The 144,179-nt window shown below is 40.0% G+C and overlaps 5 protein-coding genes across 8 annotated transcripts; 2 read left to right on the forward strand and 3 right to left on the reverse strand.

Annotated features, from left to right (window-relative positions):
• Positions 1-2,840: 2,840 nt before the first annotated feature.
• On the reverse strand, positions 2,841-6,922 carry LOC109414025 (uncharacterized). The gene is made up of 2 exons (XM_019687758.3): positions 6,466-6,922; positions 2,841-3,852 (listed from the first exon to the last, which is right to left on the reverse strand). Exons 1-2 carry the CDS (start codon positions 6,794-6,796, stop codon positions 2,873-2,875), a joined length of 1,311 nt encoding a protein of 436 aa, XP_019543303.3. The 5' UTR covers positions 6,797-6,922; the 3' UTR covers positions 2,841-2,872.
• A 9,521-nt stretch (positions 6,923-16,443) lies between these two features.
• LOC134288791 (uncharacterized) lies at positions 16,444-21,254 on the forward strand. The gene is made up of 3 exons (XM_062854666.1): positions 16,444-16,747; positions 16,811-20,211; positions 21,152-21,254. Exons 2-3 carry the CDS (start codon positions 17,207-17,209, stop codon positions 21,252-21,254), a joined length of 3,108 nt encoding a protein of 1,035 aa, XP_062710650.1. The 5' UTR covers positions 16,444-16,747; positions 16,811-17,206.
• Positions 21,255-27,188: 5,934 nt separating this feature from the next.
• Positions 27,189-55,012, forward strand: LOC109414027 (tetratricopeptide repeat protein 14 homolog). 2 transcript variants are annotated; one of them, XM_019687760.3, is made up of 11 exons: positions 27,189-27,419; positions 27,966-28,317; positions 28,390-28,466; positions 28,623-28,745; positions 29,482-29,696; positions 30,074-30,286; positions 30,347-30,750; positions 52,071-52,322; positions 52,916-53,115; positions 53,175-53,431; positions 53,495-55,012. In XM_019687760.3, exons 2-11 carry the CDS (start codon positions 28,014-28,016, stop codon positions 54,846-54,848), a joined length of 3,399 nt encoding a protein of 1,132 aa, XP_019543305.3. In that variant the 5' UTR covers positions 27,189-27,419; positions 27,966-28,013; the 3' UTR covers positions 54,849-55,012. The 2 variants fall into 2 exon arrangements, with proteins under 2 accessions (XP_019543305.3, XP_029724872.2); XM_029869012.2 differs by lacking the exon at positions 27,189-27,419 and adding an exon at positions 27,431-27,823.
• On the reverse strand, positions 45,952-49,343 carry LOC115257075 (uncharacterized). The gene is made up of 2 exons (XM_029856378.2): positions 48,443-49,343; positions 45,952-46,945 (listed from the first exon to the last, which is right to left on the reverse strand). Exons 1-2 carry the CDS (start codon positions 48,903-48,905, stop codon positions 46,167-46,169), a joined length of 1,242 nt encoding a protein of 413 aa, XP_029712238.2. The 5' UTR covers positions 48,906-49,343; the 3' UTR covers positions 45,952-46,166.
• Positions 55,013-80,378: 25,366 nt separating the features above from the next.
• LOC109414029 (putative mediator of RNA polymerase II transcription subunit 26) lies at positions 80,379-106,613 on the reverse strand. Of its 3 annotated transcripts, XM_062851035.1 has the most exons (4): positions 89,890-90,155; positions 89,722-89,822; positions 89,230-89,427; positions 80,379-82,299 (listed from the first exon to the last, which is right to left on the reverse strand). In XM_062851035.1, exons 3-4 carry the CDS (start codon positions 89,425-89,427, stop codon positions 81,193-81,195), a joined length of 1,305 nt encoding a protein of 434 aa, XP_062707019.1. In that variant the 5' UTR covers positions 89,722-89,822; positions 89,890-90,155; the 3' UTR covers positions 80,379-81,192. The 3 variants fall into 3 exon arrangements, with proteins under 3 accessions (XP_062707019.1, XP_062707018.1, XP_019543308.3); XM_062851034.1 differs by lacking the exons at positions 89,722-89,822; positions 89,890-90,155 and adding an exon at positions 106,210-106,613; XM_019687763.3 differs by having other exon boundaries at positions 89,722-90,155.
• Positions 106,614-144,179: the final 37,566 nt, after the last annotated feature.

Here is a 144,179-nt window from a genome sequence, read left to right on the forward strand (position 1 = left end):
ACCCCAACTAACATTTTCAGCGCTATAAGCTTCAGTCATTTGCTTTCTGTTGTGTAACCATCGAATAAAAGCAATCAACGCTGAATAAAAGGGAAGCTAGTCAAATATAAATCATAAGCTAATACACGACTGTGAAAAAAGCACCATACAGCTACCAAACTCGGTTTTTAGAAATCCATTGCTTGTCACTGGGGCTGCCTTTACTCCACTCTATTCCAACTCCGGGAGATTTCCCGGAAGATGTGAATATTTGAACAAATTGAATAGGAGTCCCCACTAACAAAACAGCTGCTACTATACAGTACACCCAACTAACATTTTCAGCGCTATAAGCTTCAGTCGTTTGCTTTCTGTTGTGTAACCATCGAGTAAAAGCAGTCAACGCTGAATAAAAGGAAAGCTAGTCAAATATAAATCGTAAGCTAATACACGACTGCAAAACAAGCATCATACAGCTACCAAACTCGGTTTTCAGAAATTCATTGCTTGTCACTGGGGCTGCCTTTATTCCACCGTATTCCGACTCCAGGAGATTTCCCGGAAGATGTGAAAACTTGAACACATCGAATAGGAGTCCCCACTAACAAAACAGCTGCTACTATACAGTACAATTCGTTATACTGACAAATCCCCAAACCAGCAGCGCTTTAAAGGCCGTTATGCGATTTCATTACGGCTAGAAGCTGTAATAAAGAAACTGTTGGTTTACCAACACGGCTTGTCGGATATAAACATTATTGTCAAAACAAACTTTAAGCGGGATATATAGCTACTACACAAATTCTTTACAGCTATCCATGTATGTGCTGTGAAATTATTTGGGTTGCTTGTATTGCACTTTAATTCAATGCCGGAAGATTTGCCGGAAGATGTGCAAATCGAGTAAGAGTCCCAGCCACTACAACAGCTGCTTTTATACAGTACGTTTTGTAATGTTGCCAAAACATAAAACAGCAGCGCTTCGTATCCGTTTAAAGAACACTCTTCCAGCTAGAAGCTGTGAAGAAGAATCTGTTGGCGCAACCACACAGCTTGTTCAATGTAAACATTATTGCGTTTGACGTTTCACAAGCTTTTACAGCAAGATGAAGTTGGGTAAGGTTTTTTGTGGCACAATTATGAAGCCTTGTCTGGAGTAAAACAAAACGGGCTATTTTCTATGTTATTTATATATAGCAGTGTGGCAGCGAGGACATCATCAAGACCAGTGGATACGGAGATCGGGAGTTCGATTCCAAGTAGCGGCAAGTACTTTAATTATTCAATTTTAAAAGTGAAAATTCCAGTTCCACATGTATTGCGTCACGGTATCCATAACCTAATTATATTTAATCGTTTAATTTGGGGATGCCGTAAAACTATTATTTAACAACTGCGAAAAGGCTGAAAAAGCGCCTTCTCAAGATGTTATTCAGTTAGTGGTTACATAGGAGCCGAGAAAAGAGCTATGACTAGGTGGTATAGAAGCTGATCGCACAGCATGTACAAGCTGATTAAGTTCGCCAGATTCATTGGTATAGGGCTTGCATAGAAGCTTCCGTCCATATGTACAACGCAGTAACTCAGCATCAAGCCGTATTAAGGACGCTTTGTTGACGTTTACATTCACAATAAATGTTAGTTGGGGCAATTCGTTATACTGACAAATCCCCAAACCAGCAGCGCTTTCAAGGCCTTTATGTGATTTCATTACAGCTAGAAGCTGTAATAAAGAAACTGTTGGTTTACCAACACGGCTTGTCGGATGTAAACATTATTGTCAAAACAAACTTCAAGCGGGATATACAGCTACCTACTACACAATTTCTTTACAGCTATCCATCTTTGTGCTGTGAAGTTATTTGGGTTGCTTTTATTGCACTTTAATTCAATGCCGGAAGATTTGCCGGAAGATGTGCAAATCGAGTAAGAGTCCCAACCACTACAACAGCTGCTTTTATACAGTACGTTTTGTAATGTTGCCAAAACACAAAACAGCAAGCGTTTCATAGCTGTTTATAGAACACTCTTTCAGCTAGAAGAAGAATCTGTTGGCGCAACCACACAGCTTGTTCAATGTAAACATTATTGCGTTTGACGTTTCACAAGCTTTTACAGCAAGATGAAGTTGGGTAAGGTTTCTTGTGGCACAATTATGAAGCCTTGTGTGGAGTAAAACAAAACGGGCTATTTTCTAAGCTATTTATATATAGCAGTGTGACAGCGAGGACATCATTGGGACCAGTGGATACGGAGATCGGGAGTTCGATTCCAAGCAGCGGCAAGTACTTTAATTATTCAATTTTAAAAGTGATAATTCCAGTTCCACATGTATTGCGTCACGGTATCCATAATCTAATTATATTTAATCGTTTAATTTGGGGATGCCGTATAACAATTATTTAACAACTGCGAAAAGGCTGAAAAAGCGCCTTCTCAAGATGTTATTCAGTTAGTAGTTATATAGGAGCCGAGAAAAGAGCTATGATTTCGTGGCATAGTAGCTACTCGCACAGCATATACATGTGGATTAAGTTCGCCAGATTCATTGGTATAGAGCATAGCCGAGGGATTTTAACCTATTGGTCATTCGTCTCTCACCTTTTGTGATAGTCGATTTTCCCGGCTGGGCACATGACATAATAAACAAATATGATTTGAGTCTGTCTTACAAAACCACGTCAATGACACGCCTATATCAATAGCACTTAGTGACAGTAGCGACATTAGGGGCCCATTTTCGTTTGATCAACCCATTTTGGGGCCATTATAACAAAAGAGATGTTGTCAACAATACCTGTTACTGGGCTGTACAAAACATACAGAAAGGGAGTAGTTCGGATCAATAATTACATATGAAGTGATATCGAAAAAACATACCTTCATTTGTAAATCAGGCCTCATCCGCGCCAACATCAGTCTCCAGAATCAGCTTTTCTTCTTCTTCTTCTTCTTCTTCTTCTCCTATCACGTCAGTTGGTTCTTCTTTAGACTCCTGTTTACTTACAGCGTTTGATTTCGTCCCAGCTATCGACGGATTAGCACTAACAAATTCAATGTCTTCTATTTGCAGCCGTCGCCGTTGAATCCACTGATAGAATGTAAATCTCGACCAGTCGCACAATATCAGATTGCTTGAAACGTCGTTGTGCACGACCGGTTGTAGCAGTTCGGCAAAGTTCATTTCCGATATGCTATTTCCGTTAGTTTCCCGCCATTGGAGCAGCGCGTCACGCATTTTCTCTACAATGTGCGTCGTGAGAACAGTTTTTGGTGGAAAGTACTTATTGTTGAAGTTGAGGCTTGCATCCGGATTAAAGGCCACCAAATGGATACCCAGCGATCTGCAGGCTTTCCACAGTCTGAACGAAACGTTAGGTCTAGTTCCGTCCACGAAAAGCACGACCGGAAGTGGCATTTTGTTCAGCATTAAATATTTGTAGAAAACTTTGGTGACGTAGTTGAAGAATGTCGTAATCGTTGAAGTACCTTTTGGACTACTCCCGTATCCATAAAAGAGAGGTACCGTTGCTGCAAGCTCCAGCGGAATGGTCCCATCGTGTGGATAGATTATGCTGGGGAAAGCGAGCCTGCCACATGCTGATGTTATAATACCCGTTGTAATCAAATCCGACTTGCTGCCAGAGCTTTCTCCAGAAATGTAGTTCTGGAGACCTGTACAAAGTCCAAATTTAAATTCGTTGTATTTAAAAACACGCGAAGGATCGTTGAAAATGGCCGGGCAATCCAAGTGTTCGAAAACAGCTTCATAGCACTTGAGCTGCGGGAGCTCGGGAGGCTCTTCCATGTCCACGCGCAGGTATTTGGTCACTTTGGGGTGGCGCTTGTAAAATGCTCTTAACCAGCTGGTAGCTGAAATGAGGTGAAATCGAAGTTGTTCTTTCGTTAAACCGACTTATTCACTAGACAAAAATGTGTTGCCTTTTTTCCGGACAGATGAGTCAAGACAGAAATGTTCTCTCCCCGTTTGAAAGGAATGCAACGGTGTTGAACATTCCTGTAATGTTTTCTATTTCTGACAGCAATATGGCAAGGCATTTTGCACATGTGTAGTGGAGGCGTGCGGTAATGTAATGTATTGAACAAGTTTGCCGAACATCACTTTGTAGTATGTAATACACGGGGGTGCTATGGTGATCAGGGTTGCCAAATATAAATCTGTATTTTGGCCTTCCAAAAATCTGTATCATCTGTATGACTACTTTTTCCGAAAATCTGTATGAAATCTGTATTATTTTACGGAAAATCTGTATGAAATTCTGTAAGTTTTTGAAAAATCTGTATAATCTGCATCTTTTTCCAAAAATCTGTAATATTGGTACACAGAATTCTGTATGATAAGCTGCGAAAAAATCAGCATAATTACAGAAAATCTGTATATTTGGCATCCCTGATGGTGATCTGATTTTGTTGCCGCTAATCATGTGCAAAAAGAGCTCACTAATACCAACATTCACTAAATACAGCAGCGGGAGAAAATAAGGAAAAATGCACTGTGGCAAACAATGTTTGCGAAAAGAGGTGTTGTGTGTCTTTTCACAAACAATTCCCACTCTCCGTAGGAACTCTACCTAAACATTGACACTCTCAAATTGAAAATTATCAAATATGCCGCTTTTTTATGATCTACACTTTTATGAGATCTAATGTGATGCAAGCGTTTTGCACCAACATCCCTCGTAAAAAGGTAAACATTCAAATTCCACGACTGTGTTGGTGAATATTTTGGCTGGAGCATAAATTTATGCTCCACGTAAGGAGGCACAATCCAACCTGTCAAACTCCATAGTGAAAAAATAGGATGCTGTCCCCTTGATGTAATATGATGCTGAACCAAGACAAATAAGTCAAACGATTGCCAGGTGATTCAAATCATCCTTGGTGCTCAAAGCATACTAGGGACTGTTCATAAACCACGTAGACCAAAATTTGGTCATCTCAGACTCCCCCCTCCCCCCTCGTAGACTTTTGTCCATACAAAAATTTTAAAATTTGTATGGAGCGTAGACTTTGGCCAGACCCCCCCCCCCCCTCCCCCAAAATGTCTACGTGGTTTATGAATGGCCCCTAAGTATGTAGAGCCTGCTATGTGACCTCCCGAGGTAGGGCAAGGAACCATCATTATACAGTGGCGTTTCGGTTTTATCACTAGTCGTTTTAATCACTACTCGCCCAAAGAGACGAACCAGCCAAGGGCTGAAAGTCTCTCTAATAAAGACAAATCAATCAATCAACTACTCGCCCAAATTCACGGTTTTCTGTTCGATTATATCACGATTTTTGTTTCGTTTTTATCACACTTGTTTTAAAACGTTCAGAAATAATTATAAAATCTATACAGTATTGTCCAGTCCACCAAAACAGTTAAAAAATATAAGCTACGACTTATATATTTCGCAGCTGAACGATTTTGGATGAAAAATTTACATTTATTTCTCGTTTCGCTAAATTCACGGTTTCGTTTATATCACGGTAATTTTTTTTTTTTGACCGTGATAAAACCGAAAAACCACTGTAACTATACTTTTAGGGCAAGGTGTTAAATAGTTTTCCCTAATATGAAGTTGGAACATTGAAAATGCCTACCGTGACATCACCTAATTCCAATATTTTTTTTCGGTTCCTAGTTCTGTTCACTCCATGGTGCATGGTGTGAACAGAATTAGGAATCAAAAACAAGTGATTGGATTTAGGTCATGTTACGGTAGTCTGATAATTGGAAATCGTGTGAGAAAAATCGCTCATTTTTCCTAGATCTTCAGAAAGCCACAATTTGGTTCCAATCAAAACTACCTTCCCTAATAATTTGAAAATATAAAATAGGTTTATGCAATTCAGTATCATAATTTCTATTTTATATAACTCATTTTGATATCATTAATGGCCACTTTTTCCGAACTGGTTCATTATGCAACTGAAATGAGTTGCATAATGAAAAAAAGTTGCATAATGTTCATAATGCAACTCATTTGGGTTGCATTATGAATATTATGCAACTCAAATGAGTTGTATAATGAAAAAATCATTGCATACAATTTTGTATGGAACTCATTGCAAAACTCGATTTTTTCAGCACTCTTCGTATTTATCCAAATCGGCAAGCCTCGTTGGATAAATATACGACTCGTGCTGAAAAAATCAACTTTTTGCAACTCGTTACATAAATAACTAATATGAACAACTTTGCGTTATATACGAACAGGCCCGGATTAAGAATTGTGGGGGCCCGGGGCCCGAGCGGATGTGGAGGCCCTTCTGAGAGATGACCAAAAATGTTTTTCCTTATTTTCGAACAGTACTTGAGCAATATGAAAAATAAAGCTAATGTTAGCAAGCAAAAAAGGTTTTTGTGGGGGCCCCAAAAATGTGGGGGCCCGGGGCCCGGGCCCCCCCTTAGATCCGGCCCTGTATACGAATGATGCGATATCCGACAAAAAAAAATCAATTACACCTATATTTACTTACACAGATTGCGGTTCTTTTGCTTGCCCGTCCTCGGGCAGTCATCCAGGATGGAACGAGCTGCCTCCAGGAGATCGTTCGCTCGGCAGAACAAGCCTTTTTGGTACATTTCCCGCGTCCACTCGACCATCAGTTGCTCCTCGGCATCGGTGAAGGTAAGCGTCGGGCCGGTTTTTCCTTTCCGGTCTCGGTCCTGTTGATAGGTGGACAGCGTCGTTCGGGGAACACCAAAGTGGATCGCCGCCTTGTACAAACTCATCTTTCCCTGATCGACGGCATTCAGGGCTTCGACCAAGCTTTCCCTGGTGTATTGAATTCTTCGTCTTTTGGGCATTTTGGTGATTGTGATGTGACGACTCTACGACTACGCGTATTCTATAGGTAGGTGGAACAGTTTTTGTATTTTTCAACAAATTTTTCCGGTGCTGATGAAACCGAGGTAAATATGAAACTAAACAAAACGATTGGGGACTACGAAGGTTGATGAGCCGGGAAACACTCTTTCTTCCTACGGGGTTTCTTATGGGAGTATGAGTGAAAAAAAAGCAAAAAATCTTCCCTCCTTCACTTTCTCACAGAAAACCGCAAACAAAATCATCACCTTCGTAGTCCCCAATTCCTTTTTAAACGAACATGAGCAAAACAAAAGGTGCATTAATGCCCACCCTCAGAACAGATCTCTTGTTGCGTTTGAAAAGGACCTACCCTCAGAACATCAAACATAGTGGTTTCTGCTTTTAATGGTGTTGCGTGTACGTACACGTTGCATTACACGAACACTACCTGAGTTACTGGTTGAAAATAGTAAACAAAAATCAGCTGTTCCCGGCAAAATCAAATGGGAATATTTTCAACCAGTAGATTTGCATTAGTGTTAGTGACGCCGCGCTGCGAAACCACTATGGAAAAGGAAGGGGAACGTTCAAAAATTACGTCCAACATTTGGGGTAGGGGGGGGGATCTAGAAAAGTGTGACAGTACGTGTATGGGCCTTTTCATTTGACGTCTTAAATCAGCTGATTGTTCGGGCGTTTGACAGTTCTTCTATGAAGATGACACGTTCTTGTTAGCAGCTGTTGTTCAAGCTTTGTAAACAAATGCATGCACGGATCTGTCACATGAAAAGGCCTATTGGGTATAGGGAAATTGCGAGACAGAGGGTCCCCCCTCTGTCTAGGGGGGGTCTAGAAATCCCGAAAAACGATGGACGTAATTTTTGAATCTTCCCAAGCATGAATTTATTACGTAACAACAATGTTGATGATAATAATCCATGTTATGAGCAGATTTTATGAATGAATTTTGACAGGAGGTAGCGTCCGAAAACCCATGAAAATCAATATCATCATCAACATTGTTGTCACTTCGTAAAATGGCTCATTGATTTTCACGGGTTAGGATGCCCCCTCCTGTCAAATATTTTGCCTAGATTGAGTTTGAATAAAGGCGAAAGTAACATGGTAACATGATCGATTTCTCTTCATCGACCCTCTCTTCTTCAAATTAAACACGTTTGGACGCAAGATCGCATCCCAACCTAGGGGGAGGGAGGGGGTCCAGCACTGCGTTACGCTCCATACAAAATTTCAAAAATTCCCATACAAAAGTTGTTACGTGGGGGAGGGAGGGGGTCTAAAATTGGCAAATTTTGCGTTACGTAATATTTGAATGAGCCCCTAGCGTTTTATGAAATTAGTCTATGGTTTTATCACCGACGAACCGAAGTGACAGTGGTGATTCAAAAGTGTCCCCCCCCCCCCAAATTTTACGGTCGACCACCAGCGTTACCAGATCTACGGAAATTTCCGTAGATCTACGGAACTGCGCTTATTTAACGGAACTACGGATCCGTAGAATAAATCTACAGAAAACCCGGTTTTTATACGGTTTATTACTTCATTCATTAAGACTATGTCAGATGAATTAATAATAAAATAAATAAATAAATAAATAAAAAATCCGAAATTCTCCCCCCCCCCGCTCATCAATTTTCATCTACGAAAGCACTCGCGAAAAAATCTGACATCACTGTCGACCACCGAAGCGAGCGATCGCTTCTGTCAAATCAGCGCAGGCGCGAACCGTTTCCTATATGAACACACGGGGGTTCGGTGTCGAGCTTTCAAATCATCGCGAGCCGTTATAGAGGTGGCGATATTTAGCATTAGAGTTAAGTTCAAGATGTAAATGTCAGGAACAAATCGGGTCAATTTTATGACGCCACTCGCTCCGCCAGAGCTCCCCCAGCTTATTCGCCTGCTTTTCATTTCGCTTGAAGCGGCGCTTTTTTCGCCACTTTAATAATCAAAGCAAGCAAAAAATACAAGTCTCGTTACCAAGATAACGATTTTCTTGTTTGTTTGTTAAATACTGAAAAAATGTGCCTGGTGTCAAACGTATCGGTCACACCCGTCACACCGCCCCGTCTGTGTGAAGAATCGAGACCGCGTATACACCTGACACTTTTGGCAAAATTCAACGTGGCTTTGCATCTTCATTGGTTGCCATCTAGTCCTGACAGCTACGAAATAAATTTTAGCGATGTAGCTGCCCGGATAAAAAATACAATAGAAAAACATAGGATTCTAATGTAACAGTACCATTGAAAACCATGCTCTCACAATAAAATTCAATGTTAAATTAACAATAGAAAAACAATAGAATCAAATGTTTCTAACAATAGAATCAAATGTGAATGAGCATTTCACATTGAATTGAATAGGTTGTTAAGTATCGTAACAATACAAAAAAGGACTTTTTTCCATACAAGTTTTTTCGCAAAACAGAAGATTCTAATGTAAATGAAATGTTGTTAATACATATACGTGGAATGAAATGTACCGTAGATTTTTATGTATTTGTATTGTTTTGAACTGTTAAATATGCCGAGAACTGGCTGTTTTGAACTGTGAATTTACATTAGATTTAATGGTTTGGGGAGGGTTTTCTATTGTTAAACAGAAGATTCTTATGTTTTCGAATTGTTTGAAACAATTAAATCCTCAGTAAACGTATTGTTTTGGATAGTGATTTTATTTATGGTTCCACATTTGAATCAATTGTTTTGGAATAGTTTTCTATTGTAAAGCAGAACATACTGTTTGTATTGTGTTTACATTGAATCCAATGGTTTGGGTATCGTTTTCTATTGTGATACAGAAGATTCTTATGTTTTCGAATTGTTTCAAACAGTGAATTGCACGGTAAACGTATTGTTTTGAGTAATAATTTTATTACTGGTTCCACATTTGATTCAATGGTTTGGAAATAGTTTTCTATTGTGATACAGAAGATTCTAATGTTTTCATATTGTTCTTTGAGCAGTGACTTGATTACACATTAGATTCTATTGTTTTGGAATTGCTTTCAATTGTGATTACGGAACATACTATTTTGCCCTCTTTTCACGGTAAATCCAATGGTTGGGGAATTGTTTTCTATTGTGGAACAGAAAATTCTAATGTTTGGAATAGTTTTATTTTACAAACGAATATGAACATTTTGGAATAGTTTGATCTATTTCTGCTTTTTATTTTTGTTACTGATTACTTGAAAAAATCAGAAAAACAGTGAATCTGAACTATCTTTAGGGAACGTTCAAAAATTACGTCCAACATTTGGGCGAGAGGGGGGGGTCTAGAAAAGTGTGACAGTACGTGTATTGGGTATAGGAAAATTGCGTGACAGAGGGGGGAGGGGGGGTCTAGAAATCCCGAAAAACGATGGACGTAATTTTTGAATCTTCCCTTATGCATTTGGACTAGAAACTTGTGTATTTTATGCTACATTCAGGGCTACATTTCAAGAGCACAGATCGAACAATTATCTAATATTTGGATCAATCATGTCATAAATTGAGTAATGAGTAATGACGCGCTCGTCAATAAAAATAGTGTTTTGAGTGCTACATTTTAGCACGAACCTGTGAAATGAAAGAGTTTATTGAATAGAAAAACCACTTCATGGATAGAATATTAAGTAAGCTACCACAAGTAGCAATCTCGGTGCATTTTTTGTAGGTAAGTCAACTTAATTTTGGTGATTTGTTCGTCAACCTCCGTACTCGTCGATGGTTTGGGCTGGGGGAAGGAGGAGGAAGGGAGCATGTGAGTGCCATTCTGCCTGCCATTTTTGTTCTCTAGCAACCTCGTCCTTAAATGCATTAATGATTGAAGCTTAGGCTCCCATGCCCCACTGGCCAGATAACTGGGTTTAGCAAACTAAACACTATATGTGGCAACACTTTTTGCGGCATATGGAACCGTGCCCAGCGCGCTAAGTGTTATTAGTCCACTAATGTAGTTGCATTTAGTGGGTGATGAGGTACAAAAGTAGCATTACAGCGTGCCTCACCATTATTGTAGCACTTAAAAATACTCGATATACTACAGCTTGAAACTTTATTAGAAGATTCGTTCGAAGCGTTCAAATGCAAAAGAAGATTCTAATCCTATGATACATTTGTTTGTTATTTTGAGTCTTGTTTCCTCAAAATGACACACAAGTGATTGCACAGATTAAGTTTGTTAAATTTTGTCTACGAAAGCTTATATAGCGTGAAAAGTTCTTCAAATATTCGAATCACTCATGTCTGAAGTAACATCTAATTGCATTAATGGTCGAAGCTTAGGCTCCCATGCCCCACCAGCCAGATAACTGAATTTAGCAAACTAAACACTATATGTGGCAACACTTTTTGCGGCATATGGAACCGTGCCCAGCGCGCTAAGTGTTATTAGTCCGCTAATGTAGTTGCATTTAGTGGGTGATGAGGTACGAAAGTAACATTACAGCGTGCTTGACCATTGTCCTGGCAATGAAGACACCCGTTAGACTAAAGCCTGGAGCCCATAGCATAAATTTGCACCGATTGAGTTAAACTTATGATATGTGTTCCAGTCTTAAAGAGCGAACGTATATAAGAAGGCCTTTCCTATCGTCCATATGCCAAAGATAGTTCTAATTCAGTAATAAATTTAATGAGGTTACAACCTATATTAGAAGACCCTCCAAAGCGTCCAAAAGCAAAAGATAATTCTATTCCACTGCCCATAATCGCATAGTTGACGCAACCACCATTGACAAAAAACCGTGATACAAAAAAAGAAGTCCTAAATGAAGCAATTTTGATTACATTTATGTGTTCAAACTAGAAGATTGTAATAGATACTTAATCGTTTTCCAGTGTAGTATTATCAGAATCATTATGACCATACGATATTTTCTGCATCTTCAGTCGACTTTTGTTTAGGGTGGCCAAACTGCCCGACTTTACTGTGATAGTTGATTCAGGGAAAGATGTGGCCAAACGGTGAGCGGCGCCAGATGTTTAGGCGTATTATTAGCCATGGAATGTTGGTTCGATTACAACACCAGTCAGAGCTTTTTGTCAAACGAAACATTCTTCATTGAGCCACTGGGTGTCTTATAGGGTTTGGGTGCTAGTAACAGACTTTCTACGCTACCGAAGTTTACTTCTGCGGCGTTTTAACAAAGTTGTCTTAATGGAAAACATACATTAATTAATTATTCCAGTAAAATACGCATTTGAAAATATCAATATACATCGACGTTGCCTGTACTGCCGTTCTATGCCCACTTGTCTCATGTTTATAAGAATCCTATATAACATGGGACAATTATGCACAGAACGGCAATGTAATGGACCCCATCGGGTTTACAAATATGTTGGCGCCTATATGAATTCCCCATTTGATGTCTATGTTATCTGCCTCGCTGCCGACTGCCTATAGTAGACCATCCTGAATGTGCCTATAGCGGAACGTTTTGAGTGTATAGGGTATTTGGTTCCCTTATTAAGCATGTGGCTCCCATTTTCATCCTACAAAAAAAAACCAAGCGAAAAACAAAGAATTGAAGCGCTGTTTGTTTTGTTTCTTATTTTTGTATTTTTTGTTAGTCAGCACCCATGAAAACAAATAGAACGGAATCAATCGATGCCGTAATCTCTTGTTTTCGCAAAAGATGAATAGGGAGCGTGAGATTACTGATGGCACACATACCCTACATTTGTTAAATCCTATTTTTGTGACCACTGAATAACCCGTTTACTCTAAACTGCTGTAGCAATATAATTAATATTCCCCCGGTTGAAGTTGCCTGGAATCAGTTGCCCAAATTATTTACATTTGGGATTTTCTGTTGGGGATCCACTGAAAACGCAGGATATATTTTAAGCACCAAAACCCTACTTTGTCCGTTGTTTAGTGTAAGTTATGTTCCGTTTGTACAGCCTATGACTGAAGACGGTATGTAGTGTCTTTTATTATTAAGTAAATTATTCTGCCCTCCGTTGCCATACTTGCCGCTGGAATTCTCCTTCATCCGAACATTTCGTGGTAGTGCCGCAAAATATTCCTCCGAGCATTGCCAGCAAATCCAACTGTATGCTCCAGTCTGAAATGGCATCCTTCTGTAAAGCGAGCTTCACTCTCTCCGGCACCGCATGCAGCTTCTTCCAATCCAATCAGCTAGAGACGTTCCAGTATCTGAACCATGAAACGACGCGAACCGGTCGTCTCTCCCTCTGGTGTCGGTCGATGTCCGGAATTTGAGGCTTCTGTTGCATTTTAGTCGGGTGGTCCAAACTGGTGGTGCGGTGATTTTGCTGAAGCCGTAATGCTCTGCTGCTGCTGCGACTCCTGGCTGTGACGGTGGCAATTGCTCGGTTTCCTAGAGCCTACCTGTTCTTGAAGATTTGATTTTATAAGTTGCAGAATGTTGATAATAATGCAGCTAACTTACGTAAGTATTTTTGTTGAACAGCGTTGAAATATTGTTCAATTTGGCACTAGAAAAACCTCACGACGCACACCACCTTCAGCACCTTGTTTTGATTTGATTGAATCATACACGCTTAAAAAATGTTACACAAACAATGTATGATCCTACTCATTTTTGGGCGGAAACAAAAAAAAACTTTTTTTTTTCAGCCGTTTGCATTTAAATAAATATTATTTATCTTTGATAGTGACAAACAACATACATCACTCTACCTGCTTGTTTTAATGATCTAAATATTAAAATTGAGGAAAATGCAAAAAAAAGAAATCCGACGAAAACAGTAAAATCTTATGTTAATCTACTGTTTGCTAATAGAAAATTCTGTAACAATGAAATCCAATGTTATTCTATTGTAACGATTCAAGTTTTAAAGTGTACTCTACAATACATATACAATAGAAATCATGGTTAACATAAGAATCTATTGTTTTTCCACAGTTTTTCCCATAGACTCAATGGTTCATTTTTATACGGGTGGCCCTATAACGAGTGAGCCCTTCTAAGGAGCATCCACTCGAATATCGGCGATGTCGGTTGGCAGCGCGAGCCTCCACGACAATCTAATCTGGCCGAAAGCCGCCCAAAATTTTTAAGATTCCGTGGACTGCAAATGACGGAGAACCGTTTTATTCAAATTCCATGGTCGTTGGAATTATGGGCAGGGGTTTTGTAAGGGACTGCAGAATGCTTAAAAACACACAGTCAATTATTGTCTATCCGGTTGGAATCAAGACAGACATTCAATCAAAATTTGCCATTTTCTTGGTCCACCAGTTTCGCAACTGTTTCGCATCTAGTGCGCTGTGTTGCTGACAACAACGGGAAGGTTGCGCACTACATTTGACATGATTTAAAAACGTCGCGAGTTGGGTCGCGTCGCGACTTGATTGTGCGACGTCCGGTTTGGTGGCGGCCCGACAATATATAGCAATGGATGTAACAATCTTGTATATCATTTATTATCAAAAATATAATAATTTATAATGTTTCCTTTTGAATTCCCTCTTTTCATACTACAGCGCACTTTCATTGCGTGACCTTGTCGGTAGAGCCTGTAGATTAAAAAAAATGGCAGTTAAAACAATAATTTCTGTTATAAGGAAGAACTCGCCTGTTATATCAGCAACAACGTTATCCTTGCTCAACGAGAAACATGGATTTCCTGAGCTTATTATCAATTCCGATACTCCGGAGCTCGCCTCGGAGTAATTGGAAAATGCAGGTTTCACTTGTTTGTTCGTGTTTCTTTAATGTGGATGACATTTTGAAATATCATCCCGCATAAAGATTTACAGTTTGTCTTAATCTCCAAACAGTAAATGTCTTGTATCTGTTGTTGTTGATGTATGACAAATAGTTGCTTTTATGTCGCAGAATGTGAGGTGCAACGCAATCGACTATAAATTATGGTATATGCAATGCATACCGAGTGGTAACATTATATTATACTGTGCAAGTATTGTTGAATTATATGGAGATGGAAGTTCTCAAGTAATGGTGGCAATATTAACTCACCTTATATCAAATTGTTTGTGCTTAGTCCGAGCAACACACTTACACACGTGAGGTTCACTATATGTTACTGATGTTTAACAATATGCCAAGCAGTTGCATGCATCGGTATTTGTGAACCAATGAAAATCGGCTGATGGCTGTAATGACAACTTTCAAAACAAAAAAAAACAACCAGCAGCAGCAGTTAACGTACTAGAAAGTGGTAAGTATTTTATCTATTTAACGGAGAAATTATATCTACCCAACGAAAACCTACAATGTATCTTTTCTCCTCGTAGTAGGAAATGGTTTCCACCCGGAGGTGTTAGCGGTCGTTCTTGTCGGTGGCCTGCAGTTGGAAATTTCAATGCCGCTGAAACAAAACAACAATCTCGCGGATCATCCGGACGGCTCGGCAATGAGGTATGGAGTGCACCGTCCACCCCCAGTGAGTATTTTATGCCACCAGCAAGGTTCTGGTGTTTCTACAGTTGAACAATGAACTGAAAATTGTCTATATTTCTTCTGTAGGCATATCCTTATGCTCGGTTGCGCTTCCAACACTAGGCAATCAAGTGTGGATTGAATTTCCCTTGATTCGATCCCCGCAATTATCTTCCAAGCCAGCGGCTGAAGTTTTTCGGGCATTTCGTGACTTTTCCAGAATCCTGCTGACAACGGTACGCAAGTTTTAAGCTGGAGCAGAAAACAAAATTTTATTGCATATACGATGGTGTTGTGTATTACGGTGAAATTAATAAAAGTTATTGTTTCATTAATTCTTATTGAGTTTGTTTCTCTCTTCATAGCAATAAGGAATGCAGGTATTCTACTATGGAGTACTATAAATCACTTGTTATACATACAGTATTCATTTTTCTTTTAAATTTATAGTTAAACTGTTTCCCAACCATTTGCTATGCAATGAATTGTCCGAAAATCTGGATAATATATTGACCATATTCTTTACAGTATTGCGAAAAATTTGTTCGAGAAAATGAGCGATTTTTTATGGTAACCTATCTTAACCGCCTATTCCACATACTGTAATTTGGCGGCTTACCATTTGTGAAACGGGCAAATGTATACGTGGTATGGTTATCTTACTGTTATCTGGGATAGTTTAAGATATGGTTAAATGACAATTGCTAATAGTCATCAACAGTATGAGAAACGCTGCATTTACAGTTAGTGATTATGCGGGATTGAAAAGCTATGAAAACATGATTGACAGGAAAAAGCGTTAAAAGCGTCGCCTTCTTAAAAATTATGTACTGGGGGATTGGGGTCGTTGAAATATCACGTAACTGGCGTCACGGGCAAATTGCTAGTCGCATATTGATTGTTGGCAATAGTGTTCGGCTATTTTTCATCATGGCGTCGCGGACAACAAATTTGAATTTATTTGTTCTAGCTGTCACGTCGGTTCTCGGTGGTTTTATGGCCTAAAAGTGGAACCATGCAACCATACTTGCATCTTGTCACTTTATTTTGAAGAAGAGAGGGTCGATGAAGAGAAATCGATCATGTTACTTTCGCCCTTATTTAAACTCAATCTAGATCAAGATCTAAGAGCCGATGCACACGAGCGTTAATTGACGCTGCGTGAATTCACGCTGCGTTGCCGCAGCGGTCCTGTGGGGCATGCGTTGACATTGACCAATCCAAATTCCTGTGTTGTTAACAGCGCGCTGATCTACTGAACTGGCAGCGCTTCCCCTACACTAAAACTACAACGGCAGAATACAGACGTAACTTCTTGACTGTCAGCTCATGCGATGATGGGGGGATAATGCAAGTGACGAAAAAACAAAAGAGAAAGTTTAACGAGCAAAACGTGGAGGCTATTGAGCAAATGTTATTTCATTCCAAATTTCTAATCAAATGTTGAATTCGTTATTATTAAACCTAAATCTAATATTAGTTTCTGAGTGAACTTAAATCTAATGTTAGTAATCGTTGAAACCTAAGCCTATTCTATAGTACGGTAAGAATTTGGTCATAACAGAAACATGCATCTCAATCTAAATTCAAGCTACTCCAACTACAGATAACTCCACCCGATAATTCTATGAATGTTCCGGTAGTTGATATAGTTGATCGATCATTAAATAGTTGGTAAGTTCAGTGATGGTATCTAATTGCGAACAATCATATACAATTAGTACAACATGCAAGTGCAATAGTTATGATACAATGATCTTTTGTGAACTTCAGGTACCGTCATGCAACAAATACCGGCAGGTCAATCATACCTGTCTTGCTAGAAGTATAGTAAACGTGAGTAAATAATAGGAGATAATTATTTTGAATCTTACTAAGCTATTTAATTACAAACCAGGAATTTTGTAATCCCTCCGATCTGAAATAAACTTGGATTACAAAACCGGAAACTGCTCTACACTGCACGGTAAGCCAACAAATTACAAAATTCGTTTAATCAACGATGTCAAGCCGTAACACACAGAAATCGGGTGCGAATAGTGGATCCAAAGGCGATCGATCGGATAACGGGAAAGGTGAAGCACCAGCCGGAACTGAAAGTGTGCCAGTGGTTACGATTACAATGGCAGGGCTGGGACAGAGTCTCCCAGGATCGTCCTGTAGATCTTGTGCAGAACCTGACAACGATGCTATGGTGCAATGCGACTTTTGCCATGATTGGCATCATTTCTCATGCGTGGGAGTTACTGATGATGTTGAGAAAGTGAGCTGGTGGTGTCCTAAATGCGCGACTGCAACCGGGGTCCAGCAAACAACTTCAGCAGACGACCAACAACTTCCGTCAACGAGTGGTGCCAACTTGAGCCATAGCAAGCAACGTAAACCTAGCGGAGAGAAGGGGGTTTCTGCGGAGATTGGGCAACCAACGTTACGAATGACCACACGAAGCGCTTCACGAAAGGGAATTACCACGGCCGTTTTACCACCAGTTGTAGGCGAAACAGCAGTTACAGTTGCGATTGCGTCTGCGGAGCAGCCGTACGAAGGGGATGTAAATCGGCCGAGAGAAGCGCCGGCCGGCACCATAAGGTCTAGCTCTTCTCAAAGATCACTGAGATTGCAGCTCCAGCGACTTGACGAAGAAAATGCACTCCAGCGGGAATACATCCAGAAGAAGTACAGCATCCTTGAACAAATGAGCAGCCGCTCGGGATCATCGTATGGTGGAGGTTCCAGTAGGATCGAGAGTTGGGTGAAAAAGACGAATACCTTGCTGGAGGAAGGAAAGCTTCAGACAAAATTCTCCAATTCGGTGAGGGCCCCGGAAATTACCGAAGAACCGAGCATTCCGGGTTCGTCCGTTCAACCACCAAACTCGCCTCGCTACAGTACAAGACCGGGTCCTAGGTGCACTCCCAGCCACGCTAGTCGGCTTCTCAGCAATGATAGCAGATCTTCGACCAGCCTACCGTGTGAGGTCAGAGTTCCCGTCATCCGTCCGTCGTACTTGTCGATTCCTCAAGGGACGTCAGTTTATCCGCCCGCAGAACGCAACATCTTGCCGTCACCGGTAGCCATTCCGCATCAATACCCGAGCCAGCATCAAGCACCGAGCAGCCAACAACTCGCTGCTAGACAAGCAATCTCAAGGGATTTGCCTCCGTTCTCTGGGCAACCAGAAGAGTGGCCGATATTTTTGTCGACCTTCACCAACACCACGGCGATGTGTGGCTTTACTGATGATGAAAACATTATCAGGCTCCAGAAATGCATGAAGGGCAAGGCGTATGAGGCGGTAAAAAGTTTGCTCATGCATCCGTTCAATGTACAGCGTGTCATGGACACACTTCGAATGCTTTTTGGGCAGCCAGAGGCAATTGTACATTCTCTGATCTCGAAAATCAACAATCTGCCGCCGATGAGGGAAGATAAGTTCGAGACTATCGTGGAGTTTGCCGTAAACGTTCGGAACTTCTGCGCGACAGTCGACGCATGCGGGTTGGAAGAATATTTATACAACATCTCACTGCTACACCAACTTGTTGCCAAGCTTCCACCGTCTATAAAGTTGGACTGGGCACGGTACCGTCAAACTCTCCCAGCGGTGAATCTAGCAGCGTTTGGAAACTGGGTCTACTCGCTAGCTGAAGCTGCAAGCACCATCGCAACTCCTCCAGCAGGTTTAGACGTAAAGCAAACCCGCAACGATTCTCGTGGAGGCAAGAAAGGAAATGCTTTCTTGAATGCGCATTCCGAGTCATCGGGGGTCAACCATCCGTCGGCACCAGCGAAATTCGTCGCCGTCACAGGACGGGTGCATGAAACCTGCCCAATATGCAATGGTGGGTGCAAGGTAGTTGAGAAATGCAAGCGCTTTCTGGAGCTTTCCAGGGACGCTAGATGGGCAACAGTTAGGGAAAGTGGACTTTGTCGCAGATATCTCCGCAGCCATAAAGGTGTTTGTAAAGCGAAACCTTGCGGAAAGAATGGGTGTGAGTTGAAGCATCATCAATTGCTTCACAATGAGAAACGGGTTACGGTAACAGAAACATCTATTGCACCTCAGTCGCCGGCAACGCAGTCTTCTGATCCCAGGACCACCACCCATACTCATGACTGCAACGTTCATCGTACGAGCTCCAGCTCCGTTCTGTTCCGTTACCTGCCGGTAATACTCTATGGGAAGAACCAGTCCGTCGAAACATACGCGTTTTTCGATGAAGGATCGGAACTAACACTCTTAGATGAGGAGTTGGCGGAAGAGCTACAACTTGAAGGAGGCACGCTACCATTGTGTCTGCGATGGACCGGAGGCGCGGAGCGAAACGAAAGAAGCTCTCGGATCGTGAATCTGCAAATCTCTGGAGTACACAGCCAGGACAGAAGGTTCTCTCTCTCGTCCGTCAGGACCGTCAAGGAGCTACTGTTACCACTGCAAACGTTAGACGCTGTCGAGTTGAAGCAACTATATCCTCATCTGCGAGGGCTGCCGATCCAGTCATATCGTGAAGCACGACCACGCATTCTGATAGGAATGAAGCACGTTTCCGTCGGAGTAGTGCTGAAATGCAAAGAAGGAAAGTTCGAGGACCCTATCGCTGTCAAGACCCGTATTGGCTGGACGGTATGTGGTAAGCTGGATCGCAGCGCCGAAGAGTCAGCACAGTGCATGGTTCACGTATGCACCAACGACCAGGATTCTGACGAAAAGCTACATCACGCTATGAAAGCGTACTTTGCCCTGGATAGCCTTGGTGTTGCCAAGCCCATCGGAAATCTCATTCTCTCCTCCGAAGACCAACGAGCCAAACATCTTCTTGAATCAACGACCAGATTCCTCGATAATCGCTACGAAGTAGGACTACTCTGGAGACACGACAACATTCGGTTGCCGGACAATCGAGCGATGGCCTTGCGTCGGCATCAGCAACTTCAAAAGCGAATGGAACGAAACACGGACTTGGCAGAGACTCTCAATGGGAAAATTGCCGAATATGTTGCCAAAGGGTACGCCAGAACCCGAATAAAAAATACAGTAGAAAAACCGGACGTTATATTGTAACAGTACTATTTAGAACCACTGTAAAAATAAAAATACAAAAACAATTAGATGTAATGTAGGACACCATACCGTGAATTGTAAATAAGATTTTTACAATATATTATACAGGTTGTTAAGTATCGTAACAATATAAAAAAATATTTTTCTCCATATATATTTTTTTGCAAAACCATACATTTTATTGTTAATGAATTGTTCAAAATACTGATACGTGGGTTTAAATATACCGTACATTGTATGGTACATGAATGGTTTCAAACAATAAAATGTACCGTAAATAAATTGTTTTTAATTGTAATTTCACAACTGATTATATATTTAATCAAATGATTTTGCGATGTTTCGACTTATTCACTTTTTTCTCTTTCCTTTCCTTTGCATCAAAAAAGTCACAAACATCAACAAAACAAAGCACGGAAAAAATCTTAAACTGAATAAATCTAGTGTTCGATTTGAATAGGTCGAATCTGCATAGGAATCACAGCAAACATACGACCTATTCAAATCGAACACCAGAAATAATTAAAAAAATCACGGAAAAATAATGTTTCGGAAAAGTAAATGGTTCAAACGTAAGAAAAACAGTATAATATATTGTTACATAAAAATCCAATGTAAATGTATAGTATAGCGAACCATTTCATTACAATACGCTTTATTGTAGCTGGTACACTGTATGGTGCAGGAATAGTTTTCACCATACACCCTATGGTTAGTTTTTATTCGGGAAGGCTGACACAGGAGGAACTTGATCAGTCACACCCGCGCATCTGGTACCTTCCCATATTCCCAGTGACAAACCCCAACAAGCCGGGAAAAGTTAGGCTGGTATGGGATGCAGCAGCTAAAACATTTGGCGTTTCACTAAATTCTGCCTTGCTAAAGGGACCTGATCTTCTCTGTTCGCTATTGGCCATACTTCTACAATTTCGCCAAGGCCGGATCGGATTGTCAGGAGACCTACGTGAAATGTTCCATCAGATTTTGATGCGAACCGAGGACCAGCATTGCCACAGATTCTTCTGGACAGACGAGAACGGTGGAATCGCTGTGTACGTACTACAAGTTATGAGTTTTGGTGCCAGTTGTTCCCCTTGCTGTGCCCAATACATAAAAAACTTAAATGCGGAGCGTTTCCGGGAAAGCCACCCAGCCGCCGTAGAGACAATAACGAAACGCCATTATGTGGACGACATGTTGACCAGCGTTGACGAGGAGAACGAAGCTATTCGTCTAGCAGAGGAGGTCAAATTTGTACATTCTCAAGGCGGCTTCGAAATCCGCAACTGGATGTGCAACTCCAGAGCTGTTCTTACGGCGCTCCACGAAGGCGATACGACGGAAAAGGACATGGACCTATGTTCCGAAATAGCGGCCGAGAAAGTGCTCGGTATGTGGTGGAGTACCACGACGGATGAGTTTTTGTTCAAAGTCGGTTGGAAACGCTACGATCCACTTCTTCTGGCGGGCCAACGACCACCCACCAAACGGGAAATGCTCCGTGTTCTGATGACGATTTTTGATCCTTTGGGGCTCATCGCTCACTTCCTGATATTCCTCAAAATACTACTTCAGGAAGTTTGGAGATCCAAGGTCCAGTGGGATGAAGAAGTCGCAGGGGAATTGTACAGAAAATGGCAGCGGTGGACGCAAATCCTACCCCAAGTCGAAGACGTGCGTATTCCGCGCTGCTACAACTCATCGTTGGCACTGAACAGCTGTACCGATGTACAACTCCACACGTTCGTCGATGCCAGCGAAAACGGCTTCGCCGCTGTAGCTTTTCTACGATTCGACTACAACGGACCAACGAAGTGCTCCATAATCGCCTCAAAAGCCCGGGTGGCTCCGTTAAAGTTTCTTTCGATACCGCGACTGGAACTTCAAGGTGCCGTGCTTGGTGCCAGACTCGCACAGACCATTATTACTTCGCTGTCACTTCGGATAACTCGACGAGTGTACTGGACAGATTCTCGAGACGTGCTTCATTGGATCAACTCAGATCATCGTCGCTACTCGCAATTTGTAGCCTTTCGAGTTAGTGAAATCCTGGAAACATCTGAACCCGAGGAATGGCGATGGGTTCCGACAAGGCTCAACGCTGCCGACGATGGAACGAAGTGGGATGGAACACCGGATCTTACGTCAGAAAGCAGATGGTTCACCGGTCCAGATTTCCTGTGGTGTTCAGAAACAAAATGGCCGGAAACTCCTTGTCTACGCTCGCCGGTAGCTACAGAGCTCCGTCCGCACTTAATGGTTCATCGTACGGGACCGTGCGGTTCATTCATTCCCGTAGGGAACTTTTCGAACTGGAAACGGCTACGGAACGCGATGGCGTTTGTGTTCCGTTATATCTCCAATTTGCAACTGAAAGCGAAACGGCGGCAGACCTACCTCGGACCACTGATGATGATGGAGCTGAGAAAATCTGAGGAATTTCTGTTTCGTCTAGCACAGCAAGAAGGTTTTCCCGACGAAATAACCATCCTGCAGCAAGCATACTCAACCGCATCTGTGAAATCTCTTCCAAAATCCAGTTCACTTTACCGTCTTACTCCATGTTTGGATGAACAGGGAGTTCTGAGGATGCGGAGCAGGATCGGCGGCTGCCAGTTTGTCGGTGATGACGCCAAACAACCGATTATTCTGCCCCGTGATCACCACATCACCATGCTCGTGATTATGCACTATCACCAGAGATACCATCATTGTAATCACGAAACCGTGGTTAACGAACTAAGGCAAAAGTTCCACATTCCTCGTATTCGTGTTGCCTTCAACAAGACCCGTAAAAGTTGTCAGCGTTGCAAGAACGAGAACGCGGTTCCCCAACCTCCTATCATGGCGGACCTTCCTGCAGCCAGACTTGCAGCTTTCACGCGCCCCTTTACATATATCGGGATAGACTACTTCGGTCCCATGGATGTGGTCATCGGAAGGCGGACGGAGAAGCGCTGGGGAATGTTGATAACCTGCTTGACCATCCGTGCTATCCATATCGAGTTGGTGCATTCCCTCAACACTAACTCGTGCATAATGGGTCTACGAAACTTCATCTCGCGTAGGGGCACTCCGAGAAAGATCTACAGCGATCGCGGTACGAATTTTGTCGGCGCCAGTCGAGAATTGGCCGAAGCCATAGCAGCGATCAACCACTCGGCGATGACGGAATTCGTCCCAAGTAACAATTTCTATGCTTTCTACTCTTAGATATTATTTATTGAGGCTTTGTCGTGTATTTGGTAAACCCTTTTAGGTTTAATAAAGCAGTCTATATTGTAAAGCAGCTTTAACGATACAAGCCACTTTGAAGCACTTTGTAGATTTCTATAAGTCCATTGAATAAAACCTTTCTGCTTGCCTTTACGCCAAGCAAAAAAATAATTGTAAGCGAACTCTTAGGTACATATTAAAACTTGGTCTTAAACCCTTTTTCAAAGCCGCAGACCTGTCATATTTTATCGGTTTTAAAACCTGATAGATTGCATACCGTCGTGATAAAGCCATTTTAAATCTTTCAGGACTAAGCACCGGAAACATTACAGCTAGCTGAAGAGTGTTACAGCAATGCGATTTGATTTTGATCAATAGACTTGAACAAGTAAAGGAATCAACAAAGCATAATTATTTATCATGCCATTTTTGGTTCGCGATTGAAAAAAAAACCTTTGGCGGCCCTTAGGCGACCATACTAAACTTTTTACGCTAGTGCAATTGTGCCGGCTTTTCAGAATCAACCGATGGGTGGTTGGTAGGAATGATGGCAACGTTGGCTCTGACTCCGGCATCACTTTTATTTGCACAAAACCGGCTGCAGCCGGTGTAGTAAGATGTCTATTAATTATCACTGTATACCTACCAAACACTCAAGCAGACAAAACAGCCTAAAATAACGAAAAACCACTGAAACACTGACATGAATATACAAAACTTTCGATTTGTTTATATTTCTAGCGGCTATCGGCCGAGCAGCGAGGTTTTAAGAGCATTCAGTCTAAACCCGCATTTCTATAAAACCTATCAGTGTTTGAGTAGCGCACAAATTTATGCGTTAAGAATGAGTAGATGTATAATAGTTTTTGCGCTGTATTAATAAAACACAACAACTTTAGAACATGTTGCTTTTACACTTAACGGTCTTAAGCAATCTCAAACAAAACCAGGAGGGTTTAACTTGACGGCATCCATGTTTTTCATCACGACGATCAATTCCTGCTTGCAAATTGTGTACGCCATGTTGATAATTGGGTTGTGATTTGAATGCATAATTTTGCAAGCAGTATTAAAATCGTTATTTTCGAAAAGCCCAAAACCACAAAATGACATGGCGCTTCGCTTAATTTGGAAGTATTTTGTTGCATTATATCGATAAATTTTTTTGGCAAGAGTTTTTTTGTCATTGCATCAGAGTTTTCGTTCGTGAAAATAATCAAAATTATATTACTGACATGGATGACAGATATCATTGTCGCTTTTTTCATTATTAATAATTTGCAATTCACTGACAATTTTTGTGATGATTCTAGTTTCAGGTTTATTTTATGTCTTTAGTTTTAATCGTTCATTTAAGGTGTTTTTCCAACTTCTAAATGGCTAGTTGGCCTTCTTGCAACATACAAAGAGATCTTATCTATGCTGTGTAGTATACTACAAGAATATCTCATAAAACCAAGCAGCATGTAGAATGTTTTAAGAAATGGTTTTAACAACCTCCTGTAGAGTGGGCCCTTTCGGGTTTTATAGGGTTTTATTACGGGTTTATTAGAGCTGTTAAGATTACTTAGCCTTAAAATAAGTTTTAACGGTTTGGTTGTAACAACAGTTAGTAGGGTATGAGAAAACTAAAAATGTTACTTGGGCGTAAGCCCTGATACAGAATGGATCTTCAACCCCCCTGCAGCGCCTCATATGGGTGGCTGCTGGGAAAGATTGGTCCGATCGGTGAAGGTGAACCTGAAGGCGCTTCGTCCTGTATCTACGCTTACGGACGAAGTATTGAGGAATACACTAACAGAGATAGAGAACATCATCAACTCGCGACCTTTAACACATGTTCCAATCGACAATGATTCGGCTCCAGCCTTGACCCCGAATCATTTCATACTTGGGTCATCAAATGAGACAAAGCCTCTTTCAACTTTGGACGACAATGGCTTCACATTGCAACGAAACTACCGTACCTCTCAGATCCTCGCCAACCAATTCTGGAGGAGATGGGTAAGTGACTACCTACCAGAAATATCCAGGCGGACAAAATGGTTCGCACACACGAAGCCAATCTCAGTCGGCGATATTGTAGTCATCGTGGATCCAAGACTTCCCAGAAACTGCTGGCCGAAAGGGAGAATCATCCAGACCAACATAGGACGCGACGGATGCATCCGGTCTGCATCGGTTCAAACAGCTAACGGAGTGTACGAACGTCCAGTTGTGAAGCAGTCCTAGATGTTCAGCACGAAGCAGAGTAAGCCAACCGGAAGTTGGCGTACCCGGGGGGAGTCTGTTAACAGCGCGCTGATCTACTGAACTGGCAGCGCTTCCCCTACACTAAAACTACAACGGCAGAATACAGACGTAACTTCTTGACTGTCAGCTCATGCGATGATGGGGGGATAATGCAAGTGACGAAAAAACAAAAGAGAAAGTTTAACGAGCAAAACGTGGAGGCTATTGAGCAAATGTTATTTCATTCCAAATTTCTAATCAAATGTTGAATTCGTTATTATTAAACCTAAATCTAATATTAGTTTCTGAGTGAACTTAAATCTAATGTTAGTAATCGTTGAAACCTAAGCCTATTCTATAGTACGGTAAGAATTTGGTCATAACAGAAACATGCATCTCAATCTAAATTCAAGCTACTCCAACTACAGATAACTCCACCCGATAATTCTATGAATGTTCCGGTAGTTGATATAGTTGATCGATCATTAAATAGTTGGTAAGTTCAGTGATGGTATCTAATTGCGAACAATCATATACAATTAGTACAACATGCAAGTGCAATAGTTATGATACAATGATCTTTTGTGAACTTCAGGTACCGTCATGCAACAAATACCGGCAGGTCAATCATACCTGTCTTGCTAGAAGTATAGTAAACGTGAGTAAATAATAGGAGATAATTATTTTGAATCTTACTAAGCTATTTAATTACAAACCAGGAATTTTGTAATCCCTCCGATCTGAAATAAACTTGGATTACAAAACCGGAAACTGCTCTACACTGCACGGTAAGCCAACATGTGTGGTAGTGGTTTGTGTTCAGATTTCCCGTGTTAATCTATCTGTAAGAACTTTGTAAACATCTTTTGTTCTCACGTATATGGATAGGCTTGCAGTAGGTTTCGTGAGACTTTTTTTGGACAACTCAATTGCGTGCCGCACACGGTGCGGCGCGGTTGCGGTGCGGCAGCGTTGCGTTCTCGTGTGCATCCTCCCATTTGATTGTGTGTAACTCAGGACGCACTTGCGTGCACGCTGCGTGGACGCGCCGCCCGTGTGCATCGGCTCTAACCGACGCGTAAAATGGACACTATAATGAAAATTCGATCGAGCCAAACAAGATGTTTGGTTTCTTTTTGGACAAATCAGGCGTTCGATTTGAATAGATTAGCACCTTGTATCATATTTTTCTATCAGGGCGGTTAAATTTGAATTTTTTGAACTTTTTAAAACTTAAATAAAGTTTTAAACTTGCTGGCTTAAAATATTTTTCCGTGTAAGTTTCAAACGCCCACCCAATGTGGTGGACGTAGTTTTTGCATGCCGCTCAAGTTTTCCCCACCCGGGCTATCCGTTTCTTTCTCACTGCAGTGAAGTGCAGGGCAAAAAGAAACGTCAAAGATTTGTTGTTGCCTCCGGCGTTTTTCTCTGTCCCGGTTTCTCATGCATCCGCTGTCTTCCTACGACGGGCTTCATTTTCATTCGATGGCTTGACATCCAATTGGAAAGAAGTGCGTAGTCGTCGTCGTAGCGCGTGATATTGTAGTTTTTTTTCCTCCTGGCGTGGGCCAGATTCAACTTTACAAATCCCGGATTTGTTTTAGTTTTTGGAGTAAATTTCTAGGTTTTCAGCAAACAAAAGTACATCGAAGCGATTACTCGTAGTGAGAAGTGCATTTTGAAGTGGTTTTGGGTCGCTCATCAGGTAAATATAACTATTTTAATTCGAGCTAACTTTTACAGCGTTCGCCCTCGGGTCTGAAATTGAAAGAAAGAGTGCTTTGCGGTCGGCCATCTTTAGATGATCGTGTTTCTAGATAACAGTTTCGTTTCGTAAAATATCGGTCCGTTTTTTAGCTACTTCCGCTTTACAATAGTTCACAACATTTGAATACTGTTTGGAAAGAAATCCCTGCATCCGCCTGTTGTAATGGAAATTCAAATTTTCAAAGCCCGTGGGGAGGCACTTTTGGATGGTCGCGAACAGCCTAAATCGATATTTTGAACGATGGCGACAAGTTTGATGTTGGTTTCCTTGGAGATATCTGCACGTTGCATGTTGTAGAATGTTTACGTTTATAGTGTTGCAAGTTTGATAACAAACCTTGTGTAAGTATATCGGTCACCTCTGTCAAGTTCCGGTTCTGTAAAAATGTAATAATGATTCCGGGCGTTTGAATAATCGGTCGAAATCAACCTAAAAAGGCTCGGTTACGAAAATTGTGTATCTTTTCCTTTCTGTCCTCCGTAGATGATTTAAACATAAGAAAGAGCACAATCTTATTCAGACTCGCGAGAAATGTCCTCGCTGAAGCTGGATCCCGAGCTGGTGGAGAAGGCAATCGGATTCCATGGATTGCCGTTGCAAAAAATATGGGAAGGAGAACGCGGCGAAGCCGATCTGAGCCGCATCGGTGTAACCAATCCGGACTATTCCGTGTACCAGTCTCGGCAAAAGACGCTCACCTTCCACGATCGCGCCAAGAGATTCAAGATGCATCAGTTTATTTCGAAGAAAGCGGATTTTTTGTATGATAGTGCATTAACACAGCAGCCAGCAAGAGGTCGAAACGAGAAACGGCACCCGGGAGATTTCCAGCAGTGTGAGTATCTATTTGGCAATAATCACAGCAATGTGTTGCATTTGATTCGGTAATTTTTTTTATGGTTTTCAGGTGAAAAATTTTGGATTCCACCGATTGACGCTTTCATGGACGTCGAGACGAGTGATAAAGTCAATCATTTTCTGCAGGTACTTGAAGGTTTTGGCGATCTTAGACTGATGAATATTATTTCTGTTGAGCAATCGATTGCTAACCAATGGATTTGATTGCGACATTTAAATTGAATTGCACATATGTACTGAGTTCCAGCACTGAAGTACTTCTTTCTATAAATGATTTTCAAGACTGCGAGACCCGGCGACGTTGTGTATGGCATAGTGGCTAATAAGACTGCCCAGGGAGTTATTTTCAAAGTGTTACTCTCAATGGGAAATACCTGTTGTTTCATAAATACCAGCTCAATTAAGGTAAGTTCTTTTGTACTTAAAGTTTATGATTACGAATAACACATGGCATTTTTAGCAAGCTTTTAAATTTCGAATTTTCCAAAGTTTTTCCTATGATTCCTTCAATAAATTCCCGTGAGCTTTCTCCTACAGTTTCTCCCGGGATATTTACTGGAGTTTCACCTGGAATATTTCTTGAAGATACTCGCGGGATTCCTCCTATTTTAGGATTTCTGCAGGAGCTATTGCTATTGCAGGATTTCTTGAAGTGATCCTCCTGAGATTATTTTCAAGAGATTTTCCCACATTTCTTCGAATACCTACCGGAAGTTGTCCCGAGATCCTTGGTATTCCTTTTAAAATATCTTCAAAATCGCATGTCTTTCATGATACTTTTCATTACAGACATGATAATTCGTTGCCAATGTTTCAAAAAGACGTTAGTTGTGTTAGGAAATCAGATTTTATCGTTCTATTGCGGTTACAGGATCTACTGAGAGATGCAAAGTGATTTATCCCAACCCAAAAGCAGAAATGTTGATGTCCGAATTGTCGGTTTAATGGACTTCACTCTAATATGCAACTTTTCTATTGCATCTTATTTATCACATCCGATAAATTTAAAGTTGTAAAAAATCGGTGGTGTTTTAGAACACAGCTTACGTTCACCATTACTCATAAGTGAAATTAAAAGCTTGGCAAACTATGTTTGGTTTCGTGGACTGAATAACCCCATTTTATGTTCAATAAATTTTAGGCCTATGTCTCAACCAACTATCTGGTACCGGTGTACGACCGATCTGGAGTTCCTCGCAACTTTGCAACCAGCGATCTGATATGTTGTGAAGTAGCTGCTGCTCAACCGGACTCAAGAAAACTGATCTGTACCATGCAACGTACGATGCTGAGTCGCTCGCCCACTACTATCAACTATGGACTCATATCTTCCGAAGATCTTCCCCAAGCATACAAGTAAGTTCGGTTCTGAGTCAAGCAGCTTTCTACTGACAAGGCGCGAGTTCCGCTGATTTGCTGAGAATGTAAACCAAAATAAATTACAACTGTTCAATTGTGATACGTTTTACTTATTGAGCGAGATTGCAGAGCTCGCGAAACTATCTATAAGGGCATGATACTTAAACGGTAGTTAGTAAACCACGCGAAAATGGCCGACCACAAAAGTCAAACTAAAAGACACGAACCTCATTCTTTTGGTATGATTGTGGACAATACCACCGGAAAGTGAATTGGCCGACACGAGCATGAGCACCAGCATCAAGACGTAGTTCGCAAACGTTTGGCACCTGATTGAGATTCTCCTCTTATTTCTCTTCAACCAACACACTCAGCCTTGCAGCCACAAAGGAGCTCCTACCGTACGAGGACTATCTAACCCGATCGGCGTCTTTCAATGACCCCCAGGCCATTGGAAGTTTGATGCAAGAACTGGGCCTCAGCGGAAACGAATTCTACACCAACATGTCGAGTCTGAAGGGAAAGTTTCCTCAGCAGGAATATGCAGGCGAGCTGCGAAATTCACAAGCAAGCAAGTGGGCATTCAGGTAAAAAAATCAACCATTATGCACAATTTGCTCTACAGTGTATTTTTCTTTTCGTTTCAGATCTGTGGCAGAGGGTATTGAACACTTCAAGGAGGGCCGCCACAGCGAAGCGTTTCAGTGTCTGAACAAGGCACTCAGCATTGATCCGCGCAACATCGAGGGATTGGTGGCACGCGGGGCGCTGTACGCCAACAGTGGTTCCTTTAAGAAGGCGGTGGACGACTTCGAGATGGCGCTGAAGATCAATTCGTCCCATGCCAACGCTCGCAAGTATATGGGCGAAACGTTGGTGGCATTGGGACGAAGCTACGAGGAGGAGAGCCGTTTCGACGAGGCCAAAAAAGCCTACCAGGACTGCTTGAACATTATTCCGCACCACGAGGAGGCGCAAAATTCGTTGGATTTCCTCAAAACCAAGACGTTCAACAAACAGATTGTGGCTCCGAATGAGCTTGAATTGCCCGGTGAGTTGTTAAGTTGTTCTTTCTTTGTGACTTAATTTATAGTTCTTGGTCATATGAGCATTACCCTCAGTGTAGGCAGTAGCCGCTCGTGTTCCAATAGCCGCTCACGAACGTAGAAAACAAGGTTCCCTGTAAAAACACAATCTTTTTTCCACGGATATTGAAAATCTGCGTGCCGAATTATATGCGGATTAAGAAAACGGTACATATTTATGCCAATAAACATCATTTTCTTGGCAGTGAGCGGCTATTGGAACACGAGCGGCTACTGGCACACTGACGGTACGTAAGTGGGGTCTTCAACTAGCCTAGTGGTTAAGACTATGGATCGCCATCCGGAGACGGCGGGTTCGATTCCCGTTCCGATCGGAACTTTTTTCTCGACTCCCTGGGCATAGTGTATTACCGTCAAACGGGGTGACTTGCAACGGCGGGGTGACTTGCAACACTTGATGTCTTCTGTCTATGTTTATCAACAAAACATAAAAATCGGACGTTCACATACCAAAACTCAGTTGAACTATAAAGTGCACATACTATCTGAGTAGTAGCCACGATTTTTACTTTTATGAAAATAGTTTCAACAAAATATTCATAAATTTAACATTAGTCTGAAAAAGTAACAAAAATGTGAGCCTCGAATCGTTACCTGCAAAAGAATGAAAACAAAATTTCCTAAAAATAATATTCTATATGCGAATTCTATACATAATGAGCTATATGAATTTCCATTTTACTTTATAAAAATATTACAATATCTTTCTTATATTCATATGTTTTGAAATATTGTACCTAGACGGGGTGACTTGCAACACTCATTTTCCTAACAATTCAAAGTCCAGAAAAACGAAATATTGTTGTTTAACTAATAATTCACCAGCAAAAGTCTGAAGGATCATTATATGAACTGCAAAATTCCTTAAAACTTATGTTAAATTAACAATTAGTAACTTGGTATTTTTGAGCCCAATATTTCCATATAAAAATTCACAATTCAATTTCCTATGTAAAAATGAATGTAAAAATAAGTATGTCTGCCCAAACGATATCAAAATAGTAGCAAGAATACTTATCAAATATGCTTGAAACTAAAAATTAATATCTGCGTGTTTGAAAAGGGATTTAAAGGGTGATACGATCAAAATTTGGTCACACAATTAGTTTCATAACTTGAAACTGCGTACACCAAAACAACTGAATTTTGAACCAGTATTGGTACTTTATATGTAGCTTATACCATAAAATTTTCATCAAAATCGGTTTAGTATTTGCGGAGATATTGTGAATCCTGAAAACTGCATTTTTAAAATTTTGTACAAAGTGGATTAAAAAATAAGAACACATTTTTACTCTTTTATTTATAGAGCCAGAAATACTGAACCAATTTCAATGAAAATTTTTTTGTATGTAAAGCATACATATCAAAATGTTGTGTAAAAATTTCATTCAATTTGATCCAGCCATTACAAAGTTATATTTGTTTAGGTGGTCAAATTTTGTCAAATTTTGTCAAGTCAAGCCAAATTTTGGTCACACAATTTTTTTCATAACTTTAGATTGCGTACACCAAAACAGCTGATTTTTGGATCAGTAATGGTACATTATATGTAGCTTGTACCATAAAATTTTCATCAAAATCAAAGCAAAGAAAGCCCATGAATTAATAACTGTGGAAGTGCTTCAACCTTCAAGAACACTAAGTTGAGGCGAGGAAGGCCAAGTCCCAGTGGGGACGTCGAGCCATAAAGAAGAAGGGAAAGCAAGCTGGGGACTCATTGACCAATGAGGTACAGATACAGGTGGCGCAGATAAACATTGCGAACCACTAGTTGTCTCTTTCGTTCTACCGCTGATCTTATGCAACTCAATTAGTGACGTCACTAATTGATTTGCATTTGATCAGCGGTAGAACAAAAGAGACAACTAGTGGTTTGCAATGTTTATCTGCGCCACCTGTATCTGTAGGGTGGGGCGGGGCAAGATGGGTCGCGGAGCAAGATGGGTCAGTGCCATTTTCGGGCGCATTACTCATGTTTTGATTATGTTAATAATTTTGTTAGATGACCAGCATGAATATACAAAAGTTTGGGGCATTGATTGAAAAATTATTCACTCTCATTGGAAATAACAAATAAAATGGTTTTTATCCATTTTTCTTATGCACTGAAAATATTCTACACGTTCGAGCCACATGTTTCAAACATGAATTTTCACCACTTGGGAAACATCTGAATTTAACGTGTCAAACCAGTCATAAATCTACTTTTCGAAATCATGTGTAAAACACGTTAGTTTGGCATCATAAATGTCAAATTTCTTAGAATATCAGTACCAGGCACCCAGCTGCGGGTCCATGTTCACCAAAAACTGAAGTATGCTTGGACATACTTTAAGCGGGCGAGTTCGGTGATGTATATTACGTTATAGGCGAACCATCTCCATTATCGATACATAAACATACTTTCAAACACGATAAAATCATGTGTAAAAGACAGTGGTTCAAAACCTCAACTATTCAACATCTGATTCAAAGGAAATACACGTTAATATAGCGTTCTGTTTTGAACGATACATTAACGTGTAAAAGAACATGGATGAGGCGTGTCGATTATTTTCAGTGTGCGATACATCCGATATAATCCCCACACAAACGGCCGCGGGGCAAGATGAACGTATTTTTGGAGCTTTCAAAAGTTATTTATTTTTTATTACAAGACTATTTTATAACTGACTTCAATCAAGCGGAATGAACGCTTAAAATTATAACATAAAATTATGATAATTTTTTAGTGAAAACATCGATTTTCAAGTTGTAAGCTCGTTACTTACAATTTTCGAATAATCGAGACGTTTCTCAATGACTCGTTCCGAAGAAAGAATATACGACCGGTTTCCACGAGAAGATAACAAAGAATGGTTTTATTGTTCGTTTTTCCACGTTAGCGTTCGACGCAGTCTACACACTAATCTACACTTATCATATTTTCGCAGTATAGGGGTGTTCAGTACTTCCGTGTTGAATATTCGATCATGGGTTGATGGATGAATGGTGGTATTAATCAGTTATAAATTTTGTTTACAGTTCGGCCATCCTGATATCTCTATTGGCCTCAATAGAACATTTTAGCAAAGTGTTAGTTGGGTTCTGGAGCCGTATACTCGCGGTGAATCGAGGTTAGTTTTACAATGAATAACAATAGGAAAGGATATTGGAAGGGTAACTATTTCTCTTCTAGTCGAATCACATTGTATCTGCTAATTTTCTGCCTGAAATTCAGAAATATCCAGATATTGACTTTCGTTAATTATTCAGCTGACGCAGCAGTTGAGTTGGATTTCTGGTACAGTTTCATATTTGATGGATCGAATATGCCTGTAAATGGACGACTTGACACCTGATATTTATCAATATCGGATATGACGTAGCGGTTGTGATCTAGTACTTTTTTGATAACGTAAGGACCTTTGTATTTCGGTTTTAACTTTTGGTTCTCCCCAACAGTTGGTACACTCCGAATCAAAACCAAATCACCAACTCTGAAGACTGAATTAGCCGTGACTTTACTATCATAATATCGCTTATTATACTTTTGTTGACGCTGCACATTTCCTGAAGCCCTGCACCTGATCTCGGTTAAATTTCGCTCTTCAGATGTGTTCAAGTCCTCGACAAACTCCAGTAAATCTTTATCGATACACAACTTTTGAGTTACACCGAACAAAACTCGAGATGGAATGTCACCTATCGAACGATTGAGAGTGTTATTTAGTAGATGTTCCGCTTTGTACAAAATATTATCCCATTGTACTTTGTTTCCGTCTTGAAACTTTGCCAAGAGAGGTATCAGCGTTCGGTTATAACGTTCAATTTGCCCATTGGCCTTTGGGCAAGCTGTTGCTACCTGAACGTGATAAAATCCATGATCCCTTGCAAACGATTCGAATTCCTTTGAAGTAAATGCGGACCCTCGATCGGAAACTACAACCCTCGGAACCGAGTACGAAATGAAATATGATTTGAGACATTTCATCACCTCCTTAGTGTTGGTTGATTTCACCGCGTAAAGCTTCAAAAACTTTGTACAACTATCACAAACAGCCAATATATGTAAATTCTTGTTCTTCGTTTTCTCAAGTGGACCAAGGTGGTCGATGTGAATGGTTTGAAAAGGTTTATCTGGTTTTTCGTATATGTGCAAAAAGCCATCAGTTTTTCGCTGCTTGGGATTGTAACTAATACATGTAATGCACTCACTAATATGCTTTTTCAATTTTTCTGTCAAATTCGGAATATAGAAGTTGCGCATTATCATATCAGCCACCTTATCCACCCCGAAATGTCCCAACTCGTTATGATATTTGTACATCACAGAAGCTTCCATAACTTGCGGAACAAATAGTAGATTTTTCTTTCCCTTAACCTTGTAAACAATCTGGTCGATAATTGTGAAGCCATCATTTTTCCCCTCTTCAACAGCTCGCTTAACCTTTTGAATGCCCTCATCTTTCAACTGGTTCACATACATAGCGCTTTCCTCAACACCAAATCCACTTTGACTACCTTCCAATGCATAAACATGGGCACGAGATAACGCGTCAACGTGCTGCATTTTGTCTCCTACACGGTGGACGATCTCGTAATCAAACTGCTCAATAAACAAGGCCCATCTTGAAATCTTAGGATTCAAATCTTTCTTATTGAGCGTTTGCTGCAAAGCACTGCAATCGGTAACAATTTTGAAGTGAAGGCCGACCAAGTAATTCCTGAAACGTTTCAGACTGTACACAATAGCCAAGGTTTCCAATTCAAAAGAATGAAGCTTATTTTCCGCCACGGATGCCCTCTTGCTAAAGTACATCACTGGATGGAAGTATTTATCCCCCTCAGTTCTTTGCATAAGAATTCCACCAAATCCATTCGATGACGCATCAGTGTGTAGTTGAGTTTCCGCATCAGGCGAGTAAATCGCAAGAACAGGTTTTGATGCAAGAATCTGACAAAGCGTGTCAAAAGATTGTTTTTGACTTGGACCGAAAACAAAAGGTTCATCTTTTGACGTAGGACTACGTCTCTCTTTTCTATACCGGGTGTCATTCTAAATTTTCAGAAATCGGCCGCGTTACGTTTGAAGTGGAGATTTTGAGCGTTAATAACTCAGCCATTTCTCGTTGGATTTTCAAAATTTGGGCTCCAATTGATTGGAAATCTTTACACCAATTATGTCCAATATTAACATTTGCTGATTTTCAATAACAAACTATTGAAAAATTGGGAAAAGTGAACCCATGTTTATTCCAGCCAATCACGATCGAGCACATTTTGGATGCTCCCGTCGAATATAAAAGCTACTGCTTCTTCGCATCTTCCCTCATTTGTCTTTGTCGTCTCGAGGTGAACGCATCGAACGAGAGCTGCCCACTTTCTTCGTTTGCGTTTTCGCTCATTCTTCTTTGACGGCCGTGTCGGCTCGGTGTCGGTGCGGTGGTTGTCGGCAAGGGTGCTGTTGTACATTCGCCTTCTAACCGTCTAACGCAACATACCAAGGAAGGAATACTTTTCATCGATTGTTCGGCGGTGGTGGCAGAGGCAGCAGCAAAATCCGGAATCGCACCCACGGCAGCAAGCGGCGGGCCAATTTTCGACGGCTTCCAGCAAACAGCACGGAGAAATCCAACACGCATTGCGTGGCTTGATAAATTCATGTCAATTTTCTGTCTGAAATCGTCCAATATTCAAACGGTTCTTTTCAGAACCATAGAAAATTATTCCTCAAGAGTTGTGAATCAGATAATTATTTAATTCCATCGCTCGGTAGAAGTGTGGTACAACCGAAAAGTGAAAAATTGTATGTTTGGTTGCCCCGCAACAATAATAATATTTTATAATATCCAGACCATTTTTCGTGAAACATTGTTTGATTTAACCATTTTTCGAATTTAAATTATCCAAATCTTCCAATATTTTGGTTACTTTATTCGTTAAATGAAAATTTTCCCATTTCTCGATTGATTAACCGTTTCAAGCGTCTGGTGCATGCGGGGCGGGGCATGTAATCGAAATAAACTGGAATCCAGTCAAATGGGAGGAGCTTCATCTGCTAATCTAGGGACATAAAAGCTGTTCCCCCTGATTTCTTTCGTCATTTTCGTTGGATCAGTCAAGCAGGGTGGATGTCACCTCCACAGCTGAGCAGTGGCACATCAACCCAGCCGCAACTCTCGGCTATCGTGCGGATAGCACCAGGAATCTCATCCATGGCAGAAAGCGGCGTACCAGTTTTCGGTGGCATCCTGTATTTAGCATTAAGGAGAAAACCAACACGCATTGCGAGACATGATGTTTTCATGCCATTTCGTTCCTAAAATCGTCAATTAATCAAACGGTACTTTTCAGGACCACCGAAAATATTTCCTCAAGAGTTGTAAATCAGATAATTTCATTCCATCAATCGAGAAAAATGTGGTTCAATCGAAAAATGAAAAATTGAATTCCGGTCACTAATCGTTCCACCCAGAATTTAGCAACGCATTGTCCTATCAGAACCATTTTTCGTGAAGCACTGGGGAGCGTCCAGAAATTACGTCACGTTTCAAGGGGGGGGGGGGGTCAGCAAAGTGTGACAACCCATACAAAAATTTCAGAGGTCCCATACAAAAAGTGTGACATAGGGATGAGGAGGGCTTGAAGATGACTAATTTTTGTGTGCCTTAATTTAAGGACGATCCCTTGTTTAATTCTAGCATTTTTCGAATTAAAATGATCTAAATCTTTTTATATTTTGGTTACTTTATTTTGTTAAATGAAATTTTCTCTCATTTCTTGGTTGAAAATCATTTGAAGCGTCCGAAGCATGCGGGGCGGGTCATGCAATCGAAACAAACTGGAAAGCCAGCCGAATGGGAGGAGCTTCATCTGCTAATCTAGGGGCATAAAAGCTGTTTCCTCTGCTTTCTTTCGTCATTTTCATTGGATCAGTCAGGGAGGGTGGAGGTGGATATCACGTCCACGGTTGCGCAGCAGCACGTCAACTGCGACGAGTGATAGCACCAGGAATCTCATCCACTGATCACGGCTGCGGTAGGCCCGGCAATGGAAGTTACCTCCGCAGCTGGGTAGCTGCGCACCAACCCAGCGACGTCTCTCGGCTATCTATCTGATAGAACCAGGAATCTCATTCACGGCAGCAGGCGGCGGCAGTTTTCGATGGCTTCCCGCATTCAGTGTGGATAATTTTCAATTGTCTTTCTAAAATCAACCGTTATTTGAACGGACCTTTTCAGGACCAGAGAAAATTATTCCTTAAGAGTTATGAATCGGATAATTTTTGGATATATTTCAACGATCGGTAAAAGTGTAGTGCATTCGAAAAGTGAATGGTTTAATGCTTGGTGGCTCAGAAACAGCAAAATCGATCACTAATCTTTCTACCCGAAATTTAGCAACGCGTTACTTATTCGGAGAATTGTACCTGAAACATTGTTTCATTCTAATATTTATCGAATTAAAATGATCTTAATTTTTCAATACTTCGATTAGTTTATCCGTTCGATTAGAAATTGTCTCAAAGAACGGTTGCAGTAGTTTGAAGCGTCTGACACAATGTGGGCGGGTCATGCAAACGGAATAAACTGGGAAGCCCGCCGAATGGGAGGAGCTTCATCTGCTAATCTAGGGGCATAAAAGCTGTTTCCTCAGACAACTTTCGTCATTTTCCATGGATCAGTCAAGGAGAGTGGAGATGCCACCTCCCAGCTAGGCAGCAGCACACAAACTCAGCGATGACTCTCGGCTATCGTGATGGCAGCATTAGGAATCTCATCCACGACAGCAAACGGCCGCATTCAGTATGGGTAAAATCGCATTGCGTGATGAATTCATGCAATTGTCTTGCCAATATCTTCCGTTTTATAAACGGTCTTTTCCAGGATCAGCGAAAATGATTCCTCAAGAGTTATGATTCGGATAATTAAAAGCGACAGATTGAAAGCTTGGTAGTTTAGCAATAGTGAAGTGGCTACTAATGTTCTTCCTGGATGAAAACAACGTATTGTCGAAAGAGTTTCACGTTAAACTTTCGTTGAAAAGATCTATTTAACGCCGTTCAATTATCTAATAATTTTATCCGCTCGATAAAAATTCTCTCGTAGAACAGTAATTTAACCATTTCTCTTCAAAACGAGATAACTCTTGAACTAGTCAACATCTTCCCAAATAACAGAACCAGCTGAATAACAGCTTCTTGAGCTAAAGTTAGCTTAAGAGAGATTTGTTTTACTCTTATACAGCAAAAATGTGTGTTGGGTTATGAATGCGTTCAGCGAAAGCGATCGATCACACAACAACTTTACTCAACACATCAGTCCACCCATTTGTATTATCATAACAACAAACATTGTATTATGAGAATATAAAAGTCGTTCCAGCCTTTGTCCTACGTCAACATTGCGGTTATGTCTCAGACATTACCTACTCCTAGTTTTTTCAGTAGGTCGTACAATGGACTTGCAGTTTTGCTAAAGTTCGGAATAAACTTCCTGAAGTAACTAACCAGACCTATGAAACGTTGTACGGCTCGAACAGAATCGGGTAGCGGAAATTCCCTGATTGCGTCAACATGTCTGTCCGAAGGTTGAATGCTGTTGTGTGCAACGTCGTACCCTAGATATTCAATCCGAGTTTTCATGAAATGGCATTTGGACAAGTTCAGTTGAACATGATTATCGGACAAAATCCTCAATAGCGTTTTGAGAACGTCGACATGTTCCTCTATGGTTTCTGTTGCAAGAAGTATGTCGTCATAGAACACGATAACTGTACCCGACTTGATCAGTTCAGATAGCATTTTGTTGATATATCTTACAAATATCTCCGGGGCGTTGCAATATCCAAAAGGCATCCGCGTATATTCGTACTGCCCGCTTTCAACGACAAACGAGAAATATTTGCGAGATGATTCGTCAATTTCCACATGGTGAAACCCATTCTTCAAATCGAGAGATGTAAAATATCGCTTATTTTGCAGTTTCGAAATTTGGTCCTCGATTACAGGAATTGGATAATGATCGCGTTCAACTAACTTGTTCAAAGCACGGAAATTTACACATAATCGATAAGATCCATTCTTCTTCTTAGTCAAAACCACTTTACTCGAATAAGGAGAACTGCTTTCCCTGATTACTCCAGATTCCAGAAGCTCACTAATCATCTTATCTAATTCCCTCCGTTCGAAAACAGACAACCGTTGCGGCGAGGCATGATAAACTTTATCCTCTTTCAACTTAACACCAAACGAATGTTTCATCATGGGAACAACAGGACGGGGTCTTACAACATACTCCGCTCGAAAAACTTCGGTTATCATCTTCGTCAAAGACAGAGTGGATACATCATCACCAATATCAAGACAAAGCTCAGTCATATTGTACGAAACAAGATCACAATCACTACCGACATTTCCATAAACTTGCGACATCAGCTGACGATCAAAGTTATTAGGGATTGCATCTACGTTTCTAGGATGAACAATAATTTTGTCAACTTTGTTAGCTTTCAAAAATTTTCGACCCACCAATCCATTGATTTTCATCGTACCATCTGAAACTACCAAGAAATCCACCTCATAGCGTTTCGATTTACAAGTAATTGTAGTTGATAATACACCATCTGTCAATACTGGCACATTATTTAACCCTACTATCATTGAGCTATCACTGCTCACGGGATTTAGAACCGATCCAGAAGGAACGTATTGCCTTTTCAGGAGACTTACCTCGCTACCAGTATCAAGCAACAAGTCCATTTCAATCTGATTCGCTACGCTAGCCTGGAACCTACCGTCATCATCAATATCAAACGCCGCCGATGGTTCCTCCTTCAAAGCCTCCGTCAGATGTACTTCCCGCTGCCGCTGCATTTGACGTTGATCTTGCTGGGTCCGAGGATTGCGTGCTTGATTCACCGGCTGATTGCACTGTCCTTCTTCATGTCCAGCACGCTGGCATTTAGAGCAGCGTACCACTCGCTGCGGTTGGGGGCAATCAACCGACAAATGCCCGATCCTGTTGCAGTTGAAACATTTTCTCTTCTGCTGTGTTTCTCCCCCGTTTACCTGGATCACTTCCGGAGCCCGCTGTGCTGATCTGTTGACAACCATGGTCGCTTGACGTTTACGTTTCATGTTGTTGTTGGCCTCACACAGACGAATGTGGTTGAGCAGTTCGAGGCTGTTGTTGTATCGGTTAGCACAGATTTGATCGTAAATTGGATCCAAGGACAGACCTCGAACGATGTAGGTCACTCTAGCTATCTCGCTCATTTGTACGCGTGCCGCCATTGCTTCCACTCGAAACACAAAATGTTCGTAGCTTTCATCCTTTGACTTAACGAGATTCGCTAGCGCCAGATGCACCTCCGCTTCATTCCCATTGTCTGGGAAGACAACTTGAATTTTCTGCTGAAATTGGGTCCAATTCGCGATTCCGGTTTGCGCACTGCGGTACCACTCCCTGGCTGCTCCTTCCAGACGACAGGAAGCATACAGCAGCGTTGTCTGGTCCGTCCAACGATAAAGAGACTTGAAGTGATTAACGTTGGCACACCATGTTCTGACATCTCTTCCACTGGAAAACGTTGGAATCAGCTTGCTGACTTCATCCGGATGTAAATGTCTTTCACGTCGATCCTCCTGGTTGTTTGGAAATTCCGCATCGTTTCGGAGCTGCAGCAATCGTCTCATCAGTCCAATCAACTCCTGCTCACCACGTGGGTTGGCTTGACCGCCCGAACAATCGCTGAACTGGTGGCGATTCCGATTTCGCCGGGCCAATTCGTCCTCCTCAAAGCCATGGAATTCCTCTTCGTCCGACATTTTAACGTAATCACTCGCGGTTGCGGATTTATCCCACTTCTGATAAAATTGTAAGCTCGTTACTTACAATTTTCGAATAATCGAGACGTTTCTCAATGACTCGTTCCGAAGAAAGAATATACGACCGGTTTCCACGAGAAGATAACAAAGAATGGTTTTATTGTTCGTTTTTCCACGTTAGCGTTCGACGCAGTCTACACACTAATCTACACTTATCATATTTTCGCAGTATAGGGGTGTTCAGTACTTCCGTGTTGAATATTCGATCATGGGTTGATGGATGAATGGTGGTATTAATCAGTTATAAATTTTGTTTACAAAGTCGCCTGAGGACCACTCGAATCGTAAAGTTTTTTATATTCCAAATAAATTTATAAATTTTTTACTAGTAGCTCTTGTTTACTCAGTATGGATATGGAGCATACCGTCAGTGTACCAGTAGCCGCTCATGACCCAATAGCCGCTCACTGTTGCAAAAATCAAGTTTTCACGCATAAATACCCCCTTTTCGTTGCTGATATTCTTGGACAATATAAATTAAATGAGAGCAAAGCCATTTCATGCAATATTTACCAAATAACATAAATTTTAAAAACAAAACATTAGAATTTTTTGAGCGGCTATTGGACCCAAAAAAGCTGTAGGAAATTTTATGTGTTCCAATAACCGCTCACGCTAAAAATTACGTGAAAATTGTAAAAACTGTCGATTTTAGTACACAGTGTATTCAATCACTACTATTACACTCCCGCTGAACAGGAAAAAATAATTGTAAAAACATAAGAGTTGCAAAAATGATTCACTTTTCCGCAAAAGTGTTTAAAATGCAAAAACATTATAAATTGGCTTACCAGTCATTTAACAGATGATGTTTTTCTGCAAAACTGGCCTTAGATGAGCGGAATCTGGTACCCTGATGATATATGAATGCGGAACAAATCATATATTTTGACATTTTTCGTTGAGAAAATGTGAATTACCTAAAAGGTGACCCATCTTGCCCCGCCCTTTTTTTCACGGCGCAAAATCGATCACTTTTTAAAACTGCTTGTTTAACATCATATTTTTTTATTTAATAATCTTTTTATCGACTTTTAGCATAGCTAACTAGTGTATTAAAGAGTAGCGGACGAATACAAACCAATACGATTTGTATTTACAAAGTTATGGTGATGCATCCTCAGGTGACCCATCTTGCCCCGCCCCACCCTACCTCATTGCTCATTGACTGCTGCGCATGTTTAAGTTTTATGGGAATTTGGTAAGGTTTTCGGGAGAATTGGGGTATAGAAGCGCATCGTTAAAGGTGCTCTTAGGCGTTAAACCAGAGAAAACACATCTTAAGAAGGTCATAAGTTTGTCTTGTGAAACTTCGACATAAGAAAAAGTTTTGATTTCCATAAGAAATTCTTGAGAAATTGTTTCGTAACACATCTTCTTAGGAAACATTTTTGCGCAATATAAAAAAATCGGAGAACGCGTGCTTTACTCACCATCGGCGCTTCGGGAATTGGGTTGGTTGGAGCTCAATAAGAAGTTTGGTTTCTCGGAAGTAAAGTTTTATAAGTACCGTGAGGTCGCCATTCACCGCTCATGCCCCATTCACCGCTCGTTTTGGGTCAATCATACAAATGTTAGTAAAGTATCGTAACAAAAGTGAATGTAACATGCTGCCACATCAAAAAACTTTCATTTCACCAAGTTTTTATATGGGTGTACCTGAAATCACGTTCTCAAAAAATTTTCTCACACTGCGCTACAGGACAACATGGGAACTGTTCAGGGCAAACAGCAGAAGAAATATCCAACAGGTTAAACCCGTTAAAAAATCCATTTTGACAAAACAGGGTGAACTGAATGTCATGAATCATCAATACTTTGGTAAATAAAATTTATTTTGTTTTTATAAATTAATAGTTTCTGTGATTCCATGAAAAAATAATCCAGTGAGCGGTGAATGGATGCATGAGCGGTAAGGTGGCCCACACTTATATGAAAAACAAAAATTTCGGAAAATGCCAAGTCTTACCTCCTAAATTAGTTGTTTTGGACTCCCAGAACCTACGTTTAAAATTTGAGCAAAATCAATTAAGCCTAAGGGGGCGCTCAAAACGCTTGAAGTTTGTATGGGAAAACTTGGCTGAATGTATTATTATTATCTTTATTATCGAGATTTTCAGCCAGAGGCTGGTTCATCTCCGTGGCTGAATGTATGCAGAAATTTTAAGTTTTTGCATTTTGCCGCTAGGTGGCTCTGTAAGCGTTCAATAATCAAACCCTTTGGTATTATTGTAGGTGACTATATGCCAAAAAACTTTGTCGAAGACCGCATAGTGATCCAACGTCGGCGAAAAAAGTTATACCCTAGGTAAAGTGAGGATAATCTTTATTGTTGTTTTTCCAATACATGTAAACTGTAAAGGAATAATATCAATAATGAAATCTCAATACTTTACCTCAGTGAAAAGAATTGTCAGACAAAAGAGGCACAAAACAAGCAACAAAGAAGGTGCGACGATTACTCTTTATCCCTACTGGTAACAGATAATGACATGATCTCGAATTTTTTTGTTGCAGACAAAACGGAAGCTGAATTTGTTGCGTACTTTTCAACTCGTGAATAATCAATTATTGCTAACCCAAAGTCGAAACTGTTTGATGATAGAGCTTCACCAGAGTTGCAGTGTTTACCGACTCGAAGTTACCGTTCGAAAATCGCAATGCAAGGCTTAAAAATCTCTAAACTCGTGGCATACGATGTTAATCCCATTACTTTCAAGTTGGGACAAACTTATGTCGCATGGGTTTGTTTGTCGCAACAAATAAGGGTTGCGACATTGTCATTATTGTTGCGCGATGGTTGAATTTTGATTCACTGCTTTACCTCACTTTGCCTCGGGTATAACTTTTTTTTTGCAATTCGTCATCGTAATGGGCTGGTTTACCTCACGCAAGTTTGACAGGAAAAGGCCTACTTTCCCACACCAAATTAACAGTGCTGAAATGGTTCATCACAGCACTGATTTGCGTTGCGTAATGAACTATTACAGCACTGTTTTCAGTTTTGATCAACTTCTTGAAGCTTTCTGAACGCAGTTTTGAAACATTGTGACAACTGCGCAGTATAATCTGCTATGATCAGACTTTCTTAAACATCACAATGAACATCAGTGTCCAGCTTGATGAAACAGTTTTGTTAAAAACTATCCTCAAGTGGTAATTTATGAAATTGCAAAAAACGTTGTACGCAACTCGGTGCAGAACTCGATTTTTCCAACACTCGTCGTAATTATCCAACTCTGCAAGCCTCGTTGGATAAATGTACGACTCGTGCTGTAAAAATCTTCATTCTGCACCTTGTTGCGTAAACTACTATATTACAGCCGTCGGATCACTTCGCGGTCTTCGTCAAAGTTCTTTGGCATATAGTCACCTACAATAAAACCAAAGGGTTTGATTATTGAACGCTTACAGCGCCACCTAGCGGCAAAATTCGAAAACTTAAAATTTCTGCATACATTCAGCCAAGTTTTCCCATACAAACTTCAAGCGTTTTGAGCGCCCCCTCAGGCTCAATCGATTTTGCTCAAATTTTGAACGTAGTTTCTGGAAGTCCAAAATAAATAATTCAGGAGGTAAGACTTGACATATTTCGAAATTATTGCTTTTCATATAAGTATGGGCCACCCTAATGAGCGGTAATAGGAGCCAAGAGATAACACATTTGAATTTTTATTTTTTCGGTTGTAAACATATTTTACAATCGTTTTATATTTTTTCTATAATAACAACATAATTGTTGAGTTGTTAACGTTAAGGCCGCACGGGACGACGTGTAATTTTTCCTATCTTCCTTCTCTTTCTAACAATTTGCCTCACGATTTTGAAGATGCAAATATCAATTTCCACTGCACTGACGTAGCTGAAACTTTAGTCGATTGTGCACCGCAAGTGAGCAAATGAACGATCAAATTTCTAGCCAATAATATGAAGTAGAAGTTGAGATTTGCATCTTATTAACAACAGAGCAATGGCGGACGATTCAACCACCGTCCCGTCCGGCCTTAATTAAAGTGCAATATTCGCAAATGTCGATTTTTAATGTCATATACTTTACGAAAATGCCGTTAAATGAGCGGTGAATGGCGACCTCACGGTATCTTATGATTTTCATAACAGCCTTTTTATGAGAATTTTCATATGGCCGGTCTAATGAATTTCTTAAGATTTTTTTGTGGAGCGCAAAATGGGAGTTCTTCCTTCGGAAGGAAGTAAAGCGTGGGTCCCGAGATGAACTAGCCTAGGGCTAAAAATCTCGTTAACACAGAAATAGCTTTGTGGAGGACGGAGACGGCCGGATATAAAAAAGGCAATAAACGGACGCGAGTACTTAACAAAATACGATTTATTTGATCTTCGAATTTAGCGCGTTGTTACAGGTACGAACTCTCACTTCGATCTGGTGGGTTCACTCTCGTCGTCGTCGTTTATGCTCTCTTAGTGTGAGTGGCTACCAGGGGTGTGCCAGTCGCCACAGCGCCCCCCCAGTTACACCAAGAACCTTACGCGGTGGCCTGTAGGTGTAACTATAGTCTTCTTATTTTCAGGATAGCTGGTTATGGTTTCTGGTCCGGTGTGAGCTGGTTTTACTCGATCGATCGAAATTCTTTGCACTTTTTGATTTACTATGACGTCCAAATACTTATCTGTACGACTAACAACACGGAATGGACCGTCATACGGTCGTTGTAGAGATTTCTTCACGGCATCATAACGTACAAATACATGTGTGCAGACCTTCAATTTTTCATTTACGAACACTTTCGCTTTGGTGTGATGTTTAGCTTCGACTGGTCTGATTTGGTCCATTACTCGATGAAGGTCCAACGAAAAATCGGCACGATCGTTGATCTTCTCCAGGGGTTCGAAGAACTCTCCAGGTAGACGCAAGGGTTGACCGTACACTAACTCGGCGGGGGAGCAATCCATATCTTCCTTAACAGCGGTTCGCAAACCTAACAGAATTAATGGAAGTCGAATAAACCACTTCTTGGCGTCGACGCACATGATGGCCTCCTTTAGCTGTCGATGAAAACGTTCGACCATCCCGTTTGCTTGTGGGTGGTACGCCGTTGTCCGTGTGTGGTTGGCTCCTAGTAAAATCGTCAGCTCCCTGAATAACTCGGACTCAAATTGACGTCCCTGATCTGTTGTAATGTATTCAGGGCAGCCAAAACGCGCGATCCATTGCGAGCAGAGTGCCATTGCTACAGTGTTCGCCGTCATATTCTCCAGAGGGATCGCCTCGGGCCATCTGGTATATCGATCTACAATTGTAAGAAGATATGTATGACCGTTAGACGGTGGCAATGGACCCACAAGGTCAAGATGGATGTGGTTGAAACGGCATTTGGGCAAACCAAACGAAGCCAAAGGGGCTGTTGTATGGCGGTACACTTTGGATTTTTGACACGCTTCACAGTTACGAACGAATTCGGCGATTTGTTGATTCATTTTGGGCCAAACAAATCTACTGGATATCAACTTCCGAGTCGCTCGTATGCCAGGATGAGCGATATTGTGAAAATGTTGCATAACCATCTGCCGATGCGGTTCTGGTATGAATGGTCGAGTGCAACCTGCTGCAGACACGTCGCAGAACAGTGGTTTGGAACAATGCTGTAGAGTGAGTTTCTTCAAAGTCAGCGATGACTTGGAAGACTTCAACAAAGCTTGAAGTTCGGCGTCGTTATCCTGATCTATCGCAATATTACTGTAATTTATTGGCGATGGAAAACTGATTGCGTTGGCCCTGGAAAGGGAATCAGCTATCACATTTTGTTTTCCGCTAATGTGTTGGATGTCTGTGGTGAATTGTGATATAAACTGCAACGCTCTTTCCTCATGCGGCAACCGACATGCAGAGTTTGATGTCATGGCATGCGTTAGCGGGTTATGATCGGTAAAAATCGTGAAGCAACGCCCCTCTAACAGATGCCTAAAGTACCGGACAGACATTTTAATTGCAATCAGCTCACGACCAAAGGTGGAGTAGTTGCGCTGGCCCGATGTAAACTTTTCTGAGTAGAAACCTAACGGTTGCCAGATTGCATTGGAAAACTGCTGCAGAACAGCTCCAGCTGCAGTGTTGGAAGCATCCACAAATAATCCTAATGGTCTGGTTGGATCAGGATAATACAACAATGTTGCTTCTGCTAATGCCTTTTTGCAATTCTCAAACGCTTCATTCGCCTCCACACTCCACTCGATTTTCCGTGAATCATTTTTCTTGTTCCCAGTGATTAGGCATCTTAATGCCGCCTGCATATCGGTAGCTTGACGTACAAAACGTTTATAGCCATTTACTAGAGCGAGAAATCTTCGCAGATCTTTAACCGTCATAGGTCGAGTGAATTGCTGCACTGCAGCTACTCGGCTGGGCAGCGGTTTTATTCCATCTTTGCTGATGAGATAACCGAGAAATTCAACTTCTTGTTGAGCGAAACGGCATTTCGGAAGGTTGATCACAAGACCATTTGATCTAAGTCGATCAAAAACTTTTCGCATGTGCTGATAGTGTTCCTCAATAGAGGACGAAGCTACGCATATATCGTCGATAAAGACGACAACGAAATCGAGGTCTGCGAAGATTCTATGCATAAATCTTTGAAATGTTTGACCTGCGTTGCACAGGCCAAACTGCATCCTAGTAAATTCAAAAAGGCCAAATGGAGTAATAACGGCCGTCTTAGGTACGTCTTCTTCTTCTACCGGAATCTGATGATAAGCCCGTTCAAGATCAATAGTGCTAAATATTGACTTACCATGAAGAGTGTTGAGGAGGTCATGTATGTGGGGGACCGGATACCTGTCCGGCACAGTCACACTGTTTAATTTCCGGTAGTCTCCCACAAAGCGTAATTGTCCAGACTTTTTGGGAACACAATGTAGTGGACTCGCCCAACTGGAACGTGATCGGCGGCAGATGCCTAGATCCATCATCGTCTGGAACTCCTGCTTCGCAATTGACAATTTATCGGGTGACATCCTTCTTGCTTTACAAGTTACGGGGGGTCCTTTTGTAACGATGTGGTGAGTGACGTCATGACGAACTTCCGCTCGCAGCGTCGAAGGACGAGTGATCACCTGAAATTCCGCAAGTAATTGCCGGAACGGATGATCGTAGTTGATCGTGGTAACGTCGTGTAGAGGTGAATGCACCACACCACCTGCAGCTTTGAGATTCGTTGTTCCATCGACGATGCGTCGGTGCTTGAGGTCGACCATCAATCCAAAATAGGATAAGAAATCGGCTTCGATGATGGCTGTGGTAACGTCAGCCACGAGAAAATTCCAGGCATATCTTCTGCGTAGTCCGAGGTCCACGTGCAGGAAACGGGTATCGAGTGTTTTTATATTTGTGCTGTTGGCGGCGTGTAATACGAACGGAATCGGTGACTTGTTTCGGTCTCGTCTGTTAGCAGGAAGGATTGAGACGTCCGATCCGGTGTCGATCAGGAAGCGGATGTTGTTGATTCTGTCGAAAACACATAAGCGACGGCTTTCCTTGTTTGAGCCCACCTCCGCCGTGCTAGATGGGCTAGCGTTTAGTTTTTTGGCGAATTTCCGAACGCACACGGCTCGCGACACTGATTAGCTTGAGCGCCGTACTTTTTGTGGTACCAGCACACGATACTACGGTCACTGAATCGTTGCCGTGCACGAGACGAGGATCGGCTTCTCTCATTCCTGATTTTTCCAGCTTTTAACTTGCGAATTTCTGCTGTTAAACAGGCGATTTGCTCTGCAAGTTCCTCCGTAGACGGGACAGCTGGTTGGACACAGTTTTGACGTTTGCTGGCAGCCGCTGCAAAAACAGCATCTTCATTAGACCGTCGTCCACATTTAGACCAGCTGCCAAATCCTGCATCCGGGCCAACAGATGCGTCGGCTTCATGTCGCCCAGGTCACACGAATTTAGAAGTTTCTCCATTTTAGCATGAGCCGACATTTCGAAGCGGCTCAACAGTCTGTCTTTAATGGCTTGGTATTTGTTGTCCTGAGGAGGGTTTGCAACCAAATCCGAGATGTGGCACAGGACGCTCTGATCCACCTTTGCGATGATGTGGTAGAATTTGGTTGCATCGCGGGTAACTCCAGCCAGCACGAATTGAGCTTCGGCTTGGGCGAACCACATCGCCGGGTCGCTCTTCCAAAAATCGGGTAGCTTGATGGCTACAGATGCCGTCGCTGTAGCAGCCGCTGCTGCAGCTTGGTTTCCTCCTGCGTCCTGCATTTTTGGCTCACTGGAAAACAAGATGGCGACGATTTTTTCGCGACGATTTTTCGCGACGAATACGAACGTACGAAACTCGACAAAATCGCTCGGTTTTCCGCGAATTTTTCACGTCCGGGTCACCAATGTGGAGGACGGAGACGGCCGGATATAAAAAAGGCAATAAACGGACGCGAGTACTTAACAAAATACGATTTATTTGATCTTCGAATTTAGCGCGTTGTTACAGGTACGAACTCTCACTTCGATCTGGTTGGTTCACTCTCGTCGTCGTCGTTTATGCTCTCTTAGTGTGAGTGGCTACCAGGGGTGTGCCAGTCGCCACAGCTTTTTCAAAGAAAAATCGCCACAGGTTGCCCATTAACCCTTTAATATGCATCGATGAATGATTTCTGTTAGAAATATTACGGGGAACCAACCCTCCGAAGACCGCAAAGCGATCTAAAGCATGTGGAAAAATGTGTGTTGAAACTACTATTTTATTAGTTTGGAAATCAACAAACGTGTTGTTTCAAACTGGATAAATTTCCCTCCGTGTAGGAAAACAAATCTGAATCAGATCGGCATCTTTCCAATTGATGGCTGAATAAACAATCAATCATAATTTATTCTGACGATCGAACATTGATAATAAAAAATAAGCAAAACAAATATTTAACAAGTCAGAAGAGGGTTTTAAGAAGGTTGTATCGGGGATACGATAAAACTATGATACAAACCGAAATCCTAACCCGGTTTGCATACGAAGTCCTGTAGATCATAATAAGCCTGGGCCAACTAATCAGAACGTGGGCCATAGGAGGCCTATAAGAGCTGAAGAGGACTTTCAGGTCGGCATCAATGGTTTTATGGTTAGTCAAAATTGTTACTTAGGAGGCAGGTCGCGTTCGGAACATTAACACCATATCAACAGCAGCTTCTATTTCGAGCAGCTTCAATACTGCAAATTTATTGATCATTATTAGCTAAAGTTTCTTTACAATTACCTTAAATATAAAACCTACAAAGTAGTATCAGTTCACGGAACAAGCAACTCTCCTAACACAATACACTCTCCTCGTAGTTCCTATCGGACTGGCGGACTAAACTACACTGCTCAATCGCCACACATCACTGCAATAGGCAGCTCCGATCAAATCCTCGACACTTTAGTTTTAGGGTTGCCAGGTCCACTAAGCACGAAACGTAATGCGAGCATTCGTAACAGAAGGTTTTAAGGCATATCAAGAGTGACGCTTCTACGAAGTTTTAGCGATTTTAGCGGGAGCTTTCAAATAAGTTTCACATGGTTTACAGAGAGGTTTCAGGGAATTCCAGGGGGCTTGGAAGTGGTTTCCGGAAGCCTTCAAGGGGGTTTCCAGGGATGATTCAGAAGAATATCAAGTCTTTGAGGGAGTGGTTTTCCGAGAAGCTTCATGTGGCTCCAGGGAATTTTAGGAGAAGTTTTGAGGCGTTGCAAGACAGAACATCGAGTTACGGAGTTACCGTTCCGTTTAATTCCAGCTGTGTGACAGATACTTATTTCAAACTCAACTGCAAGATTTTCCAAAGTGTATCGTACTTAACTCGACAGTTCATTTTGCGTCAACATCGAACGGAACGCAACTTCCAGCTAACAAAATGAATACAATTATGTACGTTATTTTTTTAGCAGTAACCGCAAGTGTTCTAATCAGGCTTGGAAAGCGTCAGCGTCAACACGGGTTGTCACGCGATTTTTACAGAAGTGTCTCTCTCAATGTCATCGAATCGGGAGACGATGGCCAAGAGAGACTAACAATATTCGCTCATTTCTCGGTCATGACGGAGCGTGACATGGTTGTAAACAAGGCCATTACTAGCACATTGATGAATTTTGTTATTGTTTAAATCCTTCAAAGCATGAATATATGTCCTCTCTATCTGTTAAATACAGCGGCTAGCCCAAATTTGCTTGGATCAGGTGAATAATTTAATTTCAAAACAATATTAAAGTTTCCGTCATGACGCTTGATCATTGCAAAATGACATGACGAAGTGCGTGAACGCTCGTTTTATCTTGTGACGATGAAAGAGCCTACTTGTTCACCGTCATGGGAAGCTCACGACCAATAACAGCGCTGGTTCTAATACGTAATACGCTCATCGTTGATACTCTGTCTATTTTGTACCCGCAGCTTTGAATATCCCCAAATCATTGACCCACCACGATCGCCACAAGCAAGAAGCGGACACATCCGGTGTCAGTGGCTCCAAGCGCGACGGATCCGAATCTCGCAAGGACAAGAAGGGTGCCAAAAAGCAGGACAAAAAGAAACGCCATAAGAAACACCACAGCAGTTCCAGCGATTCGAGCTCGAACAGTTCCGATTCTAGCGATTCCAGCTCGGACTCGGACAGCAGCAGCAGCGACTCGTCGTCAAGCTCTGGTAAGTTTATCACGGGACCACCCGTATTAGTACGAATTACAATGCCACTTTCAGCCATCATAACAGTGGAGAGAGGACTCTTGATATGGGAGGAATAGAAGATGACCGATGAATGATGGGAACTTCCGTACCGCTGGAGACATCTTCCCCATCTATGAAACGAATGTTACGATGTGTTTCTTTTCTACATCATTGTCCGTATGTTTTAGGTTTGAAAAAATGCCTTCAAGTGAAGGATGGTTATATTTTGTTGTCGCTTGAAATGATTGAAATGAGGATACTTATTTTTGCTTGAAAAGCGACGGAATATAGCGCTAATAGTAAAAGCAAAGCGTTTGAATGGAGGATATGAAATAACACAGAATGGGAATACCGGACATCATCCGGCTGGCTGCAGGATGGAGTCATATTAGATGCCGAAATGAGATAATGAGACAGACACAGAAGGTGGTTACAGCTTTAAAAGCAAGCATGTTATAAACATCATTTTGCCTACTTTTCTGTAATTGCCAAGCAAAAATGTTTGCTTAAATCAGTACTTATTACGAAAGTGACAGATTTCTCATTTAGATGATCCCACGTCTCTTTTACAGATTCTTCGCGCTCATCGAGGCCCAAGAAGCGTAGCAAACGCAGCAAGAATGAAAAGAAGCCAAAATCACTGTCTCCGCTCAGCAAGCGCATGTCGGCTGGGATGGGCAACGAAGGCCGTGCAATGGACGCCCCATTTTCTTTCGGCAATCAACCTACGCACAGTCATCCGCCAGCCGGGGCGGATGATTATGAATTAAAGGTAGATAGTTCTAACACTGGCTAGATTTTCTAGTAACTTATCGCTCCCATCTTCTGCAGGTTCGAAAGTTTTTGGACATGCCCCGCGATGAGGACAACTATGAAGAAAAGGTTCGTCGCTTCGTAGCAGAAGCATCCAAGTATCAGAAGGAGCGAAAGGCACAAGAGGAAAAAACAAAGAAGAAAAAGAAGAAGGAAGAGAAAAAAGCTAAAAAGGAAAGCAAGAAAAAACGTAAATCCGAAGAAAAAAAGAAATCTAAGAAAAAGGATAAAGATGACGATGTGCTGAACAACGACAAACTGAAGGAAGCATTAAAGTAAGTAAAATATGCAATTAAACAAATTGAATTCATGATATTAAGTGATTTTTTTTTATACAGAATTTTTGAAAATTTTCCCGTTTTGGATGAGCTTGGCACAAAACTGTCAGAATACTATTCAAAGCTTGAAAATCAAGGAGCAGGTCCTAGCGGTATGGCATCGGTTATGTCTACTTTGCTGACAAAAGGATCCAAAAAGGACGCCTCAAAACTTGAGAAAGCGGAGGAAACAAAAGTTTCCCAAAAAACACAAGACACGTCAAAAGAACGTTCAGAAAAAGAAACGAAATGGCGAATGATGTTCAACAAAGATGAGAGGGCGGCCGTTAAAGAGCCAAAAGAGCAAAGCAAAACTTTTGTTCCGAAACAGTACGCATTTTCGAATGACTCGGATGAAGAATCACTTGGCGTGTTTCAAATGCAACAACATCAAGCCCAATTGCAACAAAAAGCTACCCAGAGGACGTCTCGTTATGATGATGAAAAGAACCGGAGGAGGCCAGCTACTCCAGAGAAACCGAAGCCAGCTGTCTCACAGATGGCCCCTGTCAAATCAGGTCCAGTCGTTTTGGACAAATTTGGTAACTTCAGGCTTGCGAATGCCGACGATGCAGCTAAACCTCCGGAGCCATCGGTTCCGCCGCGTAGATCCCGTAGTAGATCTCGTGGTCGTCGTTATGGTAGCTCAAGTCGGTCACGATCACAAAGCCAAAGAAGACGTTCTCGTTCGGGCAGTTTCAGGCGCCGTTTCAGCCGTTCAAGGTCACGATCCTTCAGTCGATCGCGGTCACGGTCTTACTCGAGAAGCCGTTCACGCTCACGTAGCTTCGAACGACGTCGTTTCGTAGATCGACGAGGCTATCGTGGCAGAGGCGGATTTTATGATCGCGGTTTCGGAAATCGTTACCACCGTGGTGGATTCATGCGCCGAGGCGGTTTCAGAGATTTCCGTGACAACAATCGTGGAGGTTTTCGTGACCGTCCCTTCCGACACCGTTTCCGAGGAAGATTCCAGCGGTCTTTTAGTCGTAGCACGAGCAAATCGCCAGATCGCATTCCGGTGAGCCCAAGTGAGCGTCATCGACGGGACCGCTCACGTGAACAAGACCGAGATCGTTCACGGGAACGCACCTATGAACCTAAACGCTCCAAGGAACGCGAACTTCCCAAGCCGAAGGAAAAGAAGGATGAAAAACCTGCATCTGAGGAAGCTGGTAACTCGTTTGTGGCTAGCGACATTGAAGGTCGATGGGCTGATAAAAAACAAAGTGAAGAAAGAGATCCTCCTCCACCAGGAGCAGAGGACACCTCGCTTGATGACATAGAAAAAACCCTGGAAAAAGCACGGAAGGAAAAAAAAGAAGAAATGTTGGAGCGAAATAAGGACATCTTGAAGAAAATTACTGACCCGTAAAATAACTATAATTTTGAGGTTTAGATATATAGTTTGAATCTAATCAGACGAAGAAAAAAAAAATGGTGAACTAAAAATGCATATTCAAACGGAACTCCTTAATCTAGCATTCTTGCAAATGGCAAAAATAATCAACATCAATAAAATCAGCTAACCCGAACAAATTGTGTAACTTGTTGTGCAATTCCGAAATTCATTGTAGTTATTTTTACATCAGGGGGATTCACTTAACAGCATAAACTGCTTATCAAAGTTTATTCTGATTCAACGTCGCGATCATCAAGGTAATCTTTGATTATTAAATAATGCTACATCATTGATTATACGTCGTTTTCAAAATTTGTTACTGAATTTCATTTACAAGTTCATGAAACATTTCAAATAATCAGAAACCTATGGCTCACGCAGCAATAGGACAGATCGGTGAAGTACTAGATTTGTAGTAATGAGCTGAATTTTAGTATGGTGAGAAGGTCAATCCTCCGTTTCTGCAGTGAAAAGGTGCAAAAAGCGTGGGTATTATGATTCCTTGCCTAATTTTATGCTGTTTGAGCAAAACTTTGGGCAACAGTGTCGTTGTTTTCTCCATTTCTTCCAACATAAACAACATAGTTATCCAAAGTTTTGCTCAAACAGCATCAAATTAGGCAAGGAATCATAATACCCACGCTTTTTGCACCATTTCATTGCAGAAACGGAGAATTGACCTTCTCACCATACTAAAATTCAGCTCATTACTACAAATCTAGTACTACACCGAACGTGCCCCATTCAAAATTTAAACTGTTCAGTGAGTCCCCTTATCATGTTTTATGTTTTTAGCTATGTTTCATTGGGGCCCTTCATAAACCTCGTTGACAGGGGGGGGGGGGGTTCTTCTGGTCAAAGTCTACCCTCCATGCAAATTTCCAAATTTTTGTATGGACAAATGTCTACGAGCGGCGAGGGGGATCTGAGATGACCAAAATTTTGTCTATGTGGTTTCTGCCCCCACTCGCATATCAGTCCCATTTGACTTTTCAGCATTTTTGAGTTAACGTTATGAATAGTCATCATTTTCAACGTATTTTTATAGATAATAAAAATGCGAAAAAAATACCAGGTCATGAGCGTCTGACATTGAAAGTACCCGCATAACAGTCACATCATGGATTTGTGTACCTTGTAACACAAAACTAGTGGTAAACGCAAGGGTAAACGTAATATTTTTAACAGTTATGTATAGGACAGATCGGTGAAGTACTAGATTTGTAGTAATGAGCTGAATTTTAGTATGGTGAGAAGGTCATTTCTCCGTTTCTGCAAAAAAATGGTGTAAAAAGCGTGGGTATTATGATGCCTTGCCTAATTTGATGCTGTTTGAGCAAAACTTTGGGCAACAGTGTATGTAGTTGTTTTCTCCATTTCTTGCAACATAAACAACATAGCTATCCAAAGTTTTGCTCAAACAGCATCAAATTAGGTAAGGAATCATAATACCCACGCTTTTTGCACCATTTCATTGCAGAAACGGAGAAATGACCTTCTCACCATACTAAAATTCAGCTCATTACTACAAATCTAGTACTACACCGAACGTGCCCCATTGAGGTGCAAAGCAATCTGTGAAAGTTTCGAAATGATCGAAATATTTTTTTAAATTATGACGATTTTTCAAAGTTTTACATGGAAACAAGTTGTCAAACTTCAAACGCTGTTTTCTCAATAGGAGGCAATCAGTGAAGTACTAGATTGAAAGTAGTGAGCTGGATTTTTGTATGGTGAGATGATCAATTCTCCATTTCTGCAATGAAATGGAGCAAACGACGTGGGTTATATGATTTCTTGACTAATTTTATGCTATTTGAGCAAAAGTTTGGGTAACTGTGATGTTGTAGGTATTATTTATTTCTTGCAACTTCAACAACACAGTTACCCAAACTTTTGCTCAAACAGCATAAAATTGAACATGAAATCATATAACCCACGCTGTTTGCACCATTTCATTGCAGAAATGGAGAATTGATCATCTCACCATACAAAAATCCAGCTCACTACTTTCAATCTAGTACTTCACTGATTGCCTCCTATTCCTACTATTTACAAATGGGACTGTTGAGGCCATTAGCAAGTTATCGGGGTATTTACAATGCACCGTACCGACAGTCGAACATGACCATGTCGAGACCCCAATCAAACCTCATCCGCGCTATTTCTGATATGACTTTACTTTGCAATTGCAATAGGAGGCAATCAGTGAAGTACTAGATTGAAAGTAGTGAGCTGGATTTTTGTATGGTGAGATGTTCAGTTCTCCATTTTTGCAATGAATTGGTGCAAACAGCATGGGTTATATGATTTCTTGACTAGTTAGATGCTGTTTGAGCAAAAGTTTGGGTAACTTTGTTGTTGTATTATTTATTTCATGCAACTTCAACAACACAGTTACCCAAACTTTTGCTCAAACAGCATCATATTAGTTAAGAAATCATAATACCCACGCTGTTTGAACCATTTCATTGCAGAAATGGAGAATTGAACATCTCACCATACAAAAATCCAGCTCACTACTTTCAATCTAGTACTTCACTGATTGCCTCCTATTGTTATTCTATTCTTCATGAACCACGCAGCATTGTTATTGTCATCTTTCTTTCCTTTGAGCTATTGTTTAACATTCAACACAATATTGTACACAAATTTCTATGCAACAATATAATATCAGAACAGAATTTATTGTAACAATAGGGTAGAGCCTACTATAAATAGGACGTAATGAATTGTACCAAGATAGGTGGAAATATATCATAATCGTGAACACGTCACTCCGTGTATTAATGGGGCACGTTCGGTGTAGTACTAGATTTGTAGTAATGAGCTGAATTTTTGTATAGTGAGAAGGTCAATTCTCCGTTTCTGCAAAGAAATGGTGCAAAAAGCGTGGGTATTATGATTCCTTGCCTAATTTAATGATGTTTGAGCAAAACTTTGGATAACTATGTTGTTTATGTTGCAAGAAATGGAGGAAACAACAACACTGTTGCCCAAAGTTTTGCTCAAACAACATTAAATTAGGCAAGAAATCATAATAGGAGGCAATCAGTGAAGTACTAGATTGAAAGTAGTGAGCTGGATTTTTGTATGGTGAGATGATCAATTCTCCTTTTCTGCAATGAAATGGCGCAAACAGCGTGGGTTATATGATTTATTGACTAATTTGATGCTGTTTGAGCAAAAGTTTGGGTACTGTGTTGTTGAAGTTGCAAGAAATAAATAATACAACAATGCAGTTACCCAAACTTTTGCTCAAACAGCATCAAATTAGTCAAGAAATCATATAACCCACGCTGTTTGCGCCATTTCATTGCAGAAATGGAGAATTGATCATCTCACCATACAAAAATCCAGCTCACTACTTTCAATCTAGTACTTCACTGATTGCTTCCTATACCCACGCTTTTTGCACCATATCATTGCAGAAACTGAGAATTGACCTTCTCACCATACAAAAATTCAGCTCATTACTACAAATCTAGTACTACACCAATCTGTCCTATTCCCTCCGAATAGTATCCGCGGTAACAGGGACTGTTATGCGAGTGGGGGCGGGGCAGTAGCCTGGTACACGGTTTATATGGGAAAATACAAAAAATGGAAAAATCCCAACTCCTGTATACCTTTTGAGCTCCATTTTGGTCCCATATCAACTGTGCAAAATATCAGATCGATCGAAGAAACTATATTTTAGCGCCCGCCATTCTTAGTTTTTCATACGATTTACTATGGAGAAACTAAACTTCTTTAAAGAAAAATCGCTTGAGGTCGATGCGACATTCGTGGAAAAAGTTATTAAACCTTACCCGATCGATAAAATGACGAGATTTTATTATTTATTGTTATTCCTTACATGTTAAACAGTGTTGGCATGCCATTCGGTTTTCAGTCAATAACTTTTTCCACATGCCTTGAATCGCTTTGCGGTCTTCAGAGAGTTTATTCCTCGTAAAATTTCCAACGGAAATCATCCATTGATATATTTTAAGGGGTTCAGGGTCAACCTGTGGCGATTTTTCTTTGAAAAAGTGATTTTCTCTATAGTAAATCGTATGAAAACTTATAACGGCTGGCGCTAAAATATAGTTTCTCCGATCGAGATGAAATTTTGCACAGTTGATATGGGGCCAAAATGGAACTCAAAAAGTGTACAGGAGCAGGGATGAGAAATGTACTGGAAAAACGGTTACCGGCTGTACATTTGACATTTTTCCACACGAACATCACAGGCCCAGCCAAACTCAAACTGTTCGAAAAATTAATGTCATAACATGTTTTTTCCCCAGCAGCCTTCTTCCTCGAAACGGTTTCCAAGCGCGAGAGCGCCGGTACTCGAGCACAACGACGACAGAAATTTCTGTCTCTCCCATTTTCGCATTTTTGTGCGAATAATTTTGACGATTTTGATAAGTTGTATAGTATGGGAAGAAATGTCACTTTTCCGCACAAAATAATAGCCAGGCAGGGACGGAAAACAATGAAGGTTGCAGCTGAGCAGACACAAACCAAAACAAATCTACTCGTGAACGACATGTCGCCCTTGCAGGGGCCCGATACCTAATACTCGCGCTTCTTTATTCGTGAGTAAACGAAGCTGACAAGTACTCGCCTGTGATTTGCAAAGCTTTTCTGAGTTTTAAGTATTTTGACAAAAACCGCATTTTACGCATTTTTCAGGAACAATGTAGAATAAAGCATTAGTTTATGATGGACAATCACTGGAATGGAGCACGTTCGGTGTAGTACTAGATTTGTAGTAAACTTTGGATAACTATGTTGTTAATGTTGCAAGAAATGGAGAAAACAACAACACTGTTGCCCAAAGTTTTGCTCGAACAGCATCAAATTAGGCACGGAATCATAATACATACGCTTTTTGCACCTTTTGATTGCAGAAACGGAAATTTACAGGGTTGTTACAACTACGCGGATTTCGCGAATTTCGCGGATTTCGCGATTTTCGCGGATTTGGCGCGGATTTACCCATAGAATTTGGCCCTCGCGCGGATTTGGCGCGGAAATGGTTTTGGCTGATTTGCACAGTGTAGTTGAACTATTTTATTGTTCGAAAAACTTTCACTGCCTTTAGATCTTTGACAATATTTTTCAAAAATACCGGTCGTACTTGGTTGTCTGGAAGTTGCATTCTGGGGAACATGTGTCTGACGAATGGACGGCTGAATAAAATTGATTTTTGACAGCTTCTCAAATCACCTTTGATTAGTAATCAGTCAAAATTTCAGCTTAGTACAGCATTCCGTTCGGCTGATAAATTTTTAAAAGTTTCAGAGTGTTGGATCAAAGCAATCAATGGATTTACACGTCAACTGAATAATACCATAAACACGAATTAACAACCATCATAGCAGTCTTTGCTCCACTATATAAGCAGAGCTATCTGCACTGGTTGATTCATTCTAAATTTGGCTTCCAATAAAGCAACTACTAGAACTACAAGAAAAGCATTTTCATTCCGGAAGTTACCGGACATAACACAGAGCGAGACTCCGAAAAGTCGAGTTCAGCATGCAATTCAATACGAAATTGATCTAGAGCTTTATAAACCGATCCAGATCAATTATGTCCATGAAGTAAATTATCGGAACAATCAGGCTTATTCTGCGCGGCGTGTGGGATGAGACGTACGGTTTCGTTTCACGTGACGTGAGACGACTAATGTAAATCAAATGGGGCCAGTCGACTTTTGTCACCTCATTCGACTCGTCTCACCTCACACGCCGCGCAGAATAAGCCTGAATAAATGTCATTTTGCACAAATATGTTTTACAACATGTTCAACTCTCCTAATATGTTAAGCTAGGCGCACATTTATGACGGAGTGCACGTTCAGCAAGTTTGTCTGGGTCAAATTGACCCAAAAATCCTACTAGGGTTAAGTTATGTTTTAAACATGCTTGCACTTTATCAATGGCGTCATCTGGCATTACAAATAATAGCTATGTGTTGATCAGAAATGATCTGAGTGATCGGCTTCTACACCGAGTACACACATTAACCCGGGAGCGGCCGCGTCGTACACTGAGTGCACGCAACAATAAAAAAAAGTTCGCTTGTGGTACACAACGTGTGCGTGGTGTCGTTGAAGGTGGCCTTAGACGCAACAGCTCGAGGGCTAATGAAAATCCAAGGAATTATCAAAGATCTTCTTCAGTGTGCATCTCCTGAATTCAACTAAGGGTCAAAACTTAAGGCATTTTTAGTTAAATTGAGGAAAACTCTTTAAAATCTTTTTTTTCTGGAGGATTTAGGTTTGTTACATATGTTGATCTATTAGAAGCTGTGCTTGAAAAACTTTCAGAGTGATCTGCAATATATTTTCCGAGATCATGTCCAGAAATTCTCCGGATAAATCCGTTCCAGGAGAAACTTTCAAAAATGCCTATTCATCACTGCAAGAATTACTAGTGAAAACTGTGGAGAAACAATCTCAGGGAACCTTTGCAGGCGTCTTAGGAAAAATTGCTGGAGGAATTCTTGGAGAACCCCTAGAAAATCGAGGAAACTTTCTGAAGAAAGCTCAAACTAATTTGCTAAAGAAAATCTTGAAAGGACTCAAGCAAGTAAATCTCGAAAAAAGTCGAACAATGTTCGAGGTTTTCTCTGAGGTTTTTTTTTCAGGTATTCTGCTCCCACTCGTATAACATTTGTAACGGCGATTTATACAGTTTTACATAGCAAACGAGTTTTCTAATTTGAAATGCCATTTTCTCATTTCCTATTTTTTACAGATGGTTGTTATACCAGTGGGGGCAATCTTCTCCCTGGAGAATTCCTATGTAAAAATTATTTCAAGAATGTCTTACTGGAAATTTCCAGGCATAACTCAAAAAATTATTGAAGTTATCTTCTAAGAATTCCTCCAGAGTATCCTCAAAATCATGCTCATTTCAAAATGTCTTCTAATATTTAGTATAGAGCACTTTCTTTAAAAAAAATCAGGTATTTCAAGAACTCGTTCCATTCCGGTTTGTTTTCTTTGTTTTTCAACGCTTTTCTTTAATATTTTTCCAGATCCTTCTAAAATTTCTCCAGGATTTCTAGGATTTTGCTCTAGAACCCAGTAGGCTTTGGCATGTTTTATTCTTTAGGATTTTGTTCGACGGGTTCGTACAGCTATATATCACCCAGAAAGCCTGGTTGATTGCCTGACTGTATAATCAAGATGAGTCGCGATGATTAACGAATTGAAAGTTCGATTTTTGCTCAACACGCTCCATTCCAGTTGAAAGTGCCTGTTTCAGGGTGGCCACTAAATATCAGTTTTGAAATTCCCGTCTTTTTCCCGGTTTTCTCGGTACGATTTATGAAATTTTCCCGGTTTTTAAAATGCACATTTTTTAGTAGGTAACGCCCAATTTTCGTATAATATGGATGATAAGTACCATGTAAAAAAAATGCACTTGTAATCCTGTGAATACTATGTACTAGATATTTATAGTTTAATATTATTTTTGACGTAATGCATCTATGGAAAAATTGAACTAACTACCAATGATGACATAAAAGGCGTATGCTACACAATTACTTACAAATAATTTTCATTCAGCTCCAAATAGTGCATAATTCAAGCTTTCTCTCACTCATTATTTCACTTATTTTCTTGTACTTAACTTACATCTGGAGATTCTTACAAAGTTTTTTCCGAGATTTCATCTTTCGATTACTCCAAAAATACTATCTTGGATTTCTTCTGTAACTTCTGTTAGCGATTCCACCTTGTATATCTTATGTGGATTCCTCTAGATTCCTTAATCGTCCAAAACTAGCGTGGTTGGCCACCACCGCCAGCACCACGCTAATAATGAACACAAAAAGCGAGATTTTTTCAACGTGTTGTACAAAACTTAACAGCGCGATCGCTCGAGGGTTAATGGATTTATTCTGGAAGGGGTTCCTTTAGGGAATTTAGGATTTTAGTCAGTCTGTTGGCAATTAGGGAATAGAACTTTTGGTCTGGGATCATGAATTCGATCTAGGGATTTCTCCTGGAACTCCTGAAGGATTCCCAAAAGAATCTCCCACATGTCTAGAAGGTTTCCCAAGGAACTCTTGGAAGAGTTCTCGATTACAAAACTCCCGCAGTAGTTTGATTTTCAGGATTCTGGAGTATTTTCAGAAATAGCTATCGTAAAGTTTTTGTAAGAAATTTTGGGAGATCATACAGAGGAACTCCTGGGTGATTTGCAGAGGGAGCTTCTGAAGGATGCCCAAAAGCAACTCCTGGAGTAACTCCAACAGCAACTTCCATGAGCAACTCCTGGAGGTTTCTTTGAACAAACTCCTGGAGGGTGCCCAAGAAGAACTCTTGAAGGTAACGCAGCAAGAAATACTGGTGAACTTCCAAAAGCAAATATGAAATAAAGATAAAATTCAGCAAAACCTCATTGAAGTTTTAAAAATCAAAGTTTCAGAAGGAACTCCTGCAGAAATCGTGCAAAGAACTCGTGTAGATGGATGAGTAACAGAATGGTATCATGGAGAAATACCAAAAGAAACTCTGTAAAGAATCCCAGAAAGAACTCTGATTGATGTCTAAAAAAAGCTTTCGGAGGAGTTCCAGAAGAAAATTCTAGGGAAACCCCAGAGGAAGCTCCAGGAAGAAAAGGAAAAAAATTCTGGAAGGATTTGAAAAAAATAATCTGGGAAGAATTCCCGTAGGAAATTTTGAAGATTGGAGCATCTCCTGTTACAATAGCGGAAGGCAAATCTTGATGAATCTTAAAAGGAACTCTTGAATAAATTGCAATAGGTTGTCTTGATTAAAACCCAGTTTAGTGGTTATGATTTTCTTAACTATTTAAAAAAAAAGTAGAATTAATTTAAGAAAGGACACGGGTTAATCCAAAAATAAACTTTTGAAAAAATCTCAGATGTGAGAAACTCTTTCCTCGAAAAAATCTCATCGAATTCCAAGAGATAATCAAGCGGTACAAAAATCTAGAGGAATTCTAGAAGAAACTTCTTTAAGAATCCCAAGTTCTGTTTTAAGGAAATTTTAAGTGATTGCACAGGCGAATTCCTTGGGATTTCGAAGAAGTATCCCAGAAGTATTTTGGGTTGGCTTTGATTTTGCAGATTTTCGATGAGGTGTAAACATTTAAATATGCACATCAAGCTACTCTTAACAACAATTTTCCCGGTAATCATTCCAAATTCCCGACTTTTTCCCGCTTTTTTCCCGGTCGTTCCGAATTCCCGGCTTTTTCCCGGTTTTCCCGTTTTTCCCGGTTCGGTGGCCACCCTGCTGTTTCAATAGAGTAGAATAGAAAAAATAAACGTAAATTTAACATTCTCGCATATTCGGCGCGAATTCATTTCCATAATCGCGCGGATTTGGCGCGGATTTCACTTTTGCTCGCGCGGATTTGGCGCGGATTTTTTTCCGCCTTTCTTGTAACAACCCTGAATTTAGCTGATTACTACAAATCTAGTACTTCACTGATCTGTCCTATTACGTCAGTTTTTACCGTGAAATCTTTGGTTGTTGATCAAACAATGGATTGTGATTCAAAATGTAACTGAAATGAGTTGCATTATCAACCACAATGCAATAGGACAGATCGGTGAAGTACTAGATTTGTAGTAATGAGCTGAATTTTAATATGGTGAGAAGGTCAATTCTCCGTTTCTGCAATGAAATGGTGCAAAAAGCGCGGGTATTATGATTCCTTGCCTAATTTGATGCTGTTTGAGCAAAACTTTGGGCAACAGTGTTGTTGTTTTCTCCATTTCTTGCAACATAAACAACATAGTTATCCAAAGTTTTGCTCAAACAAAAACTTAGGCAAATTAGGCAAGGAATCATAATACCCACTCTTTTTGCACCATTTCATTGCAGAAACGGAGAATTGACCTTCTCACCATACAAAAATTCAGCTCATTACTACAAATCTAGTACTTCACCGGACAGATCGGTTCTCCGTTTCTGCAATGAAATGATGTGAAAAGCGTGGATATTATGATTCCTTGCCTAATTTGATGCTGTTTGAGCAAAACTTTGGATAACTATGTTGTTTATGTTGCAAGAATTGGAGAAAACAACAACACTGTTACCCAAAGTTTTGCTCAAACAGCATCAAATTAGGCGAGAAATCATAATACCCACACTTCTGGCACCATTTCATTGTAGAAACGGAGAATAGGAGGCAATCAGTGAAGTACTAGATTGAAAATAGTGAGCTGAATTTTTGTATGGTGAGATGATCAATTCTCCATTTCTGCAATGAAATCGTACAAACAACGTAGGTTATATGATTTATTGACTAATTTGATGCTGTTTGAGCAAAAGTTTGGATAACTGTGTTGCTGAAGTTGCAGGAAAAAATAATACAACAACACAGTTATTCAAACTTTTGCTCAAATAGCATCAAATTAGCCAATAAATCATATAACTTACGCTGTTTGCACCATTTCATTGCAAAAATGGAGAATTGATCATCTCACCATACAAAAATCCAGCTCACTACCAGGGTTGTTACAAGAAAGGCGGAAAAAAATCCGCGCCAAATCCGCGCGAGCAAAAGTGAAATCCGCGCCAAATCCGCGCGATTATGGAAATGAATTCGCGCCGAATATGCGAGAATGTTAAATTTACGTTTATTTTTTCTATTCTACTCTATTGAAACAGGCACTTTCAACTGGAATGGAGCGTGTTGAGCAAAAATCGAACTTTCAATTCGTTAATCATCGCGACTCATCTTGATTATACAGTCAGGCAATCAACCAGGCTTTCTGGGAGATATATAGCTGTACGAACCCGTCGTACAAAATCCTAAAGAATAAAACATGCCAAAGCCTACTGGGTTCTAGAGCAAAATCCTAGAAATCCTGGAGAAATTTTAGAAGGATCTGGAAAAATATTAAAGAAAAGCGTTGAAAAACAAAGAAAACAAACCGGAATGGAACGAGTTCTTGAAATACCTGATTTTTTTTAAAGAAAGTGCTCTATACTAAATATTAGAAGACATTTTGAAATGAGCATGATTTTGAGGATACTCTGGAGGAATTCTTAGAAGATAACTTCAATAATTTTTTGAGTTATGCCTGGAAATTTCCAGTAAGACATTCTTGAAATAATTTTTACATAGGAATTCTCCAGGGAGAAGATTGCCCCCACTGGTATAACAACCATCTGTAAAAAATAGGAAATGAGAAAATGGCATTTCAAATTAGAAAACTCGTTTGCTATGTAAAACTGTATAAATCGCCGTTACAAATGTTATACGAGTGGGAGCAGAATACCTGAAAAAAAAAAAACCTCAGAGAAAACCTCGAACATTGTTCGACTTTTTTCGAGATTTACTTGCTTGAGTCCTTTCAAGATTTTCTTTAGCAAATTAGTTTGAGCTTTCTTCAGAAAGTTTCCTCGATTTTCTAGGGGTTCTCCAAGAATTCCTCCAGCAATTTTTCCTAAGACGCCTGCAAAGGTTCCCTGAGATTGTTTCTCCACAGTTTTCACTAGTAATTCTTGCAGTGATGAATAGGCATTTTTGAAAGTTTCTCCTGGAACGGATTTATCCGGAGAATTTCTGGACATGATCTCGGAAAATATATTGCAGATCACTCTGAAAGTTTTTCAAGCACAGCTTCTAATAGATGCACATATGTAACAAACCTAAATCCTTCAGAAAAAAAAGATTTTAAAGAGTTTTCCTCAATTTAACTAAAAATGCCTTAAGTTTTGACCCTTAGTTGAATTCAGGAGATGCACACTGAAGAAGATCTTTGATAATTCCTTGGATTTTCATTAACCCTCGAGCTGTTGCGTCTAAGGCCACCTTCAACGACACCACGCACACGTTGTGTACCACAAGCGAACTTTTTTTTATTGTTGCGTGCACTCAGTGTACGACGCGGCCGCTCCCGGGTTAATGTGTGTACTCGGTGTAGAAGCCGATCACTCAGATCATTTCTGATCAACACATAGCTATTATTTGTAATGCCAGATGACGCCATTGATAAAGTGCAAGCATGTTTAAAACATAACTTAACCCTAGTAGGATTTTTGGGTCAATTTGACCCAGACAAACTTGCTGAACGTGCACTCCGTCATAAATGTGCGCCTAGCTTAACATATTAGGAGAGTTGAACATGTTGTAAAACATATTTGTGCAAAATGACATTTATTCAGGCTTATTCTGCGCGGCGTGTGAGGTGAGACGAGTCGAATGAGGTGACAAAAGTCGACTGGCCCCATTTGATTTACATTAGTCGTCTCACGTCACGTGAAACGAAACCGTACGTCTCATCCCACACGCCGCGCAGAATAAGCCTGATTGTTCCGATAATTTACTTCATGGACATAATTGATCTGGATCGGTTTATAAAGCTCTAGATCAATTTCGTATTGAATTGCATGCTGAACTCGACTTTTCGGAGTCTCGCTCTGTGTTATGTCCGGTAACTTCCGGAATGAAAATGCTTTTCTTGTAGTTCTAGTAGTTGCTTTATTGGAAGCCAAATTTAGAATGAATCAACCAGTGCAGATAGCTCTGCTTATATAGTGGAGCAAAGACTGCTATGATGGTTGTTAATTCGTGTTTATGGTATTATTCAGTTGACGTGTAAATCCATTGATTGCTTTGATCCAACACTCTGAAACTTTTAAAAATTTATCAGCCGAACGGAATGCTGTACTAAGCTGAAATTTTGACTGATTACTAATCAAAGGTGATTTGACAAGCTGTCAAAAATCAATTTTATTCAGCCCTCCATTCGTCAGACACATGTTCCCCAGAATGCAACTTCCAGACAACCAAGTACGACCGGTATTTTTGAAAAATATTGTCAAAGATCTAAAGGCAGTGAAAGTTTTTCGAACAATAAAATAGTTCAACTACACTGTGCAAATCAGCCAAAACCATTTCCGCGCCAAATCCGCGCGAGGGCCAAATTCTATGGGTAAATCCGCGCCAAATCCGCGAAAATCGCGAAATCCGCGAAATTCGCGAAATCCGCGTAGTTGTAACAACCCTGCACTACTTTCAATCTAGTACTTCACTGATTGCCTCCTATAGGACAAATCGGTGAAGTACTAGATTTGTAGTAATGAGCTGAATTTTAGTATGGTGAGAAGGTCAATTCTCCGTTTCTGCAATGAAATGGTGCAAAAAGCGTGGGTATAATGATTCCTTGCCTAATTTGATGCTGTTTGAGCAAAACTTTGGATAACTCTGTTGTTTATGTAGCAAGAAATGGAGAAAACAACAACACGGTTGCCCAAAGTTTTGCTCAAACAGCATCAAATTAGACAAGGAATCATAATACCCACGCTTTTTGCACCATTTCATTGCATAAACGGAGAATTGACCTTCTCACCATACTAAAATTCAGCTCATTACTACAAATCTAGTACTTCACCGGTCTGTCCTATAGGACAGATCGGTGAAGTACTAGATTTGTAGTAATGAGCTGAATTTTAGTATGGTGAGAAGGTCATTTCTCCGTTTCTGCAATGAAATGGTGCAAACAGCGTGGGTATTATGATTCCTTGTCTAATTTGATGCTGTTTGAGCAAAACTTCGGGTAACAGTGTTGTTGTTTTCTTCATTTCTTGCAACATAAACAACATAGTTATGCAAAGTTTTGCTCAAACAGCATCAAATTAGGCAAGGAATCATAATACCCACGCTTTTTGCACCATTTCATTGCAGAAACGGAGAAATGACCTTCTCACCATACTAAAATTCAGCTCATTACTACAAATCTAGTACTACAACGAACGTGCCCCATTGTTACATAATATTCAAATGGTTCATAAGTCATGTATTCACGTTCATCATGCATTTACTGAAAGTGCGCAAAAATTAGGAACACAGTGCAAATATTGGTTCCAAACATTGCGCACCACTATTTACTAGTTAACTTGAAAAAAATATTACGAACTGTGATTGATATTACTAGAATAGGAAGCAATCAGTGAAGTACTAGATTGAAAGTAGTGAGCTGAATTTTTGTATGGTGAGATGATCAATTCTCCGTTTCTGCAATGAAATGGTGCAAACAGCGTGGGTTATATGATTTCTTGCCTAATTTGATGCTGTTTGAGCAAAAGTTTGGGTAACTGAGTTGTTGTATTATTTATTTCTTGCAACTTCAACAACACAGTTACCCAAACTTTTGCTCAAACAGCATCAAATTAGGCAAGAAATCATATAACCCACGCTGTTTGCACCATTTCATTGCAGAAACGGAGAACTGATCATCTCACCATACAAAAATCCAGCTCACTACTTTCAATCTAGTACTTCACTGATTGCTTCCTATTGGGTTTTTAAATTAAGAAAAATGTATCGATTTTTTGATTTTATACGAAAGAGCACCTTTTCTTAACCACTATGATTTTTTTCAGATTTTTTAAACTTTATTTTGGTACCTAAAATTAATTTCAAAGAGATTTATCGAAATCACCTTTTGACAGCTTGGTAACTGTTTGACAGCTCCACCCAGTACAAAATGCGACGAGGGGTGATTCGACAAATCGCTCCCATACAAACTTCAAATTGATTTTTAAATTGGTTCCCGGGCACCAAAATTCATGAAAAATTGGATTTCGGCTCAGTTTCGCATGCAGTTTCAGAATATGGGATTATCTCAACATCGCTAAAGAAGCCAATATCACCTTTTTTGTCAATTAACCCTCTAATACCCAATCCCGCCTTTAGACGGGGTATAGTTTGAGCATTTTTGTAATTTTTGTTTCGTGGAAAATCATTTTTTTATATTTTTGGCTGATATTTAGGACTGTTCTGTATATCTCAAAATGGTTTTGGGTGTATCTTAAAGCGTATTTACATTTTTCAAAAATCATTGAAAAATTGATATTTTAGTCACCTTTTAGAAGTCATTGTTTGTTTTGTATTGAATCGCTACAATTAACATATTTTAAATTTTTCCCAAATCATTCTATCCTTGTTCAATAGTTTAAGGGAATCGAATACACTCTAAAATTTTTTTCCTTAAAATTACACGGAAAATAAAATTTAAAATAATAATATTTCAACAATAATCATAAAATCTCAAAATGTTTTCATCTCAAAAAACCCGTTCCCCAAATTGGCCTTTAGGAAAAATATAAAAGTGTGGGGATGTTCAAAAATAAAAATTAGAAAAATCAAAAACTGAAATTCACGAAATCGAGAATTAAAAAGAATCATCTTCCAAAACATGTTTAAATAGATTTTAGATGACAAAAAATGATATTTAGATCAAAATCAAAAATTTGGGTATTAGAGGGTTAACTGGAAAACTAATCATCGTTGCAGTTTTACCGAGGAAAATGTTGATTTTTAGTAGAGTTACTTCTTGGCAGCCGTGTTAAAGCGAGGCAAAATTTGGAGTTTTTGTGTATTTTTTGTTTATTATTCAACATAAACAAAGATTTTATGGTAATATAATTTTCGTCAAATAATGTTTATGTTTACACAATGCTAGTGCAATGATTAAACTGGTGAAAATGTTGACATTTAGTTATTTTTTTTTAATTATTTTACAAGAATGCGCAAAGTTTGGACCTGCGCAAAGTTAGGTGCGCACACGGTATGATTCAAAATGCAACTGAAATGAGTTGCATTATCAACCACAATGCAATTGTTTGGTAAAGTGCAGAAAAGTAGGCCGTTTCGTTACTGAAACGGCTAGTAAAACATAGAATTTATAGTGTCGAGTTGCAAAAATGCATTTATGCAATAGGAGGCAATCAGTGAAGTACTAGATTGAAAGTAGTGAGCTGGATTTTTGTATGGTGAGATGATCAATTCTTCATTTCTGCAATGAAATGGTGCGAACAGCGTGGGTTATATGATTTCTTGCCTAATTTGATGCTGGTTGAGCAAAAGTTTGGGTTACTGTGTTGTTAAAGTTGCAAGAAATAAATAATACAACAACACAGTTACCCAAACTTTTGCTCAACCAGCATCAAATTAGGCAAGAAATCATATAACCCACGCTGTTTGCACCATTTCATTGCAGAAATGGAGAAATGATCATCTCACCATACAAAAATCCAGCTCACTACTTTCAATCTAGTACTTCACTGATTGCCTCCTATTCAGTATTATAATTTCTATTTTATACTACTCATTTCAGTATCATAATGAGTTACTTTTCGTACCGGTTCATTATGCAACTGAAATGAGTTGCATAATGAAAAATAGTTGCATAATGTTCATTATGCAACTCATTTGAGTTGCATTATGAACATTATGCAACTCAAATGAGTTGTGTAATGAAAAAATCATTGCATAAAATTTTGTATGGAACTCGAACTGACAGTTTTGAATCACCACTGTCACGTCGGTTCGTCGGTGTTTTGAGTTGTGCTGTCGTGTTAATAGGAAGCAATCAGTGAAGTACTAGATTGAAAGTAGTGAGCTGGATTTTTGTATGGTGAGATGATCAGTTTTCCATTTCTGCAATGAAATGGTGCAAACAACGTGGGTTATATGGTTTCTTGCCTAATTTGATGCTGTTTGAGCAAAAGTTTGGGAAACTGTGTTGTTGTATTATTTATTTCTTGCAACTTCAACAACACAGTTACCCAAACTTTTGCTCAAACAGGATCAAATTAGGCAAGAAACCATATAACCCACGTTGTTTGCACCATTTCATTGCAGAAATGGAGGACTGATCATCTCACCATACAAAAATCCAGCTCACTACTTTCAATCTAGTACTTCACTGATTGCTTCCTATTCTCCATTTCTGCAATGAAATGGTGCAAAAAGCGTGGGTATTATGATTCCTTGCCTAATTTGATGCTGTTTGAGTAAAACTTTGGGCAACAGTGTTGTTGTTTTCTCCATTTCTTGCAACATAAACAACATAGTTATCCAATGTTTTGCTCAAACAGCATCAAATTAGGCAAGGAATCATAAATACCCACGTTTTTTGTACTATTTCATTGCAGAAACAGAGAACTGACCTTCTCACCATACTAAAATTCAACTCATTACTACAAATCTAGTACTACATTGAACGTGCCCCAATGGTTACGAATGAGATTAGACGGATTGATGCAGGGTGATGCGCTGTCGAGTCAAGTACAAGACACTGAAGCAACGTTGCTATTTTTCACCGATTACTTGCTCATTAAAGCTCATCATTTGTATTTTAATCTTGCGCGGTTATGCCGTGCTCTGATCATGAGCAGGAGCAAAGATATAGAAAGAAAAACATAATGAAAAGCGCAAACGACTGTGTGAGCATGTGCTTGTGTCGCAGCGCGCTCGTTTGTTCGGCTCGACCATACCGAATGGATTGGAGATTGGATGGACACGGTTCGGCCCGAACGCTTGCGGTGCACACAGATAAAGCATTCGAATATACCTACCGACACAAACGTGCACGCATACCAAGTCAACTATGTCTCGTGATGAGCATATTCAGCGATAAAAAGCACGGTTTGAATACAAGGCGTCCGCTCAGCGGCGAAAGATATTGCAGACTACATCCCAAATTGGACTATCACACTTTTTATGGTACGCCTAAAAAGTGTGATAAAAGTGCACATTTGCCTCGGATCGTCTCGACGTCTTCGGGGCACTTATTCCTCCATTTACAAGGAATAAGTACACCGAAGACCTCAATTAGATCCGACGTATTCCTGCGTTGTAATCACACTTTGAAGGTGTGTGCACACTATTGTGTCAGTCCAATTTGGGGTGCAGTCAGCAATAATAGAACACAATCGGTGACGTACTAGAATTGAAGTAATGAGCTGAATTTTTGTATGGTGAGAAGGTAAATTCTTCGTTTCTGCAATGCAATGGTGCAAAAGTCGTGGGTATTATGATTTCTTACCTAATTTAACCGTTATGTAGCCGGCAAACTTTATGCTTTTTTCTACACCGTGTATTTTAAATGGGTGCTGGGTACCCGGGTACCCTGCCGGCCACATAAGGGTTAATGCTGTTTGAGCAAAACTTTGGGTAACCCTGTTGTTGTTTTCTGCAACTTAAACAACACAGTTACCCAAAGTTTTGCTCAAACAGCATCAAATTAGGCAAGGAATCATAATGTCCACGCTTTTTGAACTATTTCATTGCAGAAACGGAGAATTGACCTTCTCACCATACACAAATTCAGCTCATTACTACAAATCTAGAACTTCACCGATCTGTTCCATTACCAACATCGCTGATCGGTATCGAACCCAATCGTGTGCGAATGTACGAGCGGTTGCACAGATGTTGCGCTGGAAAGAGACTTCGCTCGATGTTGACAACGACTCAAGGCTACTCGCCCATGTTTTCACAAAATAGCAAGGTTGCACTGAAGACGACCTTACAGTTGAGGTCGAAATACGTATCTGTCAAAGGATCAAAATTCTTAGTGGAATTAAAAAGAACAGTACTTAACACGATTTTCTTTTTACTTGTTCAGTTGTATTACTCTCAATGGAGCAAAGGGCCGGCATACTAAGAAGCGAAAATGATCGCCACATGGTCACGCGTGCTCCTCAAGGAATTGGCATCCCTATCCCACCAATGCAATGTTTTCGTAGCCAACATAACTGCGGCTCAAGCTGACAGCCTATCTTTTAACCCAGCAGCATAGTTTTAATGCTGGGTAAGAAAACAAGAAGACCGTAACAGTCCCCTGGTGCTCCTAGGTTTTACGGACGATGTCGGCCTACTACTTCACATTTCCTTCGAGATGCTTTTTGAAATTATTTCACTCACCTGGGTCTCATCATGCACTTGCTGGATCTACCAAGACTAGAAATTTCTTTCAAAAAGAAAAAGGGACGACATGTTTTTTGCACATTTTGTAAACCATGTTCAAATTACTTGTATTTCATAAATTAATGTATTTACTCATTCACTATGTCAACGTACTTTAATTTTCCTTCTTTTTATTAATTATGTTTTATCACAATGGAATATACAGTCTCAATCAATAAGAATATAGTTGTGTTTCTTCCTCTTTTTGCATCTTATTTTCTTTTAGTATTGTTTGTTTTTAATTGCATTTTACTTGTCCTTGTTCTTCATCAACAATTGGTAGGTTATTCAAACGTTTGTTTTTTTTTCTATTATTTCATTAAAGCAGCAAAATGGAGTCAGAAGCGATATTCATATGATCTTTTCATCTACAATATTACAAGTGTTGTTTGTATCCTTCGCTTTTCGTATTCCTTTTATTTTATTTTGTTAAAAATTAGAAATAACTAGTAGATTCTACGTACAAAAACGCCATCTTTTTTGTTTTTTTTTGTCTCCGCCTAATATGTAGAGTGTAAAAATCTAGTATATAATAAAACTCTGTATACTGCACTAAAAGAAAGTTAGTTTTTCCTTCCATGTGTGTTCAAGAATAGAGATATCGTACAATTTGAACTTTGCTGAACGTAAAAATGTTATTATTACCATTTGTTTGATCTTGTAGTCCCTAGTTTGTTTGCGTTTATGCATATTATAATAGTAATCCGTTCTGATGGCGTGAGATGACTGTGTGTGTAAGTTCGTTGATATCAATGATTTATCTGCAGTTTCAATATGTCTTTACATTTGTGGGTATGTGTCCCAAAATATTTGCAACTTCAAAAATCAAGGACTGCTTCAGCTATCGAAAGGAGAAATCTACTGCACTACCAGAATTACAATTTTAATTCTTGCAATGATAATGAAATTTGCGTTTATCGACTGTTACTATAATTGCTGACTTGATAGTACGCGTATAACCAAATGTTGTCATATGTTTTAATCATCATCTTCATTTTTCGCAGTACATAATAGATTGGTGAAGTACTAGATTTGTAGTAATGAGCTGATTTTTAGTATGGTGAGAAGGTCAATTCTCCGTTTCTGCAATGAAATAGTTCAAAAAGCGTGGGCATTATGTTTCCTTGCCTAATTTGATGCTGTTTGACTAAAACTTTGCGTAACTGTGTTGTTTAAGTTGCAAGTAATGCAGAAAACAACAGGGTTACCCAAAGTTTTGCTCAAACAGCATTAAATTAGGTAAGAAATCATGATTCCCACGACTTTTGCACCATTTCTTTGCAGAAACGGAGAATTTACCTTCTCACCATACAAAAATTCAGCTCATTACTACAATTCTAGTACGTCACCGATTGTGTCCTACTAAAAAATCACTTGCAATCGTTAACATGACGTGTGTTCTTAGATGTTACTAAATTGGCTAAGGATGTTGTATTGCTATAAAAACAATGCATTCGCTATACAGGCAAATATTGCTACTGAATTGAGATAGGCTTTGCTTGATCTCTCGATGTCCACGTGGACCACAGCGAAGAGGAAGAATGTAAAATAATTAGATCGGGTGATGTACAATGTGCAGAGATTTGGTTCAAAAAATTGTTGTATTTTGATAATTCAATGGGATATGTAGTAAAAGCTCTTACAACAGAATTTCTGAAAATTGAATATGGCGTTCGATAAGTGCAACATGCTCTCGTTTCAGTTATCGAATGACTTCCAATAAACTGCAACAACTGGGTTTTTAAATTTAGAATAAATTATTGATTTTTTGATTTTATATGAAAGAGCATTTTTTTCTGAGCCAATATGATTTTTTTTTCAGATTTTTAGAACTTCATTTTGATACCTACAATCAATTACAAAGAGATTTTTTGAAATCACCTTTTGACAGCTGGGCAACTGCTTGACAGCTCCGCGCAGAACAAAATCCGACGAGGGGTGATTCGACAAATCGCTCCCATACAAACTTCAAATTGATATTTAAATAGGTTCCCGGGCACCAACATGAATAAAAATTTGGATTTCGGCTCAGTTTGATGTGTAGAATCAAAATATGGAATTATGTATCTCAATACCGTTAAAGAAGCCAACTTACAAACTTTGATAAGCGAAACTGAAGTCATAAAGGAATAGACGTTTCAGAAGTAAGCATGATAGCCATATGCCAAACGATCTTTGGCTGTTCGATTCTATTATCCAAATGATTTATACTATAGGGTCTGAGTTCTCTTAGTAATCTTGCGCCTCACTCAAACTCATCCTATTTGAAAACAAGCAATTGGGTTTTTAAATCAATTTTTGAAATCACCTTTTGACAACTTAACAACTGTTTGACAGCTCCGCCCAGTACAAAATGCGACGAGGGGTGATTCGACAAATCGTTCCCATACAAACTTCAAAGTGATTTTTAAATAGGTTCCCGGGCACCAAAATTCATGAAAATTTGGATTTTGGCTCAGTTTTGCATGCAGATTTAGAATATGAAATTATCTCAACACCGCTATAGAAGCTAATTACGGCACCGATTGATTCCTTTTTTGTTTTCATATGCGCTCACTTCTAACAAAAATATATAAAAATAAGAAACAAAACAAACAGCGCTTCAATCATTTGTTTTGAGTAGGTTGATAATGGGATCCACATGTTTAATAAGAAAACTAAGCCAATAAACTATAACATATACCAAACGATATCATATCACATAACCTAATACGGACTTTATGCGATTTGATGTAATTCCCTCGTAAAATATCAGAATAAACCATAGCAAAATTTTTACGTATATGCTCCGTTGTATTTAAACTGTCAGTTTGGAGATTTATCTTTGATGAAAACGACACTATGACGCACACGAATACGATTGCAAGAAAACTTTCTTATATCACTCACACTTTCTCGTTTTTCTATTTTCGCCATCACGTTGAGGTTAAGATTTGCTTCATGATAATTATTTCTTTAAGTACATTTTTTGATGATCACGGAAACAAATTTGACACCCACACACACGTACATGTTTTTTTTTTTCTAATAATTGGGAAAAACAACAAATTGCAATACTATTAGCTTCTGTTCGTTTATTGTCGGAGAAATGTTTCTCTGCCTATTAAGGTTCTAACTCTCATTTTGCTTTTGATGATTTTATTTTACCTCCTTCCCCTTCTCATTCGGATGTGAGTGCGGGTCCATTTATGCGCTTGTTGCATTTTAATATTTTTTTCTTCGTAGCTTTTATGATAGAGAAGATAACACACATACAATATGCTTTCGTAAGGCAATAATGACTATCAGGAAGGATTTTCTTCTGTATTCGTTCCGTTATCTAAGATTTGAATTAGCTAAGGGAAGTTAAAACGGAAAACGAATCATTTGGCTGCGGGTACCTACTTGAGGAGAAATAAAAACGCTGGACAAGAAAATAAATTAAGTATAAATTGCTTTTACACTGATTGAGTGCATTTCCTTCACTTTGTTTTAGAATGACTCGATGTTTTTATTATTGTATAGTAGTGATTAGATGTGAATGTATCTTATCGCTAAAGGGTTTTTTGAGCAGGCGGTATGACGATTAATATTCGACGGTTTCATAGGAAATAAATTGTACACAAAAGGAAGAGATGTCTAACAATTTTTTAACTTCCTCCTAATATCTCTTTTATAGTAAATTTACATAATAAACAGGTCATCAATAATCATTTTAAGCGTGAAAATAGGCTTGCCTTCGGATCATTGTCAATTCGAGTATCGAATAGGAATTCTTCGTGGTATTTGTTTTGTTTAGTAAGCTACGTTCTCGTTCTTTGTCAAAACGTTTCTAAAGCTAGTATTATTAAAAACAAACAAAAAAAAACTACAAACTAAGAACTAGAATGTTAAGATACACGTATCTGAAACAAGGTAGTAATAAGTATATATCGACAATCGTGAGTGTATTTGTGACTTTTGTCCTGCGATTGCAGCCCTTCTCTCCAAGCAGCATTGGTAATGATTAACTAACGGTTAGTGGGTTGAATGAGAAAACGAAACTAAATAAAAATACATATAAACACCTTAAACAAAAACCATCACAGTAAGCAACAAAGTCGTAAGAAAAAAAAACTTGACCTCGAAAAATTAATCGTCATACTACGTGTTCTCCAGCTTTTGTGTGGATCGTATTATGCATATGCGCTAAATCTAGTATTTCAAACACTTAAATAAGAAATTAACGAAACGAATTTAGGAAATGATATTTTAAAGACGCTTTAAAGGTAACTACACCGTCTTTGGAGAGTGTAAGCGAAGAATCGATAAGTTTGCCATGTGGGTGGAGCTCTTAGGTCTCTCTACTCATAGTAGTTAACTAACATTCCTTCCCTACTCCGGTGGATTGTGAGGACGTAACCAGCACCGCTACTGAATCAATGACGTTGGGATTTTTGAAATGTGGAGGATGGAGAGCAAATTGATTTAGTGTACAAAAGGTCAGTATGGACGAAGCATTTTTAGTGGTATCCTACCTAGGGGAAATTACCTATTCTCGGCCGTTTTGTTCTCTTCGTCTTTGGAGGTTTTTTGAAACCTATTGAACTCAGAGTTGGTCTCAAATCCTTCCCAACTAAGCTGAATTACATGGCTATGTTTTAGGCAATTTGGCTGACAAAAACCCCCCATGACGAAGAGAACAAACCTGCCGATAATACCCATTGTCACCCTATTTCACCAAATTTTATTTCCTGCAGTGAAGAATTTCGGGCAATTCCAGAAGAAAGGTCATTCCAAGCCGTGTGTCATTCTGAGAAATGTGGTACCACAGTAAATACTATCACCTAAATCTTGTTTTTTTCCTTTGAAATAGCTGCTTGGATATCTGGATATCTCGTGTGAACAAGCATGTTTACAAACAATGTAAAATTACAAAGTTTCTTTAGAAATCTGAAAACAAATTTTGAAACTAAAAGTACATATAATTGTTAATTGCCAAAACTGATAATAATGTTTTGGCCAAAATTCAAGGCGAAAGATAAAACGTCTCAAAGTGTCGAAACATAGTTTTGAAATTGATATTCTCATGATGATCACGGTGTTCACTTCCTCAATAACAGTTACCAATATGTATCTCTTTATTCCATCCGGAGTCCTGCAAATCGATTCCAAGCTACAGCGCCCAACTGACAGCGACGGCACATAGAGAATTTATTCTAGCGTAGGTAATAATATTTCGTAGCATGTGATTTTGATTTTCAACAAACTTGGCTCAGAGTGTTGAGTAGCGGTTGTTCTCGAATTGTAATTTTGAGCACATTCTTACAAATCTAAACTGATTAGCGTTCTCCGATTTCGATGATAATCCAGCCAAAGGTTGGTGCCACTAGATACTCACTATTCATTAGACGATTTCTACTCGATTTAATTAAATATATTTCGTTTCAACAAAACAAATAACACGCTTAATTCAATTACTCGATCGTTTTCTTTTCTCTTTTTGGTCGAATTATACATATACAGGAAAGTTGTCTCTCTCAGCATTCGACAGAGTTCCAGTGCAAAAAAAACGCTCTCAGTCCTTGCGCAGATCAGAACCAGGAGGATGCTTCTCATTTGTTTGTTTTAGAAACGTTTCAAGTATTTTAAAATTCCAAAAACTGATATTCATATCCTAACCCATACAGAAATGTACACGTTTTGCTTGGCCCGTGTGTTGTTTTTTGTATTGTGTGCATTGATGTTCATCGCTACCAGCTAATATGACTTTGACTTAAAATGACGTAAATTTACTCCTAGCACTCGAATGATTCAGATTTATTATATCTAGGCAAAATGAAAAACAATGACGGAGAAACAAAAGAAAAATTGGAAATAAAATCGTGCATCCCACAATCAATCAAATTGGAAGCTTCTTGCTTAATCAATTCTCTCAGTTTGTTCTTTCCATTTCATGAGATAATTTGTGTGGGCATTTTAGCTCAGCTTACTTTTTGTGGTGGTGGTGATACTACGCGAATTCCGTGAGTATTGGTATCCTTTTGATTTCTCTTCAACTTTGCTTTCCCGACTAATACATATCAAAAAGTAAAAACACAATTTCATCGTTAAAACTATTAGATTTTGGCATTTTGTCATTTCACTGCTTGCTTTTCGTTTTTTGTATTGTATCTAGGTTTGAAACACTTCTATGCTCTTTTGCTAAAGTCCCTGAAAATGGCAAGTAAGCTGAAATCTCACTATTCTGCTTCTCAAGCAGAGAGTCCCCCTGCGAGTGGATGTATGCACTTTCCCTCGAATGGTTTTTGATGGTAGAGGGAAACGGCGGACAAAAGCTAACAATTATTATACTAGGTACACTTATAATTTGTTTGGGCAGCCAATGTGACTTGATGTTGGATTTAGACAAAGACAAACTTCTCGCCAAACCATATGATGCCAAATAAGTCCAATGAAACTGATACCTATCAGAAGATTAGCAATTTAGGTTTTCATAATTTTACATTACCTCGAATGCACTAGAATTTTTGGTAGATCATTTTTTTTAAATTACGACAATTTAATCTCAACCGTTCCGGATGGTTTGGCGCTAAATTCGTCCCAAGATCTCAAATTAAAAAAACGTGCATCGTTTTGCTTCAAAACTTTTAAGCACTCTGGGGTTTTTAGGTGATAAAAGTTTTCATTTTATTCATCTTTTCTGTTTCTTTGCCTACATGACTAAAAATCGCACATTCAAAAATGATATCATTCAATAATAAAGCGCAAAAAGACATGGGATGGAGACATTGCGTTCGGTCTTTATCTACTCTAAAAGGCTGTGCCCTAAATTTTTAACCTACATTTCTCGGTTCGTGTTTTGTGTTGTTTTTTTTCGGTCTTAATCCAACTGATTGACTATGAGATCCTTTCCTCTGTCTAGTAGTATAAATTCTCTATCATCATATTTCCAGTAAAAAATAGGACGACAATCGATCGATCCATCGGCTATATGACGTTTGTTTGCTTTCTGGGGTCCATCTCTAGATGCATGATAAAATACTAATTGATAGCACAGGTAAATCGGATCTAACTTATTAGGAGCTCGATCTATTTAGGATTTTGCTTGGAAATACAATCGACATCGATATTAATAATAAATAACTAAAATTCAACATTGATTTCTTATGCAAGGTCAATTATTCTAAAATATATATATGTAAGCTTGTATGTTTGTGTGTAAAATAATTACAACGGATCTGCTGGCTTGCGTTAATTATCCTGAAGTAAAAAAAACTTTAATTTTGATGTTCTGATTAGCAACCTCTCGTTCCATTCCACATTTGTTATTTTGATTTGGCTGGTCACGATTTGTTCTCTTATACGCCGATTTTTTTGGAAGGATTCGTCAGGAACTACTACAGCTCGGCCGGATACGGACATACAGGGAGTGGTCAACTCTCACGAACGTCCCGTTAGCGATATGACGACGATAATGAAGACGACGATGAATGGGAGACACAATGGTGCTGAACTATTAACAATCGCTGTACAATCATCGAACGACGACACCGATTACTTTTCGGTGTCCTACTGGAATAACGTTCTGCTCGTTCACGGGAAACCCTTCAGTTCATTCTGGCATCGAAGTACGCAGCCATGTTATTCTTGCTGTTAAAGTTGTTAAAGTTCAGCATATTTTGGTTTGCTAAAGCGGAAGCGGCCGCAGCGAGCGCAGCAGATCCATTGCTATTGCTGATGGCGTAACGCATTTGCTGACTCTTGGAGAACAACTGCTGCGGTTGCGAATGTTGTTGCTGTTGGAATTGATAGTTGCCGTATTGAGAGCTGAACTTGTTATTGCCGTTGTTGTTTGATGAACCGAATCCTTGCTGATATGCTTTGTGGTTGTTGTACGTGCTGGTGCTGTTACTGTTGAGAAAATTGCCGCCACTGTTGTTGTTGTTGCGGTTGGAATCCCTTCCAAAAAGACTAGTGGCCACGTTGTTGCGGAAATACTGACTGCCATTGTTGCCACCACCGAATGTTTTGTTAAATGCATTGACTGCAACGTTTAAACCCATCTTATTCCTATTTGAAATACTATCGTAGTTGTTGTAGCTTTTCCACTGGAACGTTTGCTGTTGCTGTGCCTGGTGTTGTTGCTGTTGCTGGAAAATTGTCGCCAAATTGACCTGCCCCATGCTCGCTGTAGCTCCTCCTCCGTTTGACGGTGATGTTCCATTTACCGGATATCGAAAATCACAACACTTACACTTGACCATCGTGTATTCCTGAATATGGCCATTCGCTCCCAAACGATGGTACTGGGAACGATTGTCCAGAAAGAAATGAATATTATCATTCTCCGGCAGCTGAGCGAATTGCAAACGGAAGTGATCCGGCGAAGTTAGGTTGTCCAGAAGATTCAGCACGTTGCGGCCACCAATTTCGACTTTGACCACCTTCGGCATTGTCGGTTCCGAATCGGGCAGATCCTGCGCTGTGGCATCAACGAATTCGTCCGAGCCGATGCCATCACTGTTGCTGCTGATGCTATCCGTGGACGAAAGCGACGAACATGCCGACGATGACGACGAGCTAGACGATTTTGGTTCGATCGACTCCGACTCGTTAACTGTTTCCGAAATAGTCTTCTCGGGGGATGACAATGGAGAACTAGTCGTTGGGCTTTCCACTTCCTCCGTTGGTGTAGTTGGTGGCGAGGACGGTTTCTGTGAAAGTTGAGTCAAACATGTCGTAATGGCTTGGAATGCAATTTGGAGATGCATTCATAAAATTTGTCTAATCCTGATTATTATGAGCTTTGCATACATAAATACAAAATGTTTCGTCGTTTGTTTACTTTTCCGGTTAAAAAAAAAACTGCACCTACACGTTCTTGGATATTATTGAATTATCAAACACTAGATAACAAGTTGCATTACCCGTCATAGGAAGTAGAGACTCCCACAGAAATGCAGCAACAGTTTCAACAGCAAATAATTTCAAACAAAAAATTCTGCATAATCTGGAATATCTCGAAATTTTGAAGATCTAAGGCCACGGTTTCCAATCTTGGCTCTCGCCTGTCGTCACTGCGCTTTTCGTAAAACAATCGAAGCGCGCCTGCAAGCGGTTGAGGGGTCGCGAAACGAAGGTTGGAAAGCTATGATCTAAGGTAATGCCCCGTCGTTAGAAAAGCTGCACAAACTGCAATGAAAACGACCTCTTTGTAGATTTGTAGAATTTATAGATGTTCTTAGTGATGATGAACTTTTTTAGATGATTGACTATAGCTGCACCACTGCTGTTTCATTCACATACTTGTGACGGGGAGTGTATACCAGTAAAAATAGTGTTTCGAAATGCTAGCTAGTATTAGAATAGTCTGAATTGAGTTCTGTGTTCATGCAATACGCGCTCCGAAAGAAACAGTATCAGCGTAAACACAGCTCGCAGATTTTGCTCAAAATGCCAGCAAAAGTACAATTCCAACTAGAAAATTGGTAGATATGGTTTGCCGGAAATTCTTGGCTATTGCCAAGACGTCCAGACTGGCATACCACGCACCAAGCTCAAGATCGCACACTGCTTTTCTGGTTGTACCACGTTTCTGTTAAGAAACCGTCTTGCTGAGACATAAATTGCTTCATCTCAGACCTTCCCGAAGCAGTACGATGAGAGAGTAATCATTGATACTCGTGTGGATGCTCCAAGTGCGAGATTAACACTAGCTAACGAATGATATCCAAGAGCGCGCACATTGTTACGACCGTGAACGAAGCTTTCATTTTTTTAACCCTTTAATAATGGCATTGTTGTATTTTGTAGAACCCATTAAAAAAGCTCGGTTGCTATACACAACATCAACGTGATGGTGAAAGTGGTGGCTGACCGCGCGACTATCGGAAGGTTAATGAGAAATACAAGGTTTCCCTTCAGATTGTTCCCGTTCAACCTAATTATCGTAAATAGATAGGGGAAGAGATGACAAACTGAACAAGTAGATTGGAATTCCTGAACGAATACGTAGCTGCTTCCCTAAAAGATTCCTTGCTGAAAATATAGAAAGAAATCCTCAAGAAAACTCTTGCAGGAATTTCATCCAAGGAATCATTGAATGAATATCCAAAATCCCTGGAAGAATTTCTCCAGGAAATTTTGGGGAAATTACTGACAAAGCTGAATGCATCCCTGGAAAACTTCATGAAAACATTTCTAGAGGAGGAATTTTGAAGAAATCGTTGGAGGCATATCTGATGAAATTCTTGGGTGCATCACGCATGCGCGTAACTAGAGCGCATTTGGCAGCTCTGAGGAAATCTGAAGAATCCCTGGGGGAATTCTTGGAGGAATCATTGGAGGAATTCCTAAAGAAATAAAGGGGAATTCCAGAAAAAAAAATCCCTGAGGAACTTCCTGGGTGAATTCAAGAAGGAATCTTTGAGGGAATTCCTGAAGGAATCCTTGAAGAAGTTCCTGAAAGAATCCTTGGGAAATTTCTGAAGGAATTTCTGGTGGAATTTCTGAAGGAATCTCTGGAGGAATTTCTGAAGGAATCCCTGATGGAATTCCTGAAGGAACCCCTGGTGGAATTCCTGAATGAATCCCTGGTGGAATTCCTGAAGGAATCCCCAGAGGGCTTTATGAAGGAGAGGAATTCCTTAATGAACCCCTGAGAAATTCTTGAAGTAATCCCAAGAAAAAAATAATCTGAAGTAGGATTACGGGATAAGACTCAGTAAGAAATTTTTAAGAAATCGTGGGAAAAAATCCTGAAGCATTTCCCGGAAAAAAAATCCGTGAAATAATCAATATCGCAACCCCTGGAAGTATTCGCGAAGGAATGTGTTGAAAAATTCCTGTTGGACAACCTTCGTTTGAATAGGAGGCAATCAGTGAAGTACTAGATTGAAAGTAGTGAGCTGGATTTTTGTATGGCGAGATGATCAATTCTCCATTTCTGCAATGAAATGGTGCAAACAGCGTGGGTTATATGATTTATTGACTAATTTGATGCTGTTTGAGCAAAAGCTTGGATAACTGTGTTGTTGAAGTTGCAGGTAAAAATAATACAACAACACAGTTATTCAAACTTTTGCTCAAATAGCATAAAATTAGCCAATAAATCATATAACCTACGCTGTTTACACCATTTCATTGCAGAAATGGAGAATTGTTCATCTCACCATACAAAAATCCTGCTCACTACTTTCAATCTAGTACTTCACTGATTGCCTCCTATTGAACACTAATAGGACATATCGGTGAAGTACTAGATTTGTAGTAATGACCTGAATTTTAGTATGGTGATAAGGTGAATGGGGCACGTTCGGTGTAGTACTAGATTTGTAGTAATGAGCTGAATTTTAGTATGGTGAGAAGGTCAGTTCTCTGTTTTTGCAATGAAATGGTACAAATAGCGTGGGTATTATAATTCCTTGCCTAATTTGATGCTGTTTGAGCAAAACTTTGGATAACTATGTTGTTTATGTTGCAAGAAATGGAGAAAACAACAACACTGTTGCCCAAAGTTTTGCTCAAACAGCATCAAATTAGGCAATGAATCATAATACCCACGCTTTTTGTACCATTTCACTGCAGAAACGGAGAATTGACCTTCTCACCATACTAAAATTCAGCTCATTCAGGGTGTCTACTCATAACTCAAAATAAAATTCCCTGAGTTTTCCAGGTTTTTCCAGATGAAATTTTGAAAGTTTATAATTCTCGCGTTCAGCATCATACAGGCGTATCTACAATGATCGATTTCTCTTCATCGATTTTCTCTTCGGATTATTCCGGGAAATGCGACCAATATTCGGATGATCTCTCGGTTTATTCCGGTAAATGACGACTACGACTAGCTTCTAAATCAACAAAAACAACCGAAAATGATTTACCGGCCAAGCTATTTAACAAAGAGAAAATCGGTAAAGAGAAATCGATCATTGTAGATACGCCTGTATGATACTAAGCGTGAGAATTCAAAAAATAACCCAAATTTTCTAAAAATTATAAAGGGTGACTTTGGGTATCATCGGCAGGATTGTTCTCTTCGTCATGAGAGATTTACGTCGCCAAAATTGCCTTAAACTTGATCATATTCAGCTTGGTTGGGAAGGATTTGATGCCAACTATGAGTTCAACAGGTTTGAAAAAACCATGACGAAGAGAACAAAACTGCCAAAAATACGTAAGTTTCCCTGCTCTTCAAAAATCTTTCACGATTTCTGAGCGTAATTCCTGGAATTTCTTCCAAAGTTTCTTCCTGGCTTTCCGCAGGATTCTTTCACGAGATATCTGTTTGAGTACGTCCCGATATTTCTTGCAAAGGTTTTCCGATATACTTCCAGAGATTCTCGCTGGATTCCTTCTGAAGATCCATCCAAAACTATTCAAAGTTTCTTCAAGAATGTCATTGGATGAACCTCGTAGCAATGCGGTTAGAGTCCGGATGGATGAGGGTTCGCTTCCCGCTCAGAGCGATGATTTTTTTCACGAGAATAGCTTCTTATCCCTAGCCACTCCGTGTTTAGTTTCGTTCAATCGGTACAGCCGCCGGCTGAAGCGAGTGTCCATGTCTTTTTTAGTGGTTTTCCGGGATAGCTATCCAATAGTTTATGTCGGGATTTTTACCGATAGTTTTCCGATAGTACTCTTGTTTTCCTCGCGGAACTTCAGGATTCCATGAGGTATTCAGAATTCCTTCTTGGATGTCCCTAAAATTTCTTCTCGGAATTACTATTACCTAAAACTTTCTTCGAGATGTCTCATTTTTTCTCAGGTTTTTCCTGAAGTTCCTGTCGAGATTTCTTCAAAAACACTTTGCTGAGTTTCTCACAAGATTATATTTGAATTCCCTCGAATATTTCTCCAGGAATTTCCTATAAGATATTTCGTAAGTTATCTTAGAAGACATTCTGAGGAAAACCCGTAGAAGAATCCCTGAAACAACTTTGGGAGACATCTCTAAAGGAGTATCCAGAATCTCGGGACAATTTCTTGTAAAGATTCCGGGAAGAAATTTGGAAATAATGCAGAGAATATCTCAGGTAGCGGACCTGGTGTGATGGTTAGAACTCTTGACCATCACGCCGAGGACCTGGGATCGAATCCCACTCCCGACAAACTCGCAAAATGTGAGTTCTTCCTTCGGAAGGGAAGTAAAGCGTTGGTCCCGAGATGAACTAGCCTAGGGCTAAAAATCTCGTTAATACAGTTAAAAAAAAAAAATCTCAGGTAGATCAATGCAAGAAATCCGGTACAACTACAAGGAACAGCCTGGCTCTGAAAGAATGCAAGAAAAGAACTCAATGAGAAATATCAGCAATAACTCCTGTAGAAATCCCAGGAGGCACTCTGGAAAAAAATCATAGGAGAAAGTCCAGGTTAAATAAGAAAAACTCGGAGAAACATCTCATGACCAACATCGGAAGGAATCTTCTGAGAGAAGTTCCAGGAGATACTCTGAGAGAAATCACAGGTAAAACTTCAAAATAAACCTCGCGAAAACTTTTGAGAAACTCCTGTAGGAGACCAGGAAGAACATCTCGAAGAAAGCCCAGAGCAATTGTTTGAAGATATCACAGAAAAAAATGAAAGAAATCTCATGCAGTAAATTCGTGAAAACTCCTTCAGAAACCCTTGGAGGAACTTTAACAGAAACCCCAGGAATAATTCCTTTAGCAACTCCGAAAAAAAATCTGTATAGATCTTCTGGGGAAGTCCCAAGAGGAACACCGGAAGGAATTGTGTAAAATTTCCATGAGGAATGCCGAGAGAAATTCCACGATTTATCCCAAGAGAAATTCTTATAGAGTATTCGGGATAAATTCTGGTAGAAATCCTACGAAGATTTCTTTGAGCAAAACACTGGAGGAACTTTGGGAAGAAATAGCATCCTTGTGAAAAACTCCAAGAGAAATCGGTTGGAATTCAAGAATCCTGGAAGGAATCCGGAAGTATAAAAAAATAGGAATTTACACGTGACGTAAACCATCAACGTAAGTAAACATTTCATGACCGAATGGCAAATTTGACTTAATTTTACATCCATCATGTAAATTCGAGTTGATTGCAAAAGATGTCAGCAAATCTATCTGCCCAGATAGGTAGAAACACTTTTACATTTGTCGTCTGCCTCACAACTCGGTGATACAGCCGAGAGGTATAGTACGTGCCTCTCAATCAGCGGACCAGAGATCGAATCCAGTTCATTATTTTACTTACATATGTTTTATCTCTCGCTTCGGCTCTAGCAATTGTAAGCTCGACTTTATTTGTGATAGAAGACGTAAATTTATGTCAAACGGGCCGCTCCTTTTATGTGCATTCAAATTAACTTAAATTTACATGATTTTTTCTAAGAGTGTACCTTTCCGGAAAAAAACAAAAATGAATATCTGAAAAAATAGCGTCAAAAATGCGGAAGGAATTTAAGAAATCCTGGGAGACATTTCAGGAGGTATTTCTAAAGAAGTTCCAGAAATTCTGGACGGAATTTCTGGAAAAACTCCTTGTAGCGTAATTTCTATATGGATTTTTACTACCAAGTTTTTATTCATATGACCAAATGTTTTTTTTTTTTATCGGAGTAAAATTTCCCTGAGTACTCAGGATATTCCCTGAGTATTCCAGGTTTTTCCCTGTTAAATAAAATTCCCTGAGGATTCCCGGTTTTCCAGGTTTTTTCAGGTAGTAGACACCCTGTCATTACTACAAATCTAGTACTTCACCGATCTGTCCTATTCTCCGTTTCTGCAATGAAATGGTGCAAAAAGCGTGGGTATTATAATCCCTTGCCTAAATTGATGCTGTTTGAGCAAAACTTTGGGCAACAGTGTTGCTGTTTTCTCCATTTCTTGCAACATAAACAAATAGTTATCCAAAGTTTTGCTCAAACAGCATCATATTAGGCAAGGAATCATAATACCCACGCTTTTTGCACCATTTCACGGCATAAACGGAGAATAAACCTTCTCACCCAGTGGCGTCGCGTAACCTCACTTTTTACCTGTGCACCGACCCTAAAACTTGCAATTGCAGGGGATTTATGATCAAAATCGAAATAGAAATGAGTGAAAGCAGCTATTCTCGTCATTTTCTAATTATTACAAGCAAATTTGTTCATAAAATTCAAGAATTTATACTTGGTGCACAGGTAAAAAGTGAGGTTACGCGACGCCACTGTTCTCACCATGCAAAAATTCAGCTCATTACTACAAATCTAGTACTACACCGAACGTGTCCCATTAGTCATGAATTTTGAGCTACCGGACGCTAGCAGCATATGATGTTCTAGAAAGTTTTGACTTCCTAACGAAACCAGTTCCACAATATCTGGATAATTGGTGCATTGATTTGCTGGTCCTTGGCATCTTGATTTTGTATTTCATGAGCCATCCGACCACGTTGAAAAAGGTTGATTTTAGTGTGACATAATTTGTGTATAACCCCCATTAAAGGAAACCCAATTCAAGTAGGTTCACGGTAAAAAGTACACTACCTACACTACCAAATTCCCCTATATAAAGCATACAAAAATTAATGGAACGGAGAAACATCTAAGTTAGAAATTCGCACACCTGTTCATTTTACCAACTCTTCCCTCTGATATACAATTTCCTGCCTACTTTCGCTACCACTTATCGACCACCTACCTTAATCTCGTCAGAATCCAGAGAGCTAACGCCACTCGATTCGCTGCCAACGGGCGATACCAGCTGCTTCTGGCCATGGCTTCCGGTGGTCGTAACACCACAACAGTCGACACTGAGTGGTGAAATCGGTGACAGTAGCCCGAAGCCGTCCAACAGATCTCCGACGGTCGTCAGCGGAACAGCGATGTTTAACGCCATCTAGAAGCATACGGATAGGAGAAAAAACTTCACTTTAGTTCGTTAGATATAGTCACCGACCTTCACTTCGCATTAGATTTTTTTTTCGTTCAATCCTATCCCCAGTGGAGGCCACCACAACGCACGACAAAACGAAAATTCGCCATTTTTCTGCAGCACTCTTTCTTTACTTTCTTATCATTATTTCTTGGATTGATTCGGACAAGCGAAAATTCACAATGTTCAAACCGCAGACTGATAAGCCTTTCACGCTAATGCCCTTGCACAGATTGATAGTCAAAACAAGGGGTTCACCTTTTGTTTTCGCCACTTTTGGGCAGAATCCTTATCGGATGGGGGTCCCGGAGGAACTTTGCAGCTTCTGACGTAGAATTCGCAGAGTTCTGCATCCAGCACTATACGGGTGAGACAAGAGTAGAAAAATCGTATGCGGAGTCGAAAAATAAAAATAGCAATGATTACGTTGGCAAGTTCACACGACCGAATAAGATGACCCGAGCTCACTGCACACCAAGGTGCTTCTGTTGTGGGTACGTCGTGATCACAACCTGCGTATTTAGTGAGTATCAGAAAGCAGTGAGCAGTGAAATTTTCATTCGATTGCTTTGACGGCTTTGACTTCTCTGTTCCACATATGGGAATGATGGAAAGGAACTGTCAGAAAGACATTTTCACTTCGATTATACTTTCTCACTCGCGTTTGGATCACTGCTACCACTACAACCTTACCTACTACCAATTGAGTTGTCCAAAAAATGTCTCACGAAACCTAATGCAAGCCTATCCATATACGTGAGAACAAAAGATGTTTACAAAGTTCTTACAGATAGATTAACACGGGAAATCTGAACACAAACCACTACCACACAGGAATTTGGATTGGTCAATAAACATAAAAATGATTGGGGAATGGGGCGAAATGTGAACGTGAGACAAACTGGCTCCACGGTATCCACAGTAATAAATATTATGTTTGACCTGAGGGTTCAGGCTAGAAATGTGTTCCCCAATGGGGCACGTTCGGTGTAGTACTAGATTTGTAGTGATGAGCTGAATTTTTGTATGGTGAGACGGTCAGATCTCCGTTTCTGCAAAGAAATGATGCAAAAAGCGTGGGTATTATGATTCCTTGCCTAATTTGATGCTGTTTGAGCAAAACTTTGGATAACTAGGGTTTTATACCATTGGGGCACGTTCGGTGTAGTACTAGATTTGAAGTAATGAGCTGAATTTTAGTATGGCGAGAAGGTCAATAGGAGGCAATCAGTGAAGTACTAGATTGAAAGTAGTGAGCTGGATTTTTGTATGGCGAGATGATCGATTCTCCATTTCTGCTATGAAATGGTGGTGCAAACAGCGTAGGTTATATGATTTATTGGCTAATTTGATGCTATTTGAGCAAAAGTTTGAATAACTGTGTTGTTGTATTATTTTTTCCTGCAACTTCAACAACACAGTTATCCAAACTTTTGCTCAAACAGCATCAAATTAGTCAATAAATCATATAACCCACGCTGTTTGCACCATTTCATTGCAGAAATGGAGAATCGATCATCTCGCCATACAAAAATCCAGCTCACTGCTTTCAATCTAGTACTTCACTGATTGCCTCCTATTCTCCGTTTCTGCAATGAAATGGTGCAAAAAGTGTAGGTATTATGATTCCTTGCCTAATTTGATCCTGTTTGAGCAAATCTTTGGGCAATAGTGTTGTTGTTTTCTCCATTTCTGGCAACATAAACAACATAGTTATCCAAAGTTTTGCTCAAACAGGATCAATTAAGCAAGGAATCATAATACCCACGCTTTTTACACCATTTCATTGCAGAAACGGAAAATTGACCTTCTCACCATACTAAAATTCAGCTCATTACTACAAATCTAGTACTTCACCGATCTGCCCTTTTGGGCAGGTGTACCTATTTTGGGCACTTGCCGGTATAACTAAGTCAATAGGAAGCAATCAGTGAAGTACTAGATTGAAAGTAGTGAGCTGGATTTTTGTATGGTGAGATGATCAGTTCTCCATTTCTGTAATGAAACGGTACAAACAGCGTGGGTTATATGATTTCTTGACTAATTTGATGCTATTTGAGCAAAAGTTTGAGTAACTTTGTTGTTGTAATATTTATTTCCTGCAACTTCAACAACTCAGTTTTCCAAACTTTTGCTCAAACAGCATTAAATTAGGCAAGAAACCATATAACCCACGCTGTTTGCACCATTTCATTGCAGAAATGGAGAACTGATCATCTCACCATACAAAAATCCAGCTCACTACTTTCAATCAAGTACTTCACTGATTGCTTCCTATTTCAAACGGATTGATTTGAATTTTTGTATAGAGTTAGGCACGTACAATATCTAACTCTGTCAAGAACTCTGTACAAAAACTCAAATCAATCGGTTTGAAATTGACTTAGTTATAGCGGCAAGTGCCCAAAATAGGTACACCTGCCCAAATGGTACAAGACCCTATGTTGTTTATGTTGCAAGAAATAGAGAAAACAACACTGTTGCCCATAGTTTTGCTCAAACAGCATCAAATTAGGCAAGGAATCATAATACCCACGCTTTTTCCGCCATTTCATTGCAGAAACGGAGAAATGGCTTTCTCACCATACTAAAATCCAGCTCATTACTACAAATCTAGTACTACACCGATCTGTCCTATAGGTCGGCTCCAGAGAAATGTTTTAATCCATTTGGAAAATTCGTGTCATCAATAGGACATATCAGTGAAGTACTAGATTTGTAGTAATGAGCTGAATTTTAGTATGGTGAGAGGGTCAATTCTCCGTTTCTGCAATGAAATGGTGCAAAAAGCGTGGGTATTATGATTCCTTGCCTAATAGGAAGCATTCAGTGAAGTACTAGATTGAAAGTAGTGAGCTGGATTTTTGTATGGTGAGATGACCAGTTCTCCATTTCTGTAATGAAATGGTCCAAACAGCGTGGGTTATATGATTTCTAGACTAATTTGATGCTATTTGAGCAAAAGTTTGGGTAACTGTGATGTTGTATTATTTATTTCTTGCAACTTCAACAACACAGTTACCCAAAGTTTTGCTCAAACAGCATCAAATTAGGCAAGAAACCATATAACCCACGCTGTTTGCACCATTTCATTGCAGAAATGGAGAACTGATCATCTCACCATACAAAAATCCAGCTCACTACTTTCAATCTAGTACTTCACTGATTGCGTCCTATGGGGCACGTTCAGTGTAGTACTAGATTTGTAGTAATGAGCTGAATTTTAGTATGGTGAGAAGGTCAATTCTCCGTTTCTGCAATGAAATGATGCAAAAAGCGTGGGTATTATGATTCCTTGCCTAATATGATGCTGTTTGAGCAAAACTTTGGATAACTATGTTGTTTATGTTGCAAGAAATGGAGAAAACAACAACACTATAGGACAGATCGGTGAAGTACTAGATTTGTAGTAATGAGCTGAATTTTAGTATGGTGAGAAGGTCAATTCTCCATTTCTGCAATGAAATGGTGCAAAAAGCGTGGGTATTATGATTCCTTGTCTAATTTGATGCTGTTTGAGTAAAACTTTGGACAACAGTGTTGTTGTTTTCTCCATTTCTTGCAACATAAACAACATAGTTATCGAAAGTTTTGCTCAAACAGCATCAAATTAGACAAGGAATCATAATACCCACGCTTTTTGCACCATTTCATTGCAGAAACGGAGAATTGACCTTCTCACCATACTAAAATTCAGCTCATTACTACAAATCTAGTACTACACCGTACGTACCCCATTGCCCAAAGTTTTGCTCAAACAGCGTCAAATTAGGCAAGGAATCATAATACCCACGCTTTTTGCACCATTTCATTGCAGAAACGGAGAATTGACCTTCTCACCATACAAAAATTCAGCTCATTACTACAAATCTAGTACTTCACCGATATGTCCTATTGATGCTGTTTGAGCAAAACTTTGGGTAACAGTGTTGTTGTTTTCTTCATTTCTCTCGACATAAACAACATAGTTATCCAAAGTTTTGCTCAAACAGCATCAATTTAAGCAAGGAATCATAATACCCACGCTTTTTGCACCATTTCATTGCAGAAACGGAGAATTGACCTTCTCACCATACTAAAATTTAACTCATTACTACAAATCTAGTACTACACCGAACGTGCCCCATAGGAGGCAATCAGTGAAGTACTAGATTGAAAGTAGTGAGCTGGATTTTTGTATGGTGAGATGATCAATGGGGCACGTTCGGTGTAGTACTAGATTTGTAGTAATGAGCTGAATTTTAGTATGGTGAGAAGGTCAGTTCTCCGTTTCTGCAATGAAATGGTGCAAAAAGTGTGGGTATTATTATTCTTAGCCTAATAGGACAGATCGGTGAAGTACTAGATTTGCAGTAATGAGCTGAATTTTAGTATGGTGAGAAGGTCAATTCTCTGTTTCTGCAATGAAATGGTGCAAATAGCGTGGGTATTATGATTCCTTGCCTAAATTGATGCTGCTTGAGCAAAACTTTAGGTAACGGTGTTGTTGTTTTCTCCATTTCTTGCAACATAAACAACATAGTTATCCAAAGTTCTGCTCAAACAGCATCAAATTAGGCAAGGAATCATAATTCCCACGCTTTTGCACCATTTCATTGCAGAAACAGAGAATTGACCTTCTCACCATACTAAAATTAAGCTCATTACTACAAATCTAGTACTACACCGAACGTGCCCCATTTGATGCTGTTTGAGCAAAACTTTGAAAAACTATGTTGTTTATGTTGCAAGAAATGGAAAAAACAACAACACTGTTACCCAAAGTTTTGCTCAAACAGCATCAAATTAGGCAAGAAATCATAATACCCACGCTTTTTGCACCATTTTATTGCAGAAACGGAGAATTGCCCTTCTCACCATACTAAAATTCAGCTCATTACTACAAATCTAGTACTTCACCGATCTGTCCTATTCTCCATTTCTGCAATGAAATGGTGCAAACAGCGTAGGTTATATGATTTATTGGCTAATTTGATGCTATTTGAGCAAAAGTTTGAATAACTGTGTTGTTGTATTATTTTTTCCTGCAACTTCAACAACACAGTTACCCAAACTTTTGCTCAAATAGCATCAAATTAGTCAATAAATCATATAACCCACGCTGTTTGCGCCATTTCATTGCAGAAATGGAGAATTGATTATCTCGCCATACAAAAATCCAGCTCACTACTTTCAATCTAGTACTTCACTGATTGCCTCCTATAGGACAGATCGTTGAAGTACTAGATTTGTAGTAATGAGCTGAATTTTAGTATGGCGAGAAGGTCAATTCTCAATTTATTATTATGATTTCTTGCCTAAATGGGGCACGTTCGGTGTAGTACTAGATTTGTAGTAATGAGCTGAATTTTAGTATGGTGAGAAGGGCATTTCTCCGTTTCTGCAATGAACTGGTGCAAAAAGCGTGGGTATTATGATTCCTTGCCTAATTTTATGCTGTTTGAGCAAAACTTTGGATAACTATTGTATGTTGCTTTCATAACAAAACGCGCTGCCAACTTCCAGTCGGCATTTCTGAATCGTCGCAACAAATCAAGCACCACCTCTGCTGCTGTTTGTGTTAGTGAGATCGGAGAAACGTCAGACTCCCGCCTGCTGATTGGCTGCGACGACTCTGGCGACGGTTTCATCCCGCGACGGATTCAAATCGTCGCGTTCGATAAGGGGGAAAACCGTCAATATGTTGTTTATGTTGCAAGAAATGGAGAAAACAACAACACTGTTGCCCAAAGCTTTACTCAAACAGCATCAAATTAGGCAAGGAATCATAATACCCACGCTTTTTGCACCATTTCATTGCAGAAACGGAGAAATGATCTTCTCACCATACTACAATAGGAAGCAATCAGTGAAGTACTAGATTGAAAGTAGTGAGCTGGATTTTTGTATGGTGAGATGATCAATTCTCCATTTCTGCAATAAAACGGTGCAAACAGCGTGGGTTATACGATTTCTTGCCTAATTTGATGATGTTTGAGCAAAAGTTTGAGTAACTGTGTTGTTCAAGTTGCAAGAAATAAATAATACAACAACACAGTTACCCAAACTTTTGCTCAAACAGCATCAAATTAGCGAAGAAATCATATAACCCACGCTGTTTGCACCGTTTTATTGCAGAAATGGAGAATTGATCATCTCACCATACAAAAATCCAGCTCACTACTTTCAATCTAGTACTTCACTGATTGCTTCCTATTCAGCTCATTACTACAAATCTAGTACTTCACCGATCTGTCCTATAGGAGGCAATCAGTGAAGTACTAGATTGAAAGTAGTGAGCTGGATTTTTGTATGGTGAGATGTTCAATAGGACAGATCGGTGCAGTACTAGATTTGTAGTAATGAGCTTAATTTTAGTATGGTGAGAAGGTCCATTATCCGTTTCTGCATTGAAATGGTGCAAAAAGCGTGGGTATTATGATTTCTTGCCTAATTTGATGCTGTTTGAGCAAAACTTTGGGCAATGAGGCACATTCGATGTAGTACTAGATTTGTAGTAATGAGCTGAATTTTAGTATGGTGAGAAGGTCAATTCTCCGTTTCTGCAATGAAATGGTGCAAAAAGCGTGGGTATTATGATTCCTTGCCTAGTTTAATGCTGTTTGAGCAAAACTTTGGATAACTATGTTGTTTGTGTTGCAAGAAATGAAGGAAACAACAACACTGTTGCCCAAAGTTTTGCTCAAACAGCATCAAATTAGGCAAGGAACCATAATACCCACGCTTTTTGCACCTTTTCATTGCAGAAACGGAGAACAGACCTTCTCACCATATAAAAATTCAGCTCATTACTACAAATCTAGTACTTCGCCGATCTGTCCTATAGTGTTATTGTTTTCTCCATTTCTTGCAACATAAACAACATAGTTATCCAAAATTTTGCTCAAACAGCATCAAATTAGGCAAGGAATCATAATACCCACGCTTTTTGCACCATTTCAATGCAGAAACGAAGAATTGACCTTCTCACCATACTAAAATTCAGCTCATTACTACAAATCTAGTACTACGCCGAACGTGCCCTATTCTCCATTTTTGCAATGAATTGGTGCAAACAGCGTGGGTTATATGATTTCTCGGCTAATTTGATGCTGTTTGAGCAAAAGTTTGGATAACTTTGTTGTTGTATTATTTATTTCTTGCAACTTCAACAACACAGTTACCCAAACTTCTGCTCAAACAGCATCAAATTAGTCAAGAAATCATAATACCCACGCTGTTTGAATCATTTCATTGCAGAAATGGAGAATTAAACAGCTCACCATACAAAAATCCAGCTCACTACTTCCAATCTAGTACTTCACTGATTGCCTCCTATAGGAAGCAATCAGTGAAGTACTAGATTGAAAGTAGTGAGCTGGATTTTTGTATGGTGAGATGATCAGTTCTCCGTTTCTGCAATGAAATGGTGCAAACAGCGTGGGTTATATGATTCCTTGCCTAATTTGATGTTGTTTGAGCAAAAGTTTGGGTAACTGTGTTGTTGAAGTTGCAAGAAATAAATAATACAACAACACACACAGAAAAATTTCTACTCATTGACTGAGTTGGCCTTACTCAGAAATCGAAAAATCCTTTGTTTTCTTACTCAGTTTCGGCTAAAAGTGGGACAACCCATTGGCAATGGGTTGTTCCACTTTTAACGGAAACTGAGTAAGAAAACAAAGGATTTTTCGATTTCTGAGTAAGACTAACTCAGCCACTGAGTAGAAATTTTTCTCAGTGCAGTTACCCAAACTTTTGCTCAAACAGCATCAAATTAGGCAAGAAATCATATAACCCAAGCTGTTTGCACCATTTTATTGCAGAAACGGAGAACTGATCATCTCACCATACAAAAATCCAGCTAACTACTTTCAATCTAGTACTTCATCGATTGCTTCCTATAGGAGGCAATCAGTGGAGTACTAGATTGAAAGTAGTGAGCTGGATTTTTGTATGGTGAGATGATCGATTCTCCATTTCTGCAATGAAATGGTGCAAACAGCGTGGGTTATATGATTTCTTGCCTAATTTGATGCTGGTTGAGCAAAAGTTTGGGTAACTGTGTTGTTGTATTATTTATTTCTTGCAAATTCAACCACACAGTTACCCAAACTTTTGCTCAAACAGCATCAAATTAGGCAAGAAATCATATAACCCACGCTGTTTGCACCATTTTATTGCAGAAATGGAGATTCGATTATCTCACCATACAAAAATCCAGCTCACTACTTTCAATCTAGTACTTCACTGCTTGCCTCCTATAGGAAGCAATCAGTGAAGTACTAGATTGAAAGTAGTGAGCTGGATTTTTGTATGGCGAGATGATCAATTCTCCATTTCTGCAAAGAAATGGTGCAAACAGCGTGGGTTATATGATTTATTGACTAATAGGAGGCAATCAGTGAAGTACTAGATTGAAAGTAGTGAGCTGGATTTTTGTATGGTGAGATGATCGATTCTCCATTTCTGCAATGAAATGGTGCAAACAGCGTGGGTTATATGATTTCTTGCCTAATTTGATGCTGTTTGAGCAAAAGTTTGGGTAACTGTGTGGTTGAAGTTGCAAGAAATAAATAATACAACAACACAGTTACCCAAACTTTTGCTCAACCAGCATCAAATTAGGCAAGAAATCATATAACCCACGCTGTTTGCACCATTTCATTGCAGAAATGGAGAATCGATCATCTCACCATACAAAAATCCAGCTCACTACTTTCAATCTAGTACTACACTGATTGCCTCCTATTTGATGCTGTTTGAGGAAAAGTTTGGATAACTGTGTTGTTGAAGTTGCAGGAAAAAATAATACAACAACACAGTTATTCAAACTTTTGCTCAAATAGCATCAAATTATTTATTTATTTATTTCACCGTCTTCAGCTGGGCTGCACAGACTGATTTAATGCTTAATTATATACTATTCCTAATAATGTTCTTAAAACGAGTTCTACATATATTAAAGTCAAAACAATCAACATCATTAAGTGCATTGAAACATCGCTCTAACGGATTATTTTGGCCGTAAACTGTATGATGCCGAGCAATCATGAATGAAGTTCGCTGGCGTGTTCGGCGTGCAGGTACAAAGAAACGCGCTTGCTGAAGAAGCTCTGGGCAGTCAATCCTGTTGCTAAGCACATCGTACGCAAACATTCTTTGTAGATACAAGCGGCGCTTGCGCAATGGCTCCAGTCTTATAAGTTGACATCGGTCGTTGTACGGTGGCAGCTGCAGTGGGTCAGACCACGGCAGTCTCCGTAGAGCATAGCGAACGAAGCACCGTTGGACCCTTTCTATACGTCCGATTTGAGTTTCCGTATACGGAGTCCAGATTTGAACCGCATACTCGAGAATACTTCGGACGAGTGAACAGTAAACACTTTTTAAGGCGTACGCATCACGGAACTCAGACGCATTCCGTCGGATGAACCCAAGCACAGCAAAAGCCTTGGCGGTTGTCGAGGTCGCGTGGTTGTTAAAGCTTAACTTGCTGTCCATAATAGGAAGCAATCAGTGAAGTACTAGATTGAAAGTAGTGAGCTGGATTTTTGTATGGTGAGATGATCAATTCTCCATTTCTGCAATGAAATGGCACAAACAGCGTGGGTTATATGATTTATTGACTAATTTGATGCTGTTTGAGCAAAAGTTTGGGTACTGTGTTGTTGAAGTTGCAAGAAATAAATAATACAACAATGCAGTTACCCAAACTTTTGCTCAAACAGCATCAAATTAGTCAAGAAATCATATAACCCACGCTGTTTGCGCCGTTTCATTGCAGAAATGGAGAATTGATCATCTCACCATACAAAAATCCAGCTCACTACTTTCAATCTAGTACTTCACTGATTGCTTCCTATTACTCCAAGATCCTTGATGGAGTTCACTCGTTCCAGCGCTATCCCATTTGCTCTGTAATCAAAAGTCAACAGCGTTTGCGACTTGCTGAAACTAATTAGCTTACACTTGATCGCGTTCAGTTCCATTCCGTTTGAAGCACACCAAGCAGCCACAGCGTTGACATCTTGTTGCAAGGCTGCACAATCTACCAGTGAGCTAATGATCCGGTATATCTTAAGATCGTCGGCGTACATGAGGTGGTGTGAGTTTATTCGGTAGCTCAGATCATTAACGAATAACACGAATATCAGTGGTCCTAGATGGCTTCCTTGGGGGACGCCTGAAGGTGTCGGAAAACGAGATGACTCTACGGATTTCAGTTTAACATATGCAGATCTATCACGTAGGTAGGAACGTAACCAGGTTATAAGCCAATCAGGAAATCCTAATCTATCGAGCTTCCTTAGAGTTAGGTCATGCGGGACTTTATCGAACGCTTTGGAAAAGGAGGCAATCAGTGAAGTACTAGATTGAAAGTAGTTAGCTGGATTTTTGTATGGTGAGATGATCGATTCTCCATTTCTGCAACGAAAAGGTGCAAACAGCGTGGGTTATATGATTTCTTGACTAATCTGATGCTGGTTGAGCAAAAGTTTGGGTAACTGTGTTGTTGTATTATTTATTTCTTGCAACTTCAACAACACAGTTATCCAAACTTTTGCTCAAACAGCATCAAATTAGACAAGAAATCATATAACCCACGCTGTTTGCACCGTTTCATTGCAGAAATGGAGAATCGATCATCTCGCCATACAAAAATCCAGCTCACTACTTTCAATCTAGTACTTCACTGATTGCCTCCTATTGATCATCTCACCATACAAAAAGTCAGCTTACTACTTTCAATCTAGTACTTCACTGATTGCTTCCTATAGGACAGATTGGTGAAGTACTAGATTTGTAGTAATGAGCTGAATTTTAGTATGGTGAGAAGGTCAATTCTCCGTTTCGGCAATGAAATGGTGCAAAAAGCGTGGGTATTATGATTCCTTGCCTAATTTGATGCTGTTTGAGCAAAACTTTGGGCAAGTGTTGTGTTGTTTTCTCCATTTCTTGTAACATAAACAACATAGATATCCAAAGTTTTGCTCAAACAGCATTAAATTAGGCAAGGAATCATAATACTCACGCTTTTTGCACCATTTCATTGCAGAAACGGAGAATAGGACAGATCGGTGAAGTACTAGATTTGTAGTAATGAGCTGAATTTTTGTATGGTGAGAAGGTCAATTCTCCGTTTCTGCAATGAAGTGGTGCAAAAAGCGTGGGTATTATGATTCCTTGCCTAATTTGATGCTGTTTGAGCAAAACTTTGGACAACAGTGTTGTTGTTTTTTCCATTTCTTGCAACATAAACAACATATTTATTCAAAGTGTTGATCAAACAGCATTAAATTAGACAAGGAATCATAATACCCACGCTTTTTGCACCATTTCATTGCAGAAAAGAAGAATTTACCTTCTCGCCCTACAAAAATTCAGCTCATTACTACAAATCTAGTACTACACCGAACGTGCCCCATTGACCTTCTCACCATACTAAAATTCAGCTCATTACTACAAATCTAGTACTACACCGAACGTGCCCCATTGATGCTGTTTGAGCAAAACGAGGCAGCACGTTCGATGTAGTACTAGATTTGTAGTAATGAGCTGAATTTTAGTATGGTGAGAAGGCCAATAGGAGGCAATCAGTGAAGTACTAGATTGAAAGTAGTGAGCTGGATTTTTGTATGGTGAGATGATCGATTCTCCATTTCTGCAATGAAATGGTGCAAACAGCGTGGGTTATATGATTTCTTGTCTAATTTGATGCTGTTTCAGCAAAAGCTTGGGTAACTGTGTTGTTGAAGTTGCAAGAAATAAATAATACAACAACACAGTTATCCAAACTTTTGCTCAAATAGCATCAAATTAGCCAATAAATCATATAACCTACGCTGTTTGCACCATTTCATTGCAGAAATGGAGAATAGGAGGCAATCAGTGAAGTACTAGATTGAAAGTAGTGAGCTGGATTTTTGTATGGTGAGATGTTCAATTCTCCATTTTTGCAATGAATTGGTGCAAACAGCGTGGGTTATATGATTTCTCGGCTAATTTGATGCTGTTTGAGCAAAAGTTTGGATAACTTTGTTGTTGTATTATTTATTTCATGCAACTTCAACAACACAGTTACCCAAACTTTTGCTCAAACAGCATCAAATTAGTCAAGAAATCATAATACCCACGCTGTTTGAACCATTTCATTGCAGAAATGGAGAATTAAACATCTCACCACACAAAAATCTAGCTCACTACTTTCAATCTAGTACTTCACGGATTGCCTCCTATTGATCATCTCACCATACAAAAATCCAGCTCACTACTTTCAATCTAGTACTTCACTGATTGCCTCCTATTCTCCGTTTCTGCAATAAAATGGTACAAAAAGCGTGAGTATTATGATTCCTTGCCTAATTTGATGCTGTTTGAGCAAAACTTCGGGCAACATTGTTGTTGTTTTCTCCATTTCTTGCAACATAAACAACACAGTTATCCAAAGTTTTGCTCAAACAGCATCAAATTAGGCAAGGAATCATAATACCCACGACTTTTGCACCATTTCATTGCAGAAACGGAGAAATGACCTTCTCACCATACTAAAATTCAGCTCATTACTACAAATCTAGTACTACATCGAACGTGCCCCATTGACCTTCTCACCATACTAAAATTCAGCTTATTACTACAAATCTAGTACTTCACCGATCTGTCCTTTTAAATTTTAGTATGGTGAGAAAGCCAATGGGGCACGTTCGGTGTAGTACTAGATTTGTAGTAATGAGCTGAATTTTAGTATGGTGAGAAGGTCAATTCTCCGTTTCTGCAATGAAATGGTGCAAAAAGCGTGGGTATTATGATTTCTTGCCTAATTTGATGCTGTTTGAGCAAAACTTTGGATAACTATGTTGTTTATGTTGCAAGAAATGGAGAAAACAACAACACTGTTGCTCAAAGTGTTGCTCAAACAGCATCAAACTAGGCAAGGAATCATAATACCCACGCTTTTTGCGCCATTTCACTGCAGAAACGGAGAATTGACCTTCTCACCATACTAAAATTCAGCTCATTACTACAAATCTAGTACTTCACCGATCTGTCCTATAGGAGGCAATCAGTGAAGTACTAGATTGAAAGTAGTGAGCTGAATTTTTGTATGGTGAGATGATCAATTCTCCATTTCTGCAATGATATGGTGCACACAGCGTGGGTTATATGATTTCTTGCCTAATTTGATGCTGGTTGAGCAAAAGTTTAGGTAACTGTGTTATTGTATTATTTATTTCTTGCAACTTCAATAACACAGTAACCCAAACTTTTGCTCAAACAGCATCAAATTAGGCAAGAAATCATATAACCCACGCTGTTTGCACCATTTCATTGCAGAAATGGAGAATGGGGCACGTTCGGTGTAGTACTAGATTTGTAGTAATGAGCTGAATTTTAGTATGGTGAGAAGGTCAATTCTCCGTTTCTGCAATGAAATGGTACAAAAAGCGTGGGTATTATGATTCCTTGCCGAATTTGATGCTGTTTGAGCAAAACTTTGGATAACTATGTTGTTTATGTTGCAAGAAATGAAGAAAACAACAACACTGTTGTCCAAAGTTTTGCTCAAACAGCATCAAATTAGGCAAGGAATCATAATACCCACGCTTTTTGTACCATTTTATTGCAGAAACGGAGAATTGACCTTCTCACCATACTAAAATTCAGCTCATTACTACAAATCTAGTACTTCACCGATCTGTCCTATAGGAAGCAATCAGTGAAGTACTAGATTGAAAGTAGTGAGCTGGATTTTTGTATGGTGAGATGATCAGTTCTCCGTTTCTGCAATGAAATGGTGCAAACAGCGTGGGTTATATGATTCCTTGCCTAATTTGATGCTGTTTGAGCAAAAGTTTGGGTAACTGTGTTGTTGAAGTTGCAAGAAATAAATAATACAACAACTCAGTTACCCAAACTTTTGCTCAAACAGCATTAAATTAGGCAAGAAATCATATAACCCAAGCTGTTTGCACCATTTTATTGCAGAAACGGAGAACTGATCATCTCACCATACAAAAATCCAGCTCACTACTTTCAATCTAGTACTTCACTGATTGCTTCCTATTGATCATCTCACCATACAAAAATCCAGCTCACTACTTTCAATCTAGTACTTCACTGATTGCTTCCTATTGGCCTTCTCACCATACTAAAATTCAGCTCATTACTACAAATCTAGTACTTCACCTATCTGTCCTATAGGAGGCAATCAGTGAAGTACTAGATTGAAAGTAGTGAGCTGGATTTTTGTATGATGAGATGATCGATTCTCCATTTCTGCAATGAAATGGTGCAAACAGCGTGGGTTATATGATTTCTCTCCTAATTTGATGCTGATTGAGCAAAAGTTTGGATAACTGTGTTGTTGTATTATTTATTTCTTGCAACTTCAACAACACAGTTACCCAAGCTTTTGCTCAAACAGCATCAAATTAGACAAGAAATCATATAACCCACGCTGTTTGCACCATTTCATTGCAGAAATGGAGAATCGATCATCTCACCATACAAAAATCCAGCTCACTACTTTCAATCTAGTACTTCACTGATTGCCTCCTATAGGACAGATCAGTGAAGTACTAGATTTGTAGTAATGAGCTGAATTTTAGTATGGTGAGAAGATCAATTCTCCGGTTCTGCAACGAAATGGTGCAAAAAGCGTGGGTATTATGATTCCTTGCCTAATTTGATGCTATTTGAGCAAAACTTTGGGCAACATTGTTGTTGTTTTCTCCATTTCTTGCAACATAAACAACATAGTTATCCAAAGTTTTGCTCAAACAGCATCAAATTAGGCAAGGAATCATAATACCCACGCTTTTTGCACCATTTCTTTGCAGAAACGAAGATTTGACCTTCTCACCATACAAAAATTCAGCTCATTACTACAAATCTAGTACTACACCGAACGTGCCCCATTGAAACACTTACCCGGGAGCGGGACATTTGGCATAAAGTCATTTGGCATAAGGTCGTTTGGCATAAGGTCATTTGGCATAAAGACATTTGGCATAACGGTCATTTGGCATAATGGACATTTGGCATAACCGAAATGCACCCTTCTTTATTATGCCAAGTGTCCATTATGCCAAATGACCGTTATGCCAAATGACTTTATGCCAAGTGACCTTATGCCAAACGGCTTTATGCCAAATGACTTTATGCCAAATGACACAGACCCCACTTACCCTACCAATACATAATCGATTTTTTTTATTCATACCCACGATGCAATAAACTCTGTGGACTCTATTTCTGAGTAGATCTAATGATTCAGGATCGAGTTTCCAGAAGGAGCTGCTTATGAAATTATCGAATAACATTTGGAGGTATCCCAGGAAGAATTTTAGAAGACATTTCTGGAAGAACTTCAGATTTCTTGCAAGAATTCCTGAAAGAAATTTCGAAGAAGAGACCGGAAGAACACCTAGAGGAATTTCAGAAGGCACATCTGGATGAATCACAAAATCAACAAGGAGTTTCAAGTGTATTTCTTGGTTAAAATCTAGAAGGAGTTCCCTAATCAATTCCGATTTCTAACTAGGGGAACTTACGTATTTTCGGCAGTTTTGTTCTCTTCGTCATAAGGGGTTTTTTGAAACCTGTAGGTCTCAGAGTTGGCTTCAAAGCCTTCCCAACCAAGCTGAGTTATATGCCCAAATTTCAGGCAATTCGGCCCACAAAAACCCCCCATGACGAAGAGAACAAACCTGCCGATAATACCCTTTGTCACCCTATTGAGGATTCCCGAAGGAATTCCCATAGAAACTGTAGGACAAATTGAACTTCTGAAGAAATCTTAAAGAAAACTCCTGGAGACATCTCAGGGATTCAGAAACACCTTCTTCAAAAACTTCTCAACTAGTTCCAAGAAATAACCATGCGGAATGGTGTGAGATAACTTAGAGGAGACCCGGGAACATTCTTGGAGAAATCCAAAACAGAATCCCGTGGGGGAGACTAAAGTAGTTTTGGAGGAGTTTCTAATCATACAACAATTATTAAGACTTCCTAGCGGTATCTAAGAAACTTCTAAAGAATACGTTTGGGAATGCCTGGAGGAATCTTTGAAGGGGGCATCCATCATGTCATCCATTTAGTACGACATGTTAAATTTGACAATTCTCGAATACTAAAAATATTAAAACAAAAAGTATTAAATTGGGATGAATTGTACCCTGAATCAATCGAATCAAAATCATAAATAAGCTTGTTATTTCAACATAGTAAAAAGGAAAAAACTTTCTGAAACTGCTTGCGATTTTTGGTTTAGATCCAGTTTCGTGTTCAGAAAGATTTACTCAAGTAAATTTTTGACTGATTCCTGACAGAAACATTCTACAGTAGCTCGGTAGCTCCCTATTTTAAGATTTTAACTGATATGAAGCAAATTTCACGTCGTTCCGAAAACCCTTGCAGTCACCTCAGCGAGTTTTGGTCGTTTTGGTAAAAAATAAATATCACTTTGAGACGATGGTGAGGTGAGTGCGTGAGTGAGAGCCACGAATTACGAACGGCGAGCGCGAGCGAGGTCTCGCCCGCCCTGCCGAGCCGAACGACAAGACGAGAAGAAACGGGCGACGGACGAGATGCGATGCATGCGGATGGATGACAAGAGGAAGAAATAAAAATGGTCGCCCAGTTCGTTCCATTTTTTCCGTACCATGCATGGCCGCAAACCTACGGCGTCATTCAACACGTGTCCCCCGAAATTATGACCACCGGCGGAACGTTCCGGTGGACCACTGAATGTTGTTTACTTACCATTCAAAATTAGTTCGTTCCTGCCTGCTCTTGTTGCGGATCGGGGCTGGCTTTCTGATCCTCGCACGTCCTACGAGCTCCAGTTTTTTGTTTTCTAGTGCCTTCGCGAGAAATTTTTCGATGCAAAAAACGGACTTTCAACACTTCTCCGCACTGCTCATAATACGTAAAACAGATTCCGTGCAATGTAAAGAACCAACCGACACTAATTACTATTGCTTGCGAGGATTTGTTCACGATCCAGAACTATTTTTCTCTAGTGAACGCAAATTTTGAAGATGATGGGATAATTTTCGTCGCAGTTTCGATTCGACCCGACTGCGTTTCTCTGGCGACTTCTTTCGACTTTGTTGTTTGTGTGCTTCGTTATCTTCTGCCTGCCGCCACCCGAACGCACACAGAGAAGCACCGCAGCTGAAATCTGACAGGTACGACGTACGACAGTGCAGTGTTGCTGATTTTGTGTGCGGCTTAGCGGCGTCGGTGGTGTAGTGGTAAGCGTGGTTGCCTCTCACCCCAGTCGGTCTAGGTTCAATCCTAGTCAACGCCGTCGGTATTTCTGAGACAAAAATATCTGATCACGCCTTCCCTCGGATAGGAAGTAAAGCCGTAGGTCCCGGCCCATGTGTTGATGGGTTCGATATGTAGGGTGTCAGGTGTGTGTGGATGTCTCCCTGACCGTCCGTGTTTAGGCTTAGTACCAGAAATAGGCGGACGTTAAACTAGAGCTGATGCCGAACGGTGTCGGCTCGCCAGAAATAAGAAAAAGAAGAAGAAGTGTGCGGCTTTCCGTGGGAAAGTGAAGGAAAAAAGATTTTATTTTTTCTTCCAAAATCCGTCAAGACAGTTTCCATCCTTCTCGCACCTTTCTGTCTTCATCGTTCATTCACGACGACAGTGCGATGTTTTTGTAGCACTGAACATCGACTGGCAAAAGCTGGCATAGTGAGTGAAACAGCGAAAAGCGCGAGAACAGCTGGTTCCAAAATTGCATGTGTGGTAGTGCCGGAAAAGTTTAGTTTCGAGAAGGTGCAAGGTATTTTTTATAGAAGACAGGTTTGATATAAATTATTGACCTCGCAGCACCAAATCGGAGTTCGCCAGTTGCACTACTCTAAAGAGAGTCGTTTTCGACTCACTTCGATACAAAGTGCATCAGCTCATTTTAGAGTAAATCGAAGTTACTCACTTTTGAGTAACTGTAAGATTTTCCAAAATTAGAGTAGTTTTTAACTCACTTTCTTAATTTCAATAAAAGCAAAAGTGAGTTAAAAACTACTCACTTTTTTATTATTTTTTAGATGGCATTTTATATTTAAATTTATTATAAAACAAATACACAAGCAAGTAAACAACATAGATAATTTATTTATTTCTCCATTTAATATAGAGTGTACAGTTTTCAATTAAAAAAATAAATAAATAAAATATCCAGGTAAATCTTCTCCGCGGTCGGGTTGACTGCTTCGACTTCACCCTGACTTTGATTGAGGGTTCCATCTAGTGCGTTTTGGCCAGAGCAGATTCTTTGGAGGGGGACACGGGGACACTCACAGGGCGACTTTCGGGGCTCTTTCATCCGAGGTTCCATTTGGCAGTAATCGAGGCAGTAATTTAATTTCCTCAATATCGATATTCCTTGTCATCGATAATCCTTTCCGTCTCATGGAGACACCTTCTTTCATTTCGAACGAGTTCCTGAAAAAAATATCAACATCGGCACAATTATGCTATTATTCCACAGGTATGCCAATCTAAGAAACTTACCAGATTCATTTCCAAACATTTTTCCCCATGAAACTATCACAAAATTATAGTTTTTTAATGTTAATTTTATGACCGGACCGAGGTCCGGACTTAGCTTATTTTTTTGCAAGTTTTTGACGGTTAAAAGTGAGTTCATTTCTGATGCCGATACTCAAAAGTGAGTAAATCACTGATTTTCCCATGAGAGAGTAGAAAACTACTCTCTTCATGAAAATGAAGTTACTCACTTTTGACAGTTACTGTCAAACTACAGAAGTGAGTAAAAAACTACTCTCCTGAGAGTAGCTTTCAACGAGCGTGTAGCGAAGCGAACTTTCTGTCATTCCTCATCCGACCCGACATGCATCCCTGATGTTTTCGTTTTCAGTCCGACGCCGTGTCGACAATCACGACTTTATCCTACCTGGGCGTCTGCCAGTGCGAGCGCGCCAAATTTTTCGTGAGTGAGCATGCACTGAAAAAAATATTATAGTGATTTGAACCATTAGGATGTGTTTATTTTTACTATGCCGTAATTCAGTTGACATAAACACGATATGAGTTAGCGTAACCATGTTTCAATCAATTTTACCATGCACTGAAAACAAATGTATGGTACATGCAACTATGTACTCGTATTTATTTCTACCATGTCCAACATAGTAAAAACAATCCTCAAGTTGTGTGAAGTATACCAAACTAGAGTACACAGAATAAAATGTTTTAGTAATATTAACCATGACTCTTTTCCTAATTTTACTATTCCATTTTATAGTAAAGTTGAGCTCATAATTTGTTGCGTTTACTACATTTTTGTTAATATTACCATGGCTTGATGGCATGGTACATGGTAATTTCAACTACATGTTTTAGTCGAAATATCCTCAGCATATATCATCATGCATTGCATGACTCAACTTGTTCTTGGCTTGAATTGTTATCAAGTTTTGATTAATTCAACATTTCTGGCTTCAATCGAGGAGAAGCGAGGACTGTTTTCATGGAACCTTTAAATGGCAAGGTAAGTGTCATCGTCAAGTGCATCGTCAGTGTCATCGAGAGTGCATTAATTTCACATATGCACCCGGAAGTTCCGCCGCGTCCGATGGCACCAACAAACAACATACAAACTACTTTTGGTTCCGGGATATTAATTTACGGTATCCTTTTCACCGGTTTCAGGCGAACCCGAACACTAAATCACCAGTTGTTTCGGACACCGATTTCAAAATCGAAGGAGGAAAAATCGAGGTACTTCAAGTGGAATCGAATATTCGCTTCCACCGATGACGCCAGTTCCGAAGCTCGTCCGCCAGTTTGAACGCTGGTCCGCTGGTCAATGAGATCACATTTTCGAAATCTCCAACCATAATAAAAGTTTGGCGATCGTCTTTCTTCCACTTGGAGTTACTTCTTAAGTCAATAGGTACTGGATCCACCCCAACAGCATAAGTTCCCGACCGATGCAGCCCAACTTCAGGTAACCTTCCCGCAGAAGTTTCATCTGAATCCGGGAAATATTCTAATGCTCTGTTTTTTTTTCTCAGATTCACACCCAAAAATCGATTTTTCCATCTTCGTAATTATGGCCCGCTGCAACCGCATGTGCTGGATATTGATTAAATATGTATTTGCTTTAAGTTATATGTATGTGGATCTTAATATTTGGAAAAATAAATTCAATTAAATTTATTCGCATTTTTCTTCAACGTAAACAATAAAGACGACAACACGATTAACCACAGGCATAGTAAATGAAACTATGTTACGATGGTCAAACGTACTATGCAGTTTACCATGCGCATAGTAAAATTAACTACGAAATGTGATTCAAAACACTATGAAACGTAAACATAAAGCAACATAGTAAATTGAACCCTGCACATGGTAGTTTCAAGCAAAAAGTATGGTCTACCAAAATCAAGTAGTAAAGTTGTTTTAATTTCACCCTCGATACAGTCAGAATTACCATGTCCCTTTTTTCAGTGTGTGGTGTTGGTGGTTAAGGTGAAATGGTACGCTAACCGCTATTAATTAGAAAAATTGTTTCGGTAATGTCGATCGGCTTTTTTTTTTGCGAAAACGCAAACTGAAAAGTATTAATTTATTAAAAATAGTGAGCGCACGGGTACATTAGGTTAGCAAGTTCGGAATTTTGTGTGAAATTAGTTTTTGTTTTCACCATGGAAAAATGCTACTGACTACCATGGTGAGTTCGTCTCATTTCCCCTTAAGTTCGCTAGTAATGTAGTGAAGTTTGAGCGATGCTCATTCTTCGGTTTTCTTCCAAATCCACAATATTCTTCGCATCATCACGAATATTATACGGTTTAAACTGATGAGATTTTCGCACTTGGGCCAGCGCTATCGCTGGAAAAAAAATTTACTCAATTTTGAGTTGTCCCACTTTAGCTCGAAAATGAGTGAATTTTCTGACCGTGCAGGGAATGATTCTACACCGAAAATGGTCATCAGCTTACCGAGTTCAAGAATGCTGTAAACTAGTGTGCTACTGTAGCTGTTACCAACTGCATTCTTCTCACCCACCGGATTCAACGGACGTCGCGACGACAACGTCCGGTGCGAACGTTGCTGCTGCTGCTGTTGCCGCTTCGATATGGAGTGCTCGGCCAACTACTTTTTCAAGTTTTCTACAGAAAAATCGCACAAAATTGAGCCCCTATTTGCTCAAGCAATAAAAATATTGCTTCAGGAACAATTATGTTGGATATTATACAATTTTCCTGAAGAAATGATAATGTTGATATTGATATAAAATTAGCAGAATATCAATAAAACGGCGAAAGCAGCTCTGACGAGGACGACGCCGACGACGCCATGGAATGTAAGCACGCACTCTTAAACAAATCCAAAAAAGAATGAAATTTTGTGTGATTATTTCGCGTTTTGCACTTACAATAAGTTACATTTAGAAAGAAAATTATTTGATTTTGCTTTTTTCGACAAATATGAGGAGTATGGGTAATTATTGTCATTTTAAAGAGCATCGTTTGGCGTTAAAAAATCTTTCCATTACAACACACGTATGCGCGGTATTAACCCTTTATAAGGCAGTGGCAACTATATTGCCACCTGCTGTTTCTATTTTTTCTGTTTTATAACAATTTATTTCGAACTTATTTTTTTGGTTTACGCAAAATTGGGATTACTAACAACGCCCGGAATTTTTTTGGTACTAAACAAAGCTTTAACAACAATTTAGGAGCCATTTGTAGTCTCAAAAATGGCTAAATTTGACCGCGTGAAGAAAATTAGCTCAAACTTAGTGTAAAATTCTAGATTTGGTAAATATTTTAAGAAATAATCAAATTCTGGGTTGACATGAGCTGAATTACAAAGTGTATATTATGACTTAAGCCCCAATCCACTCTAAAATCTCTTTTCTGGTTTTTTGTCGAAGTCAAAAGACGAAAAGTTCCCTAAACGGGCAGTGGCAAGAATATTGCCACCAGCGCTGGTGGCCTAAACGGGCAGTGGCAACTATATTGCCACCTCAAAAGCTCGTTTTTGGGGTAAACGGGCAGTGGCAACTATATTGCCACCTAGATTTTTTAGTGTTTCTTTCGAACAAAAATTGTTTTGTACATGTAATCATGTATATAATCATTTCCATAATAGTATGCGTTGACAACTCTTCTAGTTTTCTCGGCTTTATAAAGGGTTAAAAGAGTGCTCGATGTTGTTCGATTAAAATACTTTTGAACGAAAATCAACAGATGGCGATAATGTTTCAACGGTTTTTAATTTAAACTTTTGGACGCGCAATCCACGATCCATTGCACTAGCCACCACGTCAGTTTGTCGGTGGTTTAGACGCCATCAAACAAAATTAAAGACCTCTGATAAATCCTAAGTAAAGATACAACATGGCGACCGTGACAGGACTTCGAACCAGCAATTTTTGGTAGAGCAAAGCACCATCACCACCGCTAGGTGGATAATTTTCGTTTTTTTTAATTAACACTGGGGATATGTTACGGCTGTTTTGTAAGAAAAGTTGTTAGGGGAAGACGGGGTAAGACCACCACCCCAGCTTAAAAATACGTATCTCTCAAAGGACGCAAATACTTAGTGGAATGTAAAAGAACAGTATGTACTTCATCCGATTTTATTTACTTACCTATAGATATTACATTAACACGCCCAGTTCTTCATCAATTAAATTCTTCTTCTTCCATGCTTTGTTAATATTCTAGGCAGGATATGCACAATTGATTTTTTTTAGCTTAAAACATTTTTACTTAGCCATATCTTAACGGTTGTGGGAGGAAAAATTACATAAAATACATCACCAAGAAACAACATTGTTATTTTGTTTGTTTGTTTTGAAAACCACAATGAAAACATTGAACCAAACAAAAATGGTTCAAAATGACAAGTATCTGTTACATACTTAAACAGAGTTTGTACTAGTTTAACTTTGTAGAGAACGGCATTTTTCGTATAGAAATTCACGTGCACAGCGAATATGAAAATAAGAAAGTCATAATGTTATCAACGAATTAAGGACAATGGTGTTACCACATTACAACAAATAACTACAGTGCAACAAGGATTAAAAATCACAGCGCCCTAGAAGACCTCCCATGCGATGCAATTATTCTCGCCTAACTAATTGTAATGAATAGGTTGACTGGCACTTGCAATTCATTCCGAAGCAAAATAATTTATTTTTCACACCATCTTACCGGCTTTGATCTCAGGAATAATTAGAAGCGCCTCGCCTGTACGGACTGTTGATGATTCCAGCGTGTGTATCCTCGATGGGACACACGACCTAACACCATCTGAAAGCGAGCCTTAACAAAAGATGAAAGAACCTCATTTCCCACTTAGTTCATTATGTTCTAACCATACCTTTCCTTTAGTTGCGTTCCTAGTGACGTCACTCCGCCTAGCCCGCAGGTACTTCTGACCAGCTAGCAAAGCTTTCCTACGCAACAATCCGCAGTGTAGTATCAGCTTCTGCTCCTGCTCCATGGGCCCACCAACAAGACCCAAGGGTGCTCGTGGCGTCACGCTGGGGGCTTATAAAACAAAGACCGTGGTGTTGAGTCTGAATACCTGGAAAACTGTTTAATTGAGTTCAATTTTCCTTCATTCTGCTTTTTCTTTCCATTCGTCACAGTTTTTACTCGAGATTTCTGTGTTAATTATACGTAAGTGGAGAACCGTTGCAGGCGTCAGGCGTTTCATCTTTGGCTCACTGCCACTGAATATCACTTCTCCTGCGATGTGGTATACTCACCAACTTGGCGCGGGTTTTTCATTCCACTGTGTTCTATTTCTTCTATTCGAAAAAGTAAAACAACCAACGAAATGAGTGTTCACTGGGAAAATTGCACATAATTAATGTAATACTTTAGAGTTATTTAGTAGCATCAGCTGCAAACCGCACAAGAGCCAAACTCACCGCCAAAGCCTTCGCCTTCCGTGGCCAAGAACTGGAACTCAAGTGCCCAATTAGCATCGCGCGGTGTAACTCGCGGAAAACCCTTTTCGCCTTTGGTTTGCTTAGAGGTGTGATACCAGATCTAATTAGAGCTGCTTGAAACTCAGCCAGACTTGAACGACATCAAAGTTTGTCTACCTCTAGTCCCCGGGACTGCTGGGCGTAATTCGAAACAAAAATGGCATGGATCATTCGACCCTACCCTTCAATGAGCTACGGACTGAAGATTCGTTCAGCATCGCAGTTACACGCTCATAGTGATAATTAGGATGATAGATCCTAATTACGAGCTCTTGGTTATCATTTCAATGCGTTAATATCGCGGTAGCCCATGAATCTGCCACGTGCCAGCACGCCTTGTGTATTTTCAATCTGTGGCTTTCTAATTACCTCTTGACTTGACTTATCCTACGTGATATGCTCATTGCTTCTATCTGCATTACTCTACATAAGTATGAAGCCAACGAATACAGGACTTATTATGAAAAAAATGTCAGTTATCGCTTTTGAAGCCCATCATAGATTGACAATTTAGGATTTGTCCCTACGTTTCGGCAATTATTGGTATCTTCTTCAGTTTCCTATACGTAGGAACGAATCCTAAACGGTCATTCTAGCGATCTTAAATTACAAAGTCTAACTTCCACCAATCGTATTTTTAGATAATGTTTTTTTGTCACGCACTCGTGTTTCATACAGGTATGTAGGGTATTGGTTCCCTTATTAAGCATGTGGCTCCCATTTTCATCCCACGAAAAACAAAGGATTGAAGCGCTGTTTGCTTTGTTTCTTATTTTTGTATTTTTTGTTAGAAGTGAGCACCCATGAAAGCAAAAAGAACGGAGTCAATCGGTGCCGTAATCGCTTGTTTTCGAATAGGATGAAAATGGGAGCATGAGATTACTGATGGCACACATACCCTATGCCACCATTCCAAATGTTTCGGCGAAAACTTTCTTGTCGTCTGTAAAAATCATGCTTGAGTATCTGATTCTAACAACACGATACTTGAAAGGAAACTATTTGAAGTATCTCAAATCTATCCGAAAATCGTCTGATAAATTTCGACCCGAAGACCATTTTGACCCTGGTTTACGGTTATTCGATTACCTCCCCGCCTAGCTAGCCTGTCGGGTGAGGTAGGGGATGGAGCGTGGTTGATTAGGGCCATAAAAAAAATCGAGATAGGCTCTCTGTGCTGGAAGTGGCTAAACAGTAGTTTGCTTGCATAATTGACTTTTTTTTATTCTTAATCACTTAAACTAATTTACAGCTCTTTTGTCAACTAGGGTACTACGTGAGTGATTCCAATTGGACGCTGCACTTCCACTTTGTACAGCGCCTAAATGTATTATATTCTATTCTATTCTACTTTATTGAACTGGTCGCCTTTGTGCTTCTTTCACTCTTCTACCCTGTCCATGGTAGAATGATGAGCACGATGATGCTGATGTGTGGCTGCTGCTGCCCATATTCGCATAGTCGATGTAACCACCAACGTCTGCTCTGATGGGAAAACACGATTTTATAGATTTTTGCCGGATTCACATATGCACCGACTATTTGAATGAAATAATCTGTCAGTTTCGTGGATTACAGCTACAAAAAGTGAGCCGTAATGATTTTAAGATGTTTCATGTAAATTTTCCATGTTTAAAACGTGTACGTCAGTTTATGCGACCATTCAGTCGTTTTGATGAATGATTACACGGATAAGTTGACGTAACAACCAGATTGCTATGACCGTTATGTTAGCTATTACGGTACCCGTTTTCTGAACACGTGTTAGATTTTTTTCCAGAATGTCCGTCTTCTTCTTCTTATATATGGCTCTACGTCCCCACTGAGACTTGGCCTGCCTCGCTTCAACTTAGTGTTCTTTGAGCACTTCCACAGTTATTAATTGAAGGGCTTCCTTTGCCTGCCATTGCATGCATTTGTATATTGTGAGGCAAGTGCAATGATACACCATGCCCAGGGAGTCGAAAAAAATGTCCCGACCGGAACGGGAATCGAACCCGGGTTTCCGGCTGAATGTCCGTATTCGTGCGTTAAATACATTCTATGTTGATAAGCAGCAGTCCCGACTCGAAAGAAGATGTACTAACCGTGGTTTCTCAAAAATTGGCTAACACGTCACATTCTGAAAATGTGAACTATCTGATAGTGCGGTCGAGCGTATCATAAAGCGTGGGCATCGTAGTAAGATTCACAGTTGGTCGGCTTTTAATCAGACCGGACCAACTGTTTTTCAATGATTTCTTATTTCGTTTAATGTGTGCAAAATACCGGAATTAACATTAATCCCCAGGCTCGGCGATGAATCCTAACAGCTTCTTCCAATGCACCTTGCAATTTAGGCAGTCTATGTTGAAAAGGTTATTTTATGCCTTATCCAAAATATGGTGTTGTACGTAACTATTTATTAAGAAATACCTTAGTAATATTTACAATTTTTTGAGATTTACTTGATAAACTGAAACATTAAGTGTCACTCGCGGGTCTCATTTATTTTTTCTCATATTCGACAAATTACGAAATGTTACGAAACTATTTTCATGTTACTAACCTTTTACTATTCCTCTACACTAAGTTTTTTACAATTAAATTAGTAAACATCAAAAGCTCATACACCCAACGCCTAATCAGATAGATATGGATTGAATTTATCTAAGTTTTGGAGGATATTTACGACTGGGAAGAAATGTTGAACTGTTGTGGCTTTCTAAGTCTAACAGGATTAAAACGGCTATGCCAAACTCCTGACCGTTTCACTTTTGTTAGACTGAAAGCCACAACAGTTCAGTAGTATTGGTTCAATGATGGTTGTGAAACAAAACGTAAAACTTATAATAGTTTTGCAGTGGAATGAGTTTACTCGTGGCTAACCATGAGTTTACTATTTCATTAATCAATGAGGTGCCACAAAAACTCACGTTTCGGGTTTCAATGAGTTTGCTTCAAGCTAAGTAGCTGAAAGGGGTTTTGAGGAGTTTACGTCGTAATTCAGAGGAAGCGATAGAGATCTACCGTAAACTGGGGCGTAGTTGACCAGTGGGGTGAACTTGATCACTCAATTACCCACGGATATCGACTTTCAAGGATGTTACCTTTCCATTTTAATGTTACGTCATTGGGTTGCGAATGGTTAAAATAAAATTATTGCCTCCTTGAAAGTCGATATCCGCGAATAACTGAGTGATCAGGTTCACCCCACTGATCAACTACACCCCAGTTTACGGTACCATAACCATCCATACAAAAAATATAACTGTTCATACATGAGGTGTTTGGATTCTATACTTAGGAGATTTGACAAACACCCATTTAAGAGTATTTTAACCTTTTGGAGCCGATTTTTTCGCCGCTGTCGACGCAACCTCGCTGGTGTCGAACACGTTTGTTATGCTTGGTTCCATCGCCGGGGTCATATATGACCCCTCCGGCTCCAAAGGGTTAAAGTAAGCACGTTAACTGCGAACAATACTCGCTGCTAACCAGGATCACGGCATATAGCGGCGTTGCATGTACTACGAATTGTACCAAGTATGTAAATAAATCGATACAGTATGAACCCAATTTTGGCAGCCCCACAAACTGTTTGCTCTCATTAACTTACGGTCAAACTTTAACTAATTCAATCATGTTCATCACTAAACTACTGCTTGAAAATCTATTTAGATATTTAAGGAGAACAAAAAATGTATCCCCGAAACAGGCTGACAAAATCGGTTAACTAATGTATAATGAAGCGGATAAAACACGGCAGGTTGCGGTGGGCTGGATACGTAGCTCGTATGCCAGAGAAATGACAAACTTATACAATATTAGCAGAGAACCAGGAAGGAGCCGTTGGCTTCGTGGTAGGGCGCGCACGTTGTCCTTTAGGTCTTCCTCAACTGCATTTTGCGACCCTAAGGGGCTCCAAAATCTCAGGGCGACTGGAAGCGATTGATCCAGGACTAAGACCAGTGGAAACGATTACTTCAATCGGCGTAGACTCACCATTACGAGTTGTAGGCTATCAAGTATCAATTTGTTAAATTATTCGCATGTTGTTGTCAAAGCATCATAAATGTTTCAGTATCTACATTGAATCCATAATAAGTATAAAACATAATTGATAATATTCACTATGAAAGTTGTTGATATTTAAAATGATTTTCAGGCATCTGAAATCAAATAATTAGATATCTCAAATATAAATTATGTTTTTGTCAATAAATTATCTCAATTAATTATGTTCAATCACGTTTTATGGGGAGATTTTAGTTTTCTTGTACACAGACGTCAGTATTGCGACCACATGGTGGTTACGTCAAAACGTTCTTTTCAATATACTCACATGTTTTAGAACAAACACATTTTTTTAATAACTGGAGCATATGTTATACATGGTGTAGGATATGTTAAGCTAAAAAAGTGGATTTTGACCTATGTGGCGTTTACGTCACCTATGCGAATATGGGCAGTGTTACTTTTCCAGTTCGATTGGGGGTCTATTATGAGTTGCGGTTCGCCGATATCCAAATTCCGGGTCCTTTAGAGCTATATGCTCTGAAGAGGGTCAGGTGCCAGCTGCTCTCGGGGGAAGAGCAACTGACGAAAAATTGCAAGTGCCGGGGCTGGGTTCGAACCCATGACCATCCGCTTATGAAGCGAACGTGTGGACCACTGCGCCACGGGCCCCGACTTCATAATTGACTTTGTGTCCTCGAAGTCCAGCATCAGCAAGGACCTCAAGCAGGCCCTGATACGTCCTCGATAACCAATGACTACTGCCAAGTAAGATCATGAGAAACTCATGAAAACTGTTGATGGGATCTCCGACAAGGAGAAGTGAGGAGATAGGCGCTGAGAGTTGCGTACGCAGCTCAAGCGTGGGTGCTCCAGTCACTTCCCGGCAAGCCAGCCGGTGGAGGTTATGGACGGAGCGTGGCTGTTGAGGGCCGTCAACCGAGAATCCAAAGGACGGTCCGCAATAGAGGTGGCTGAGCAGCAGCTTGGCAAAATCATCGACTTTGCGTCCACTTAGTCGAACATAAGCAAGGACCTGAAAACGGCCTTGCTTCGACTTAGGTCGTCGATCGACGATGCCAAGCAGGAGCACGCGGCACTCGCGTTGCTGACTGCTGCAGCTGCGAAGCCTGCAAATGAGAAAGTGCCGAAGTTTACCCAAACGAAGGCCTTCTCCTTCGCAGGAAGTCCGAATAAGGCAGAAGCGACTGCTCGCGACAAACGGGGCAAGCAATCGCAGAAGCGGGCGAGGCAACCGTCAGGCGAGGAGCTGTCTGCCCGCAAGGCCAGGCGAATCATTACCCCGAAAGTCGGTAATAATGCCGGATGGTCGGACCCCAGCTAGGGTTCCCGGAAAGCTGGGAAGGGTGGGCCCGAAAAGGCTGGCCCGTCCCAGAACGATGGGAACAAGGGGTTGCGACCGCTGGTGGGCCCTCAACAGCCACAGAGCAGGGCGATCCAAGGGCAGGACCCCCCTTGGACGAAGGTAGAGCGAAAGAGGAAGAAAAAGGCGAATCCGCAGGTAGTAGCGCAGGACGCCAAGCCAAGGCGTAGGAGGGCAGCGCGAGAAAGGCGACGCGATCGTCATCAAGACGGAACAGTCCAAGTACTCGGACGTCTTGAAGATAATGCGAAGCGACGCCAAGCTTGAGGGTCTTGGAGCCGACGTACGCAGTATTAGACGTACTCGTACGGGCGAGATGATTCTGGAGCTGAAGCGCCAGAAGGAGCACAAGGGCGCCGCCTATAAGAGGCTGGCAGAAGAGGTCCTTGGTGTGAGGGTGTGCAGGTGAGGGCTCTGATACATGAGGCGACTCTGAAGATCAAGGACATTGATGAGATCACCGAAGTGGAAGAGCACGTCACGGCACTGCGGCAACAGCGCGATATGCAGGTGCAGCTACGGAAAGGGCCACCAGGGACACAGATAGCTTTGGTTCAGCTACCTGTGGCGGACGTCAAAAATTCCGTTAAAGTAGGGAGCATAAAGGTGGGTTTGTGTGTATGTCACCTGACATTCCACGAGCCACCAGAAGTTTGCTTCAGGTGTCTGGAACCAGGACACAAGTCGTGGGACTGCAAAGGCCCCTACAGGCGCAAACGGTGCAGGCGATGCGGCGCTGAAGGTCATAAGGCCCAAAGCTGCACGAGTCCGCCCATCTGCTTGATCTGTACCGGGAAATCCTCGAACAACAGACATCCGATGGGTGGTCCAAGGTACCCGGCCTTCAAGGAAGCCGCAGTGAACAACAAATCACAGTGCAGGTAACGCAGCTGAACCTGAACCACTGTGATGCGGCTCAGCAAATGCTTTGTCAGGCGGTTTCTGAGTGGGAGACGGATATCGCCATCATATCGAACCCATACCGAGTACCCGCCGGCAACGGCAACTGGGTCGCAGATGGGACCAGAAAAATGGCGGCGATATGGACGACGGGTAAATACCCCGTCCAGGAGTTGGTGTCTACTACCTATGAGGGCTTCGTGGCCGCCAAAGTAAACGGGGTCTTTTTCTGTAGCTGTGGCGGATCGCGGCAGTTCACGCAGATGCTGGACTGTATGACGACCGTGCTAAGAGGGCGAAGGCCGTGGAATGGGGGAAGCCGTTTCACGAACCAGCGGGGTCAGATCCTGCAAGAGACACTGGCCGGCCATACTAGATGTCGACTTAGCTAATGTCGGTAGCAAGAGTACCTATAGAATGAATATTCCTTAACGTTAACGTTAACAAGTGCGGAATCGATAATTGACGTTACTTTTTGTAGTCTTGGCCTAAGAAATAACTCGAATCTGAGAGTAGACGATAGCTCTCTCGCAGGTGGAAGAAATCATACCTCGACGAAGGGGTATTTATAGACTGTTTCAGAAATTATAAATACACTAACGATAACCTGCCATTTCAATTTGAGCATAATATCCAAAAAAGTTTCTTCTAGCTCTAATAGTAAACATGCTAACGAAGCAAATAATACCAATTTTGTTGATGTTTCTGGTGAATGTTGAAAAATAGGGCTCTGTAAACAAGATGATCAAAATTTGAAGTTGCACAAAGTGGTCAAAAAATGTAGCATAAAAGAAAAGAAAAAAATCTCACAGATAAAATATTTAATTTCCAAACACAACAGAAATTGTTGTATCGATAATAAAAGGTATTTCTCGATTGGTAAGAGTAATTTTTACTGAAATATTTGATCAAGAACCACCATTACGGGCCTTCTCAAAACAAAAATTTTTGTTTCAAATTTCTCAACAACACCAGTAGCAACAAACGTTAAGCAAACGAATGTCTTAATTACTGCTTACTGCATTCGTTTTTATGGTATGACAAGCTTTGCCATCTGAAGGATCGAATGAGCTGAAAAAATAAGTTTGTTTAGATTAAATGCGTACAGGAAAGCTAAGAAACTGTGTGGTAGTTCTTATGTTCCGTAGAAAACCTTAAAAAATGAGAAACCTGATCTCTGAAAAAATGTTGTGGAAATGCCTTTATCGATTTTTCCCAAATTTTGATCAAGGCATTCCTTAGACAACTTGTTGAGAAAGCGAATGTAATAAAAATTTAGATAAATTTAGGTATTTAGTGATAAATAATGTTGAAATCATTAAAAATCACCTTTGTGCAAATGCAAATTTGAAAAATTATGTTATTTGTTAGAGAACTCGACTGTTCTTTAAAATATCACGACAATTGAAAGGAAATATAAAAATATGGAGTACAATATGCTATACTCTGAAAGAAGTAGGTAAAAATCATTATAACAGTTCATTTAATTTACTAAAGAAAGTGTATTTATAATTTCTGAAACAGTCTATAGGGGTATCGACCGTAGACGCTATCCCATCGGTTACAAAAATCGCCGGGAAAGCACTCGAACATAAGAGAAGGGGGATTTGCTACTGTACAGTAGTGACTCCGCTGTGAGCGAAACCTACGTGGTTTAGACGGCGACGAGCTAGTAGCGGTGCTCTCACGTGCGTGCGATGCGACCATGCCTAGGCGAGTCCACCCTAGAAATGGGAGGCCACCGGCTTACTGGTGGTCTCAAGCGATTGCGTACCTGCACAGCACCTGCTACGGGCTAGGTGACGGATGCAGCGAACACGAGGAGAAGCGAAACAAACGGCGGTTGGTGTTCGCCGCTGCAAAAGCCGCGCTGAAGACCGAGATAAGGGCAAGAAAAAAGGCCTGCTTTGAGGGTCTCTGTCAGAGTGCCAATGCGAATCCGGGGGGTGATGCCTACAGGATCGTGATGACCAAGACGAGACGTGTTATGGCTCCTACAGAGGAATGTCCAGAGATATTGGAGGGGCTTTTTCCGCGTCATGATCCTCGTCCTTGGCCTCCTTTCGTAGGACAGCCGGGGACTGGGCCTGGCAATGAGCAGAGCGTCACCGATGTGGGACTTGCGGGGATAGCAAAGTCCCTTAGCGTAGGTAAGGCCCCAGGTCCAGAGGAGTTCCGAACCTGGCCTTAAAAGTAGCTATTGCAAAGCCAAAGGCCGTTGGAAGCGGCAGAGCTTGGTTCTACATATAGGGGAAGTTCGAGACTCTCTTGTTTTCTGTGTACACTCCAATGCCGATCCGCTGAAAAACTGATGTGAAAAATTTTACACTCATATTTTGCCGCAATCCGGTCACGTGCCCATGACACACTTCAACTATCAACGCCCCAACGGTTATCGGCCAACGTTTCCCAGTCGTGGTCGTCCACTCCCTCCCACTCACTGACTCACTGCACACAAGAAATGATCGTCAGCATTTCGTCTGCATCAACTGTCCTGGTGGAAAAAATCGGATCGAAATTCATTATCCTGCTGATACACATCCGCCGTCGCCGTCGTCGTCGCGACAGTCAGCCTTAGCGTTGTGTGTACCCTAGCAGCTGTCGAAGGATGATGATAATTCGTGGGAGATAGGTATTGCTACTGTTCCAAAGCGGATGGCCTTCGGCAGCAGCGTGCTAGAGTTCAGAGGACGACGTGTGCACTCGTCAAAACCGTAATCATCACCGTCATCATCGTCGCCAATCAAATCGGTATAGTCAGTCGGTATAAGTATAAATCGCTGGAGGGAGTTTAGCTTCGTAATTATCAACGTCACGCAACTTTCGACAGATAAGGAAATGGTGAACATGTGTTTGATGACGCGATAATGGGGAATCATCTCGTGAGTATTTGTTGAGAAGAAGGGTGGAAAAGCGATGTGTACTTTGCAGAATGGTTGATTAAAGTAATTCACTATTCACAACGTTGTAACGTCACGCTACAAATTCCCATTTTTCACATACTTTTCCAATGAAATCAAACTGTTGAAAAGGTCATACTTATTGGAAATTTAACAAGGAATCCGAAAATGAAACAAAATATTTAAGGGTTTACGGTCGAATTTACGAGTTATAAATAGTGAAAAGTCTCACCAAAAAGGTGTCAAAACGTTGTAACGTCACGGGGTAGAATGTGTCATTTAATGTTTAGTTAGATTGACTAGTAACTAGAACTAAACATAATGAGTATATCAAAAATGAAATGAACAATTTACTTAGGTTTGCTTTAGTCAAAATAATTAAAATAAAAAACAAGTCCATCCCCCGATGGAGCTCTGCGTTGGAGATCCAATTGTGAGGCTACCATGTACGAATTATGTACCACATGCATCTATTGATCTGCAGCCGTTGAGTGTTGTCTACTGATACACACCAAGTTTCAGTGGTATGCAGCAGCACAGACTCCACGTATGAGTTGCAAAATCGGATGTTGGAGCGTTGACTTATCTTACTTTTTTCCAGATAAAGTTGCATATGTAGGTATATTTGTTAAACTCGCAAAGGCCGTCCTCACCTTCTTGATATGTGCACTAGTGTGGGTCATCAGAACCGTTTTCTCAGATCAAAGCTTTTTTGGTTCCGTTTCGGGTCCTGAGTATCTGTGCAAAATTTGAGCACGATCGGTTGCGTCTACACTTTGCGCAATGCAATTGAAATTTGTATGGGATTTTGTATGGGAAAACATACTTTTTTGAATTTTTGTCATAAGTTGAAAAAGTTTGTCTGAAACTTTTTAACCGATACTGTAAAATGATAACCTAGGATGTTCTGAAAAACTTTGTTGAAGACCGCAAAGCGATTCGATGCTTGTGAAAATAGTTATAACCAACGAACCGCATGCATGTGTTTATGTTTTAACATGTAAATGAATAACAATAGCAACAAAACCATGCTGTTTCGCCAAGCAATGCCAACGCTATAACTTTTTTTATAAGCATCAGATCACTTCGCGGTCTTCGACAAAGTTTTTCAGGACACCCTAGGCTATGTTTTCACTTTATCGGTTACATGGTTTTAGAAAAATTCGACCTTGTTATGAGAAAAATGCAAGAAAGTGTGTTTTCCCATGTAAAACCCCATACAAACTTCAAACGCGATGCGCAAAACGTAGACATAACCGATCGTACCCAAATTTTGCACACTTATTTGGGTCTTGAAATGGGATAAAAAAAGCTTTGATCTGATGGGATACCATTAAATTTTTCATTTTTCCATATAAACGATGACCCACTCTAATGTGCACGTATGTCATTCTTGTTGCCGCCATCGGCCGACATTTGACCTCCATTTGAAGCTTTAATTTGAACATTCTCCGCGTTCTTGATGGCTCCCAATTGATCTTCTACGCTTCCATCTTCCGGAATATCAACTGCACGGTTCTCCAGCTTCTCTATAAATGACCTTTTCACCGCAGCGTCTTACAGTCGGCGTGTGTCGAACTAGTGCCCGGTTTTCTCCCCTGTCGATGGACCCTGGCAAAGTGCAGCCGAATCTCTCCGATTAAGAGATGATGGTCGGCTCCGTGTCCATTTTGGGCTGATGCAGATGTGGTTGATTTGATTTTCCGTGACGTTATCATGGGAAAAGAGCGATACCCCAATCACCATGTCATTTGTGTAACAAATCTGTGCAAACAGCTTCCGTTCTCGCTCATTGACGTCTCATGACGTGCCCATAGTCCGAGTTGTCGGAACCAGCCTTCGCATTGAAGTTGCCCATGAGGATCTTGATATCACTTTTTGGAATCTTATCCACGTCAGCATTCAATTGGGTGTTAATAACCCATTTCATGGGTTTCAGGAGCAGTAGGTTGTTGGCCAAAGGTCGCCTATCCACTGTGGTGGAGCTGCTAGCTTATAGCTCCCAGTGGAAGAGCATTTCATACTCAGCTGCTGTATGCTAGAACAAACATTGTTTGAGCCGCACCGCTCGGGACATACCTCCTCAATCTAGTTGAAGTTAGAAGTACAGCGGCATTGCCAGCTAAGCATACAACTCTTAGCTGGCGGACTTTGTCATCGCTTGACCCGTGAAAACATGAGGTAGGAACATGTGAGGACCAGAGCTGTGTGGGACGCTCCGGGTTGTCAACTCACTATTAAAAAAAAAGACACTACACCGTTTTCAGCCATAGGCTGCACAGACTGAAACATTACCAACACAAGACAACGGACAACACCCAATGGCCCAATGGAGCATTTTCCGTTTGACGGAAAGTTTTCCCCGACTGGAGCGGGAATCGAACCAGCACTCCAAGGCTTACGAAACGCCTAGACGACTGACGGCCACGAAGCCCACCTGGACCGACCAGGAATCGAACCCGTCACCCTCAGCATGGTCATACTAAAGTGGCACGCCTTTACAGCTTTGGAAATAGGGGCCATACCCGATCATAAAGGCATAACAAAAACATAACATAATTATATCAACGGTTGATATCTATATCAAGGTTTGTTATATTTAGATATAATGGTTGGAATCAGTAAGAAAACTAGTTTGTATTATTTCAAAATACTAACAAAGTCAGTTACAATAAATGAATATGTGACTTGATCATCATTACATCAACATTATAACAAACTCAGTAATATTTTTTTAAAATGCAATGTGTAACTAATCAAATTTTTTGGTAGTGTTTAGTGCGTGAGTTAACCGCTGTATGGCGGCATTGTGTTTAGAAAATACACAATTGTTGATATACTACCAAAAAAGCTCATGTCTTCATCAAATTTGTACAGAAAGCTTATGACTTTGGAAGGTTGAAAATGAGGTAAGCAACTCCTCCATTACGTGATGATATTGGGTAATTTTACATGTTTCTTATCATGATCCAGATCACCTGCACAGTTCGTATGTTCAGCAAAGTTGTTCATGATTCTTTAAATTCACGAATGGTAAAATTGTATGCAAAATTTCACTACTACGAGCTGTTTGATATGATAAATCTCATTATTCTGCTGTCCTAGGAAGTTTGGATCAAAACTCATCAGCGAAGTTGTCGAGAAGTCCTAGGCTCTCAATTGGAAAATGTTATATGTAATTGAACTGCGGCGTTTACATTTGTTTACAGGATTTTGTACATGTCTTACAGGTTGAATGTTTATTATGGATGGCCACGGAGTACTTTCAGGGAATATTTCTAGAGATATTAAAAGTATTTCTCTTGTAGGTCTTCTAGGGAGCTCACTAGAATTTCTTCCAAAGATCTCTCCGAGATTTTTCTCAACGATTCCTACGTGAATTCTTACTGACGATCGTCCAGTCAAATATTCAAATATTTCTCCAAAAGTTCTTAAAGAGATTTCCCCTAGAGATCCTCTAGAAATTGTGATTGGAGAATTCTTCAGCTACTTCTCCAAAAATTTCTTAAGAAAGGCTTCCGATGATTCCTACAAAAAATTACTCTAAAGATTCCTACGGTAATTCCTCCAAGGAATTCCTCTAGAGATTTTTTCCAATAATTTTCAAAGGTTCATAAATTCCTCCAAGGGAATATTCCTGCAAGAATTTGCGGTGGATATTCCTACCGAAACATTCATCACTTAAGCGCCATAATACTACTGAACAACTTTGGAGAAGGAGTCTCATTAATTAATAATAATAAAATAAAGCATGCAAAAAAAAAAATAACTCATTCTGTTATGAAAAATCTTTGAAATAAATAACTTAATCGGTTATAATTTAGTTATGCCTTTCTCATCGGGTATGCCATGATAGATCTAATAACTTGTGGCTGTGATGGAGTCGAAAAGGGATTTAAAAGTAGATGAATCTAATAGACACATTAAAAAAAAATTAAGTAAATACAGAAAATGAATGTAAAGCAGTTTAAAATATATATTTTTTGACCAATCATTCATTTTACATTTTAATTTTAAGTTTCTACCCTTTAGTCTTTCATATAAACAACCACGTTCAATTTGGCATGTCTTCTTCTTAGCTTGACGATAAGGAAAACTCCTGTCACTGCTAATGACGATAGAAATAATCCATCGTCATATCACTCAACATTTTCTCCGTCATCGTCACCCGTCTGATGCCAGTAAATCATCATCCGCAGTGATGGTGCCTGGCTCGAGACCGTCCATTTTTCGCCAGTTGGAATTCGTTCCCGCAGAGCTTGGAAGGATATTTGCCCCATACATATTATAATTCTAGGCCGATCTAGCCCTCCTCGCCATAAACCGGGCAGAAAGCAGGGCCCTAGTAACCGACCGCACGCAGACTGCCATCCGACGACGATAGACAGACACAGAGTCCATCGAATTGATGACGATGATGCGCAAGGATGGATGGAAGGATATGGACCGAGTCCTGCACTGCTGCCGCCTGCCAGGCTGATGATGTGCAAAATGTGTAATGAGACGGAACAGGATGATAGTGAGACGGATCGCTGGGTGGGGTCTTCATTCGTTCTTTCGCTTGGAGATATGACTAGTTGGTGCCATCTAAGGGCAGCACTTTTTTCAATGCAGATGTCTGAAAAAAAAAAACATCATCATCATTCCAGTGAAAAGTGCAAACCAGATCCCTGTGAGTGGTTCTGAAAACCCTCGAAAATATCTCACTAATGAGCAAATCATGCATTTCCAACAGCAATCTCCACTCTTGGTTGGCCGAGGTTTGAGGTTCACCAGCATGGCCGTGTAATTACAGGTACCTACTCGAAAGAAGCAACTAGTCAAAGAGCGTAGCGGTTGGTCTTGGTACCAAATTTAAAAACTGGAACATGTTTAACAAGTACCATCCACAGACTTATCAGCGCCAGCCAACCAACCTACAGGAATGAAGGGTCAGCCAGTAGAAGCTCAACAGCGCAGCCATCAATGACTCTACTGCTGGGCTAGGTCCACTTGATTCAGCTGCATTACACGCTTGTTGAAAATGAAAAGATGCTTCGTTGCTTGCCTCCAGGACCTTTTAGAACAAACTTGGAACGGTGTTCATTGGGATTTGGGAATGAGTACGAAAAATCTGGAATGGTCATTGCAACAGCATAATTGAATTTGAAAACTTCTGGGTAGCCTATGCGTGGATGAAGAAGGCTTCGCTATTTTCATTGAAGTAGCTATGATTTTTTGAGGATGAGGTTGCACATAAGTATGAGAATGCGAAGCCACCTTTTGAACTTGAAGAAATTTTACATACTCCAAAGGTAATGGCTTGTGTTCAGATATTTAAAACATATAAAGATGTTTAACCGTAGTAGGATGTTTGGGTCAACATGACCCAGACAGGCACGCTGAACGTGCACTACGCCATCGAGGTGAGAAAATCCTATACAATCTTAAAAATAAAAGTTAATTTGTAGATTTTATGGTAGATTTTGGATGGAGAAGCTTGAAGAATATTTGAAAAAGTGGGGAAAAATATGGGAATTTGAAATAATTAACATTTAATTTTTCTGCTAGGATTTTCAAAGAAAATGAAGGAGTTTTTTCAAATATTTGCAGAAAAAAAAATGGAAATTATGTTAGTTTCTGGAAGAATTTGAAAAAAAAATTAGGTTGAGTGTCTAGGAAATAATTTAGATGGGCTAGATACACGTAAATTTTGAGTAACATTTCCAAAGAATTATTTATCGAAGAATTCCCGAAGCAAAATATATATTGAAAAGAATTCAAAATAATTGTTGACATTTAAAATACATGTTATCATTTCCGAATCTTCTCCCTCGCCGTAGCAAGTGAGAACGAATGATCTTCCTTTCGTTTGTTTCATGAGCCAACTGACCGATGAGGAACAGCGGTCGCAGTTGTTTCGGGTTTTCTTTGCTCTCTTTGCGTGTTCGTTTGTGGTGGTGGCTGGCGCTGATTTCTTACTAACTCGATGTTTTGTAAGTTAGAATTTTCCAGAAAACTCTATGTATGTACTGATTCGGAGGCATTCAGGTCGGCTCGCAGGGCCTACAGGAAAGCTCTCCGATCTGCTGAACGATCCGGTTGGAAAAACCTTTGTACAAATGTTACCAGTTTGCGTGAAGTCAGTCGTTTAAACAAAATCCTTGCGAAATCTAAGGATTTCCGAGTGAACGAACTTCATTTGCCAAATGGCGATCTGACTTCCTCCGACGAGGAAGTTCAGGAATGCTTATTCAGCACACACTTCCCTGGATGTGTGGGTATTACATCTTCGGATGAACCTGATGTCTTTTGTAGTAGTTATGATTCCCTGGCTTCGGCTCGGAGTATTGTAACAATAGAATCGATTGAGTGGGCATCTAAAAGCTTTACTCCTTTCAATTCTCCTGGGGCAGATGGGATTTATCCTATTTTGCTTCAGTAGGCATTTGATTAATTCAAACATGTTTTGAAAAAAAAATACTTGTTTGCAGTTTTGATACAGGGTATGTTCCCAAATCTTGGCGGGATGGTACTGTGAAGTTCATTCCTGTGCGTCGTATGAAGAAGCAAAGAGTTTCCGATCTATCAGTTTGACCTCTATTCTTCTGAAATGCTTAGAACGCATTGTGGATCATTACATCTGTGATGTTCATCTGACCAACGTGCCTCTTCATGTGAACCAACATGCTTACCAATCTGCAGACTTACCATGGTAAGTCCACTGTGACTCTTTTACACAAGGTTGTTTACAATATCAAGAAAGCATTCGTTCAAAAGCAGACGCGCCAACTTGATCAAATTATGGGGGGGCAAAGCCTGGTTTTTCTGATGTATTGGAAAATCGAAAAATCGTCAAAAATTGGGAGGGGGGGGGGGGGGCGGGGTGCAAAACCATGCTAGCTCAAGGCATATTTTTTTTTGTGCATCCAAGTCAAATAAAATTTACATGATTTTTTCTAAGAGTGTGAAAATTGTCTCCTCCCCGTCTATTACCATAACACAGAGATTTGGGGCTAATTACTGACTCTAAGACAAAAACAAGATTGATGCAATTCTCCAACGGCCGAAAGCTGTCCTGGCTACGTCCTTGCGATAGCAGAGGAATTGAAAAGGAAGATTAGTTAGACACATCAGAAAGGTATGTAGATTCCTCATCGTCCTCTCAGGCCTAGGTGTTACAGGTAGGGATGCGACCATTCATTTGCAAAGATTTACATTCACTTGCTATTATCTCAGTTCAGAAGCATGCTATCGAAAAACAATGTATGGATGAATTTAACCTTGTAGTTTTATCTGAAAGTTTGCCGAATAACATTGGAGTCGCACACGCATACCAAAGTCGTGAGCGAGCTGTGAAGGCAACTCTCCACAGCTTAGACAACTAACTGGGTGGAAGTAGGTTCAGATGAACACTCCTGATTAGCGCTGATCCGGCTCTGAGCTCAATCCCCATAAGGGTCTGGAGTCTGGACCAACCCTCGGGTGGCCTCCCTGCTTGCATAGATAACCACCAGGATCCTCGGCGACTACTGCATTTGCAGTGAGGGATAGCGGCTCTAAGGGGGGCCCAACAGACATGACTTCGGAATTTAACAACTGCAATAACGTGGTCGAGTGTGGAGTAACTGAGAAAGCGGCGACCTGAAACAGGGCCTGCTGAAGCTCCGCAAATCACTGGCTCTGGCCAAGAAGGAGTACGACCTGGTGGAAGAGCGAAGTGCGAAGTGCTGCTGATGCGAGCAGGGAAGAGCGGTCCACCAATGATTTTTAAGTACTATTATATTTCGGTCCACCCAAACGGACAGCTTCCTCTTTGCTGAGCCTTCTGAAGCTGCTGAGGAGACGCGGCCCAAGAAGCATCCGGCAGAGTAGGGTGCAAAGCTGAAGAAAGAGAAGGTGAAGACCAGCGTTGGTTACCAGGCTGCTAAGCCGGTTGCGATGCGCGCAAGGGGCAGGGAAACCAAGCCCCAGCAAGCCAATTAGAGGAAGAACGGAGGCCAACCGGATCAAGGGAAGGAGAACCCTTGGATTACGGTTGGAAAAAAGAAGAAGATGAGAACTACGAAATCAGCCCGAAAATGAGCGAGAAGTGACGTGCTGGTCTTCAAAACCGAGGCAGACACATACGCCGAGGTGCTGGAGGCCATGCGAGGCGAGAATCGTCTCACCATTGGGCGCGGATGTAAAAAGCATCCGGCGCACCAGGACTGGAGAGATGATGCTAGTGCTGAAGAAGGAAGCAGCTAATAAAGGTACTTCCTACAAAGCACTAGCCCAATAGGTACTTGGCGATAAAAAGGCAAGCATGGCGATAATGGCATAGTCAAAGATAATGTCTAATAGCTCGGCAATAGTCTCGAGTAAGCGTAAGCTGCTCGCGGCAGTAGTGGTCTCCATACTACGGTATGGCGCCGCTGCATGGTCGAAGGCGCTAGTGGTTAGTCGAAACGTGAAGCGACTTGAGAGTCCACAGGCTGATGTGCCTTAGGCAGGGTGGTGAGCGCATACCGCACGGTCTCAAAGGACGCGGTATGTGTGCTAGCGGGCATGATGCCCATAGCTTTAGTGGTGGCAGAGGGTGAAGAATGTTTCGAGCAACGCGGCATAAGAGGCGCGAGGCGTATCGCCAGAACCTCGTCTATGCTGAAGTGGCAGAGGGAATGGGAGTCCTCCAGCAAGGGTAGATGGACACATAGGCTCATACCGAGTGTGTCCATGTGGACGAGCAGGCCCCATGGCGAGGTGAATTTTCACTTGACTCAATTTCTGTCAGGCTATGGGTGCTTTAGTTGATATCTGCACAGATTCGGACATGCAGGCTCCCCCGCATGTCCGGAGTGTGCAGACTGCGACGAGACCGCGGAGCATGTGCTTTTCGAATGTCCACGTTTCGTGGAGCAAAGGTCGAGTATGCAGGAGGTATGCGGTAGAGATATCACGCCTGACAACATTGTTGAAAGGATGTGTATGGGGGCGGACAAGTGGGACTCCGTTACTTCCACGGTTTCTCGAATCGTTCAAACAGAGTAAATGGCGAGCCGATCAACAGCTAGTTCAGTTGGCCCTCCTTCCCCATCCAGGAGCTTGAGTTCAACGGGTAGTCTAAGTACTAGCCAGGACCCGAGCCTCCAGGGTAGAGTGAACAACTTAAGGCGGTAGCTGGTGGAATGCTTACTATTAGAGTGTACTCATGTACGGTCCCCCCCCTTCTTGAAGTCATCCCTAACGGGCGTACCGCGAAGGTAAGGAAGAGAGAGAATGAGTTTTTAGTGGGCCGATCCCCACATCACCAACCACCTCTTGGGTATCTGTTGCAGATTTTCTCATTCCATATAAAAAACAGAAGGGTTCAGTCCAAAGGATACGTTTGGTCTAGACATCAAAACGATATTATGCTTTTGCTTGAAATTCGAAGTGACGAAAATTGGGTTTTTACCCACTTTTATGTGTCGCAACTCGATTCTGATGAGTGCGTATTGTAGCTCTTGATAAGCTGAATGATGCGCAATGCCAACAATCGAGGTTCAAATTTACTTCGCATCTGCAATTTTGCATGTTACGCGAGTCGCGACTTCTATTTGGTGCTGCGACGATAATATATAGGAACAAACTCACCAAACTATACGAATTCCAGTAGGGAAGTGGAACTATCTCGGCAGGGGTCCTATTTTGGGAACTTTTCTGCTGTAACTCAGCCAATTTTGAACCAATTGACACAATTTTTGGAACGCGATGAGATACGTATAGTATCCAGCCGTGTACAAGAGTACACGAAGAGTGCCCAAAATACCGGCCGCTGCCAAAGTGGTTCCCTACCCTACTCTCAAGACGAAAATATTAACTTCCATTTGTGTCTCCCGGACATCCAGCAGCAATATCACCAAAAATTTTCGGAAATTACGCGAAAATGGAGACGATTTCCGGCACAACGATGAGAATAAGACAAACCCTCACAATAATCGCGAATAATCTTACTTAACACTATGTGATCCGCTGGGTTGAATAGTTGTTTTAAATACAAACTTATTATAATAGATACAATAATTATTGATATTTTTTCAATCCAAGAAAGAAATGAGTGAAGATTTCGAAGGATTCTTCACCACTCCCTGGAAGTCAACCGTCAGCAGTGCCATTGAAATATGCCTTTGCTTTCACAATAAACACACAAACATAAATAAATAAATGAGTTTGTTATAATATTTCCCTCCACTTAAAATTTATCCAGGGCACTGCTGCTGCTGCTGCTGTTCCCTACCGGCAAGTGAAAAGGGTTTTAATACGAGGCAACGATGGAGACGACGACTATACCACCGACAGAAACGGTCTTCTGTTTCTGATGTTTATGCGTACTCCATAATGGCGACTTCGGGACGCCTTCTTTCCTTGCCGCTGCTGGCTCTTTCATAGTAATAACGTGCCACATTGAAATTGAACTGTCCAGCACAAATATGAAGTACAATGTTAATTAATTTGCAGTATACAGTACAACCCTCATAGCTGATGATGGTAAATGCTCAGCAGGTCGCCAACAACTTAATGAGAGCATCTAGGTTCGATTCTCGGTGCATTCCAAAATCATTTCCTAATAGAAATTCCTAATAGAAATAGAAGTGCCTCGTTGTAATGTTACATCAGAAAGAAAAAGAAAATTCACTCAATTTTGTGAAAGGGTTAAGATGACATAATTCGAAAATGTTGACTTGAAATTCCTACTATCCGACATCAATTTATCTTTGGGGTTCCCAAGGTTTCCTTTCAAAAGAACTTTCTACGAAGATACGCTGTAGGGATCATTTAGGAAACTATTATTATGTGCTTATGTAACGATTATTGCTTCCTAATTACTACCGATTTACTTGGCATCCTGTTTTCCTTGGTAATATTTTCCTCATAAAAGCATATCCTACGCCAGAGTTTTTGGAACCAATCTGCCAAAAGCAATCTTACATATTCTCTGCTCATTCCAAATTCATCATCGTAATTCCCTTAAGCCGTTCGGCACAACACCGTTCACCGTTTTGTGGTGGCACCTCTAAGCCTACCGATAGGCAGCAATCAAAGTATCTAAATACCAAGGTAAGAGATTCCCGCTAATATTCACGGATTAGTGAGAAAAGGAAAAAAGCAAAAAATAGTTATGAAGTTTGCGCTGATTTGTATGGGCACATCACTATTTAGCAAACTTTCTTAAGAAATTAAGCACTCCCATCTTAGAAGCTATTATTTAATTGCATCTGACTGGATTAAATGTGACCTCCATGCAATAAAACAGAAAATATCGCCATTTGAAAATCGGTAACAAATTTTTTTTAATTGATTCTAAACATGTTTTTTCAGCATTTAGAAACATCCAAACTAACAAAACTTCACAAACTTTGCTGAAATAATGACATTTTAGTGTAAAAACACCAACTTTTCATAACTAACGCAGATGTGTTGGTGAGTCTCATTTTTGACATTTACGGGAATCTCTTACCTTGGTACATATTTATATACTTTGGGCAGCAATGCCTAACCCTACGAAGCATTGGCGATGGCATACGTGAATGCAGCAATGCGTGATGATGAGCTTGTGTCTAATCTTCTTTTCCGCGTGCGTTAGGGCTTGCTCCTGTGCCCAGCCCACTCCTCCACAATTCGCGACCCTGAAGGATCCTTCCTTCTTTCCGGGCGCAACATATCGGCTCGGTCTAGCTTGGCATAAGCCGTTCTGGCCATAATCCTGCCTGACTGACTGGCTGCCTGATGATGCCTTTCATTCCAAGCGTGGATTTTACCACCCTACACTCTCGCATCCATTCCATGCCTCATCATCGCACCGGCTCAAACGTTAGAGCATATGCTGGAAACATAGTTGAGAACAACATAATAATGTAATAAAATCTAATAAAGATTGGTTCGAGCAGAGCCCAACCGTAGCGGAGGAAACCACCACCTCCCTAGGAGAGGGAGGTAATAAAAAGTTGTTGCCGATTCCCTCCGGGATCCGCAGGAGCGAGCGTACAGCGTGCGAAAGCTGTTGCGTAGGATGCTCTGTCACCTCCGGGAATCGATTGGCTTTGGCGTAGTCGTCAACAACAGCGGGAAGCCGGTCGGGTCGGTGGCACCGCCGGAGTAGGTTCGGTGTGGAATCGAAGCGGTGTATAAAAGTGTGGGTTAGGGAAAATTTCCTTCCTTATCGGAGAGCAAGGTGCAAGGATGCATGAATAAATTATGAGGAATTATGAGAGTCGTTACCGCCAATAGCGGGGGTGATTATAGCTAATCAATCACAGTGCCAGGGCACGCTTTGGTTATTTCTGATACCTATGTTTTGCCAGGTAAGATTTTAATGAGTTGATTATTACTTACTACAGTGTAAATTTGAACCAAGACGGTATGAACCTTTTAACGATTTTTATAAATTGGTATCTCAGACAAATTTACTTACTTGTTTTACGTTAACCCTCTAAAATAAAAAATTTTGCATTTGATCCAAATGTAATTTTCCGTCATATAAAATCAATTTAAACATGTTTTGTAAGATTATTCTTTTAATTCCCGATATGCTGAATTTTGGTTCTTGAATTTTCTAGTTTTTTTTTATTTTTGACTCAGACTTTTATATTTATCATGGGAGCCTATATATTTATTTATTTATACTTCTTCTTCTTCTTATTTATGACTCTACGTTCCCACTACGACTTCGCCTGCCTCGCTACAACTTAGTGTTCCTTGAGCACTTCTACAGTTATTAATTGAAGGGCTTTCTTTGCCTGCCATTGCATGAATTTGTATATTGTGAGGCAAGTAGAATGATACATTATGCCCAGGGAGTCGAGAAAATTTTCCCGACCGGAACGGGAATCGAACCCGCCGTCTTCGGATTGGCGATCCATAGCCTTAATCACAAGACTAACTGGAGATCCCATTTATCAATCAATCAATCAATTCGTAGACCGTTACAATTATAAAAACACTATATTACAATGGTTGCTTAGACCTATCACTCTCGCATATCTCTACTCATTGTCATATCAATTCTGCCAATTTGTAGCAAGACATCCTATTCAAAGGCCCATGTTTGGCCTAGTCTGTTCTGTGGTAATTTATACAAAATTGGTTTCTATTTCTTAATAAACGAGTTGAAGCAGAGAAATTCAAATTACCAATAGGTAGGGTATCGCGCCACTTGGGCGGTGGCTTCTATATTCGTCTGTTTTCCACTATAACTCAGTCAATTTTAAACAAATTGACTTGAAATGTTGTACACAGGTAGATACTATACCTATCTTACCACATTCCAAAAGTTGCGTCAATTGGTTCAAATTTGACTGAGTTTTAGTGGAAAACAGACGAATATAGAAGCCACTGTCTAAGTAGCGCGATTCCCTATTAACCCTTAAAGGCGCACGACAATAAAAAACTGATTTAAAAAATAAATTAATAATTAATAATAAAAGTGAATTTCAATTATTTTGGAGCGTTTTTAGGTACACAGTTCGAAAAAAACTTGTAAAATTATGACGGATCGAATGTAACAAAAGGACCCCGTCATATATGATGGATTTTTTTTTTGCGATCTTAAAATTACATTGCAGATATTTGTTCGAAAATATAAAGTAAAATTGAGCTCCGAGCGAGAATTGAACTCGAATCCTTGGGGTGTGAGTAGCACGTCCGAGGTCTCTCGGCTATCTCAGCTTGTTGAAGAACAGACAGTCAAAGTTAAACTGCTTCTACCATAATGCACGCATTCCCGACATGCTCCGGCTGCTGCAGAGAGTGCTGAGAGAGACAACGGGGAAACCGCCACAGCTGCGAGCAACCGTTCGTTTAGCTGATGACGGAAAGTGACTGACATGATTTATAGCAGATGCATGTAAATTTGAAGCGAATATGCTTTAAAATCTGTAAACAAGCCGTCTGACCAGCAGCGGGCTGCTCGGCTGACGTTAATTGTTGGTGATTTACATTTTTCTGCCGCAAATTCCAGTTGATCTTCAATTTACGTGCTGGTTAACTTTCATATTTTTTTGCTGTGTAGATATGTGCAGTCAGTCTAAGCTAAGCTAAGCTATAATTATAAAAGCGCTGTGCATTTTGAGGTATTTGAGATACATTCTGGAGTTTTATGATTATTGTATGATTATTGTTTAAACATTTTTATTTTTATTTCTTTTCCATGGAAAATTTTATTATCCGTGAAACTTGAAGGAAAATAATTTTAGAGTGCCTAAAACTCCCCTAACCTCTTTTATTAATTATTGAGGAAAAATAGCATATGTTAATTGCTGCGATTCCATTCAAAAGAAACAATAACATCTGAAAGGTGACCAAAACATCAATTTTTAAATAATTAAAAAAAAATGAGAATGTGTGACATCAAAATTATTTTGAAATACAGAACAGTCATAAATACAGGGGATGGCCAAAATGTTTGGGATAGGCAACTTTTTTTCTCTCACAAAAAAGTTCAACATGCTGTAACTTTTCATAGAGTGCATCAAAAAATCTCAAATTTTGACTCTTTGTCAACCTATTATATGTGCATCATTGGCACAAATTTGGGCTCGATTGATTAATCTTTCGCAAAGTTACAACCGTTCGGGTAAAACACTATTTTTTAAACAACTCATTTTTGAGCTGTCATATCTCGGAAACCAGTGAACCGAATTGAATGAAATTTTGCATGTACACTAACAATATACAAATACTTCACAAACTATTAAAACATAGATACTTTTTGAATGTTGAAAAAAGTTATCATGGATAGACACATTTTGGATTTTTCTCGAAAAAAAATATTTTTTTTACGTCAATGTCAATAAATTTTAGTGTTGATGTCCAAAGATTTTCCACTTCTGTTCTCAAGTTATCTTTAATCAGATATATTAGAGCCATTTTAGCTTAACCTTAAAGGAAGAACACATTTAGTAATTTTTGTGTGGTATTGTAAATTTGACTTATGTTCCTCAATATGGGTAAAAATTTCAACCCGGTATAACTTAATTCGCCGTGAAAAAATATTACATTTTATAACGTTGTATTAAGTATCAATATATTGTTGATAAACGTTTAAAAATTCATTCAATTCGGTTCACTGGTTTCCGAGATATGACAGCTCAAAAATGAGCTGTCTAGAAAATAGTGTTTTACCCGAACGTTTCTAACTTCGTGAAAAACTATTCAATCGAGCCCAAATTTGTACCAATGATGCACATATAACAGGTTGATAAACAGTCAAAACTTAAAATTTTTTGATGCACTCTATGAAAAGTTACAGGGGATAGACAAAATGATCGGAACAGGCAAAATTTTCCCTCCTCAAAAAATTTTCAAGTAGCTGTAACTTTTCGAAAAAGTGCATCAAATATTCTCAAATTTTTACTGTAAGTGGATTAACTAGTTGTGTATCAGTGGACAAAATTTGGAAAAGATCGGGCTATTCTGCACGAAGTGTTAAAGATATTTGTAAAAGGTATACTTATCCGATAGCCAATTTTGAGCTATTATATCTCCGGATTCAATGATCCGAATGCAATGAAATTTTGACCATTTACGACTTATATAATGAGCTCTGAAAAACGTTTGACTCAACCTGAAATTATTATCAAGAGAAAAAGTTATAACGATTTCATTTATTTTATGATTTTTTTAGTAAATTGGTCTATTTTTTATATGCATCCCATTACTTTTTCAATGAATTGCCGGCTGTGTTGTTAGTTTCTTTCAACACACATTTATATTCAAGACAATTAGACGGAATATTAATAAACTATAATTAGCATCTTGAGTTTTGAAACGACTTAAAGTTTAGGAAAATTTGGTGTTTTATTAGAAAAATAATCTAATCGTTATTATTTTCTTCCGTGTAAAGAATTTTAAGTTAAGTCAAAAGTTTTTCAAAGCTCATTATATAAGTCATAAATGGTCAAAATTTCATTGCATTCGGTTCATTGAATTCCGAGATATAACAGCTCAAAGTTGGCTATCGGATAAATATACCTTTTTCTAGAATCTTTATAACTTCGCGCAGAATAGCCCGATCTTTTCCAAATTTTGTCCACTGATACACAACTAGTTAATCCACTTACAGTGAAAATTTGAGAATATTTTATGCATTTTTAGAAAAATTACAGCTGTTTGAATATTTTTTAAGAAGGGGAAATTTTACCTGTCCCGATCATTTTGTCTATCCCCTGTACAGCATGTTGAATTTTTTGTGGGAGAAAAAAAGTTGCTTATCCCATACATTTTGGCCACCCCCTGTATATGCCAAAAATATGAAAGTTTTGATTGCCCAGGAAAGAAAAAAAAATACAAAAATGCTCGAACTGTACCCCGTTAAAGAAGAGGTTGGGTTTTAGAAAGTTAAAGCTATACTTCGCCATGCCTAGAAGAATTGTAATATGACGCGGGTTACGACCCCATCATGCCGTAGAATGTGCCTGACCCACCTCCACGGGCCCAGAAGTTCCGAACGGTACTGAAGATGCGATTCCTCCTGCCAACAGATACTTTGTTTTGTTTTTAATTTGGGAATTATTATTCTTGCTCGGATGGTCAAAAAAATTTGCACGGCTCTGTACTGGGGTCAAGAAAAATATGCAAAGGTTTCTTCAGCGATTCTTTGCCTGAATTTCCGAGATGGGCTTATATATTTCTTGCATTGTGCGTACTATCCATTGTCGTGTTAACACATTTCTGCATCCTAAATTTTTTGTACGAAAGTGTATCTAAATAGAGTGTGTTAAAATTTAAAGCCCAGTGCAGAATAAGTACGTCGAGGCTGCGTTTGCGTTAATCTAACAGTTTTACCATGGACTATCTGTCAAAAATATAGCAACGCTACGCAAACGTTTCCATTGTGCACGGGCTTTAAGTTTTTGAGAGTAACTGAAACAGTACTTTTACATCAATAGAAAATTCAACTTCACAAAATTATACATTATTTGACAATGATTATACATACATATGTTTGTTGATTACACGATTTAGTTCTGAAAAGAACTAATTAATACTCATCTTGAAGAGTATTTTGGAGATGCTTGAGAAATAGTACCTGTCAGTGTTGAAAATGTTATTTCGTCATATCTAAAGTCAACCACCTACAGCTCATTTTAGAAGGTGGACCTGACAACACGGTATATGAAAAATGGTGTCAGGCCATTCGGCCGAAGGTCATTAGGCCGAATGGTCACAAGGCCGAATGGTCACAAGGCCGAATGGTCATTGAGTCAAATTTTTGACGTTACGTCCCCATTGGGACAAAATTAATTTTCTTCTCAGCTTAGTGTTCTATGAGCACTTCCATAGTTATTAACTGAGAGCTTCCGCTGCCAATGATCATGTTGCATGTGTATATCGCGTGGCAGCCACGAACATACACTATAATCAAGGAAGTCAAGGCAATTTCCTTTACGAAATGTTCCTGGACCGATCGGGAATTGAACCTGTCACCCTCAGCATGATTTTTTCCTTTTTTTGAAAAAGGGTCGTTCTTTCTTTTTGATACTTGTCAAAATAGTTTTTGGTGTTAAAATTGCTGATAGTCAAATCATGTCCTTTTTAAACATCGGCTATTCTTTCTTGTTTCATTGTTAAAATAGTTTTTGGAAAAATTGTGAAAAAAGGTAAAAACCACACAATCCGTTTCCAACAACAACAATCCGTTTCCAATTTCATAACTGCTGAATTGCGATTCATCCAGATAACCATTTGACCTAATGACTATTCGGCCTAGTAATCATTCGGCCTAATGACCTTCGGTCTAATGGCCTTCAGCCTAATGACCTTCGGCTTAATGATCCTCCATCATGAAAAATTTGTGCGGTTAGACCAGCTCTACGAGAAAGTCACTCAAAAACCGCTCTTTTGGAATATCTAAGGTAAATGTCACGGACTACCTTCGAAAAATGCCAATTGATATTCATGGTGAATATCTATTGCATTTTCGAATGTAGTCCGTGACATTTACCTTACATATTAAAAAGAGCGGTTATTCCGTGACTTTCTTGTAGAACGGGTCTAGCCACATAAGTTGTTCGTATACCATATTCTCAGGTTCAGCTTCTAAAATGAGCTGAAGATGGTTGCATTTAGATATGACGAAACGACAATTTCAACACTGGTACCTGTTTTGGAAACCTAGTGGCCAAACACTTCTCGAAACAGCGGTTCTACATATCTATACTTAGAATTTTACCGATGTTTTTGAAATTTTTTGCTACAGTTGCCTCCAATAATCCGATATTTGTTCAATCTGATTCTTGAAATACTCATAGATTTTGGCAATCTCAAGTAATGTTGCTCTATGTTTAATTGTTCTAGATTTAAAATAAAACCAGTCGTGTGAAGTGTTTTTTTTCCTAACTCATAAAAAACAATAAAAATTTCATGAATATTATGGGCCCACTTTAAAAGGTTTGCCCCGGGCCCCCGAGGCCTAAATCCGGCCCTGCATGTATACATTGCAATCAGAGAATGCCATCCAACTGCTGTTAGAAAATGATGATTGTAATCATTGAGAGCATCACCATCATTTATGCCATGTTTGGGAAGCGATACTCTAGGGATTCCTCTAGGAATGCCTCCAGAAATTTCTCCAAGAACTCCTCCATGAATTCCTCCAAGAATTCCTCTACGTATTCCTTCAGACATTCCTTCAGAAAGTCCTTCAGGCACTACTTCATGAATTCTCTCAGGCGTTCCTCCAGGAATTTCTCCTAGCGTTCCTCCAAAAATTCAGCCAGGCAACTCTCCTGGAATTCCTTTTGGCATTCCTTCAGATATTCCTCCAAGCATTCCTCCATGCGCTCCGCCAGGTATTCATCTAGAAATTCCTCCAGAAGAATTACTTTAGGTATTCCTCCAGAAATTCCTCCAAGAATTCCTCCAGGTATTCCTCCGAGAATTCCTGCAGGCATTCTTCCAAGCATTACTGCAGGAATTCCTCAATGCATTTTTCCAGGATTTCATCCAGGCATTCCTCCAGGGACTCCGTAGCCTTCCGATATCATGTGGACGATGGTTTGTTCTCTCAGCAGCTGACACAGTCCATGTTTCGAGCCCGTGGGGGGACTACCGGTCTAATAAGCGTTTTGTAGATAGGGTGACGAAGGGTATTGTCGGCAGGTTTGTGCTCTTCGTCATGGGGGGTTTTTGTGGACCAAAGTGCCTGAAATTTGGGCATATAACTCAGCTTGTGTCGGATGGATTTGGAGCCAACTTTGAGTTCAACAGGTTTCAAAAAAAAACCCATGACGAAGAGAACAAAACTGCCGAAAATACGCAAGTTCCCCTAGTTAACTTCGTGAGACGGAGTCCAAAGTAAGCTGCATTTCCTGCCACAATGCGTTCTCTGCTGGTATGTTTGTCGGCGGTCACCAGTGAGCCCAAGTACACGAATTCTTCAACCGTTTCGATATTATTACCGCCGATAGAAATTCGGAGTGGCGGATGCGGTGATTCCTCTCTGGAGCCCTTTGGCATCATGTACTTTGTCTTCGACACATTAATGACAAATCTGATTCGCCTGGCTTCATTCTTCAGTCGGATGTACGTTTCCGCCATCGTCTCAAATTTGCGAGCTTTAATATCAGTATCATCAGCAAAACCAATGAGCTGGACGCACTTCGTAAAATTTGTTCCACTTGTGTTTATACCCGCTCTCCTTATTACTCCCTCTAAAGCAATGTTAAACAGCAAGATCGGAAGACCATTACCATACCGTAACCATCTGCGAGATTCGAAGGGACTCGAGAGTGTCCCTGATACTCAAAACTGTGCACATCACTCGATCCATCGACTCCTTAATCAATCGTATCAGTTTATCCGGAAATACGTTTTCATGCACAATCTGCCATAGCTGATCTCGATCAATTGTATCATAAGCCGATTTAAATTCGATGAACAAATGATGAGTGGGCACGTTGTATTCGCGGTATTTCTATAACACCTGGAGGATGGCGATCATCTGGTTCGTTGTAGTGCGTTCACCCATGAATCTAGCCTGATATTGCCTCACGAACTCTCTGCAATCGCTGATAGACGGCGACATAAATTTGAGAGAGTATCGTCTAAGTGTGTGATCTCGTGATAGTTCCCTCAATCCAACTTTTTGCCGTTTTCGCTCTTCTTATCGGCTATCCGTTTTGCAGCCCACTCTAATTAGTTATGGAAGAAATTATGGGCCAACAACCCGGCAAAGTTAGCGAATTTTGTTTGGTGTTTTATTCAGATTTCCTACTGTTTTTTTTTCATGAACAATATAATTTGTTCCTGACATTTAAACTGAAATTTCATAAAACTGAAATCCAATGCGTTGAAAAAAAAAACCTTCTACCGATTTTCATCCCTGCACCAATTGCCATTTGCCTTCGAGTGTTATCCTATCTCAATCAAACTATTCCGGAAAGCACTTTGTAGCAATTTGTGTCAACTGCGGTTTTCATTCCAGTAACAATATTTGCTTAGAAATCGAATCCGAAAATATTTTAAAGCCACAACCTTCACCTCGTCCACACCATCGTAGGTACCCTTCATAATAATGTAGCTGCAAGGCGAGGCGCGTATCGTCGGAAGCACTACTGGGGGTGTTATCACAAAGACGAGCTATACGCTACGTAAAGATAAAACGTTACTCGTTCGTTCGTTTCTGCAGAGTGAGTTCCTTCGCATGCGGAAGATGGACAAACGATCTCTGAACTGCAGGAGCAAGAAAAAAAACTGCTGTAGGGAAGATTGCTTTTGGAGCGAGTAAGTGGAAAAATAAATCAGTTCTATACTTTCCTGCATTGTTATCTAATATTTTAAAATGTGCTGCATGGGAGGTACTTCGGCGGAGTTGGGTTGGCAAAGGGTAAATGGCGGGCCGATAAACCGTTTTAAAGAGGATAGGTGCACATCAATACTGGACGTATGGTATGTTCGGTTTGTTATACCAACGAAGAATTTAAAGCACTGAAGCAAAAAGTAGAAAAAAGTCAATTATTGGCTCATTTTGACTATTATAACTAGAAAGATAAAAAAAAAGCTCAAAACGAAATGTTTTTGAAGAGAGGAAAGATAGAGCTACTATTTATAGTTATAAAAAAAGGCTCGGCCAAGTTGAATTTGGTCCCTGCCTTGAACTTTTAAAGAAAAACTATTTGTTCACAATATTTGCCATCCCGAGCAGAGGGGAATATCAAACTAATAACTATCAAATCACAAAATCTGTTTTTATATCTTGTTTAGTTATTATTAACTTATCAAGGCATTAGTTTCCATAACATGTTTTGTTTGACAATCTTATTTTGTTATGATCAAGCTATTGATATACATACACCCATAACATAATATTTTAATCATATGTTTTGTTATGGAACAAATTTAGTTATTATTATTCTATTGAGAGATTACAAATATTTAAAAAACAATAGCACAACTATAACAAGTTTTGAAATTGAAACTACATCATTTGTGTTGCGTGATGTTAGTTGGCTAACTGCCCCACCCGAGGCGCTCGTATCGTATTTGTGGGTGGTTCACAGCAAGCCATGCTATGTACATCTTGTATTATTAGAAATATTTTCATCTTGTA

Source organism: Aedes albopictus, chromosome 2 (assembly GCF_035046485.1).
Source record: "Aedes albopictus strain Foshan chromosome 2, AalbF5, whole genome shotgun sequence".
Classification (NCBI taxonomy): domain Eukaryota; kingdom Metazoa; phylum Arthropoda; class Insecta; order Diptera; family Culicidae; genus Aedes; species Aedes albopictus.

Bases quoted from the DNA above. Each gene is read 5' to 3' on its own strand.
- LOC115257075 (XM_029856378.2), bottom strand. From the start codon at position 48,905: ATGGTCGACCTCAAGCACCGACGCATCGTCGATGGAACAACGAATCTC. The intron at 46,946-48,442 runs GTAAGTCAATAT...TTACAATTGTAG, and splicing joins CCTCCTCAACACTCTTCATG to ATCGATATACCAGATGGCCC.
- LOC109414027 (XM_019687760.3), top strand. From the start codon at position 28,014: ATGTCCTCGCTGAAGCTGGATCCCGAGCTGGTGGAGAAGGCAATCGGA. The intron at 28,318-28,389 runs GTGAGTATCTAT...TATGGTTTTCAG, and splicing joins CCCGGGAGATTTCCAGCAGT to GTGAAAAATTTTGGATTCCA. The intron at 52,323-52,915 runs GTAAGTTTATCA...TCTCTTTTACAG, and splicing joins CGACTCGTCGTCAAGCTCTG to ATTCTTCGCGCTCATCGAGG.
- LOC134288791 (XM_062854666.1), top strand. From the start codon at position 17,207: ATGTCAAGCCGTAACACACAGAAATCGGGTGCGAATAGTGGATCCAAA. The intron at 20,212-21,151 runs GTACGCCAGAAC...GCCTTGCTAAAG, and splicing joins GCCGAATATGTTGCCAAAGG to GGACCTGATCTTCTCTGTTC.
- LOC109414029 (XM_062851034.1), bottom strand. The intron at 82,300-89,229 runs GTAGGTGGTCGA...CAACTTTCACAG, and splicing joins TGGATTCTGACGAGATTAAG to AAACCGTCCTCGCCACCAAC.
- LOC109414025 (XM_019687758.3), bottom strand. From the start codon at position 6,796: ATGCCCAAAAGACGAAGAATTCAATACACCAGGGAAAGCTTGGTCGAA. The intron at 3,853-6,465 runs GTAAGTAAATAT...ACCTCATTTCAG, and splicing joins GCAAAAGAACCGCAATCTGT to CTACCAGCTGGTTAAGAGCA.